The sequence below is a fragment of the Neoarius graeffei genome, chromosome 16 (genome assembly GCF_027579695.1).
Source record: "Neoarius graeffei isolate fNeoGra1 chromosome 16, fNeoGra1.pri, whole genome shotgun sequence".
Lineage (NCBI taxonomy): Eukaryota > Metazoa > Chordata > Actinopteri > Siluriformes > Ariidae > Neoarius > Neoarius graeffei.
This window is the reverse complement of record NC_083584.1, coordinates 6,855,407-6,999,585: the sequence shown is the minus strand read 5'-3', so window position 1 is coordinate 6,999,585 and position 144,179 is coordinate 6,855,407. Positions and strand designations below refer to the sequence as shown.

Sequence of the window (144,179 nt, the reverse complement as noted above, 5' to 3'; positions counted from 1 at the left end):
CGGAGAGGTACGAGATGCCAATGTCCCTTTTTGGACCTCCGGCCCCAGCTCCGCCTTCTCCGGAACTACCGACACCAACGCCACGGGGACCTCCTCGTTCCAGAGTTTTAGCAGATTGAGGTGGTAGATCTGTAGCGCCCCCTCCCTGTCCGTTCGCCTAACCTCATAGTCGACGTCCCCGACTCGCCGTGTGACCTCAAAGGGTCCTTGCCACTTGGCGATTAATTTGGAGCTCGACGTGGGCAACAGGACGAGTACCTTATCTCCCGGAGTGAACTCTCTAAGGCGCGTGCCCTTGTTGTACAGGCGGGTTTGCCGTTCCTGGGCCTGCCGCAAATTCTCCTGAGTTAGGTGGGTGAGCGTGTGGAGTTTTGCGCGCAGATCCATAACGTACTGAATCTCGTTTTTGCTCTGTGAAGGTCCCTCCTCCCAATTTTCCCGCAGTACATCTAAGATGCCGCGCGGCTTACGCCCATATAATAATTCAAATGGGGAGAACCCCATGGAGGCTTGGGGGACCTCTCGCACTGCAAACAGCAAGGGTTCGAGCCACTTATCCCAGTTACGTGCATCCTCACTTACGAATTTTTTGATAATATTCTTGAGGGTGCGATTGAACCGTTCAACTAAACCGTCCGTTTGTGGGTGATAAACGCTGGTGCGGATCGGCTTAATACCCAGTAGCCCATACAGTTCGCTCAGTGTTCGTGACATAAACGAGGTGCCTTGGTCAGTCAGAATCTCTTTCGGGATTCCAACCCGGGAGATGACGTGGAAGAGGGCCTCTGCAATACTGCGTGCTGAGATATTGCGAAGAGGCACCGCTTCCGGGTATCGCGTTGCATAGTCCACCAGAACCAATATAAAGCGGTACCCTCGTGTTGACCGATCTAATGGCCCGACGAGATCCATCCCAACTCTTTCGAACGGGGTCTCAATTAATGGTAGGGGGCGCAAGGGCGCTTTTGGAATGGCCGCTGGATTTACTAACTGGCATTCGCGGCACGCCATACACCACTTACGGACGTCGCCGCGAATCCCCGGCCAATAGAATCGGGCCATTATCCGGGCTAGTGTCTTATCCTGCCCGAGGTGTCCAGCCATGGGATTAAAGTGAGCCGCCTGGAATACCAATTCCCGGCGGCTCTTTGGAATTAACAACTGGGTGACTCGCTCTTTCGTCTGAGTGTCCTGCGTCACTCGGTATAACCTATCCTTCAAAATGGAAAAATAGGGGAAGGACGGGGTGGCGTTCGGCTGGAGCGTTTGACCATCGATTACTCTCACTTGGTCAAACGCGTGTCGCAGAGTCTCGTCTCGCGATTGTTCCAGTGGGAAATCCGCGAGGGATTCCCCAATAGAAAGAGGAGGGGCCGGGGGCTCCTCACTCTGTCGCGGAGGTGACGTAGACGGCTCTGCGACCGCAGCTCCAGCCAAAGCGACACCGGGACCCTCCCCTATCAACCGGCAGGACCCACTCTTCACTAGGCGTGCCATCAAACCCCGAAATCCCGGCCAATCAGTCCCCAAGATCAAAGAGTGGGTAAGGCGAGGATTAACCGCCGCCTTCACTATTGATTTTTCCCCTCTGAAATGTATGTGGACCGACACCAACGGGTAGCTGTGAATATCCCCGTGCACACACAACACCTTCACCCCTTGTGCTCCCCCCAATGCCTCGTCTTGCACCAGGCTTTGGCGGATCGAGGTCTGATTGCAGCCTGAATCCACCAACGCCTGATATGTAGCCCCTTGTACACTTACCGGTATGCGATACGCTCCGGCCCGATCGAGGGCAGCCTCTGGCGCGTCGGGGATCCGCACCACCGCCCCCACCTCCATCGCTGCACACTGTTGCTGCAGGTGGCCCGGTTCCCCGCAGCGCCAGCAAACCGGCCCGGGCCTTCCCTCTGCAGCTGTGTTCTGAGGCTCACTCACCTGAGGGGGTGGAGAGACAGACACAGAAGGGAGAAACGGGAGGGCACCACGGGTGCGGCGGGCCGGCTGGGGTGGAGCCGGCTCCCGCCTCCGTGGTGGGGGAATGGGGCGAGGACGGGACACGGGAGGAGGGGGAGGAGAAAGAGAGAGAGAAGAGGAGAGAGAAGACGATGTCGTTGGTTGTCCTGCCGCCGGAACAGCCGCCAGATGATCCTCCGCCAGTCCTACGGCCTGATCCAGCGACGCCGGGCGGTGGCACTGGACCCACTCCGCGGTTCCGGCTGGCAAGCGGGCGATGAACTGTTCCAGCGCCACCTGGTCGACGATTCCCTCGGCGTCGCGATCTTCAGCCCTCAGCCACCGCCAGCAGGCGTCCCGGAGCTGCTGACCAAACGCGAACGGGCTGCTGACTTCCTCCATCCGCAGCGCGCGGAAGCGCTGGCGCTGCTGCTCCGGCGTGCGCCCCACGCGCTGGAGGACAGCCCGGCGAAGGTCGGCGTAGGCCAGCCGGCGATCGGCGGGGAGCTGTAGTGCGGCTAGCTGCGCCTCTCCTGTCAGGAGGGGGAGGAGGCGCGCCGCGCGCTGCTCCATCGGCCACCCCGAGGCTTCGGCGACCTGCTCGAACAACGTGATGAAAGCCTCGGGGTCGTCCTGCGGGCCCATCTTGGTTAAGATGAGGGGAGACGGGCCCGCGGCCGGGGCGCTGGTGGACCCCGCCGACGCGAGGAGACGCCGGAACGCCTCTCGATCTTCCTTCTGAGCCAGCACCAGGGCTTCGAAGCGGCGCTCCTGCTCCTTCCGGAGCGTGACGAGTGCCTGGTGCTGGCTCTGCTGAGCCGTGGCGAGGGCGTGGACCAAGTCCGCGAACGGGGAGGATTCCATGGGGCTGCAGGACTGATGCTCCACCTTATCCCGGGTTTCAGCACCACTGTAGCGAAAATCGCGTGTGGGTGGAGCACAGAGGACGGCAGGACAGAGTAAAATTCAATGACTTTATTTGCTCTTTTCAGACGCATGCACCACTCTCTCAGCCACGCACGCACACACACACAAGTTGTCTGGCTGGGGAGAGAGCTCCCTTCCGCTCTCCCTCTCCCTCCTTAAGTAGAGGGCGGTTTACTGGGGAAAACACACACAAACAGGTTAATTACCCTCAGGTGAAGCGATTCTGCCACTTACCTTCCCTGACTCCGCCCTCCTGTCACAGACCGGCGCTTGACCACACCCCCGCTGCCACACAGTTCTAACGAAGGGTGGAGCACAGAGGACGGCAGGACAGAGATCAGGTTCGTAAAAGGGGTTTTTTATTGCCACACTTTTCAGTGAACAACTAGTAGCTTAACACAGACACACACACACACACACAACCGGCATCTGTTTCGGGGAAGAGCTCCTCTGCTCTCGCTCTCCCTCCTTAAGTAGGGCGCGGTCTCTGGGAAGACACACAAACAGGTTAATTGACATCAGCTGTAGTGATTCTGCCACTTACCTTCCCTGACTCTGCCCTCCTGTCACAGACCGGTGCTTGACCACCCCCCGCTGCCACACTGGGATGGCTAGACCCTCTGTTGCTGGCAGTGTGCAAGGTCCCACAAGCCTCAACCAGATTTTTCCCATTTGACTTGCTGTATGGGTGCAAGCCCCGTGGTGTCTTAGACATCATGAGACAGACCCTCCAGGATTTTGCGATGTTGCAATTTGCAACTTCAATGCAAATTCAACCAATCCCCGTGAATTCAGGGTGGTGTTGCAATTATATCCAATCACCACAACTTTCCCGCAAATTTGACCAATCGTTGGCGTCGTCTTGAGGTGACGTCGACAAACTACCTTACTTCTGTGTATATATTCAAGAGAAGCAGCATGTGCACAGTGTTGCCAGATTGGGCAGTATCCTGCCCAATTGGGCGGTTTTAAGTGCATTTTGGCGGGTTTTGAACATATTTTGGGCTGGAAAACATCAGCAGTATCTGGCAACACTGCATGTGCAAGTCAGTGTTTATGTATAAACTGGGTTTATGACTGACCCAGTTACAGATATCAACAAAACCTCTGCAAAGCCAAAACAACTACCCATGCAAGCACAGCAGAGATGCTTCAACAAGGACACACAGCCATCTGGGGCAGACTGCCAAGGACAATCTGGGGCAGACTGCCAAGGACATCAACAATCACATGGAGAATGTGAGCATGTTGTTAACAATGGGCAGCCACAGATAGCTGCATCGCCCATCCAGATTGAGGACCTGACCAAAGACAATCATGCCAAGGCTGCATCATCCACATCTCGACCCCATGCAAGTATCACAGAGACTGTCACGGAGACAGTCACCACGGAGACAGTCATGGAGACACTCACAAAGACCTCACCAAAGTCCCAATCTCAGTCTCGCTCTTCTGACTTCATTGTACCATCCCCGTCTCCCCCCTGCATGGATTTCCCTAAAAGTATGCAGAGATTGCTGCCAATGGCTGCACTCTCTTTTTCCAGCCCAAATCATTCACGACAAGCAGTATACCCAGTTCATCGAAAACCAACCAACAGACTGAACTGTGTTTGCCCAGGACTTTCAGCTGGCTACCAATCTTTTTCACCATCTAAAAAATACATGACATCTCCATTCCTTCCCCCTCCCAACCTCATGGAATATACAGAGAGTCTTGTATGATGTGCTGTGGGTCCCTGCATTGGGTGTAGTTTTGAAAACAGGCTGGGACCCAGTATGCCTACAGTATGCCATTCTCTATTCCTGTGTTGATAAGAAATAGAAAACATAGAGCATATTTAACCCAGGGGGTAAACCAGTCTAGTCTCCTTCCTGTTTCAAAACAGCATCAGAGTGCCCAAGCGGATAGTACTTCTAGACTTTCTGTAAAGCTAGCTCTTCTGAACGTTAGATCACTTTCAAACAAGTCATTTTTAATTAATGATCTTATTTGCAAACACAATCTTGATTTTTTGCTTCTAACTGAAACATGGCTGGATCAAGCAAAGACTGCTACCACCCTTATTGAAGCAGCTCCTCCAAATTTTAATTTCATGAGTGCTACCCGACATGGGAAAGGTGGAGGGATCACAAATATATTCAAAGCCTCTTTTCAATGTAAACAGTCCTCACTTGGTGATTTTACATCCTTTGAACACTTATGTGCACTTGTTACATGCTCTCCTAACATATTGTTATTAACTATTTACAGGCCTCTGAGACATTCAGCCAAAGTTTTTCTGGGAGAGTTTGGTGAACTGTTGTCAGTCATTTGCTTAGAGTTTGACTGTCTTATTATATCTGGGGATTTTAACTTGCATGTAGATAATCTTGAAAACACTTATGCCAGAGAACTACTTGCACTTATTGACAACTTCAACCTAGTACAACATGTACAGGGGCCGACCCACTCTCGTGGTCATACACTTGACCTCGTTATCGCAAAGGGTCTTATTGTTTCTACTACTGTTGTTGACCTGGCCTTATCTGATAATTTCTGTGTTTTCTCTGATGTTTCTATGTCCCCTCACATTCAGAACAGCTCAATGACTATGGGTAGGAGAGTCATAAACGACAACACGTGTTCTCTTTGAGCAAGCTCTCTCACGGATCTCAACTAAAATGTCAGACTCTGTAGATGACTTACTGGAAATTTTTAATTCAAATATGACTAGGGTTGGGTATTGAAAGGGTTTCATTCGATACTGGTGCCAAATCGATACTTTCAAAATGGTGCCGGTTCCTAAATGGTATTTAAATCGGTACTTTAAAAAAAAAAAGCAGCACACACACACAGAATTTGTAATGAAACAATGACTTTTTATTCCTAAGGCAAAGTCCAAGGTCAAATTGAACAACAACAGATTACTTTAAATCCCTTAAATAATAAATAAAAAAGATAAAAGAAAACAAATTCACATTGTACTGTACTTCAACAATTGTACACAACTGTACAGTACATTAACTTATTCTAATGACTAGCAATGCCAGTGCACATGGAACAGGATAATGAAAGCGAGAGCGGGCTGAGAGGCTGCGCGGGAACAGGCTGAGAGCGGGCTGAGAGCGGGCCCGGGCCGCGGCTGAAGCCTCAGATTTTCCTGCCGCGCTGCTGCTGCCCCGTTTGTTCTTCCTGCTCTTCGCTCCTCGCTTCGCGACATGCCACCAAAAAAGAATACAGCACAGGTTGAGGAAGTCGACGATATTAAAAGATCGCTCGACATATTGACAGAGGAGGTTTCTGCTGTTAGACAACAGCAGAAAACCATCATGAGCCTGGTGGAGGAAGTTAAAGCCTTGAGGCTACAAATCACAGAGAAGGACAAGCGGATTAAATTGCTGGAGAACCGGGTGGCCGATCTGGAGCAATATACCAGAATGAATGACATCATAATCACCGGCTTGGAAGTGAAACCTCATTCATATGCACGGGCAGTGACGATGCAGAACGGAGAGGAGCCGAGCGAGGAGGACGCGGCATCGGTAGAGCAACATGTGGCGGCGTTTCTCCGCTCAAAGGGAGTTGAGTTAGACAGGGAGAACATCGAGGCCTGTCACCCGCTCCCAAGGAGAAATGAGAAGACAAAACCGGCAATAATAGTTCGGTTTGCAAATAGAAAACACAAAAACGAACTGCTGAAACAGGGAAGACGGCTGAAGGGATCAGACGTTTACATCAATGAGCACCTGACAAAGAAAAATGCGGACATTGCCAGAATGTCCCGTTTACTCAGAAAACAGAAGAAAATACAATCAACATGGACTTCAAACTGCAAAATATACAAGTTAAATGGAACACCAGAACAAGCCAAAGTACTAGTCATCAGGGAGCTGGAGGAGCTGAGCAAATATTAATGAAACGTACAACAACAAGGTATCCTTAAACTACAGCCATGACAACTCCTGATAATAAACACACATTAGGACTAGAAAACTTTGTATATACAGAACATAAACTACAGGACATAGAACATGATATCGATCCGGATAACAATTTACTCAATGATATAGAAAACAGCTGCAGTTATTACACAGATGAGCACTACAATGCAACTTTCCAATCAAAGCATAACATATCAATCATCCACTTCAATAGCAGAAGCCTATATGCCAACTTCCACAGTATTAAAGAATATTTGAAACAGTTTAAGAACCCATTCAACATCATAGCAATTTCAGAGACATGGATCAGCACTGACAGAGATGTGGACTTTGAAATGGAGGGTTATGATCTAAATCATATAAGCAGAGTGAAAAAGAGAGGAGAAGGTGTGGCAATATATGTGGACAAAGGATTGAAGTATAAGGTGGTGGAGAGTATGACAGCAGCTGTTGATAATCTGGTGGAATGTATCACAGTGGAAATTTGTATGGAAAAAGTAAAAAGTATAATTGTGAGCTGTTTGTACAGAACTCCAGCATCAAGTATCGATATATTTGAAAACTGGATGGAAAACATGTTTTCTAACTCAGTGCAGAAGACTGTGTTTATCTGTGGGGATTATAATATTGATCTGTTAAATCCAAAAAAGCATAAAATGACAGAAGATTTCATAAATACAATGTACAGTATGGGTTTATACCCAAAAATCACCAAACCTAGTAGAATTACTTCTCATTGTGTCACATTAATAGATAATATATTTACAAACAGTATGGAAAATAATACAGAAAGTGGGCTTTTATATAATGACATCAGTGACCATTTGCCTGTATTTATTGTCTATCACTGTAATTACTGGAAACCTAAGGATATAAATCAGCTGAAATACAAACGGATAAGAACCGAAGAAAACATAAGGATACTTAAGAGTGAATTACTTAAACAGAACTGGAGAGTAGTATATGAGGAAGAAGATATTGACAAAGCATACAGTGGATTCCTAAATATCTTTAAAACACTATATGATAAAGCCTGTCCTGTAAGGAAATACAATGATGGACAAAAACAAGCAAATGGTCCATGGATCACCAAAGGGTTAAAAAATGCCTGTAAAAAAAAGAACACGCTGTATAGACAATTCATAAAAAAAAGAACTTTGGAGGCAGAAATTAAATATAAAAAATACAAGAATAAATTAACCAGCATTATGAGGACATGTAAGAAGGAATATTATAATAAATTATTAGATAGTGATAAAAATAACATGAAGGGGCTATGGAATGTACTGAATAGTATTATTAGGAATAGAGCTAAAAACAAAAACACAAGCTACCCTGATCATTATATTGAGAATGATAGATCAATAAATAATATGGAGGAAGTGGTAAATGGTTTTAATAGATTCTTTGTAAATGTGGGATCAGATTTGGCAGAAAAGATTCAAGATGCAGACACACCTGGAGGGGCGGAGGCTGCTCGATGGGAGAGAAATCCTAAATCTATATTCCTTGGTGCAGTTGGCATAAAAGAGGTCATAGACATTGTAAGGAGAAGTGAAAGTAAAACCCCACTGACTGGAATGATATTGATATGAGTTTAATAAAAAAAGTTATTGAAGAAATTGCAGAACCATTTACTCACATATGTAATATGTCTTTTCAATCTGGTAAATTTCCAAACAACATGAAAATAGCTAAAGTTATACCTTTATATAAATGTGGAGATAGACACCATTACACAAATTACAGGCCAGTTTCTTTACTCTCTCAGTTCTCCAAGATCCTCGAAAAACTGTTCACAGCAAAACTAGACAACTTCATTGAAAAATATAAACTTTTAGCTGACAGTCAATACGGATTCTGGAAAGACAGATCAACAACCCTGGCATTAATGGAACTTATCGAGAAAATCACAAATGGTATAGACAATAAAAAACATGTTATGGGAATTTTCATAGATCTAAAGAAAGCATTTGATACAATAAATCATGACATTCTATTCAAAAAATTAGAGAGGTATGGTATCAGAGGGGTTGGTTTGGACTGGGTGAGGAGCTACTTAAGTAACAGGCAACAATTTGTAAAAATTGGAGATCACACATCTGAGTATTTGCCCATAACATGTGGAGTACCGCAAGGGTCTGTCTTAGGTCCTAAACTGTTTACATTGTACATTAATGATTTATGTAATGTATCAAGTATAATGAAATGCATATTATTTGCTGATGATACAAACATCTTTTGCGCCGGGGACAATGCACAGCAGCTTATGGAAACAATCACAACCAAAATGAATAAATTAAAAAGGTGGTTTAACGTAAACAAATTGTCATTGAATTTGAGTAAAACAAAGATTATGTTATTTGGAAAATATAAGTCGAACCCTCAAGTTGAATTGAAAATTGACAACATAACCATAGAAAGAGAGTATGAAATTAAATTTCTGGGTGTGATTGTTGATCGTAAAGTCTGCTGGAAACCGCATATTAATCATGTTAAAGCAAAAATATCAAAGATTACTGCAATTTTGGGGAAATCAAGACACATTCTGGACTATGAATCACTACATACTCTGTATAATGCACTCATACTTCCATATCTGAGCTACTGTGTGGAGATATGGGGTAATACCTACAAATCTAACCTGCAGCCGTTATGCACATTACAAAAAAGAGCAATAAGAATTGTCAATAATACGGGATATCTTGAGCATACAAATGCATTATTCGTAAAAGCGCACACTCTGAAATTCACGGATCTGGTTAAACACAAGACTGCACAAATTATGTATAAAGTAAGACATAACCTTCTTCCGGGTGAGGTACAAAATACGTTTATGGAAAGGCAGGGTGGGTATAACCTGAGAGGGGAAATGAATTTTAAGAGAGTAAATGTTAGAACAACTATGAAAAGTATGTGCATAACAGTCTGTGGGGTGAAATTGTGGAATGGTCTGGAAAATGAACTCAAAAATAGCACCAACATAAAACTGTTTAAAAAATTATATAAAAACGTTAATAAAAATATATGAGAATGAGGACAGGCAGACTATATAGGTGATGATGAAATTGAGAGTAAGTCTGTGACTGGTCTTCTTGTATTTAGTGTATAGTTATAGGTATGTGTATATGTATGTACTGTATATATGTATTGTATGTGTGTATATATGCATAACATAAGTATCTGTATATATGATTTGATTTGGTCAATATTATACCATGTCGGTATGTTGGTATGTTTTCTTTTTTGTTTATTGCTTTTGTTTTCTTTTGTATATATAGTTTATTATGGTGGAAAGTGACATTTGATTAGCGGTGGTATAGAGGGTTAGGATTGGATAAGTTATTACTTCTTCCTAATCCTTTCTGAACATTGTTATGTTATTGCCTTGTGGCTACGCTATTCTGTTTGTTTATGATGATGTTTTGATTATTGTATTTTTTATTTAAATTTTTATTTTTATATCTTTCTTCTTTATTGTTCAGAATAAAGTAAGTAATCAATCAATCAATCAATCAATCAATCAATCAATCAATCAATCAATCAATCAATCAAAATTGTCCTGATCTGATCACAGTATTTCTGTATTCAGTGTTTGTAGTAGTATAAACAGATCAGGGCCGAGTTTCCCAAAAAAACAAACATCATTGTTTAATGGTAGAGTGAGCATCACTTTGAACTCACTTTGCAATGATTTTAGGAAAGTCTGACACACACACACACACACACACACACACACACACACACACACACAGAGGGCCTTATTTATCAATCTTTTCGTAAGTCACTCTGGATAAGGGCGTTGGCTAAATGCTGTAAACATAATAACAATAAGTAATTTAAACTCCACAGTATATTCCAGATATAAAAGTGCAGTAATCCATGCAAATTATATAAACTGAGAGAGTGAAGAGTGTGTCATTGTCTCTCTGCAGGTTGCGTTATTGTGAAATCTCAGATGAAGGCTGTGCTGCTCTGACTTCAGCTCTGAGATCAAACCCCTCACACCTGAGAGAACTGGATCTGTCTCAGAATAAACTCAGAGACTCCGGAAAAAAAGAAAGTCTTCAGTGTTAAACTACAGCACGTGATGTGATTTATTCATATTTCAGTTAAACATCTCTCTCTCTCTCTCTCTCTCTCTCTCTCTCTCTTTCCACACACACACAAATATTTAAGAAGAAGAAGAAACCTTTATTTGTCACATGCACACTTCAAGCACAGTGAAATTCATCCTCTTCATTTAACCCATCTGAAGCAGTGAACACACGCGTGCACACATCCAGAGCAGTGGGCAGCCCAGAGCGCCCGGGGAGCAGTCAGGGGTTCAGTACCTTGCTCAAGGGCACCTCAGCCCAAGGCTGCCCCATGTCAACCTAACTGCATGTCTTTAGACTCATTAACATTGTATGATGCTGTTTATTTATTGAAGAAAGTTTCTGTAACCTGGTCCTATTTCTATAAAGAGCTATTGATTTTAAACAGGTTCATATTCAGTGAGTTACTGGGGATTTTTTAAACTTTTCACTTTTTAATTTAATGTTTAATGTTCATGTTCAACCTGTCAGGTTCATTAAAAAAAAACCTTTTGTTTTTGTTCCAGTTCATCATCTGAACAATCTTCATCTGATACCGACTCCAGTGAAGATATTTTTGAATGAAATGTGCTCGACTCACAGCAGCATTTCCTGGACAGTTTTCTCTCACATTGGAGAATGAAGAACATTTTGGTGATTTTGCAGAGACGTGTACACAGTGGACCAGAAACCCACCACTTATCAGCCAATCAACTAATAATAATGTTCATGAAGCCCTCATTCACAACGCCATACATTTTAAATTCCATTGGTGTGTGTGTTTGTGTGTAAAAGCTTGTGTGTTTGTATGTCTAATTGACACAATTCCTTGGGAAAAAATAAATATATTACGTTCATTATGTCTTCTTCTTAAATCAAAATAATTAGTTTTTCTTTTGTTTCAGACATGTAAAAGCTTTTTTACCTTTACCTGACATGTTTCGACGGTGTAACTTCCGTCTTCATCAGAGGGTCACCCGGATGTTGGTGTGTGACGTGCCTTTATAATCAGCTGATGTTATGGAGGCGTGACCTTCCTGCCAATATTGACAGGTCGGTCACGCCTCCCGCTGTCAGTGTTGCCCCCTCAGGACGGCGCTCCAGGTGTGGGAGAGCATGTACGCCCCCTACAGGGGCCCCCTTACTGAAATCAGCAATAACAGACCACTGCAGAAGGGAAAATCATATAATGGACTGGGACAATGCTCAGATCATACAGCAAGAGAACAACAGATACCACCGTTGGATCAAGGAGTCAATAGAAATCAGAAAGCGTAGCCCAAGAACAATAAACAGGGATGAGGGGGCGTACATGCTCTCCCACACCTGGAGCGCCGTCCTGAGGGGGCAACACTGACAGCGGGAGGCGTGACCGACCTGTCAATATTGGCAGGAAGGTCACGCCTCCATAACATCAGCTGATTATAAAGGCACGTCACACACCAACATCCAGGTGACCCTCTGATGAAGACGGAAGTTACACTGTCGAAACATGTCAGGTAAAGGTAAAAAAGCTTTTACATGTCTGAAACAAAAGAAAAACTAATTATTTTGTCCTTGGGAAAAAATAAAGTTGTAATAAAATAATGTGACATTTTCTTACACATATGTTTTTTTACATCTGTGTTTAAAAACACATTTAGATTTTCAGTGGGATCCGATCATCATTAACCTGTCAACACTGATTTGATTTATGATGGCCTTTGACTGAGACCTGTCAAATTTTACTCTTCCAAAAGCCACAAACCTTTACTCTCTCAAACGTTAAATACTTCTAACTGCGATTGGGTGCAAAACCAAAAAGAACAGTCAGAGGTTTCTTTCCTGAGCATCGAAACCGTATGGAGGAAGCCCTCTTGTTTACTGGGAAAAACTCCAACTTTAAGGCCCCAGCCTGAGACTAGTGAGGAGCTCCACATCCACCTGAGGCTTATCTCCTTTGTCATAGTAGAGATGACTCCTAATCAAGAGGTTTGGTACAAGAGCCCTAACCGTGTGTGGACATAAGACCAAATATGTCAATCTCCTTATCTTTCCATCTCATGTTCCCCAATCCAGCTTCCATTTAAAGGGTGTAGTCCATCAGTCCAACACAAATCTGCTGTAGGACTGGCATTGGCCCTGACACCCACCCTCCATTCTGCAGGTGGTGAGCCTGAACCCTACCAGGTTATGTTGGTGGCCCAGTCACCAGATGTTCTACTGTGTGTGGTTTTAGGATTGGGTGGGTGGAGTCATTAGAATAGCTCTTGGTCTGACCTCTCCAGTTAGATCTGTTCAATAATGTGGCTCGACTGAAATCATTCACCACAACAAGGTTTCAATCCATGAAGAGAGGGGAAAAAATTAAATAAATTATAACAGGCAAAGATCTCTCACACTGCTTTTATTATTTTTTCCCTCTCAAAACAAGAAAACAATTTAAAATTCTGTGGCAATTTTCCATATTTTTATAAACCAGTCTGTGACATACTTCACTGTATAATAGGGCATTTTTTAATATTCTCATCTCATCTCATTATCTCTAGCTGCTTTATCCTTCTACAGGGTCGCAGGCAAGTTGGAGCCTATCCCAGCTGACTACGGGCGAAAGGCGGGGTACACCCTGGACAAGTCGCCAGGTCATCACAGGGCTGACACATAGACACAGACAACCATTCACACTCACATTCACACCTACGGTCAATTTAGAGTCACCAGTTAACCTAACCTGCATGTCTTTGGACTGTGGGGGAAACCGGAGCACCCGGAGGAAACCCACGCGGACACGGGGAGAACATGCAAACTCCACACAGAAAGGCCCTCGCCGGCCCCGGGGCTCGAACCCGGACCTTCTTGCTGTGAGGTGACAGCGCTAACCACTACACCACCGTGCCGCCCTTTAATATTCTTTATTACAGTATTAAAATAAAATATACTTGCAACTTTGTCAATTTCTGTTAAATATAAAAAAGTTTAATATTCATTTGAACAACTTGGCCAGCATCCAACTTATAACTGAGATGTGTTTCTTCTTGCATGAGGTATAAATGTTGCCAGATAAATAGATGTGAGGGTGTGTTTGTGTCTCTCTGTGGCTTTGGCCATGTTTAGTTGGTGCTTTTTCAATAATGTCGTCTCTTTGCTCTTTCAAACAAAGCAGGTGATGGTAAAACAACCATTCCCATTTTCTTTTCATGACACGTGTGTGAGGTTTACCTGTAACACTTTTCCCTCAGGATTCTCCTCAAACTGCAACTCAAACTCAGAGACTCAGGAGTGAAGCATCTCTCTGCTGTACTGGAGAATCCTCACTGTAAACTGGAGACACTGGGGTAAGATCATCTCTCTGAGAGTCACATGACCTGATCCTCAGTAAGGCACATTCTCTAATAGTGAGACTGAAGCAGAGGTTTTAGGTTCAGCATCAAATATCCTGAGGAGGAAAATCATTACATTTAATTCCACAAAGATTTTTTTTCCCTGATTTGATCACAGTACTCAGTGCATATATTGATGAATGCCAATCACTGTAAATTACTGGCACAACTGATTTGCAATTATACATAAAGTTGTGTTAAATATATTTGTGTCAGCTAAACTGAGCTAAATATTTCTGACAGAAAGCCTGATTTTCTTTGTACTTTTGAGATTAAGTTGATCATGTGTAATGTATGAAGTGTTTTCTTGGCACAGCTAATTTGCATGTAGTGACGCCCACACACAATTCTGTAAGTGGCTCTGGATAAGGGCGTCGGCTAAATGCTGTAAACATAATAACAATAAGTAATTTCAACTCCACAGTATACTCCAGATATAAAAGTGCAGTAATCCATGCGAATTATATCAACATTAAACATTTACTTTGATGTTTATTGTTCATGTTGAGGATATCATATAAAACTTTTGGTTTCTTACTTTTAGGGTGTGAAGAATTTTCATCTGATACAGACTCCAGAGAGACATTTTTGGAATGAAAACGCATTTCCTGGACATTTTTCTCTCACACTGGAACATAATCTGCATTAAATATAATCCATTTGCCACAAAGTGTAAGCACATATAGTGTGTGTGTACAGAAGCATTTCTTTTGTAAGATACTTTCCTGCAATTGAGGGGGTGAAAGGGGCATACGGGAGTGAATATCTGTCCATCAGAAATACGTGTGAAATTCTTGTTTCCCACTCCAAAGCAGAGAAAAAGAAGAAACTTCACCATGTCCAGATTTTCTGGACCAGTTTAAGGTCTTTGTGTGTTTTTTGAGATGTGGTTGGAATGGAAATTTTGCTGAAACCTGTAAAACCTGGTAAATCATATGATACAGTTGAAGGTAAAGTCAAAACCCATTTGTAACAAGCTGCTAGACTGTACCGTATGCTTGATGACTGTAAACTGTTGAATCTCAGCTGTGTTTTATGGAGTTACTGTAGAAATTCACAGGATAGTGTTCTCCAGCACAAGTTAAGTGTGATAGCCTCTCCACTTAATTTTCCATGTCTTGTTGTGCTATAAACTTTTCCAACAGACCCTCAGCACAGAGATGGATTTCTTTGCTGTTTTCCCAATGTGTTGATAATGTTGAGGTCTAAGCTAGCTCTTGTACTAATAATGTAACCAGAAAACCAACATGAGTGAATAAAGTGATGGCATAAACCCCTGGAACACTAGCGAAACTGATCTCGATAAAATTGCTCCCAGGTAACACATGAAGCTCTCCCAGATTTACTACATTAATGTAGTGGATGTTCTGCACAGTAACTGCCACCAGCTCTATCCCTCCCCTTACCCAAGTGTCCAGAACATAAATCTGATCATGCAATCACAAGGTTGATCACTGAATGTTGGCAAAACGTTCTCTGGGTCCAAGTACACATGTACCCCTTTCAAAACCAAGTGACCAACCAGGGTTACACCCACATTGATTTGTGTTTGAAAAGGTCAGTCTGTGTTGTCAGACTTGACTTTGCGACCCACCTCTCAAGGTTGTTGGACTGGAGTCTGACCAGGGTCGATATAAATGTGAATGGCACCACCCAGATCTATTTGTAAATGAGGATGCACAGTGATTTCAGTGCATTGTTCTGCAAGCACACTCACATAGGAGAACAAATGAACAACTCAAGTGCAAACTTCCAGACTTTACGGCAGTTTATTTTTGAGTAGGTGAAACAAGACTAAAAAAGCTGCACATGCTGATTTTTGTCCACTAAAATTATTCAGGATGTGCATGAGTTCTGGATGAAAACACTGCAGCTGAAATAAAGCACACACTTCTTCTCACCCATCTCCTTTATTATTAATAGTAGCAGAAGAAGAAACCTTTATTTGGTCACATGTACAGTCAAGCACAACGAAATTCCTTCCCTGCATTTAACCCATCTGAAGCAGTGAACATACGCATGCACACACAAGTGAGCAATGAGCACACACACACATACCCAGAGCAGTGGGCAGCTGTGCTATGGCACTCCAGGAGCACTTGGGGGTTAGGTGCCTTGCTCAAGGGGACTTCACCCATGATACAGTGGGAGGAGTAAGTGCTGTTCATTCACTCAACTCCCTTCATATTTTTCCTGCCTGTCCTGGGAATTGAACCAGTGGCCCTTTGGGCCCAAGGCTGCTTCAGGTCATGGCTGCCCCCTGGGTACTCCTCAGGGACGTCACTAGGTTTGAGAGACAGGGGTAGCTTAGCACCCAGAGGAGAAAAGGTATTGTGCGCGCGCAGCGCGCGCCGAACATTTTTCAGAGCACCTACTAAGGCTGTCAATCAATTCATTATTTCAAGAGCATCACACCTTGGGGACACACTTCCCACCATTTCTATTCTATTTTAAAATTGCTTTCATCATTTAATTGCTTGCTGAAGCAACTTCACCAGCTAAACTACAAAAATGTGACAAAAACAATGGTAGGTGTCATGCATTCCTGCGCAAACTGAAGAGGGCAAGTGCTTCACAAATCATCATGTAAATATTCTACAGAAGACTCAATATAGCCTAGGTAAAGTTAAGCAAATGCAAACCACTGACATCAAATTACAATCTCACCGTGTGTGTCTGCAAATGAAAGCATAGAATTCTGACTCTCTGCAAACCCAACTCAATGGAAGCCCGCACCGCGCCTGCTGCAGAATGCCCGCGTAGTTTTTTAAGTCCTACTAGCCTACCACTCGACGTGACGCTTGACACAGAGCCAATGAGGAGGAATCATAACGATATTAATAATATTGCATTAAACAATAAATAAGCAAGCCTGTTGTTCGGATTAACTTGTGTTCTTCATGGCTCATGTTCAGTGCTTTACTGCCTTTGTTTTTTTTGGGAAAAAAATAAAAATATAAATAATTTTAAAAAGGGCAAAAAATATAGGGTGGCTTTGCCATAAGATAGGGTGGCTGGAGCTACCCTAAAATGGGTCTGGCGACGTCTATGGTACTCCTCTTCATGCAATGAGCTGCTGCACTCTGTTTGTCCCCAAGTAGTACCATGTCTATGAAATTAAAGCACACATGAGCACCTGCTCACACCATTCCATGTGCACACACACACCAAGAGGAAAAAGAATGTGTGAGATGTGAGATATCTGCCCATTTCCAGCCTGTGTGTTCACTGTTATGTATCTCTCCCAAGTTGTGACCCAGATCCTATCTGAATTGTCATGACCAGGGAAGAACCCGTGTTTACTCGGTTTGAATTGACAAAAGAAGGCCTATAGCATTGCATCTTTACACATGCAATGTTTCTCTGGTATGGTATGGGAAAGCTCTTGCATAAAGACCATTGTAAAGGTAAATCTAGTAGGTTTCCCAAATAAATGGAGATTTCTTTACCTTCACTGTGATCTTGTACACAGAGTCTCCCTCACATTCCACCAGTACTCTGGGAAGAACAGTGTCACCCACAGCAGAGGAAATTCTCTGTTCAAATGGAACGAGTTCCTTGACTCCTGCCCCGCTGCCCATTCTTGCCACACTTTAGCAGTGGGCAGCAGTCCTCCACTTGATGTCAACCTTAATGTTGGAGTACTACTTTTTTTATTTCATTTTCCAGGCAGTTCTTTGACCCCACTACATAATAATAATAATAATAATAATAATAATAATAATAAATGTTACATTGATATAGCACCTTTCACAAACCCAAGGTCGCTTTACATGGGGGAAAAATTAACAGCCTCCGCCACACTCTCCCACTTTCTTTTTTTCTTTTCTCAATGCCAGAGGACAGAGTGCCAAATAAAATGTATTTCTGGACTCTACCTCTGAAAGTAGCACCTCTACCTCACTGACATTGAGGTTTTTTTTTTTTAATGACTTCCTGCTTCTTTTGCCATTTTTTCTGACAATGAAAAGAGGTGTAGCTCTGATTAGCATATAAAAATTGGTGTACTTGAGAGAGGAGAGAGGGCAGAGTGTGGTGCTCGTGCATGTTCACTTAACTTTATATGGATTGGGATGTCAGAAGAAAATGTGTATGGAAAATAAATTTCTGCACTTGAACATACATAACAGAATTAATCAGGAGTGGAACATGAAAGTCAGGTCATGATGAAGTCCTCTTCATGAATACTTTGGAGTTTAATGTGATTTAATAAAAAAAATTACTCTGAATTTGTTTTAATTTATCAAAAAGTTATGGACTTTCTGTGCAATAAGTTTTATATAGGAAATAATAGTCTTTGATAGTTTCTGAGGCAACTGTATTACTTTTCATTCTTTTAACCTCTTCTAAATTCTTTGAACACATTCTTATATTTAGATTGTCCTTTTTTTTCTTTTTAATATATTTAATACAGCTGAAACACCAAACTACAATTCCTTATGGGCTACCATAAAATGGAATGTGCACACGAGCGCGCACACACACACACACACACACACACACACACACACACACACACACACACACACACACACACACAGTGGCGATCCTAGAGTGATTTACTCCCCGGGTGAAACCCCCTGCTGGCGCCCCCCCGCCCGTATTGTTTTTTTTTTTTTTTGGGGGGGGGGGGGGGGGGGGGTTTGGGGGACCTTTTTTTTGGGGGACCATTTTTTTTTTCGCGCCCGCGCTCGTGCTGCCCCCCCCCCCCCCCCCCGCCATGTTGGGCTCTGTATTAGCCAACAGAATGTTAACAGCTTTACATGGTCATTTAAACATTTCTCATCGTGTGTTGTACATCATGGACACGGCCCGTTATAAATTTGCTGTTACCAGAATGGCATGATCAAGTCGTAATGTATTAGAGTAGAGTGGGGTAATACGCCCCCATGGGGTAAAAGGCCCCCAGCCTGTTTTGCCCAAAATAACCACCAGATGGCACAAAGTTACATTTCTATTGTTGCTATGGACTGGCTTGACAACAGGGATATACAAATATCCACTGTGGATCGCATATCAGCAACGCAGCAGAGAGAAATCAAATTTCATGGTAAGTGATATAATTTTCAGATATCAGTAAAACTGTATTTAGATAGCTGCTATTTCGGCAGATATCACAGCTGTGTATGTGGTATGAATAGACAAGACAGTACATTAAAAAAAATACATTAGGTATAAAAAGTTGAATCACATTTTGAAAGTAAGACCCTTTTTTGTAAAAGTGTAGTCTGTGGGGTAAAACGCCCCCTTAATGGCGGGGTAAATGGCCCCCAGGGGGCATCGTTTCCTTTTATCATAATTAGAGTAGAGTGGGGGAAAAAAGCCCCCCTTAAGGAAAATTCAGTTTTTCTCCAAGTTGAAATGAACCATGTGTTTAGTTTTAATCATAGTTTTTGACAACAGTGACATTAAAATGGATTAAAACAACACATGGTTCATTTCAAATTGGAGAAAAACTGAATTTTCCTTAAGGGGGGCTTTTTCCCCCACTCTACTCTACTTAAGACTCTGTGTAATGTCATAGTAGTGTAGTACTATGGTAGTAAAGTCTTTTTGATGACTAGTACAACGTTCCGCTGGCAGGATTGTGCATATTATGGGGCTACGACAAGTTAGGCACACACACACACACACTGATGACATCACCTGCGCAACTTTGGTATTGGGCTTCCCCATCCAAAATGTTCACCCCCCCCCCCCCCCCCCCCCGCCCGTCTTGTTTTTTTTTTTCGAGGGGTTTTTTTGGGGGACCTTTTTTTTTGGGACCGTTTTTTATTTTCGCGCCCGTGCTCGTGCCGCCCCCCCCGCGATGCCGCCCCGGGTGGCTGCCCGGTCGGACCACCCCCAGGAACACCCCTGCACACACACACAAATATTCCTAAGAGTAGAGAGTGACGGAGCTTCTCCCAGGTACAGATACTGTAACTGCAGTCAAACAACGGAAGTGGAGAGGAACCAGGTAGAACCCTGCTACAACAGCAAATAAACAAAAAAAACCACTGATTTTAATCCGTGTGCCAGTCAGTACTCATGACTTTTGAAGAGGAATCTTCTGGGAAGTAGAGTCTCCTCACCTGTTAAAACCTGTTTACATTCCATGTGGCTGTGAATCTGCCTGAACCTGTTCTACCTTTCAGTCGCTCTCACTCAAGACTCCACTTCCCAGAATTCACAGCAGCCTTCAAATCTGACAGCCACAGACTAAAACACACATCCTGCACCTCACCACTCATAATCTCCTGAGTTCTAAATCACATGTACCTGCTCACAATCACCACAACTCACTACATAAGGTCTTCCATTCTCACAGTTTATTATGAAGTATCTGCTCAATTCCTTGTGTCTGACTTTGCCGAGCCTTTTATTATTGCACTGTTAATTCTGGTTTTGACTTTATACCTTGGACTTTGCCTTTTTGATATTGCCTTTGATTGTGCCTCGCCCCAACCTTTGCCTGTTTTTAACTCTGCTTTTTGCTTAGTGCTTTGGATTTGTCTGCCAGTGAGCCTTATTAAATTTTGTTCTACTTTTACACATGTCTGTTGCCTGCATTCCTGACACTTTCCTCAAGTGAAGGAGTTTATGGAGCTTCGACACCTTTTTCGAAGTGCATCTGAACAAACCAACCAACCAACCTTTTTTGTTGTTTTAAAAAAAAGAAAAGAGATTAATTCCAAGGGAACAAGGCCTGCTGTCTAAAGGTGAAACTTTTTTTTCTATTTTATTTTCAGATATGGAGAATGATTATACAATTTCTTAAACTGTGTAAAATATAGTCAACCTATAGTCAACCTTCCCTGGTTCTTAAATTCTGGGAATTTCAGCAAAAGCTGAGGTATTGTTTTGATTCGAGTTCCTCTCTTTGATTCCTCTTCAGCTACAGAATTTAGGACAAACAGACTGATTGTGTCACCTATTTCTCAAAATGTGTTTCTTTAGACTTTGCTCAGTCATGGATTTTCAGCCCAAGCTCAGGTGCTTAGTTGAGAAATCACAGGAAAATTTGGCTCCCGGGGGTGCAGGATAAAAACAAAATACAACCATCATTAATGTTTAAATAATAATTAAATTACTTGAATGAATACAATATATTTTAATTTGTATCAAATAGTTATTATTAATTTATTAAATGTTGTATTTGGGAACAAAAAAACCCTCTCTTTCTGCTAAAATTGTTACAGTCAGTAAACTTCAACATGTGTGTGTAACATTCAAGCAGAAGAGATCAGGCCTGGTTGTACACAGCTGTCTTTCTATAAACAATAACTTTTCTTTTCTAATGGTGAAAGATGGATCAGTGCAATCCTGGCCGATTTCTGAATTATGGGATGAACATGAATGAATGAATGAATGAATGAATGAACCCTTTATTGTCACTAGTCACAAGTGCCAGCGAAATTGGCCATCAACCCGTCCGTACATATACACATACATACAATTGACAAAGGGGGAGTAGACAGGACAGGACAGGACGACAGGGATGGAAAGAAAATACAGAATAAGAAAAAGCAACCCCTACACTATGCTCCTGTGGGGAGTACAGTGTGGGAACATAAAAAAAAAACACCTCAGCACATAAGCACAAAAGTACACTTTACAACATGAAAACTCGAGACTTGAGGGGGGAGGGGGAGGGGGAGTGATCGGGGGGGGTAACCCAGCGCAAGCAAGCAGCCGTCCATTCCTGCAGCCATGACGGCGCTGGTCGTGCACCTGCTTGTCACACCGGGGGTAAAAAGCAGCAACCATGGGAAGTAGGGGAAGGAATGCAAGAGCATCTCACTGCAGTGATCTTCAGGGGGAGTTGTTGTTCCAGCAACGTCCTTGACCGAGGCCAGTGCTGTCTGAGGGGGCCGAAAGCAGATAAGATTGGGATTGTTTGGTCTTGGGGCGAGTAGACGCATTCTTTTACACAACTACTCTGTTTGTCCATTCTGGTCTCCGAAGCAATCCATTTTCCTTTACAAAGCCAAGAGCTTCTCCATGATGTTATCCATGTTGCGGTTCAAGTTCTAAATAGCCACAGTCTGAGTGCCGACAGCTCTGCCCACTGCTTCAATCATGTCAGGCAGCTTTATGGGGCTTTGGACAGCTGTCACCGTTTTCCGATTTCCTCGATACCAGGGCAATGCTTAATCCAATCAGCAAAAGACCTGTAATCATGGTTCTGAATAGGTAGATGTCTTCAATGCCCTCCACAGAAAGAACCGCCAGGCACATGACCCACCACTTCTCCCACGCGTCCATTGTGTAGCCAGCTGCGAAAGTTCCAGCAGGACAGGCCAGTTCCCCCGAACCCAGGCTTCTCGTCAAATTGTGTCAATTGCACTGAGAGACCAATTTATCAATTCCATGATTTTTAGCTTGGAGAGCAGTGCAGAGAGAGTCTCTCAAAAGTATAGACAGCAGACAGACGAGACGAGAGGAGCAAAGCAGGGAAGATAAGGAAGAGGAGAGGGAGAGAAATGCGACTGCCTTCCGTGAGAGCATGGAGAAAGAAAAAGAAAACATGATCATGAATTTCAGAAAGCAAATTATGATGTGGAAGAAGTGCAAGTGAAATTTTTCTTTGTTTGTTTTTCAATATAGTATTCCTCAAAAACAAAATATAATTGTCTCAATTTTAGTTTGTAAGGATTTTTTGTCTTCAGTCAGGGTTTTTGTGAGGACGTATAAGGCTGGACTCTGAAATGGGTTGAGAGGTATGGAATTCCTCCAGATGTTTTGAATACTTTCATGATATTATGCACCGTAAAGGATGAAATATCCAAATCCCTTCCTATCTTTCTTTGAGGAACATAATTTTTAAATGCTTCAATAATTTTCTCACACATTTATTGACAAACCCTCTGCATTTATTTTCAGGCAGAAATCAAATCAAATCAAGTTTATTTGTATAGCGCTTTTAACAATAAACATTGTTGCAAAGCAGCTTTAAAGAATTTGAACGACTTAAAACATGAGCTAATTTTATCCCTAATCTATCCCCAATGAGCAAGCCTGTGGCGACGGTGGCAAGGAAAAACTCCCTCAGACGACATGAGGAAGAAACCTCGAGAGGAACCAGACTCAAAAGGGAACCCATCCTCATTTGGGCAACAACAGACAGCCTGACTATAATATTAACAGTTTTAACAGGTATAACCCTCAACTGTCCTCATGGGGCCGTCCTTCACAGGAGCGGTGTGATAAAACTCCGACCAGACACAGGGCACCAGGATAGATCAAGCAGGTCCGAGGGGCAGAAGAGGCCAGCATCTCAATCCCAGGATCAACATGTAACTCAGAGGGACAGATTTGGGGGGGGGGGAAGAGAGAGAGAAAGAAAACACAGGTTGTTAGGTATGCCCTAAAAATGACAAGTATTAAATCTGTGTCGTAGACTCGCAGAGACGAGAGTCTTTACATCAGGCATAACACACAACAATGGCATGTTAATATGGTAAAAAATATCATGACCAGGTCTGGCTGGATGCTTGATTGGGTGATGGGAGCACACTCCTCAGCAATGATGAGATGCAGATGGGACCCTTAGGGCTGGCCAAGACAATTCAGTTACATTTCACCAGGTCTGGGACATGCAACAGAATGTCTGACGGCCGATTCCCTGCAGGCTACGATAGCCAGTCGAGGTCTCCACCCTCTCCACCAAAAGATTTCCGGTTGACTCCATGTAACTCAGAGGGACAGATTTGGGGTGGGGGGGAGGGAAAGAAAACACAGGTGGTTAGGTATGCCCAATGTCACCTGAATAAGTAGGAGCAGTATACATATTGCACCGAGTACAAGCAGGGACTCCGGCAACTAACTATGACAGCATAACTAAAAGGAGAGAGCCAGAAGGTAACACAGGCATGAGAGAGCCCCTGGACATAAAGTAGCCAGCCACTACACCGTCAACAAACTCGAGTGAGCAAGCGAGTGGGGACTGACAGCATCCGTACATCCCAGTTTACCAAAACACTCTATGTCTGAGGACCCTCCAGATCTACTCCTTTACCTCATAAACACCATTAACAAAAGGCTTGACTAAAAAGATATGTTTTCAGCCTAGACTTAAATGCTGAGACTGTGTCTGATTCCCGAACACTACTTGGAAGGCTGTTCCATAACTGTGGGGCTTTGTAAGAAAAGGCTCTGCCCCCTGATGTAGCCTTCACTATATGAGGTACCAGCAGATAGCCTGCACCTTTTGATCTAAGTAGGCGTGGTGGGTCATAGAGGAGCAGAAGTTCACTCAGGTACTGTGGAGTGAGACCATTTAGTGCTTTAAAGGTCAATAGTAGTATTTTATAATCAATACGAAATTTGATTGGGAGCCAATGCAGTGTGGATAAGACAGGCATGATGTGGTCATATTTTCTAGTTCTAGTAAGGACTCTTGCTGCTGCATTTTGAACTAACTGGAGCTTGTTTATGCACTTATTGGAACATCCGGACAGTAAGGCATTACAATAATCCAACCTGGAGGTAACGAAAGCATGGACTAATTTTTCTGCATCATGCAATGACATTAAATTTCTTATCTTTGCAATATTTCTGAGATGAAAGAAAGCTATCCGGGTGATGTTATCAATGTGAGTTTTGAATGAAAGACTGGGGTCAATAATCACTCCGAGGTCTTTTACTGCTGCACGTAAAGAAACAGAAAGGCCATCCAGAGTCACTGTGTAATCAGAAAACTTACTTCTAGCTGTATGTGGTCCTAGCACAAGTACTTCAGTCTTGTCAGAGTTAAGCAGAAGGAAATTAATAAGCATCCAGTGTCTAATGTCCTTAACACATTCCTCAATTCTATTAAGCTGGTGTCTCTCATCAGGTTTTGCAGAGACATACAACTGTGTGTCATCAGCATAACAGTGGAAACTAATACAATGTTTACGAATAATATCGCCCAGAGGTAACATATATAGAGAAAAAAGCAGTGGACCCAAGACAGAACCTTGTGGAACACCAAACTTTACCTCGGTACGTCTAGAAAAATCACCATTTATATCAACATACTGATAACGATCAGTTAGATAAGACCTGAGCCAGGAGAGGGCCATTCCCTTAACTCCCACAAAATTTTCTAGTCTATCCAGAAGAATGGAATGATCAATGATATCAAATGCTGCACTAAGGTCAAGCAACACAAGCAGCGAGACACAGCCCTGATCAGACGCCAACAGTAGGTTGTTTACTACTTTAACCAGTGCTGTCTCTGTGCTATGATGAGGTCTAAATCCTGACTGATACATTTCATGGATGTTATTCCTATGTAAATATGAGCATAACTGCTGTGCCACAGCTTTTTCAAGGATCTTGGAGATAAAGGGGAGGTTTGATATTGGCCGATAATTGGACAGCTGACAGGGATCAAGGTCAGGTTTTTTAATCAGGGGTTTGATAACTGCTAGTTTAAAGGATTTGGGTACATAGCCAATCATAAGAGAAGAATTTATTATTTTTAGAAGCGGTTCAATTACTCCAGGCATTATCTGTTTGAATAGATGTGTCAGTAAGGGATCTAGTACGCAAGTTGAGGCTTTTGATGTAGAGATTAATGAAAGTAATTCAGTTTCTTTTAGGGGAGTAAAACATTCTAACTGATGATCTGATACAGTTATATTGTTAACTACAAGGTCACTTTCATTGTCTAACCTCAAATTAGTAGTTTGAATTTTTTGTCGGATATTCTCAATTTTGTCATTAAAAAAATTCATGAAGTCGTTGCTACTACATACTGCAGGTGTGCATGTATCTATAGTGGACTTATTCCTGGTTAATTTTGCTACAGTATTAAATAGGAATCTAGGATTATTTTTGTTATCTTCTATTAGGGAGGAGAAATATGTTGATCTCGCAGCACTAAGAGCTTTTCTATACTTCAGGAAGCTCTCCTTCCAAGCTAATTTGAACACTACCAATTTTGTTTGACGCCATTTACGTTCCAATTTTCGAATGGTCTGTTTTAATGTGCGAGTGTCATCATTATACCAGGGTGCTAATTTTTTGTCTCTGACCATTTTCCTTTTTAGAGGAGCTACATTATCTAAAGTATGGCGGAATGTTGACTCTAAGCATTCAGTTGCCTGATCAAGTTCTGCAGGGGCCGACAGTGACCCAATCAAAGTTAACAGTTCTGGGAGATCATTTATAAAGCTCTGTGCAGTAGTTGACGTGAAAGTACGTTTAATACAGTAGCGTGGTGAGGTGCATATATTATTACTCAGACATATTTTGAATGAGATGAGACAATGATCTGAGATTACTTCAGACTGTGGAAGTATGACTATATTGTCTACGTTTAATCTGAATGTTAGTATTAGATCAAGGGTGTGACCACCATTATGGGTCGGTCCTATGACATTCTGCTTAATCCCGACTGAATCTAAGATGGACACAAACGCTGTTTTTAAAGGGTCTTCTGGGTTATCGAAGTGAATATTAAAATCTCCGACAACTAAAGCTTTGTCTAAGGAAATAACCAGATCTGAGATAAAATCTGCAAATTCAGAAAGAAACTCAGAATATGGCCCCGGGGGCCTGTAAATAATAAACAATGGAATTAACTGGGTAGACTTATTTTTCGAGGCTACATACATTATATGAGTATGAAGAACTTCAAATGTATTAAATTTATAACCAGGTTTTTGTGTTACACCTAGATAATCGTTATAAATAACCGCAATGCCTCCTCCTCTGCCAGTTAGACGAGGCTGGTGTATATAACTGTATCTAAGAGGACTCGCTTCATTTAATGCTATATATTCATTTGGCTTAATCCATGTTTCTGTTAAACACAGTACATTAAACTCCTGATCAGTAATGAGTTCATTAACCAATGTCCCACAAATCCTCTCTCGTATCTGTATGGACTGTTTCAAATGTTTTAATCATGTGATCTGCTGAAGAAACTTTAAATAAGAAATTAGAAGACAACTGAAACCATGAAAAGTAGCTGCTCTCAGGTCTGCTTTTAAAGCATCACACTACAAATTTGATGTGGTCGTATACATCCACGGACAGAAATTACTGCTTCTGTAGGACAGCTGTAAACACTATTTTTTTCATATAAATTGATTGTATTTGTCATTAGGATGTCTCTTTCCTATAAAATTATTGGGCAGCTGAACTTGCTGAGACTTGTAGAAGTTAGATTAGCATAGTTTGCTAACTGTACTGTGATTAGCCTCTGCAGTAAAGCAATATACTCTGACTCAAGAGGATTTAAAGCTTTATTATTTTAATGTATATTGTACACAGACAGCTCCACTGACAAAAATATTAGATTCACTTTGTTTTGTGAGAGAACGTTATTATTAGTAATACTGCTTGGATGCGAAAGCTGTTTTTCCCCTCAGTAAGCCTCAGGATCTCTACATGCTACAGTGACTCTGCTTTCTTCTTCTCCTGCATGTAGCATTTATTCAACTTTCCAGAAGATTCCTCTATTAAAAAGTCATGAATAATGAATTCTGTATCAGGCTTCTCTCTGGTTCCTCGACACCTCTGCTGTTTGACTGCAGTCACAGCATCTGCACCTGGGAGAAGCTCCGTCACACTCTCTGCTCTTATAATTGTGAACGTGATCATTATGCTTTGGGTCTATAAAGTCTCCACTCAGTAGAAAAGGAAGAAAGTCATGTGGTGAGAACTGGAGAACCTGCTTTTGAAATAAAAATATAGCACAATTTTCAGAAAAGAATTGGACATAATTTTATGGGATTTTAAAATGTGGCACAAATGCAACAGAATCTGATATTTTTGGAGATGTTAAAATGGAGTTATTGTAAACTGTTATAGTAGAAATGCATGAAAGTCATGTGACGAGTACTGTAGAATCTGCTTTTGATGAATCTGTTACATTTTTTAAATAAATCGAATAACTAAGTTAAAATAAATGTATGCTTCTGAACATACAGAACGGAATTAATCAGTAGTGAAATATGGAAGTCAGGTCATGATGAAATCCTCTTCATGAATCCTCTGGAGTTTAATGTAATTTAATAAAAATTCACTCTGAATTAATTTTAATTTCTCAGAATGTTATGGACTTTTCTTTGCAATAAACTTCATATGGGCTGAGTCTTAGTTTCTAAGATGTCACTTTATTACTTTTAATTCTTTTAACCTCTGCAACATTTCGTTATTAAAGGTTTGTGTAATAAGCATAAATATGGAGGTCTTCACACTTTTTTATAGTGAGATTGAATCTATCTATCTAGCAGCTGAGGCTTTACATGTACATCTATCTATCTATCTATCTATCTATCTATCTATCTATCTATCTATCTATCTATCTATCTATCTATCTATCTATCTGCATGCATTTAATGAACCTGAAAGACCAAAGCACAATTCCTAATGAGCTACGGTATCATGAAATGTAATGCACATGCAGAAATATTCCTAAGAGTAGATTGTATGATGGAGCTTCTCCCAGGTGCAGACAGTGTGACTGCAGTTAAACAACAGAGGTGTAGAGGAACTAGAGAGAACCCTGCTACAAAAGCAAATAAACAAAAACACACTGATTTTAATCCATGTATCATTTATTATTCATTATTATTATTATTCATGACTTTACTCGAGGAATCTTCTGTGAATCCGCCTGAACCTGTTCTACCTTTCCAACAGTGAAAGAGTTTCTGGAGCTTCGACACCTTTTTAAAAGTGCGGCTGAACAAACAGAACACTTCTTTTGTTTTTAAAAAAATGAGATTAATTCCAAGGGAACAAGGACTTTTGGTGAAAAGTGAAAGATTTTTCTATTTTTATTTCAGGTATGGAGAATGGGGGGGGGAGTGAAACTGTTCTGTGAACTCTGAACATTACAGCAGAAGAGATCAGGCCTGGTTGTACACAGCTGTCTTTCTATGAACAATAACTTTTCTTTCCGAATGGGGAAAGATGGATCAGTGTAATCCTGACCAACCTGATGGATTTCCACAATTAAAAAAGAGGTAAGCTACTAAAATACACTTTCATTTCTATTCAAAATCTTTATAATGAGACTTTGACCTTTGACTGTGCTCTCTACTGACACTGTGTTAATGATGATCTAAAGGCTGAACATAAACGATTAACCTTAAGTAATATTTTAAGAGTAGAATGTGTTTTTTTTTTTTTGTTGTTCTATTGAAACCTGGAAAAAGAGATCAAAATGTGCAGGACCCAGCTGTGTCTCCATGTACAGTGATGTGTCTATAGATCCTCCACCAGTCCGGGCCATACTAAAGTGAGGGGCGGCTTTTTTTGTACTCATTTTGCATATAGGTGTAAGGAATTTTAAAAGGATTTAATTTTGTTTCCAGCATTTCTTGTTTTGTGTAAAGCCAAGGGGTGTGTGTTATGAAATGTTTTGTAATATTCAGTGTTTCAGTAATATTTTCTGAGTCTGTCCCCTTATTGCATTTCTCAGCCACTCAGTAAAGTCGTTATGTTGAGTCCTGATAATTTACTCATTATAAAGAATAAAGTGCTGAATTATTTTTAGCGTGTATATTGTCTTGCAGCTTGCTTTGACACAGAAAGGAAAGAAAAAAAACCCCACACACAAACACATACTATGTTATAATTCACTCAGACTCTCACTGCAGACTTCTGTAAAGAACACATGAGAGTTAAAAGATAGATTTCCTTTATTAATCTGATTCAAATCTATGATCGCCTTTGCAGTGTTCTGTTGATATACCGTAGTGAGATAGGGACATACAGGAGATGTAAAAATGGCACAACACACTCCAGGATTGATTCCCTTTGCCTACCGCTGAGCAGCCTGGGTTAGTGAGTTAGTTATTTGTATTGAATTTTGTGACCTGAATTTGACTGGTTGAACCTTGACTCTGTGGATCAATTTCAAAATCTAATCAGTTGATCTGCTGATCTGTCAACCCCTTGTTCTTGAGATTTCACACTAATGAGAATCTCTGAGAGATGCACAGACAACCTGAAAAAACAATGCCTCCCCATAGATTAAAAAAACAAAACAAAACAAAAAACACCATAATTCTTCACATTTACAAGAAGAACTTTGCAAAATTTAGCAAAACACAAATGTACATTGAAGATTACACATCTGGTGTTCTGTGTGTAAGCAGTGTGCCTAAGATGAAGAGATCAGATGCACCAGGGCCCAGCTGTGTGTCTATGAAGAGTGATAATTCTATGAAGTTCCCATTACATTTTAAAGACGGAGAATCCACAGCTGGATACAGGTATCTCCTTATATCTAATTCTGGTAACCACTTTAACTTTTTTTAACTTATATCTAATTCAGTGTGTTACACTGCAGCTTATTCCTGCAGAAGTGCAAAATAAATACACACAGGATATTATATTTTATGGCTAACATGTGTGTGTGTGTGTGTGTGTGTGTGTGTGTGTGTGTGTGTGTGTGTGTTTATAGTTATAATAATCTTAATATGAATAATGGATGTGTTCTTATCAGAAAATGTGTTTATTCTGGTTTTTATTGCAATACAACAAATTATAATGTGTCTTGCTGTGCAGTGAAACCCAGATGAAGAGATCAGAGTCACCAGGGCCCAGCTGTGTGTCTATGAAGAGTGATAACTCTATGAAGTTCCCACTACATTTTAAAGATGGAGAATCCACAGCTGGATACAGGTATCTCCTGATATCTAATTCAGTGTGTTGCACTGCAGCTTATTCCTGCAGAAATGCATCATAAAAAGTCACATAATGTTTTAGTTTATGGCTCAAGTATGTGTGTGTAAATGTGTGTGCCTGTATTTGTTACAATCTGAGGCTGAATAATTTGTGTCCTTATTAGTAAATATGTTTATTGTGGTTTCAATTGCAGTACAATATATGATGTGTTCTGTTGTGTAGTGAAACCCAGAGAAAAGGATCAGACTCATCAGGACCCAGCTGCGTGATTATGGAGAGTAATGAGTTTATGGAATTAACATTTAAATGGAAGGGAGAATCCTCACTGATACACTGGAAATAAACATTAGATTAAGATAACAGCTGTTTGTTTGGCAATTTTATTTGAACAAATCTATAAACACACAGATTATTTCAAGATACTGTATACTGAGGCATCTCCATCGGGTTTAGTTACATTTGTGAAAATGTGGAAATCTTGTAGATTTCAGACTCACCATTTTCAAACTGTAATTTTAAGTTTGTGGATAATGATGTAAGAAAGACTTAGACGTGTATGACACTATATTGCTAAAAGTATGTGGCCACCCCTGTTAATGATTGAGTTCAGGTGTTTCAGCCACATCAGTTTCCAACAGGTACATAAAATTAAGCTCATAGCCATGTAATCTCCACAGACAAACACTGACAGTAGAATGAATCACACTGAAGAACTCAGTAAATGCAGCACTGTGATGGGATGTCACCTTTGCCACAAGTCAGTTACTGAAATTTCTGCCTTGTTGTATCAGTTCTGGTCAACTGTAAGTGCTACTATTGTGAAATGGAAGCATCTAGAAGCAACAACAGTTCAGTCACAATGCAGTAGACCATGCAAACTCACAGAACATGGCCATCAAGTGCTGAAGCATGCAGAATGTATTTAAAAAAAAAATCACCTTTCCTTGATTGCATCGCTGGCAATAGAGTTCCAAACTGCCTCTGGAAGCAACATCAGCACAAGAACTGAGTGTCAGGAGCTTCATGAAATGGGTTCCCACTATCACTGGACTCTGGAGCAGTAGAAACGTGTTCTCTGGAGTGATGAATCACGCTTCACTACCTGGCTGTCTGATGGATGAATCTAGGTTTGGTGGATACCAGGAGAATGAGACCTACCAGAATGCATAGTGTGAACAGTAAAGTGGGGTGGAGGAGACATTTTAGATGATTGTATGCTTTGTAAACTTTGTGGCAACAGTTTAGGGAAATCCCCTTCCTGTCTGAGTATGACTGTGCCCCTGTGCACTATGCACAGTCCATAAAGACATTATTTGATGACTTTGGTGGAGGAGGAACTCCAGTGTCCTGTACAGAGCCCTGACTTTAACCCCATTCAACACATTTGGGATGAACTGAAACATTGATCATGAGCCAGGCCTTCTCATCCAAAATCTGTTCCTGACCTCACAAATGCTCTTTTGACTGAATGGGCACAAATTCCCACAGACACTCCAAAATCTTGTAGAAAGTCTTCCCAAAAATGGGGAGGATGTTAAATCTGCAAGGGTGGGGGGTCAACTCTGTATTTATGTCCATGGTTTTGGAATGTGATGTCAAACAAACTCGTATAGGTGGGATGGTCAGGTGTGTCCATAATTTTGACCACAGAGGGTAAATAAAATATTTTGTTTTCACAGTGTCCTACAGCGAGCAAGAAGCAAAACAGAACAGAAGATCATAATCACAGATACAGGGTAAGAAGTGAGAAGGGTCATAAGTGAGACCAGAACAGTGGTATTTTTTTCTTATCATTTCCTACTGAGAATTTCTCCAGCTTGATTCAGTTAAGTACATATTCACTAGATTTAAGCACTGGCGGCTCGTTAATAGGGGCGATTTGGGCGACGCACTCCCAAACAGGGAGGGAGATTTTTTTTTTATCTACTCCTACTACCATGGCAACAGTAATGTCATTGTCCAATCAGGCTAAGGTCGCGCCTGGTGTAGCCACGCCCTTTTGGGGCGATTTCTGTCAGGTTCAGATTTGCCCCAAAATCTCCCATTGACAGTAATGGTACGTACATTTTTTTCGAAAATCATGCTCCCAATGCATTTTCTATTAGGTTTTATGCGCTCGCACAAGCAGCGTGCTTACGTCATACGCCTGTTGCGCCACGCAAGTGTTGCCAGATTGGTCGGTTTCCCGTCCAATTGGGTGGTTTTAAGTGCATTTTGGTGGGTTTTGAACATAATTTTGGGCTGGAAAATGCAACTTGCGCGGGAAATGTGTGAACATTCTATGAAGATGGTGAGTGTTGAGTGCAACAATACGATAGCGTCTCTGAAAGAAGTTCCCTTTAGTCGTCGTACCAATGAGGAGAAAACGGCAATCAAACAGCTAGGACCTCCTAGACCGAATTTAAACATCAAGCAAGTGTCTACGAAGGGGGAGAAGACCTACTCAAAAGGTTTTAACAAGAACTGGTACCACCGGAAAACTTGGCTAGCTGGCTGTGATGTAGTCAATGCTCTTTTTTTGCTACCCTTGCGTTCTCTTCCACCCTGGAAGTAGCACAGCAGACGGTACAGTGATATCTGATATTTGAATTTACTAGGCAAGGCAAAAGTTTTTTTTTGTGTGTGTGTGTGTGTGTGTGTGTTACCAATGGCAGTTGTTTTACCAATGGCAGTTTAACATTGCCATGTTTTTGTTTTACCAATGGCAGTTTAACATTGCCATGCTTGGAATATTTCAGTAGCCTCAAGTTCTCTCTGACTTGGTGTAAATTAAGCATATTTTCAGTTTTTATATATTGTACAGTATGTGTTCATTGGAGCCAGCAGCACCTTACCTTTTTTCCAACTTGTTAAGCCAAGTTGCACTGACTACAAAACCTTGTGTAACCTTGTGTGTATATAGCTAAATAACTAAAGCCTTTTGTGTTCATTGACATGCTTGTAATACTTTAAATTTCCTTTTAAGGCATGGCTTTCTGGAGGAATTCTTGGGAAAAAAAACTGCAGAATTTATTTAGAATTATTTGTTGTTAAAATGGTGCAATTCCATATTAAAAAAAACACATAATTAAAGGGGAACAGAGGGCAATATATAGAGTAAATATAACAATAAAACACACATTGATGAACCTTATTCAAGACTTACAAAAGTTTTTTGTTCTAAGGTTGGAAAGTTATAGTGTTTTGAAAGTAGCTCGAGCAAACTATTTCCGCAGTTTGAACAGCCCGCCATGATATTAATTTTATCCAATCAGAATGCACGTTCATTTTCTCTGCGTAACACTCATGATGTATGCATGTGCCCAGTTGTGTTGGCTCATTGAGGTTGGGAATAGCACGTGTGAAATACCTGTTTCTGCCTCTTGCGACGATTTCGTAAGTCCACGGGTGGCGCCTATCTCATTGCAGCAAATAAATTCTGCTGGACTCGTGAGCAACTCCACGTTACATTTTCCACACGAGCACCATGCCGTGTCACCTGCACGCAGACGCTCTGCCCCACGCTCGCCATGCCCATGGTCAGCATCAGTCTCATCCTCGCCGTCATCCGAGCTTTCTTCTCTTATTTCATCACCGGAGTCGAGAGTACTGTACCTCTCCTAGGTTCAAACTGGTACCCTTCTAAGCCATAGCCTGCTTGCAGTGTGTCTTGCGGGATCTCTTCGTATGATTCGACAGAGCTGTCGCTTTCACTTGATGCGCCCGATGCCATGATTACACGCTTATCTCCTCTATTTCGGAGAGTTCTGCTAGTGCAGTGGGTAGCGCTGACGTCACGGTCTTTTAAAAATGGCGACTCTTGTGCGGTTTAGCGTATAAAGTATTATATTTACAATTACCAAGATATTTCGTTGTTTTCTAGTACATAAATTTGATAGAATACTTAAGAATACGTTACTTTGTCACATCAGCAATGGTATATATTATATTTTGTACCCCTTTAAGCTGCACATGTTTGTTTGATGGTTATGCTTTTCTTCATCTTTTTAAAAACTTAAATAAACACTTGTTTTGGATTTATATCCTGCCACTTTAACTGCATTCTTTAGAATGAAGAAATTAGAATATGTTTATAATTAAGAATTTGTGTCTACTTATTATAGAATACTGGAAAAATATGAGAAAATAAATGAGTAATGTAATATTAATTGATTGTGATGCCAAATGTTTTGCTTTGAAGGCTTCACAATGAATCTTCCTTAGTTTTAGCCTGGCAAGCCAGACTAAATGTGAATATTTGCCACTCGTAGGCAAAAATATTTTTGGCCGCTAGGCAGGTGGGTCTAGTTTACTAGGCTACCTTAGTTTGCCACCTTTAACTTGTTCAGTGTTGCCACCTAGTGGAGAGAAGAGATATTGTCAAAATTGATATCTGAATTTACCAGGCAAAAACAAGTTCGGCCAATTGATTTGCTACCTAGGTCAATTTAATTCAGTCCTGTGGACATTTATGGTCCGTGTAGACATAACGGGGGAAAATTGCCCCCCCTGAAAAAAAATTCAGGAGCCGCCACTGGATTTAGACAATCAGATTAACAAGCATCACCACAACCTCCTGAGACTGGCAATAGGCAATCACCAACAACAGCAGTGGATGTAACCCCAAGCCCCTCTGTATCTCCTTCACCCCCCAGACTGCGTTTTCCTGAGAAAATGGAGAGACTATTGTCTTTAAGCCGAGTGTCTTTGGCAAGCCCAAGAGGACACTCAAATCAAGTACCGTACACAGAGCTGTCTCATGGTCAGGCCTTGTGTACCCCAAAATCTCTAATGATATATCCAACTGCCACAGCACCCAAGAAACAGAGGGCACCACCTCCCCCTGTGATTACAGATAAGACTCAAGGACCATGCGCACAGCTACAGTTCACCAGCAGCAGTGAAGACCTTCATGTTGGAACGAACTGATATAATCTGGGTCCAGATGGTAGTTTTGAAAATAAGCTGGGACCCACGACGTACTTTTCTATTCCTGTGCTAACACAAAGGAGAGGTGTTCTTATTCATCCTATCAATGGGGTAAACTCATCAAATCTCCTTCCAGTTCCAAAACAACCACAGAACGCTTCTGTGGAAATTATCCCCACATTCACTGTAAAACTAGCTCTTCAGAATGTAAGATCACTTAATAAGCCTTTTTTAATTAATGACTTCATCGGTACACACAAACTGGATTTTATGCTTCTTACTGAAACTTGGCTTGAACAATCAAGTAGCTCTATTACTCTTATTGAAGCAACTCTCCCACTCTTTGATTTCATGAGTGTTGGAAGAGCCAATAAACGGGGAGGAGGAATAGCAAATATATACAAGGCATGTTTTCAGTACAAACAGACAACTCTTGGTGATTTTACATCTTTTGAATACCTAAGTGCAATCCTAAAATGTTCTTCTAACATATTAATGTTGACTATTTACAGACCATCAAGACTTTCTGCACCACTGTTCCTAGAGGAGTTTGGGGAACTGTTGTCAAATATTTGTTTAGAGTTTGACAATCTTATTATTTCTGGGGATTTTAATTTCCATGTTGATAATCCAGATAACACATATGCAAATTAATTTCTTACACTGATTGATGCCTTCAACCTAACACAACATGTACAAGGGCCAATACACTCCCATGGCCACACCCTCGACCTTGTCATCACTAAGGGTCTTAATGTATCTACTAGTGTCATGGACCTGGGTATATCTGATCATTTCTGTGTTTTCTTTGATGTTTCCATTTCCCCTCACTTTCAAAACAAGTCTGTGACTGTAAAAAAGAGGGTAATTACCAATGGCACAGCAGCTCTTTTTGAGCAGGCACTCTCAGAACTCCCATGTCAATCTTCAGATTGTGCAGATGATCTAATGGAAATTTTTAATTCAAGAATGAATCATATTATGGATGCTATTGCTCCTTTTAAAACCAAAAGAGTCATAGACAAAGGAAAAGCACCCTGGAAACTAAATCCAACAGTTAAAATGTTAAAGAGGGAATGTAGAAAGTCTGAAAGAAAATGGCGTAAATCTAAACTCCAGATTCATTATCAAATCTACAAAGGGAAGTTATGTAAATACAACTTAGAAATTTCTAAAGCAAGACAGTCTCTTTTTGCTGACATTATTAATAGGAATATCAACAATGCCCGTGTGCTATTTTTTACAGTTGAAAAGCTAACAAACCCATCAAAACAAATGCCTTCTGAATTTCTCTCAGTTAATACATGCAAAGACTTTGCATCTTTTTTCAAAGGAAAGATTGATAAAATACGTATGAATATAGCCACACAGGTGCAAACACTTCAAAATTTGGAACCATTGGATAACGAGAGAGGGGGTCGTAATACAATGTCAACATTTAGTTTAATTGATGTTGAGACTCTGAGAAAAACAGTACAAAGTCTCAGCTCTTCCACATCTGAACTGGACATTTTACCTACAGTCTTTTTCAAATCTGTTCTTCACCTAATATCAGACGAGGTACTTCAGATTATCAACACCTCCTTACAAACTGGCATGTTTCCCTCATCTCTGAAAAAAGCGGTTGTAAAACCCCTACTGAAAAAGAATAACCTGGATGTCTCAGTACTCAACAACTACAGGCCCATATCCAATTTGCCATTCGTTGGTAAAATAATTGAAAAAAATTTTTTTAATCAATTAACTGCCTTCCTGACATTAAATGGATGTTTTGATAAGTTTCAGTCAGGTTTTCGTGCCAATCATAGCACTGAAACAGCTCTTACTAAAGTCATGAATGACCTACGTCTTAATTCTGATGCTGGTAAAACATCAGTCTTGGTGCTTTTAGACTTAAGTGCTGCATTTGACACGGTAGATCATTCCATACTGTTACATCGACTGGAGCATTGGGTTGGATTTACTGGTATAGTAATCAACTGGTTAAAATCTTACCTACAACAAAGATTTTTTTATGTGGCCATTGGAGGCCACAGTTCATCACCCGTGTCCTTGAACTGTGGGGTTCCCCAGGGCTCAATCCTGGGACCATTACTATTCAACCTTTATATGCTCCCACTTGGACAAATTATTAAGAATAACTCAATAAACTTCCATAGCTATGCAGATGACACTCAGCTTTACTTAGCTATGTCACCTAATGACTATGCCCCTCTTGAGTCTCTTCATAGATGCATTGACCATGGATGTCTCACAATTTTCTTCAGCTGAATGCAGATAAAATTGAAGCAATTATATTTGGCAAAAAGGAGGAAAGGCTTAGGATTGCCACTGCTCTTGAAACTAAGGGGCTTAAAGCAAAGGATACTGTCAAAAACCTTGGTGTCCTTATTGACAGCGAACTTAACTTCAACAGTCATATGAAAGTGGTAAAAAAGTCTGCATTCTATCACCTAAAAACATTTCTAAACTCAGGGGTCTCATGTCAAAACATGATCTAGAAAAACTTATTCATGCTTTCATCTCCAGTAGGGTTGATTACTGCAATAGCCTTTTCACAGGTCTTCCAAAAAAGACCATCAAAGAGCTTCAACTAATCCAAAATGCAGCAGCAAGGGTTCTTACAAGAACAAAAAGGGTAGCTCATATCACTCCAATCCTAAGGTCTCTGCACTGGCTTCCAGTGAGCTATAGAATTGACTTTAAAGCACTACTTCTTCTATTTAAAACATTAAATGGGATGGGACCCAGCTACCTACTGGATATGTTTCAATTATATGCACCAACTAGGTCTCTAAGATCACAAGAGAAAAACTTGCTAGTAATACCAGCTGTCAAAACGAAGTGTGGTGAAGCAGCCTTTAGTTGCTATGCTGCTAAGCTTTGGAACCAACTTCCAGATGATATCAAAAATGCTCCTACTGTTGTTAGTTTTAAATCCAGGCTCAAGACAAAGCTGTTTTCAGATGCTTTCACTTGATTAATTTTTACCTAAGTAATTAATTTCCTTTAACATAATTTCTTTTAATTTTGATTTTAATGATTTTACTTTCTTTATTTTAATTTCTTTTTAATCTTGGATTTTAATGATTTTACTTTTACTTTAATTCTTTGTTACTGTGATCCTCGTAAATTTTGTCTGCGGGATGATTTTTGGTGATCCTCGTAGATTTTGTCTGCAGGATGATTTTATTTGGTGATCCTCATAGATTGTGTCTGCGGGACGATTTTTGGTGATCCTCGTGGAAGAGCCACGGGAAGAGCGCGCTTTATGTGATATTTGTAATCCTCGTAGATTTTGTCTGCGGGACGATTTTTGGTGATCCTCGTGGAAGAGCCACGGGAAGAGCGCGCATTATGAGTTAAACCCATAATAATAATTAATCTCGAGGCTGATTAACTTTATTTCATTTTATTAATTTAATTTCTACTATTGTTGGTGGAGGAGGAACTACAGTGTCCTGTACAGAGCCCTGACTTTAACCCCATTCAGTACATTTGGCATGAACTAGAATATTGATCGTGAGCCAGGCCTTCTCATCCAAAATCTGTTCCTGACCTCACAAATGCTCTTTTGACGTAATGGGCACAAATTCCCACAGACACTCCAAAATCTTGTAGAAAGTCTTCCCAAAAATGGGGAGGATGTTAAATCTGCAAGGGTGGGGGTCAACTCTGTATTTATGTCCATGGTTTTGGAATGTGATGTCAAACAAACTCATATAGGTGGGATGGTCAGGTGTGTCCATAATTTTGACCACAGAGGGTAAATAAAATATGTTGTTTTCACAGTGTCCTACAGCGAGCAAGAAGCAAAACAGAACAGAAGATCATAATCACAGATACAGGGTAAGAAGTGAGAACGGTCATAAGTGAGACCAGAACAGTGGCATTTTTTTTCCTATTTCCTACTGAGAATTTCTCCAGCTTGATTCAGTTAAAGTAAATACCATATTCACTTGATTTAAGTGAACATTTAAGTGAACATATTCAGTAGATTTAAGTGTGCTTGATCTCACCACAGGTCTGTTTCCATTTTACAGGTGCAAGTCTCTAACTACTGAACCCCATCTTCAGGAGAGATGCAAATTAAATCTGATAAAGAAGTTTCAGCATGTAAATGAGGTGATAAACCAGGGAAACCCAACACTTCTCGATGAGATCTACACAGAGCTCTACATTACAGAAGGAGACAGTGGAAAAGTCAATAATGAACATGAGGTGAGACAGATCGAGGTGGCATCCAGGAGAGCAGCAACAGAGGAAACACCCATCAAATGCAATGATCTCTTTAAGCTCTTATCTGAAGAAGACAAACCCATCAGGAGTGTTCTGACAAAGGGAGTCGCTGGAATTGGAAAAACCATCTCTGTGCAGAAATTCATTCTAGACTGGGCTGAAGGGAAAACAAACCAGGATGTTCATCTCATATTTCCACTTCCTTTCAGAGAGCTCAATTTGATGAAGGATCAAAACCTGAGTCTGATGGAGCTCCTTCATTTCTTTTTTAAGGAGATAAAAGAAATGAACATTTCCAATCTGCGCAAAGTTCTGTTCATTTTTGATGGTTTGGATGAGTGTCGTTTTCCTCTGGATTTCCAGAACACAGTGAGATTGTGTGATGTAACTGAATCATCATCAGTGCATGTGCTGCTGATAAACCTGATCAAAGGGAATCTGCTTCCCTCTGCTCTCATCTGGATCACCTCCCGACCAGCAGCAGCTGATCAAATCCCCTCAGAGTGTGTCCATCGAGTCACAGAGGTGCGAGGGTTCAATGACCCACAGAAGGAGGAATATTTCAGGAAGAGGATCAGTGATCAGAGCCTGAGCAACAGAATCATCACACACCTGAAGTCATTAAGAAGCCTCTACATCATGTGTCACATTCCAGTCTTCTGCTGGATTTCAGCCACTGTTCTAGAGAGAATGTTGGGTGAAGCAGAGAGTGGAGAGATCCCCAAGACTCTGACTCAGATGTACACACACTTCCTCATCATTCAGACAAACATTGTCAAGAAAAAGTACACAAAGAGCAGAGAGGCAGATAAAGAAATTGTTCTGAAACTGGGTAAACTGGCTTTTCAGCAGCTGATGAAAGGTAATCTGATCTTCTATGAGGAAGACCTGATGGAGTGTGGCATTGATGTGACAGAAGCATCAGTTTATTCAGGTGTGTGTACACAGATCTTCAGAGAGGAGTGTGGGCTTCACCAGAGTAAAGTGTACTGCTTTGTTCATCTCAGCATTCAGGAACACCTCGCAGCTCTGTATGTGCACCTGGTGTTTATGATTGAAAAGAGCAATGTTCTTCAGCAGAGTCTGTTTTCTAAAATGTCAACACTGCTCAGAGAAATTACAATCATAGATGTCCACAAGAGTGCTGTAGATGAGGCTTTACAGAGTAAAAATGGACATCTGGATCTTTTCCTTCGCTTTCTTCTGGGTCTTTCGCTGGAGTCCAATCAGATCCTCTTACAGTCCATAGTGACACAGACAGGTTCCCACAGTAACCAGAAAACAGTTCATTACATCAAGAAGATGATCAGAGAGAATCCCTCAACAGAGAAATCCATCAATCTGTTCCACTGTCTGAATGAACTGGAAGATCATTCTCTTGTTGAGGAAATCCAACACTACCTGCAATCTGGAAATTTACACCAACTTGATCATTCTTCTTCTCAGTGGTCAGCTGTGGTGTTTGTGTTATTGACATCTATGCAGGAACAGGATTTGTTTGTTCTTCAGAAATATACCAAAGATCAGAGTAAATCAAATGAGGTTCTTCTGAAGCTCCTGCCTGTGGTTGCAGCATCCAGAAAAGCTCAGTAAGTAATGCTGCAAGAATTGAAAAACTCTTACAATATTCAAGATGGAAGAACATGGTTAGACTTCATAAGATTCTTCTTCTTCTTCATCTTTTGGCTGCTCCTGATTCAGGGTCGCCACAGCAGATCTTTTATCCCCTTTGCTCCCTGTCTTCCGCATCCTTCTCTACCACACCTGCCACTTTCATGTCCTCTCTCACCACATCCATGTATCTCCTCTTTGGCCTTCCTCGTTTTCATGTGCCTGGCAGCTCCATCCTCAACATTCTCCTTCCAACATGCTCTGCATCTCTTCTCAGGATGTGCCCATACCATCTCAGTCTCATCTCTCTTTGCTTAATTCCCAAGCTCTCCACATGTGCTGTCCCTCTGATGTGCTCGTTCTTTATCCTGTCCAACCTTGTCACTCCCATCGCAAACCTTAACATCCTCAACTCTGCCACCTCCAACTTTGCCTCCTGTCTCTTTGTTAATGGTACGGTCTCCAATCCATTCATCATAGCTGGTCTCACTACTGTCTTATACATTTTACTTTTCACTTTTGCTGGGACTTTCCTCTCACAAATGACTCCCGAAATCCTTCCCCAACTGCTCCACCCTGCCTGCGCATTCTCTCACCTCACTTTCACAGCCCCCATTTTCCTGCACAGTTGACCCCAAGTACTTGAATTCACCAACTTTCTTTCCATCTACTCCTTGCATCTTCACTACACTCTCATCCCCATTCTCACTGATGCACATGTATTCTCTTTTGCTACTGCTCACCTTCATTCCTCTTCGTTCCAATGCATACCTCCATCTCTCCAAACCCAGCTCAACCTCCTTTCTACTTTCACCACATATCACATCATCCGCAAACATCATGTTCCATGGTGACTCTTGCCTAACTTCGTCCATCAAGCTATCAATCACTATGGCAAACAAGAAAGCACTTAAAGCAGATCCTTGATGAAGTCCCACCTTGAACCATTCAGTCATTCCAACTGCACACCTCACTGCTGTTTCACTGTTCTCATACATGTCTTGCACCACTCTAATATACTTCTCATTATTCCACACTTTCTCAGACAATATCATAACTCCTCTCTTGGCACTCTATCGTATGTCTTCTCCAGGTCTACAAACACACAATGTAGCTTTCTCTGGCCTTCCCTGTACTTCTCCATTAACATTCTTAAAGCAAAAATTGCATCTGATGTGCTCTTCTTTGGCATAAACCTGTACTGCTGTTCACAGATTGCTACCACTCTTCTCAATCTCACCTCCAATACCCTTTCCCATAACTTCATGGTGTGGCTCATCAATTTTATCCCTCTGTAATTACTGCAGCTCTGTACATCTCCCTTATTCTTGTATATTGGGACAAGCACACTCTTTCTCCATTCTTTTGGTATTTTCTCATTCTCTAGGATCTTATTAAACAATCTCATTTGGAACTCCACAGCCGTCTCACCCAAACATTTCCAAGCCTCAATCGGGATACCATCTGGCCCGACTGCTTTCCCAGTCTTTGTTCTTTTCATGGCTGCCCTCACCTCATCCTTATGAACCAACTCTACTTCCTGATTTGCTGTCTCCAATGGATCCGACCTTTTCTCTCTTGGATTCTCCTCATTTAATAAATCCTCAAAGTACTCTTTCCACCTTCTTAATACACTCTCTCTCAGCACATTTCCATTTACATCTTTCATCACTCTTACTTGCTGTGCATCCCTTCCTTCCCTGTTTCTCTGCCTAGCTAGTCTGTACAGGTCTTTCTCTCCTTCTTTAGTCTCCAGTCTTTTGTACAAATCCTGGTATGCATCTGCTTTCGCCTTCACAACTGCTCTTGTTGCCTTCTGTCTCATCTCTCTGTATAACTGCCTGCTTTCCTAGTCTCTCTGATCATCCAAATTCTTCTGTGCTAGCCTCTTCTCTTTTATAATTTCCTGCACTTCTTTGTTCCACCACCATGTCTCCTTGTCTTCCTTCCTCCTTCCCGATGACCACCCTAGCACCTTCCTTGCTGCCTCTTTTACTAGTATAGCAACAGTATCCCAATCTTCTGGCAGATTTCCATGACCACTCAATGCTTGTCTCATTTCTTCCCTCAACTCCTTCTGATGTTCAACCTCTTAGTTTCCACCACTTAATCTTTGGCTCCACTATTTCATGCTTCCTCTTTTTCACTTTCAAGCTCATCCTGCACACAACCACTTAATGTTGTCTAGCTACACTCTCCCCCCACCATCACTTTACGGTCTCCAATCTCCTTCAGGTTACCCCTTCTGCAGAGTATGTAGTCCACCTGTATAGATCTTCCTCCACTCTTAAAGGGCTGATGACATGTTTTTGACATCTTTGGCGATGTTTTAAAACATAAAAAGTAATTCCCGATGATCCATATATTAATTCACGAAGGCGCCTATTTTACAAGTTATGATAAAAAACGCAGCTATTTGGGCAAATTTGACGGGGCTGCAGCACCCAGGAGACGAATGAGGAGGAGGGGCTATATGACGTCAGCGAAAGAATCTTCCTCCTCACTTACCAGTTTGTTGTTGATGCGACAGGTGTTCAGTTTGTCATTATTAGTATTATTACAGGGGCGCAGATACGTTTTTTGAACTGGGGGGGGACAAAACACTGGGGGGGACAAAGCTGCCAGCAAACCAACCCCAACCCCAATATGCCTGTCAAACTTGTTGTGGGTAACCATAGCAACCAAGCTCGAGCTTGCAACCTGTGCAGTCTGCGCAGCTCAACCAACCGAATATCAGTCTTTGTTTTGTTTTATGTGAGTTGTTGCAACTATGTATATACTGCTGTGCACCTCAACCAACCGAATGGTAATTAGTCTTTTGATTTTTCCGTGAGGTTTGCCTTATGCAAAGAAAGACAGCATAGACGTTTTTTCCTCCCTATAAGTGGGGGGGACCGAACGAGGTGAATTTAAATCTGGGTGGGACGAATCCCACCCGTCCCACCCTCTATCTGCATCCGTGTATTATTATTATAAATTATTATACACACACACATATATATATATATATATATATATATATATATATATATATATATATATATATATATATATAAAAATGCCTTCGCGTTGTGTTGCCGGCTTTTGCTCCAAAACCCACAAGGATGGGGTAAGTTTATTCAAGTTTCCCAGAGATCCTGAGGTGCATGCGAAGTGGGTGAAGCAAGTCAGGCGCACTCGTGACAAGTGGGAGCCCTCACCAACATCCATCCTGTGCTCTGAACAATTCGATTTGGATTGTTTTGACACCCTTCCCAGCTTAAAAGAATCTCTTGGGTGTTCAGTTCAGCACAAACGTGTGTTACTACCATCAGCATTGCCTACAGTCAGTGTTGCCAGATTGGGAGGTTTCCCGCCCAGTTGGGCGGTTTCAAGTGCATTTTGGTGGGTTTTGAACAGTATCTGGCAACACTGCCTACAGTATTCCGGAGGGGGTCTACTAGTAGCTATGCCGGATCCAGCAGTCAAGGCGACTCCTGACAGGAGGACTGTCTTTGGAGAACATGTGTTGTGAAACGACATAAGATAAAGGTACGTAGAGCTATAGATTCTACATGATAATCATAAATGTAATCATAAAGTCAGCGTGATATCAGTCATGTATTTGCTTGTGAAAGCTTGCGGCTTTCATGTAACTGCCGCCTAGCAATGAGAGGCAAAGGGTAAAGAGGGTAGGCTATCATAGATTCTATTCGGAAGAGATCAACACAATTCTAGACTCCCAGAAGAGATAGAGCTAGCACTAGAGAGTTCACCGGCGTTTTCATGTGCCATTTCCATTGAGTAGAACCAGAGTAGAACAGCCAGTGAACTGCAGCGTGTTCTTCCGCTGACATCACAACATGGCCGCGAGCCATGGACCCAGTTTTCTTGCGCTGTGCAATTAAAAGTTGGATATTCACGTAACAACAGCTTCTTTTCACGTAATTATAACAGAAATCTAACATGTTTGCCATGTTGTATAGTTTATTTAAGAAATTGCATAGAGTCATGTTTGTGTCATCAGCCCTTTAAACATCACCCTGTGCTGCTCTTTCTTCTCGAAGTATGTATTGACTATTGCCAAATACATCCTCTTTATATTAAAAAAAAACATTTACCCTTCCACATCTCTCTCTTACACCATATCTGCCCATCATGTCCTCATCTGTTTCCCTCGCCAACATGTCCGTTGAAATCTGCTCCTATCAGCACGCGCTCCTCCCTCAGTATACTTTCTACCACTTCATCCATCTTTTCCCAGAAAAACTCTCTTCATTCTCACATCTAACCTATGGGGCGTATGCACACAATATTGATTACCACTCCTTGAATCTCCAACTTCATGCCTATCACTCTGACACCCTCTTCACATCAATCACACTGCTGACCAACTTTCCCCTCAAAACAATACCAACACCATTTCTCTTTCCATCGACTCCATAATAAAACAACTTGCATCCATCTCCAATGTTCTTGGCCTTGCTTCCCTTCCACCTTGTCTCCTGCACACACAAAATGTCCAACTTCCTTCTTTCCATCATCATACCTGCTAACTCTCTCGCTCTGCCAGTCAGTCAATATTCCCACATTCAGTGTTCCTACCCTCAATCCTAAGCTCCTTCCCTTCCATGCTTTCTCCTAACACGCCTCCCCCCTTTTTCCTTCTCCGTTTTGGCACAACAGTAGCATACTTTCCACTGTCACCCTATTGACCAACAGTACTGGAGATGGCCATTGTTAACTCAGGCCCCAACCGATCCGGTATGTTATTTCTCTTTTCAATCCACATGTTAGATTTGGCACAGTTTTCAAGGTTTTCATTAGTATGGAAAACATGAAATATGAAAAGTAACAGATTAGGCTGGGGGTCATGGGGGCCGCTTTGGCCCCCATGTGGGTTCCGGGCAACACCCTGGTGGGGGGACGAAGCCCCACGGCCAAAAACAAATTTCGCAATTTCTAACAGCCAATCGTTAGCTCTCCATGGTCCATCTGAAATCGAAATTCAACAGTCATTCCTGGGTCTCATGGCAATTACAGTTTGTATGCCACAAAGCCCAATCAAGATTTGGGAAATCGGAACATAACACGAATGCTTGCAGAATGAAGAAATTGAATGTATAACGACAAACATGCAAAATAGTAATAACTTAAAATGCAAACTGGGCAGGGTTCTCCACTTTTCAAAAATAAAAGGTGGTGGTCTGTCCCCCTGAAGGTGACAGACTTTGGGCTTTTTTGATAGTGAAACTGGCCAATAAATGGATAGGAAATGCTAAATCATTGTTAAAATCATTTTACAAAAAATTAACACACTTACTGTACATATCATCTTTGTCAATGTGAGACTCATTTTACATTTCATTTGAGACTGATGTGCCTGTTGTGCATCCCTGAATTAATTAATTTTTTTTTCTGTGTGAAAAATAAATGAACTTCCTTGCATAAACAAAATACCCAATTACAATAAATGCATACATTTTTTTTACAATACACATAATGCTAATTAAGTGAAACCACTCCAATACATGCACAAGCTGGTGTACATTCACGAGACTGGCACGACAAAGCCACCCCGGCCTCCGTAGTTCGGGTCCTTTGACCCAAGAACCCAGAAGTCCTGCAGTAAACAAACACTGAAGCAGCGGGAAAATGCAGCTCTCGCCTACACGATCACAGACACGTAAAATAAAAGACCTGAACTTAACTTGTGTGTGTGCGCGCTGTTATATGATTACTGTAACTGTGTATGGTCAGAAAAGACGATAGATAAGCATAACCATTGCACAATAACGCTACAACAACCTGCGTGTGCACCGCAAAGTTACTTAGCTGCTGGCTAGTTATTTTGGCCACTTCAGGTAGCCCCTAATGTATTTGTTTAATGGTCTTCTGCATGTTAAATAGTTACAAAATTTTAAGCGAATACTTGACGATTTAGGGGCGGCACGGTGGTGTAGTGGTTAGCGCTGTCGCCTCACAGCAAGAAGGTCCTGGGTTCGAGCCCCGGGGCCGGCGAGGGCCTTTCTGTGCGGAGTTTGCATGTTCTCCCCGTGTCCGCGTGGGTTTCCTCCGGGTGCTCCGGTTTCCCCCACAGTCCAAAGACATGCAGGTTAGGTTAACTGGTGACTCTAAATTGACCGTAGGTGTGAATGTGAGTGTGAATGGTTGTCTGTGTCTATGTGTCAGCCCTGTGATGACCTGGCGACTTGTCCAGGGTGTACCCCGCCTTTCGCCCGTAGTCAGCTGGGATAGGCTCCAGCTTGCCTGCGACCCTGTAGAAGGATAAAGCGGCTAGAGATAATGAGATGAGATGAGACTTGACGATTTATTTGGTGTATACTGATTTTTTTTTTTTTTTGTGGCCGAAAAACAACTGATTCAGACGTCATTACAACTGATGATTTCAATCAGCAATCAGTTACGAATGAAAACCCTGTTTTTTACACCGGATGTCCTTCCTGACGCAACCCTCTCCATTTATCCGGGGACCGGTGCCAAGAGTACACTTATGCACCCCCAGTGGCTGGATTTTTAGACCTCATAAGATAAGCACTCAAATAAGAGTTGTATGTACAATATGTCAAAAAGATTGTGGACCCCTGACCATCACTCCCATACAACATCTCACTCTCTTAAAACCAGAATTTAAGAGATGACTTTGCTCACTTGAATTTTATTTAAAAACAAAACAAAACAAAACACACTAATTACATTAACAAGAAACCAGAAGGTGCAACATTCTCCATTGTGAAGATTCTCCCATGGTGGAAAAACTGGTGGAATGTTACAAAGTGCTGACACTGAAGATTCCTTCCATAAATCTGACATCAAGGCCATCATACAGAAATCTATACCAGATCACCATGATAATCTTTTATAATAACCTGGGTTTATGTTTTTAGCTTATGTCGCTCTTCCATGAAAGTCCCTGTGAATGAGCTTTTTTTTTTTATACCACACTAAGTGTATTCCAGTGCATTAATATAAACCTATGATATTCAGCTGCACTACTGCTGGAGCTACTCTTATCGAAAATTATTCAGCACCATCTGATCAATCAGAATCCAGACTCAAGAGTGCTGTTGTATAAATGTCTGTAATCTACATTCAGTAAACACACTTTACGTAATAAATGTTGCAGCATGTGGCGGCACGGTGGTGTAGTGGTTAGCGCTGTCGCCTCACAGCAAGAAGGTCCTGGGTTCGAGCTCTGGGGCCGGTGAGGGCCTTTCTGTGTGGAGTTTGCATGTTCTCCCCGTGTCCGCGTGGGTTTCCTCCGGGTGCTCCGGTTTCCCCCACAGTCCAAAGACATGCAGGTTAGGTTAACCGGTGACTCTAAATTGACCGTAGGTGTGAGTGTGAATGGTTGTCTGTGTCTATGTGTCAGCCCTGTGATGACCTGGCGACTTGTCCAGGGTGTACTCTGCCTTTCGCCCGTAGTCAGCTGGGATAGGCTCCAGCTTGCCTGAGACCCTGTAGAAGGATAAAGCGGCTAGAGATGATGAGATGAGATGTTGCAGCATGTTGCACCCCTTGTATACCATGATTGTACATTTCACATTTTAAAGAGAACTTCTTGAATATTGTACACTTATTTCATCATGTATTTTGTTCTTTCCTTCAGGTTGAAGAATTGCGTTCTAAATGAGAAAGGGTGTGCAGCTTTGGCTTCAGTGCTCAGCTCTGAATCCTCCAATCTGAGAGAACTGGATCTGTCTGGGAATAAACTCAGAGACTCAGGAGTGAAGCGTCTCTCTGCTGTACTGGAGAATCCTCACTGCAAACTGGAGACACTGGGGTAAGATCTCCTCTGAGGGTCACATGACCTGCTCCTCAATAAGGCATTCTTTATTAAGACTGAAGCCGAGGATGTAGGTTCATCATCAATGTCCTGAGGCTGAAAATTTTATTTCACTGGATCATCTCATCTCATCTCATTATCTCTAGCCGCTTTATCCTTCTACAGGGTCGCAGGCAAGCTGGAGCCTATCCCAGCTGACTACGGGCGAAAGGCGGGGTACACCCTGGACAAGTCGCCAGTTCATCACAGGGCTTTCACTGCATCAGTTGAGTTGTAATTTTCTGATCACAATATTTGTTTGGGATAGCACAGTGGTGTAAGGGGCAATGCAGTGGTGTAGTGGTTAGAACTGTTGCCTCACATCAAGAAAGTTCTGGGTTCAAGCCCCACAGCCAGTGGGAGCCTTTCGGTGTGGAATTTGCATGTTCTTGCCACGTCTGCATGGATTTCCTCTGGGCGCTCCAGTTTCCCCAACAATTGAAAGACATGCAGGTTGGTACAAAGACCCACTCCCTGGATTTATACAAGCCAGTGCATACTTAGGCCCAATCCCAATTCTAATTTCTACCCCTTCCCCTCCCCCTTCCCCTTGGCCCTTCCCCTTGAAACTGAGCTACAAGGGATAGGGCTTGAAATTCAACCCCTACGTATTGGGATAGCCCTTCAACGATCGCATACGTCATCGCGTACCTCCGTCAGCGTTTACGTTAGCAAAACGCGACCAAATGCGTCATTGGCTGCGACCAGCCGCTACAGTCAGAGCCAGAACCAGAAATCTCTGCTGGCAGGGTGTGATTTGTTAACTAACACCACTGAATGGGATATCTTTGGCGCTTCGTGCACCACATCTGACAGAATGAGGTGTCAGAACACTCATGTAAACAATAAAAGCGAGAATAACAGAACAAAACGTACGCAGTCAAGCAACCGAAAACAATACTCACTCCCAAAGCTTTTTAGCAGCAGCTTGGATTTCAGAAATCGCTGCTCATTCTCAGCTCGAAAGCGAATCAAGCGGCGTGTTTCCTCTGGATAACAACTTAAAACACGTAAATAATGGAGAAAATACATTTATGACAATCTTTCGCCGTGGGAACCGCCATCTTTCTGAAATCCGCATGAAATCTCGCTGAAATCCGCATGGCATTGTGGGAAATCACTCAAACCCCTTCGTTCGGAGTCAGCTCCAGGAAAATCTCCGTTTGGAGGGGTACAGAAGCCCTACCCCTTCCCCTACCCCTCCGCGTTAACTGGGATTGGGATACCCCTACCCCTTCACGTGAACGCGCAAAATGGAGGGGAAGGGCCAAGGGGTTGGTCCAAGGGGTGAAATGGGATTCGGCCTAAGTGCTGGTCCCAAGCCTGGAAAGATTAAGGAAGTTTGCATCAGGAAGGGCATCCAGTGTAGTTTAAAAAACCCTATGCTAAACGGGTTGAAAATCAATTGGGCTTTGCTCTGTATTCTTCCCGTCACTTTATGATAAATAAATGAATTAGTTGTGTTTTGTACGTGTATTTGAGGTTACAGATCTTTGCTTGTCTTGAGACTGAAAAGAGCTTTTATGATTATATAGTTATGGCATTACAAATTATTCGGATGAAGTTGTTCAGCACCTTTTTAAATATATGGTTCCTGCAGCTTATAATTGAATTAATCAAAGGAGCTAAAAATAAGCTTTGAAACAGGTGAGGGTTCGAAAGACAGAACATTTACTCCTTTATACTGCAATCATTGTTCAGGATGGATGAGAATTTCAGCTTTGTGAATTGTTTGTAGAATTATTTCTCTCTCACACACACACACACACACACACACACACACACACACTCATGGATTTCCTCATGAGTGACAGATTTGTGTCACGCTTTTGGTTGCCCATGTCCTGGATGTACCTTCTACGACAAACACAAGTGGTGCATTTCCCAGAATTTAACAATCGTGTTCTGAATGAGAAAGGGTGTGCAGCTTTGGCCTCAGTGCTCAGCTTTAAATTCTCCAATCTGAGAGAACTGGATCTGACCAGGAATAAACTCAGACCATGGGGCTCGAAATTCATATGGAAGGAGTCATCTCATTCATCTCATTATCTCTAGTTTTTAAATGAATATATCAATATATTTTGATTAAATGTATCAAAAATATATTTTGACATTTACCTATGGGCAATTTAGAATAGCCAGTTAACCTCACTGCATGGCTTTGGGGGAAACCAGAGCACCCAGAGGAAACGCACACAGACACAGGAAGAACATTCAAACTCCACACACAAAGGCCCCTGTAGGCCACTTGGCTTGAACCCACAACCTTCTTTCTGTGAGGTGACAGCGCTAACCACTACACCACCATGACACTGTGTACATGTTCCCTTTCATTCTTGCTGGCAACCTTCTGTCTCAAATCACTCCTGACACTCCCCTCCATCCATTTCAACCTGCTTGCACTCTCTGCTTCACTTTTCTTCTGCACTCACCATTACTTTGTACAGTTGACCCCAGATATTTGAACTCCTCTGCTTTGATCAGCTCAATTCCTTGTAGCTTTACCATTCCACTGTCCTCACTCTCGTTCATGTGAATGTACTCCATCTTGCTCCAACTGACTTTCATTCCCCTTTTTCTTATGCATATTTCCATGTCTCAATTTTCTTCCACTTGCTCCCTGTTCGCACTACAGATCACAATATCATCTGCAATCATTGTCCATGGGGCTTCTTGCCTGGTGTCATCTGTCAACCTGTCCATTACCATTACAAACAAGAAAATCTGAGGGTCGAGCCCTGGTGCAATCCAACATCCATTTTAATACCTCAGTCAGGCCCACTGCACATCTCACTGCTGTCTTCATATATATCCTGCACCAATCTCACATACTTCTCCGTCACTCCTGATTTCCTCATGCAGTACCACAAATTCTCTCTCAGCACCTTGTCATAAGCCTTCTCTAAATCCACAAACACACAATGCAGCTCCTTCTGGCCTTCTCTTAACTTTTTGAGTCATTCCCCTGGTGGCCTAGTGGGGGTTTGCTGGATTATCACACCAGCGAACCAGGTTCGAATCCCAGCAAAACCCTAACAGAAAGACTCCGTCATGACTGACTGAGCAGAGGCTTCTTCATCTGTCTACCCGGCCAACCTTCAGGGAATGATGGCTGCGTTAACACGCCTCGGATCCACCATGGACACTCATGGATGGACTCTCGCAAGCCAACGTGAGACCCTTGCTCGCCACGAGGTACTGCTTCAGCAGATTGGGAGAACCCTGGCACAGCTGACTTCTCTGCCCCCATCTCCTCCGCCTGATTCTGCTCCTGCTCCACCATCCGCTCCAGTGCCTCCTGCCATGCTGCCTTCTTCACCTCGCGAACCCAGCCTTCCTGCACCACAGAGGTATGACGGCAAGCACAGTGAGTGTCTAGAGTTCCTTACCCAGTGTCAACTCACCTTTGAGCTTCAGCCTACCACCTACACTATGGATCACCGCAAGATTGCCTTTGTGATAACCTTGTTAGATGGTAAGGCACGAGCCTGGGCTACTGCTATCTGGCAGAGGCTATCTACCTGAGTGCTCTGATTTCAAGCTGTTTACTGAGGAGATGCTGCGTGTCTTCGATCAAGCAGACATCAGTAAAGACGCAGCCAGAAAGCTCATGTCCATCCGGCAAGGGGGAAGCGTCACAGACTATGCCATCTCGTTCCAGACGCTCGCAGCAGTAAGTGGATGGAACGAGACTGCCCTGGTGTCAGCCTTCCACCATGGTCTGTCTGACCCCATCAAAGACGGTCTGGCTTCTATCGGATGCCCAAGTGACCTCGAAACACTGATCTCACATTCTACTCGTCTGGACAACAGGATGAGAGAACGCCGCCAAGTCCTGAGCCTCCCCGGCCTCCCTGCCTCTACCGGGAGCCCGTCTACCTCCACCAGTGACTGTCCAGAACCCATGCAAGTGGGTCGTACTCACCTCTCCACATCTGAGAGGGAGCGCAGAAGGAGGGACAAGTGCTGCATCTACTGTGGCAAGCCTGGTCACTTCTGAGCATCATGTCCCAAACTCTTGGGAAAAGGACCGCCCCATCCAGCCGAGGGAGGGTTGTGACGGGGCCTACCCTCTCTCCCGGACTCCCTGGCCAAGGAATCTACATCCCGGTCTCCATCTCCTGGGGTGAGTCCGTCCACTCTTGTCAAGCTTTGTTAGACTCAGGGGCGGCTGGAAACTTTATGGATATCCACTTCGCCCAAAGCATCAATGTCCCGACTGCGCCTCTTGAAGTCCCACTGTCTGTGTCTGCCCTCGATGGCCAAGTGTTAGGTTATGGAAGAGTCACCCAAGTTACTTCTCCAGTCTTTCTCCAGTCTCAAGGTCACAAAGAAGAAATATCCCTGCACCTTATTCATTCACCAGAGTTCCCAGTTATTCTAGGCCTTCCTTGGCTTACTCGCTACAACCCTCGCATAGACTGGGTAACAAACCAGGTTGTGGAATGGGGCCCTGCATGACATGCCTCTTGTCTGCTCTCTAGCTCTCCTGTGTCTCCTGCCAAGCCCCCTGATCTCACTGAGTTATCTCAAGTTCCCACAGAGTACTGGGATCTCAAGGAGGTCTTCAGCAAGAGCAGGGCCACCATTCTTCCTCCGCACCGCGCCTACGACTGTGCCATCGACTTGCTCCCTGGGACAACTCCTCCTCGGGGCCGTCTGTTCTCCCTCTCTCAGCCAGAATGCAAGGCCACAGAGGAGTACATCAAGGAAGCCTTGGCCTCTGGGTTCATTCGACCCTCCACCTCACCCGCTGTTGCCGGCTTCTTCTTTGTCGGCAAGAAGGATGGGGGGCTCCGGCCATGTATTGATTATAGGGGCCTGAACAAGATCACTGTGTGCAACCGCTATCCCCTTCCACTGATGTCCACAGCATTTGACCTGCTCCAAGGCGCCACCATCTTCACCAAGTTGGACTTACGGAACGCATACCACCTCGTCTGTATCCGACAGGGAGACGAGTGGAAGACCGCCTTTAACACCCCGTCAGGGCACTACGAGTACCAGGTGATGCCCTTCGGACTCACCAATGCACTAGCTGTTTTTCAGGCCCTTATCAACGACGTCTTGAGGGATATGATTAATCTATACGTTTACGTCTACCTCGACGACATCCTTATATTCTCCAAGACGTTACAGGAACACCGCCACCATGTCCGCCAAGTCCTCCAGAGACTCTTGCAGAATAATCTGTTTGCTAAAGCCCAGAAATGCGAGTTTCATGTCCCAGAGGTCTCCTTCCTGGGATTTATCGTACGAACGGGGCAACTCCAAATGGACCCAGCCAAGCCCCTGGCCATCCGGGACTGGCCTCCTCCCAAGTCCGTTAAGGAGGTTCAGCGGTTCTTAGGATTCACTAACTTCTACCGCAAGTTCATCAGGAACTTCAGTTCCATAGCTACACCTATGTCGGACCTCACCAAAAGGATTGGTGGCTCCTTTGTCTGGTTCCCTCAGGCGGAAGAGGCGTTTAATGACCTAAAACACCGCTTTTGCACGGCACCCATTCTGGTTCTCCCGGACACCTCCCAACCATTCATCGTGGAGGTGGATGCCTCGGACAGTGGTGTCGGCGCGGTGCTCTCTCAATGCTCGGAAGGGAAGCTGCACCCCTGCACTTACTTCTCCCACCGCCTGAGCCCTGCGGAGACCCGCTATGATGTGGGGGATCAGGAACTGCTAGCGGTCAAATGAGCCCTTGAGGAGTGGAGGCACTGGCTGGAGGGAGCGCAACATCCATTCCTGGTGTGGACAGACCATAAGAACCTGGAGTACCTCCAGCAAGCCAAGAGGCTGAACCCATGACAGGCTAGGTGGGCTTTGTTTTTCAGCCGTTTCAGCTTCACCCTATCATACCGCCCAGGCTCTAAGAACACCAAACTGGACACGCTCTCCAGGCTGTTCTCACCCAACAACAGGAAGAGTGAATTTGGGCCTATCATCCCTTTATCCCGGATTGTGGCTCCTGTCCGCTGGGGTATTGAGGAGACCGTTCGACAAGCTCAACGCCGGGACCCTGATCCTGGGACGGGGCCACCGGGCCTCCTGTACATCCCTCGTCAAGCCCGGGCCAAGGTTCTCCAGTGGGGTCACTCTTCCCCTCTCACCGCCCACTCGGGAGCTTGGAGGACCCTGGACTTCCTGAAAAGATGCTTCTGGTGGCCTAACATGGAGAAGGAAGTGAGGTCATTCATCCTGTCCTGTGAGGTCTGCACCAGAACCAAGAACCTGTGACAATGTCCCCAGGGTCTCCTGCATCCTCTGCCTATTCCCCGGCATCCCTGGTCCCACGTGGTGGTCGACTTCATCATGGGTCTCCCTGAGTCACAAGGTAACACTGTCATATTGGTCATAGTGGACAGATTCTCCAAGGCCTGCCGCTTTATTCCACTGTGCAAACTCCCCTTGTTAGGACTAGGACTGTTTTGGCCTCTAGAGGCCGCTGTTATTTCCTTTTCATGTCGTGTTTATTTTGGCCTCTAGAGGCCGCCACTGTTCCTGTGTTTTGTGTTTGTGTTAGTCCTAATTATCTTCACCTGTGTCCTTAATTAGTTTGTCTATTTATACCCCTGAGTTCAGTCCTCTTGTCACGGAGTCTTTGTGCTGTTATGTTTATCTCCAGTTTCCTTTGTACTATGTTTTTTGATCTTCTTAGCTTTTGAATTTTTGCACTTTGCTTTTCTTTTGGATTATACTCTTTGGTTTTTTTTTGTCTTTTGTTTTGCCCTGTATATAGTGTATATAGTTTAAATAAACCTTTTGATTCTTTTTCTACTTCCGCCTCACGCCTCTGCATTTGAGTCATCCCCCTGGTGGCCTAGTGGGGGTTTGCTGGATTATCACACCAACGAACCAGGTTCGAATCCCAGCAAAACCCTAACAGAAAGACTCCGTCATGACCGACTCAGCAGAGGCTGCTTCAACTGTCTACCCGGCCAACCTTCAGGGAATTATGGCAGCTTTGACACGCTTCGGAGCGACCATGGACGCTCATGGACGTACGCTCACCAGCCAACGTGAGGCCCTCGCTCGCCACGAGGAACTGCTTCAGCAAATTGGGAAAACCCTGGCACAGCTGACATCTCTGCCTGCATCTCCTGCTCCTGATCCAGCTCCCACTCCTGCTCCAGTGCCTCCTGCAATGCTGCCTTCTTCACCTCGCGAACCCAGCCTTCCTGCACCACAGAGGTATGACGGCAAGCACAGTGAGTGCCGAGAGTTCCTTACCCAGTGTCAGCTCACCTTTGAGCTTCAGCCTACCACCTACACTACGGATCGCCGCAAGATTGCCTTTGTGATCACCTTATTAGCTGGTAAGGCGCGAGCCTGGGCTACTGCTATCTGGCAAAGACAGGGACCTGAGTGCTTTGATTTCCAGCTGTTTTCTGAAGAGATGCTTCGGGTCTTCGATCAGGCAGACATCAGTACCGACGCAGCCCGAAAGCTCATGTCCATCCGGCAAGGAGGAAGCGTCGCAGATTACGCCATCTCGTTCCGAACACTCGCAGCAGTAAGTGGATGGAACGAGACTGCCCTGGTGTCAGCCTTCCACCATGGTCTGTCTGACCCCATCAAGGACGGTCTGGCCTCTATTGGATGCCCAAGTGACCTCGAAACCCTCATCTCACATGCTATTCGTCTGGACAACAGGATGAGAGAACGCCACCAAGCCTTGAGCCCCCCCAGCCTCCCTACCTCTACCTGGAGACCGTCTACCTCCTTCAGTGACTGTCCAGAACCCATGCAAGTGGGTCGTACTCGCCTCTCCGCATCTGAGAGGGAGCGCAGAAGGAGGGACAAGTGCTGCATCTACTGTGGCAAGCCTGGTCACTTCCGAGCATCATGTCCCGAACTCTTGGGAAAAGGACCGCCCCGTCCAGCCGAGGGAGGGTTGTGACGGGGCCTACCCTCTCTCCCGGACTCCCTGGCCAAGGAATCTACATCCCGGTCTCCATCTCCTGGGGTGAGTCTGTCCACTCTTGTCAAGCTTTGATAGACTCAGGGGCGGCTGGGAACTTTATGGATATTCACTTCGCCCAAAGCATCAATATTCCGACTGCACCTCTTGAAGTCCCACTGTCTGTGTCTGCCCTCGATGGCCAAGCGTTAGGTGATGGAAGAGTCACCCAAGTTACTTCTCCAGTTTTCCTCCAGTCTCAAGGTCACAAGGAAGAAATATCCCTGCACCTGATTCCTTCACCTGAGTTCCCAGTTATTCTAGGCCTTCCTTGGCTTACTCGCCACAACCCTCGCATAGACTGGGTAACAAGCCAGGTTGTGGAATGGGGCCCTGCATGCCATGCCTCTTGTCTGCTCTCTAGCTCTCCTGTGTCTCCTGCCGAGCCCCCTGATCTCACCGAGTTATCTCAAGTTCCCACAGAGTACTGGGATCTCAAGGAGGTGTTCAGCAAGAGCAGGGCCGCCGTTCTTCCTCCGCACCGGGCCTATGACTGTGCCATCAACTTGCTCCCTGGGACTACCCCTCCTCGTGGCAGACTGTTTTCACTCTCTCAGCCAGAACGCAAGGCCATGGAGGAATACCTCAAAGATGCCCTGGTCTCTGGGTTTATTCGACCCTCCACTTCACCTGCTGGAGCCGGCTTCTTCTTTGTCGGCAAGAAGGATGGGGGGCTCCGACCATGTATTGATTACAGGGGCCTGAATAAGATCACTGTGCGCAACCGATATCCCCTTCCGCTGATGTCCACAGCTTTCGACCTGCTCCAAGGCGCCACCGTCTTCACTAAGTTGGACCTACGGAACGCATACCACCTCATCCGTATCCGACAGGGAGACGAGTGGAAGACTGCCTTTAACACCCCATCTGGGCACTACGAATACCAGGTGATGCCCTTCGGACTCACCAACGCACCAGCTGTTTTTCAGGCCCTAATCAACGACGTCTTAAGGGACATGATTAACCTATACGTTTTTGTCTACCTCGACGACATCCTTATCTTTTCCAAGACCGTGCAGGAGCACCGCCACCATGTCCGCCAGGTTCTCCAGAGGCTGCTACAGAACAAGCTGTTCGCCAAGGCCCAGAAATGCGAATTTCATGTTCCCGAGGTCTCCTTTCTGGGATTTATTGTACGGACAGGCCAACTCCAAATGGACCCTGCCAAGACCCTGGCCGTCCGGGATTGGCCTACTCCCAAGTCCGTTAAGGAGGTTCAGCGGTTCTTAGGATTCGCTAACTTCTACCGCAAGTTCATCAGGAACTTCAGTTCTGTGGCAGCACCCATGTCAGACCTCACCAAAGGGACAGGTGGATCTTATGGCTGGTCTCCTCAGGCAGAAAAGGCGTTCAAAGACCTCAAGGACCGCTTCTGCACGGCACCCATTCTGGTTCTCCCGGACACCTCCCAACCATTCATCGTGGAGGTGGACGCCTCGGACAGTGGTGTCGGCGCAGTGCTCTCTCAACGTTCGGAAGGAAAGCTGCACCCCTGCGCTTACTTCTCCCACCGCCTGAGTCCTGCTGAGTCCCGGTACGATGTGGGGGATCGAGAACTGCTAGCGGTCAAACTGGCCCTTGAGGAGTGGAGGCACTGGCTGGAGGGAGCACAACATCCATTCCTGGTTTGGACTGACCACAAGAACCTGGAGTACCTCCAGCAAGCCAAGAGACTGAACCCTCGACAGGCTAGGTGGGCCCTGTTTTTCAGTCGGTTTGACTTCACCCTCTCATACCGCCCCGGCTCCAAGAACACCAAACCTGACGCACTGTCCAGACTGTTCTCTGCCACTAACAGGGAGAATGAAGTCGGGCCTATTATCCCTGTGTCCCGGATTGTGGCCCCTGTCCGCTGGGGTATTGAGGAGGCTGTCCGACGAGCCCAACGCCAGGACCCCGGTCCTGGGACGGGGCCACCAGGCCTCTTGTACGTCCCACATCAAGCCCGGGCCAAGGTTCTCCAGTGGGGTCACTCTTCCCCTCTCACCGCCCACCCGGGAGCTCGGAGGACCCTGGACTTCCTGAAAAGACGCTTCTGGTGGCCTAACATGGAGAAGGAAGTAAGGTCATTTGTCCTGTCCTGTGAGGTTTGCACCAGAACCAAGAACCCACGACAGCGTCCCCAGGGTCTCCTGCATCCTCTGACCATTCCCCGGCGTCCCTGGTCCCACGTGGCAGTCGACTTTATCACGGGTCTCCCTGAGTCACAAGGTAACACGGTCATTTTGGTCTTAGTTGACAGATTCTCCAAGGCCTGCCGCTTCATACCACTGTGCAAACTCCCCTCTGCTCTTGAAACTGCGAAACTTTTGTTTAATCATGTCTTCCGAGTCTTTGGTCTTCCACAGGACATTGTCTCAGACCGAGGGCCCCAGTTCTCCTCCCGAGTGTGGCACGGGTTCTGCAAGGTCATCGGAGCCACTGCCAGCCTCTCCTCTGGGTTTCACCCACAGTCCAATGGTCAGACGGAGAGGCTCAACCAGGACCTGGAAACCACCCTGCGAGGCCTGGCTATGGATAACCCGACATCGTGGAGCACCTGGCTGCCATGGGCGGAGTACGCCCACAACACCCTGCAGTCATCGGCCACCAAGCTGTCGCCATTCCAGTGCCAATTCGGGTTCCAGCCACCTCTGTTCCCGGACCAGGAGGAGGACGCGGGGGTGCCCTCGGTCAACCAATATGTGAGACGGTGTCGCAAGACCTGGAGCAAGGTCAGGAAGACCCTCATACAGACCTCCAGAACCAACCAGACTCAGGCCAACCGCCATAGAAGACCTGCACACGCTTTCCGCCCTGGGCAGCGTGTTTGGCTGTCCACTAAGGACCTTCCACTGCGGGTGGAGAACCGCAAGCTTGCTCCTCGCTACATTGGCCCCTTCAAGGTGGTGCGCAGGGTGAACCCTGTCTCCTACCGGCTCCAGTTGCCCCGGACTCTGAGGATCAACCCCACTTTCCATGTTTCCCTGTTACGGCCCGTACTGACGTCTACGTATGCCCCTGCCCCTAGGAACCCCCCACCCCCCCGCATCTTCCAGGGGCAGACTGTGTTCACTGTGAATCGCCTGCTTGACTCCCGCCGGGCCCGCGGCGGGTTGCAATATCTGGTGGACTGGGAGGGCTATGGTCCTGAGGAGCGCTGCTGGGTTCCTGCTCGGGATGTCCTTGATAAAGAACTATGTCGGGACTTCCATTCGGCCCATCCGGATCGCCCTGGGAACGTCAGGAGACGCTCCTAGAGGGGGGGGTCCTGTTAGGACTAGGACTGTTTTGGCCTCTAGAGGCCGCTGTTATTTCCTTTTCATGTCGTGTTTATTTTGGCCTCTAGAGGCCGCCACTGTTCCTGTGTTTTGTGTTTGTGTTAGTCCTAATTATCTTCACCTGTGTCCTTAATTAGTTTGTCTATTTATACCCCTGAGTTCAGTCCTCTTGTCACGGAGTCTTTGTGCTGTTATGTTTATCTCCAGTTTCCTTTGTACTATGTTTTTTGATCTTCTTAGCTTTTGAATTTTTGCACTTTGCTTTTCTTTTGGATTATACTCTTTGGTTTTTTTTTGTCTTTTGTTTTGCCCTGTATATAGTGTATATAGTTTAAATAAACCTTTTGATTCTTTTTCTACTTCCGCCTCACGCCTCTGCATTTGAGTCATCCCCCTGGTGGCCTAGTGGGGGTTTGCTGGATTATCACACCAACGAACCAGGTTCGAATCCCAGCAAAACCCTAACACCCCTCTGCCCTTGACACTGCTAAATTGTTGTTCACTCATGTCTTCCAAGTTTTTGGTCTCCCTCAGGACATCGTCTCTGACCGGGGGCCCCAGTTCTCCTCCCGAGTATGGCACAGCTTCTGCAAGAGCATCAGGGCCACTGCCAACCTCTCATCTGGGTTCCACCCCCAGTCCAACGGCCAGACGGAGAGGCTCAACCAGGACCTGGAAACCACCCTGCGAGGCCTGGCTATGGATAACCCAACATCATGGAGCACCTGGCTGCCATGGACAGAGTACGCCCACAACACCCTGCAGTCATCGGCCACCAAGCTGTTGCTGTTCCAGTGCCAATTCGGGTTCCAGCCACCTCTGTTCCCGGACCAGGAGGAGGACGCTGGGGTGCCCTCGGTCAACCATTACGTGAGACGGTGTCGCAAGACCTGGAGCAAGGTCAGGAGGACACTCATCCAGACCTCCAGTACCAACCAGATTCAGGCCAACCGCCATAGGATACCTGCCCACAATTTCTGCCCTGGGCAGCAGGTTTGGCTGTCCACCAAGGACCTTCCACTGTGGGTGGAGAACCGCAAGCTTGCTCCTCGCTACATTGGCCCCTTCAAGGTTGTACGCAGAGTTAACCCTGTCTCCTACCGGCTCCAGTTACCACGTACGCTAAGGATCAACCCCACATTCCATGTTTCCCTGTTGCGGCCCGTACTGATGTCCACGTATGCCCCTGCCCCTAGGAACCCCCCACCCCCCCGCATCATCCAGGGTCAGACTGTGTTCACCGTGCGCCGCCTGCTGGACTCCCGCCAGGTTCGCGGGGGCCTCCAATATCTTGTGGACTGGGAGGGCTATGGCCCTGAGGAGCACTGCTGGGTCCCAGCTCGGGACATACTCGATAAAGAACTTTGTTGGGACTTCCATTCGGCCCATCCTGATCGTCCTGGGAACATCAGGAGACGCTCCTGGGGGGGGGGGTCCTGTTAGGAATGGGACTGTTTTGGCCTCTAGAGGCCACTGTTATTTCCTTTTCTGGTCATGTTTGTTTTGGGCCTCTAGAGGTCACCACTGTGTTCTGTGTTTTGTCTTATTGCCTGTTTCCTGCCCCGCCCTGTCCTTAATTAGTTTGTGTATTTATACTCCTGAGTTCAGTCCTCTTGTCACGGAGTCTTTGTGCTGTTATGTTTAGCTCCAGTTACCTCTGTTCCATGTTCCTTGCCTTTGTCTTTTTGGTTTTGCACTTTGCTTTTCTTTTTGGACTTTGTATTTACTGTTTTTTGGATCTTCTGAGCGTTGGTATTTTTGCCTTTTCTTTTCTAGTTTTTTGGCTTTTGTATTTGACTTTGAACCTTTGGATATTTTATTTTTCCCTTCATCTTCTGAGCGTTTTTTGGATTATATATTTTTTGGGACTGTAAATATTGTAAATAAACTTTTTGATACTTTTCTACTTCCGCCTCACGCCTCTGCACTTGAGTCATTCCCCTGGTGGCCTAGTGGGGGTTTGCTGGATTATCACACCAGTGAACCAGGTTCGAATCCCAGCAAAACCCTAACAAAGACAGAACCTTGTACACCGAACTTTACCTCAGTATGTTTAGAAATATCAACATACTGATCAGACCCTCCAGGATTTCGCAATGTTGCAATTTGCAACTTCAACGCAAATTCAACCAATCCCCGCGAATTCAGGGCACTGTTGCAATTATATCCAATCACCACAACTTTCCCACAAATTTGACCAATCGTTGGCATCGTCTTGAGGTGACGTCAACAAACTACCTTCCGCCTTACTTCCAGTGTTGCCAGATTGGGTGGTTTCCTGCCCAGTTGGGGGGTTTCAAATGCATTTTGGCGGGTTTTGAACATATTTTGGGCTGGAAAACGTCAGCAGTATCTGGCAACACTGCTTACTTCCATGTACATGTTCAAGAGAAGCAGCATGTGCGAGTTAGTGTTTATATAGGCTTAAATTCTGTTACTGAAAGTGTGTTATGTTTACAGTGAAGGACTGTGTGCACTTTACAATATTTTTTTTTACTTAATACAAGAAATTAATGGATGCCAACATTTTTGCCAAAATGGTATTTTATTTTCCATTGTTTAAGCAGCTTCAGCATCATACTGTGAGATTCTGTTCAAATGTGTTTTTTTTCCTTCTATGAAGCCTGAGCCATTTATTTTATTAGTTTATAATTGTTTAATTTAGGCAAGGCAAGTTTATTTATATAGCACATTTCATACACAGTGGCAGTTCAATGTGCTTTACAGAAGTAAAAGCAAAACAGTAAACAATAGAAAATAAAATTACATAAAATACATGGGGAAGAAAAGTAATAAGAATTAAACAATAGTAGAAATAAAATAATAAAATGAAGTAAAAGTTCAATTAAAAAACAGCAGAATAAAATAGAATAAAAGTTAAGTAAAATTTAAAACATGCAGAGACTGTAAAAGTAAAGAGTTTAAAACATGTAGAGATGACAATATTAATAATTTAGCAGAAAGCATCTGAAAACAGCTTGGTCTTTAACCTAGATTTGAAGCTGCCAACAGCAGGAGCATTTTTGATGTCCTCTGGCAGTTGGTTCCATAGCTGTACTGCATAGTAGCTAAAACCTGCTTCACCACACTTTGTTTTAACAACAGGTTTTACCAGTAAATTTTTCTGCTGCGATCTGGTAGATCTGATTGGGTTAGGCCACTGTAACATATCAGAGAGGTAATTGGGCCCTGTACCATTTAGAGATTTGTACACCAGCAGCAATGCTTTAAAGTCAATTCTGTAGCTTACTGGAAGCCAGTGAAGGGACCTTAGAATTGGAATAATGTGCTCTGTTCTTTTTGTTCGTGTGAGAACCCTAGCTGCTGCATTTTGAACCAGCTGAAGTCGTTTGATGGTCTTTTTTGGCAGGCCTGTGAAAAGGCCATTGCAGTAATCAACCCTACTAGAGATGAAGGCATGTATAAGTTTTTCCAGATCATTTTTTGACATAAGTCCTCTTAGTTTGGAAATGTTTTTTAGGTGATAAAATGCCGTTTTAGTGATTGCTTTCATGTGACTGTCAAAGTTTAGCTCGCTGTCAATGAAAACACCAAGATTTTTAACCATTTCTTTTGTTTTAATCCCCTTTGTGTCAAGAATAGTGGTAATCCTGAGTCTTTCATCTTTTTTCCAAATAGAATTACTTCTGTTTTATCTGTGTTCAGCTGAAGAAAATTTTGTGACATCCAGTTGTTGATTTGGTCAATACACTGGTAAAGACATTCAAGGGGGGTATAATCATTAGGTGATAGAGCAAAATAAATTTGGGTGTCATCTGCATAGCAGTGATACAAAATTGAATTGTTCTTGATAATTTGCCCAAGTGGGAGCATATAAAGGTTGAATAGTAATGGTCCAAGAATTGACCCCTGGGGGACACCACAGGTCAAGGACATTGACGTTGAGGTACAATTTCCCATGGCAACAAAGAAGCTTCTATCTTTTAAGTATGATTTTAACCAATTGATAACTTTACCAGTCAACCCAACCCAGTGTTCAAGTCGATATAGCAGTATGTTGTGATCAACAGTATCAAAAGCTGCACTGAGGTCCAGTAACACCAGGACCGATGTTTTGCCTGCATCAGTATTAAGACGTATGTCATTTATAACTTTAATCAGCGCTGTTTCAGTGCTATGATTGGCACAAAATCCTGACTGAAAGTTATCAAAACAGCTGTTTGATATCAAGAAGGCAGTTAATTGATTGAAGACAATTTTTTCAAGGATTTTCCCGATGAATGGTAGATTTGATATTGGCCTGTAGTTATTTAATACTGAAGCATCCAGATTATTCTTTTTAAGTAGGGGCTTTACAATGGCTTTTTTCAGGGACACAGGAACAATGCCAGTCTCTAGGGATGTATTTATGATTTGAAGCACATCTGTAATTATAAGATGAAGAACAGACTTAAAAAAGTTGGTGGGCAGAATGTCCAATTCAGATGTTGAGGGACTGAGATTTTGTAGAGTTTTTTCAAGAGTCTCATAATCATCTCATCTCATCTCATTATCTCTAGCCGCTTTATCCTGTTCTACAGGGTCGCAGGCAAGCTGGAGCCTCTCCCAGCTGACTACGGGCGAAAGGCGGGGTACACCCTGGACAAGTCGCCAGGTCATCACAGGGTTGACACATAGACACAGACAACCATTCACACCCACATTCACACCTATGGTCAATTTAGAGTCACCAGTTAACCTAACCTGCATGTCTTTGGACTGTGGGGGAAACCGGAGCACCCGGAGGAAACCCACGCGGACACGGGGAGAACATGCAAACTCCGCACAGAAAGGCCCTCGCCGGCCACGGGGCTCGAATCTGGACCTTCTTGCTTTGAGGCGACAGCGCTAACCACTACACCACCGTGCCGCCCGTCTCATAATCAATTAAACAAAATTCTGACATTGTGTTGAAGTTATCTGTCTGTGTCACTGGTGATTGCAGTTTTTCAATTATTTGCAACTGAGATATATTATGAGCAATATTCTGCCGTATTTTATCAATTTTACCTTTGAAGAAGGATGCAAACTCATTGCATTTATTAACTGAGAGAAGTTCAGGTGCTAATTGTGGTGGGGGATTAGTTAGCTTCTCTACTGTTGAAAATAGCACACGGGCATTGTTCATATTCCTGTTGATGATGTTGGAGAAGAAAGACTGTCTTGCTTTATAAATTTCATAATTATATTTACAAAGCATCTCTTTATGGATTTGATAATGGATGTGAAGTTTAGATTTGCGCCATTTTCTTTCAGTCTTCCTACATTCTCTCTTTAACAGTTTAACAGCTGGGTATTGCTTCCATGGTGCTTTCTGCTTATCATTGACTCTTTTGATTTTGAATGGAGCAATATCATCCATAATTTGGGTCATATTTAAATTAAAAATTTCCAGTAAATCATCTACAGAGTCTGACATTTTAGTTGAGACCTGTGAGAGAGCTTGCTCAAAGAGAACACGTGTTGTCGTTTATGACTCTCCTACCCATAGTCGTTGAACTGTTCTGAATGTGAGGAGACATAGAAACATCAGAGAAAACACAAAAATGATCAGATAAGGCCAGGTCAACAACAGTAGTAGAAACAGTAAGACCCTTTGTGATGACGAGGTCAAGGGTATGACCACGAGAGTGGGTCGGCCCCTGTACATGTTGTACTAGGTTGAAGTTGTCAATAAGTGCAAGTAGTTCTTTGGCATACCGTAAGAGTTTTTAGGATTATCTACATGCAAGTTAAAATCCCCAGATATAATAAGACAGTCAAACTCTAAGCAAATGACTGACAACAGTTCACCAAACTCTTCCAGAAAAACTTTGGCTGAATGTCTCGGAGGCCTGTAAATAGTTAATAATATGTTAGGAGAGCATGTAACAAGTGCACATAAGTGTTCAAAGGATGTAAAATCACCAAGTGAGGATTGTTTACATTGAAAAGAGACTTTGAATATATTTGCGATCCCTCCACCTTTCCCCTGTTGGGTAACATTCATAAAATTAAAATTTGAGGGAGTTGCTTCAATAAGGGTGGTAGCACTATTTGCTTGATCCAGCCAAGTTTCAGTTAGAAGCAAAAAATCAAAATTGTGTTTGCAGATAAGATCATTAATTAAAAATGACTTGTTTGAAAGTGATCTAACGTTCAGAAGAGCTAGCTTTACAGAAAGTCTAGAAGTAACATCCGCTTGGGCACTCTGATGTTGTTTTGAAACAGGAAGGAGACTAGACTGGTTTACCCCCTGGGTTAAATATGCTCTATGTTTTCTATTTCTTATCAACACAGGAATAGAGAATGGCATAGGCATACTGGGTCCCAGCTTGTTTTCAAAACTACACCCAATGCAGGGACCCACAGCACATCATACAAGACTCTCTGTATGTTCTGAAAGTCCTGGGCTAACACAGTTCAGTCTGTTGGTTGATTTTTGATGAACTGGGTACACTGCTTGTTGCGACAGATTTGGGCTGGAAAAAGAGAGTGTAGCCATTGGCAGCAGTCTCTGCATACTATTAGGTAAATCCATGCAGGGGGGAGACGGAGATGGTACAATAAAATCAGAAGAATGAGACTTTGGTGAGGTCTTTGTAAGTGTCTCCATGACTGTCTCTGTGGTGACTGTCTCCCTGATAGTCTCTGTGATACTTGCATGGGGTCGAGATGATGCAGCCTTGGCATGATTGGAATGCTCACATTCTCCGTGTGATTGTTGATGTCCTTGGCAATCTGCCCCAGATGGTTCTTGGCAGTCTGCCCCAGATGGCTGTGTGTCCTTGGTGAAGACTTACATAGATGATTGTTTTGGCTTTGCAGAGGTATTGTTGATATTTGTAACTAGGTCAGTCTGCGACATCTTATCAACTGTTTTCCTCAATGTTGGCTGAGAGAAAATTGCATGTTGTATAGCAAGTCTATAATGATCTGCTAAGACTTTGGTCCCAATCCAGCTGAGTTCAGTGCTATTTGGCTTGAAGAATTCTCTGCGATTCCAGGAAAGGGTAAAATTGTCAATGAAGTTCATACCAGATGAAAAACAAGTTTTTCCAAGCCAGGTGTTAAGACTGAAGAGTCGAGTAAATGCAAAGCTTCCCCTTGCAGGGAGTGGGCCACTGATAAAAGATTGTATTCCAGTCTTATAGAGATCAGAAAAAAGTTTTCTGAAATCATCTTGGACAAACAGCTGTTCTCTGAAAACATCATTTGCTCCCACATGCACAATAATACGTTTGATAGTTTTATGCTCGGACATGAGTTTCAAAATGCTGTCTTTGGTGTCAGAGCTGGATGCATTTGGAAGGCAGCAAATAATCATCCCATGTCCTTTTAAATGTCTTACAGTGGAATCACCAAGAACAAGGGTTGTGGGATCAGGTGGTGTTACGAGCTGCTTTTTGCCTCTTCCCACAGCTCTTCGGTTGTGGTGCGATCTCTTTCTACGATGTGTTTGTCTGCCTGAAAATTCCGCTTCCACATCCCTAAGGCATTCAAATTTGTTCTGAAGCCTTATGGGCTGTGGATTTTCCATAGGATTGTAAAACCTATTGTAATTTGTAGACCTAGCTCTATTTCTAATAGCATGGCTGTGGAGCATGGGTTGCATAGTATCAGAACGAGCTGGTGTTGAGGTAATTACTCTTCTGTTTTTATTTTTGGGCCTGCCACCCATCATGTGCCAGTTTTCTGTACTCACATTTTGCCCTGTTAGATCGATGAATTCATCCACTCGATCTGCAATGCCATCGGCCTGTCGGGGTGCATTCTCTGCATTCTCAGCCATTGTTTCTGTACTCCTTTCCTGAGATATCGCTCTTAATTCGTCCATCTTTGGCAGAGCATCAATCTTTGATTCCAGGATAGAAATCCTCTGTTCTAGTTCTGTGCATTTTCTGCAGGATCTCCTGGATTTTTTTGCCCCCTGGCATTTTGTTTTAAATGCTAACTTATCTTATAAAGATGAAAAATAAAATGAAAAAATAGTGGAAATTAAATTAAAATTAAATTAAAAGCTTTAAATTAAAATAAAAATGGACAGGACGCTCAAGAAACGCACAAACCTCACTGTGCAAGACATCACTCAGCTCCTTCAATTCATCGCCACATCCACATACTTTCAGTTCAGGAATACAATTTACAGACAGAAGGAAGGTTTTGCCATGGGAGACCCACTATCAGCCATCATGTGCAGCTTTTTCATGGAAGATCTGGAGCAGAAAGCACTCACTACAATACCAGCAGAATACAGGCCAACACTCTGGAAACGTTACGTGGATGACATACTGGAAAAAGTGAAGAGGGGACACACTCAACAACTCACCGACCATCTCAACACCATAGACAATACCGGTAATATAAAATTCACACATGAAGAAGAAACGGAGCAGTCAATAGCATTTTGGGATTTAAAAATACATCACACAAAAGATGGGGACATCAAAATAAAAGTACACAGAAAACCCACACACACCGACCAATATTTAAATTGGACTTCCGAACACCCCATAATGCACAAAATATCAGTAGTCAGAACATTACATGAACGCACAGCAATAATTACAGATCCACAGGACAAAGAACAGGAGGAACAACATATACAACACGCACTGAAGGCATGTCAATATCCACAATGGGCAATATCCAAAGGGGCGGAACAGGTCAAAAACAGTAAAACACAGAAGAAAGAGAAAAAACAAACCAACAAACAAGAACACAGGGAAGTAGTGACATTACCATACATCAGAGGAATAACGGAACGCATTCAAAGAGCAATGAGGAAATACAACATTAACACACCTGTCAAACCACACACAACACTCCGTCAGATCCTGGTTCATCCCAAAGACAGAATACATCCGGACAACAGATGCAACACCATATATGAGATTCCATGCCAATTATGCAATAAAACTTACATTGGGGAGACAGGAAGGAGTTTCAACACAAGAAAAAATGAACATAAGAAAGAGTGTTAAAAGGAGACAGCTACAAGACAAACCCGAACAATAAAAGAAAAGGCACAACAGGAAAATTATAAGTCAGCCATAACAGATCATTGTAAAAGGGAAAATCATATTATGGACTGGGGGAATGCCAGAGTCATCCACACAGAAGATGATAAACATCAGCGCTGGATCAGGGAGGCCATGGAGATCCGTAAGCGAAGCCCGAGGACCATCAACCGGGATGAGGGAGCATACATGCTCTCCCATACCTGGAGTGCCATCTTGCAGGGGACGAACTGACAGTAGAAGGCGTGACCGACCTGTCAATCCAGGCAGGAAGGCTACGCCTTCGGAAACATCAGCTGATAAAAGATGCGTCACCAATAACATCCGGTGACACTCTGAGGAAGACGACAGTCGTACGTCGAAACATGTCAGGTAAACAAACCCAAAAACTAGATGTCTGATAAAAAAGGAAAAAAAACTAACTATAACATTAAGAATGGCAAAGCATTATATTCATACTTTTATACTCTTTAATGAAAAACAAAAAGGTGATACAAGGCGGAAACAATAGCAGGAAGTGAAGTCCGCGCCATTTTTCAGCAGTCGCGTCACATGACCAACGTGGCATGACCAACGCCAGCGAATCAGGAAGGTGGATGTCACAGTGACGTTGTCCAATGACGACGTCAGCTAGAGCTCAGCACTGCGTATCCGCATTCCTCAATGTTTACACAGCACCGGATCAGATACGTACTGGGTTGAATACATGGGCCCTGGCGGATTCAAACTGTTCCGCCTGTGGAGTCGTTTCCCGGCGTTTTAATGTGCATGGACAGTGCATCCGCGACGAAAATGATACGGATACGGTCTAATGTAAACACCACCTCAGTCACACCAGAGTTGGAGCACTGAGTGTTCACTTACACAGACTATTCACATGGTAACGGATCACTTCCACTCTTTCAGTTTCGATTGGTTTCTCTTTTGTGGTGTTTTCTTCTATTTTCTAAGTTCTAGTCCAGAAGATTTTAGTCTGAATGCCCAATGATATTCCCATGTCTAGTTTTGAGTCCTTTTAAAAGTAATTTTGTTACAAAGTTACTTGGAATCTTGGCCTCAAAATTTTAACTCCATTACATAAGAATAGTTGTATTGTTAATTACTAAATTTCATAGACATTATGAACATAAGAAAAAGTTATCGACAATGTTTCACGAGTGTTATAGTACCTATACAGTATATGAGGACCAGCAAGTTGTAACCTACTGGAACATTCTTGCCCCCCCCCTTACTTTTTTCCTAGACATGGAACTGACCTGTGTGTGCTACTGTTTTCTTGGGTAGAACTTCAAGCATGTTTTTCTTGAATCCTCTGATATTTTCGTGTAAATTTTATTCAATTTGTAGTGTAATTAGCAATGACTGTCTAGTTTAATTTGAACTTTGAAGATCATAAAAATGTGCCTGGAAATAGCTGAGAAGCATCTCCAGGCATCTAAAGTCCTTTAGCTTCCAGGAACCTAAGGTAGGCCCCGGATCTCCGGTCGCATTGTTCTGGGCCTTTGGCCCATCATTTGGACAGGCTGAAATTTGGATGGACAGAACATTTTAGACTCTTCTGTTCTGTGGCAGTCGGCTTAAAATTCCTTATTTCCCCACACTGTATTCCCGGACTGCACTGTAGACTACATGTAAAGGTTGTGTGCCATCCTTTTATGTTTATGGTGCCAAAATGATAAGATGCCCCACACACACACACACACACACACACACACAGTCTGGCTTCTGCTCGTATTCATGAATAGGGTATGTACATGGGATACGTGCCTTTTTGGGGGCGAGTCTCACTTTGATTTTTACGACAGCAGCTGGATTGATCTGAGAGAGATATTGATTTTGCAATGGCTCTAAAGAAAATCTGCTTGAAATCCCCCCGAGTCTTGGGAACTGAGACTTATTATAGGACTTGATCACATGTAACTCACAATAATAATGTTTAATTTATATAGCACCTGTAGGTACATTTGGTAATTAAGTGATCAAGTGATCTCATTAAATCAGTCTCATTAAATTTGAAGGTTAATAATTAAATTGAATCAGTCTCATTTGAATCATTTAAATTGAATCAGTCTCATATTATCATTAAATCACTCATGGAATCAGTCTCATTAATTAATACCATTAATTGTGGTGCTCAATAATAAATTACCAAACAGCTAAATTATGGTATTTTCCAAATTATTATGATCACTTATCATATTACATAAATTATATGCACCTTTTTGAATTCTTTGGGAGATTGGGGACTTCAGAGATATTGGAACACAAATAAAACACACAGTTTCAATAAAAAATGAATTTATTATAACAAAGAACTCGTCTCGTCTCGTCTTCTTCCGCTTATGCGGGACCGGGTCGCGGAGGCAGGAGTCTAAGCATGGAAGCCCAAACTTCCCTTTCCCCAGACACCTCGGCCAGCTCCTCGGGAAGAACACCGAGGCATTCCCAGGCCAGCCGAGAGACATAGTCCCTCCAGCGTGTCCTGGGTCTTCCCCGGGGCCTCTTCCCGGGGGGACATGCCTGGAACACCTCCCCAGGGAGGTGTCCAGGAGGCATCCGAAAAAGATGCCCGAGCCACCTCAGCTGATTCCTCTCGATGTGGAGCAGCAGCGGCTCTACTCCGAGCTCCTCCCGAGTGACTGTGCTTCTCACCCTATCTCTAAGGGAGCGCCCAGCCACCCTGTGAAGGAAACTCATTTCGGCCGCTTGTATCCGTGATCTTGTTCTTTCGGTCATTACCCAAAGCTCATGACCATAGGTGAGAGTTGGAATGTAGATTGACCGGTAAATTGAGAGCTTCGCCTTTTGGCTCAGCTCCTTCTTCACCACGACGGACCAGTAAAGCGACCGCATCACTGCGGAGGCTGCACCGATCCACCTGTCGATCCCACGCTCCATCCTTCCCTCACTCGTGAACAAGATCCCGAGATACTTAAACTCCTCCACTTGAGGCAGGACTTCTCCACCAATCTGGAGAGGGCAAGCCACCCTTTTCCGGTCGAGAACCATGGCCTCGGACTTGGAGGTGCTGATTCTCATCCCAGCCGCTTCACATTCGACTGCAAACCGCCCCAGTGTATGCTGAAGGTCCTGGTTTGAAAAAGCCAACAGGACCACATCATCCGCAAAAAGCAGAGATGAAATCCTGTGGTTCCCAAACAGGATTCCTTCCGGCCCCTGGCTGCGCCTAGAAATTCTGTCCATAAAAATTATGAACAGAACCGGTGACAAAGGGCAGCCCTGCCGGAGTCCAACATGCACTGGGAACAGGTCTGACTTACTGCCGGCAATGCGAACCAGACTCCTGCTCCGTTCGTACAGGGACCAGACAGCCCTTAGCAAAGAGCCCCGTACCCCACACTCCCGAAGCACCCCCCACAGAATACCACGGGGGACACGGTCGAATGCCTTCTCCAGATCCACAAAGCGCATGTGGACTGGTTGGGCAAACTCCCATGAACCCTCGAGCACCCTATGAAGGGTATAGAGCTGGTCCAGTGTTCCGCGACCAGGATGAAAACCACATTGTTCCTCCTGGATCCGAGGTTCGACTATTGGTCGAATTCTCCTCTCCAGTACCCTGGAGTAAACCTTCCCTGGGAGGCTGAGAAGTGTGATATAATTGGAGCACACTCTCCGGTCCCCTTTCTTAAAAAGAGGGACCACCACCCCAGTCTGCCACTCCAGAGGCACTGTCCCCGACCGCCACGCGATGTTGCAGAGGTGTGTCAACCAAGACATCCCCACAACATCCAGAGACTTGAGATACTCAGGGCAGATCTCATCCACCCCCGGTGCCTTGCCACCGAGGAGCTTGCAAACCACCTCAGTGACTTCAGCTTGGGTAATGGACAAGTCCACCTCTGAGTCATCAGCCTCAGTCTCCTCAGTGGAAGACATGATGGTGGGATTGAGGAAATCCTCAAAGTATTCCTTCCACCGCCCGACAATGTCCCCAGTCGAGGTCAACAGCTCCCCACCCGCACTGTAAACAGTGTTGGCAGAGTACTACTTCCCCCTCCTGAGGCGCCGGACGGTTTGCCAGAATTTCTTCGAGGCCGACCGATAGTCCTTCTCCATGGCCTCCCCGAACTCCTCCCAGTTCCGAGTTTTTGCCTCCGCAACTGCCCAAGCTGCAGCACGCCTGGCCTGCCGATACCCGTCAGCTGCCTCAGGAGTCCCGGAGGTCAACATGGCCCGATAGGATCCTTCTTCAGCTTGACGGCATCCCTTACTTCCGGTGTCCACCACCGGGTTCGGGGATTGCCGCCACAACAGGCACCGGAGACCTTGCGGCCACAGCTCCGAACAGCTACGCCCTGTTACGTGGATTTGTTATGTTTTTGTCAATGCCTTGTAATGCTTTTGCCGTTGGCTTGTGCTGCGCTCTCATTGTTTCCAGGTAGCCTATCCTGACTTTCCATGACCGGCTTTCCTATTGGTCTGCTGCAGCCAAGCCCCTATTTAAGGCCGCCCTTGTCAAGATGGCGGGGGCTCTCTCTGGTTGTTTGTTTGGGCAGACGCCGGCACACACGTTTCGCACCTTTTTCTAATATTGTTTATTGTGTTAATTATTGCTTTAGTGTTGTTAGTTCTATTTTTGTTAGTCTTGTTACTTTGTATTCTTTGTTCCATCCCAGGTGACTACTTTCCTCACGTTATTAGATCAGTTAGTGAGAGCAGGTAAGGTAGTGGACCGGAAGACCACATTTTTCTTTGCATCACGGCACCTGTGCGGTGATGACTCGCGAGCGAGGGTATACTCTAAAATCTAGTCAGATAAATTGAGGTTTTCTTTTACTTTTTCCTGTATGCTCTGTCGTTAGTCACCTGGTCCTTTTTCTTTAGGGGTTTTTGCTTCTTGTTAATGTGTAACCATCTTTGAAGTAAAACAAAAGCTTTTTCCCCCTAAAGCGTGTCTTTGGTATTTGTTGTAGTGTCCATATTATTTCTTTCAAGTTGGACATTGTAACAAAATGGGGGCTCGTCCGGGAGTGTTCCACTAGGTTTTTTTTGGGGGGGTTGAATAGTCAAAATCTTATTCATAATTAATTTCAATATTCGTTTGGTGCGTTATTTTTTTGTGTGTGTGCCGAGGTCTGCTCTGGCATTTTTTTTTTTTTTTTGTCGCTTGTGCGCTTAGACGAATTTTTTTTGTCTGCTGCCTCCTTTTCTCTTTTTCGTCGTGATGTTTAGTTTGGAGGATTTTGTTGTCTCTCCAAATTTAGATGCCTTATTTGGCGCCACACGCGACCAGCTTATTTTGGTTGCGGGGCATTATAAAATTGATGTCAGTGGTTGTTCGTTGAAAGCAGATTTGCTTCAATTGGTGAGTGAGTCGTTGCTCGCTTGTGGAGTTTTGGAGGATGATTCAGGGGCCGCTAAGCCTCCTTTTTCTGAATCCCCTGTAAAACCTGCTTTGTCCACTACTCCGTCTAAAGCTGAACTTGAGCTCCGTTGTTTGGAGTTAAGAGAGAAGGAGCTAGAGTGGGAACGTGAGAGGTCCCAGCTCGAAGCAGACCGCCTTCTTGTTCGAGAACGGGAGAAGAGAGAGCATGAACTTAAAATGAAGGAAATAGAATTTAATCTGTCCCTCCGTGTAAAAGAGCTAGAAATGAGAGCTCTCGAATCGGGTATGAATGTTCTTTCCGACCGCTTTGATGTTACTGGAAACATCAGACTTGTTCCCCCCTTCAATGAAGAAGAGGTGGACAAGTTTTTTGCGCACTTTGAACGAGTGGCGACGGTGATGAAGTGGCCGCGTACGGTATGGCCTATTACTTTGCAGAGTATCTTTAAAGGAAAGGCTCAACAGGCGTATTCTGCGCTTTTGCTTGAAGATGCTGCTGATTATGATAAGGTGAAATCGGCAGTGTTGTGTGTATATTCACTTGTGCCTGAGGCATATCGACACAAATTTCGCTCTTATCAAAAACTAGATGCGCTTTCTTATGTTGAGTTCCTTAGAGAAAAAGAAATTCTGTTTGATCGTTGGCTTAGCTCGCAGGATGTTAAAACTTTTGAAGGTCTCTGTGACTTAATCCTTATCAAGGATTTCAAAAACTGTCTACCTAAGTGTGTCGCAACTCACTTGGGTGAACAGAAAGTTTTGAAGCCCGCCGATGCTGCTGTTAAAGCAGATGAGTATACGTTGGCCCATAAAGATGCGAGCGCCTTTTCTGCTAATCCACCGTACGTGTCCACTAAAAACAAACTAAAAGATGCCGTAGCCGATACTGTTCAACCTGTTGCTGGTAGTACTGATGGTCGTAGAGTGACTCGTGTGAGAAATCACTTTTGCGGATATTGTAAAAAGCCAGGGCACATAGTTGCTAACTGCTTTAAATTGAAGCGCGTCAATAATCCTCCAACTTCTAAAGCTGGGGTTAATTGCATCTCTTCGCTTCCTCCGACGTCTTGGAAAGACGAGAGTAGTAGTCAGGTTTTCGCTCCATTTATTACGGAGGCGGTTGTCTCTTTGCCGGGTGCGCAGGGGCTGCACGTACCTGTGAAAGTTTTACGAGATACCGCTGCCTCTCAGAGTTTTGTTTTGGAGAGCGTTTTGAATTTTGATAACAGGTCTTACACTGGTGAAAATGTCCTTGTACAAGGTTTTGAAATGGGTTTTTCTTCTGTTCCTCTTCATAGGGTTTCGTTCGTTTCCAATTTAATTTCCGGTGAGTTTAAAATGGGTGTGCGCCCTTCTCTCCCTATCAATGATGTGCATGTTTTGCTTGGTAATGACATTATGGGAGGAATTGTTTTTCCTAGACCTGTCGTAACAAACTTTGTTGAAGCTGAAAGTCCTGACCAGTTAGGCATGGATTACCCTGAGGTTTTCCATGCCAATGTTGTTACGCGTGCTTTGGCTAAAAAGGCCGAGACCTCTGTGAAAGCAGGTAGGGACGAAATGATTGAGCTCTCTGACACATTTATTGCTCGTCCTTTGTCTGGTGGTAGGGATGAATTGAAAAAGACGCCTCCACTTTCGATGCTTCCTAGTCTTTCGCATTTCTCTCTGAGCCGTGAACAACTTAGTCTTCATCAGAAGAATGATCACTCCCTCTCGCCTTTATTTTTTGAAGCCTTGTCCGAAAAAGACATTGAGTTTATGCCCCAGGGCTATTTTTTGCGAGATGGAGTTCTGATGCGTAAATGGAGACCACTAATGGCTTCAGCTAAAGATGACTGGCGTGTTTTGATGCAGATAGTTGTGCCTACACCATTTCGTAACGAAGTGTTACGTTTAGCCCATGATAACCACTTTTCAGGCCATTTAGGCATTAACAAGACTGCTGATAGAATTTTGCGCCATTTTTTCTGGCCTGGTCTTAAGCGTGATGTGGCAGCTTTTTGTAAAACATGTCACGCCTGTCAAGTTAAGGGTAAGCCTAATCAAATAATACCACCTGCTCCGTTACAGCCTATTCCTGTCATGTCTGAGCCATTTGAACATGTCGTGGTGGATTGTGTGGGAGAGTTGCCTCGAACAAAGACCGGCAAAGTTTATCTCCTGACAATCATGTGCACCCTAACTCATTTTCCTGAGGCCATACCATTGGGGAAAATATCTGCGTCCACCATCATTAAAGCGCTAGTGATGTTTTTCTCCCTTTTTGGTCTACCTAAGATTGTACAGACCGATCAGGGTCGTAGCTGCTCCCCTCACCGACCTTCTTAGTCCAAAAAGGGAATTTGTTTGGTCAGGAAAAAGCCAAATGGCTTTTGATTCAATAAAAGCACTATTAACCACTGCTCCTGTACTTGCTGCCCCTGATTTTTCTGTGCCGTTTTCCTTGGCTGTTGATGCGAGTGATTTGGGGGCTGGGGCAGTTTTGATGCAATGCGGTGAGGATGGGGTGGAACATCCAGTTTGTTTTTTTTGCGCAAGTTTAACTGCCACCAACGCGCGTATTCCACTATTGAGAAGGAGGCGCTTGTGCTCGTGTTAGCTCTTCAGCATTTTGAGGTCTATGTTGGCGGTGCAGTACAACCAGTCGTGGTTTACACTGACCATAACCCACTAACATTTCTGGACCGAATGTGCAATCATAACCAACAGCTAATGCGCTGGTGCCTCGCGCTCCAAGGGTTTAACATCACCATTAGACATATTCGTGGGTGCGATAATGTTGTGGCAGACGCACTGTCTCGTGCATAAGTGTTTAGTATTTGTGCTTTGTACACTCTTTGACTGTTTTTTTTTTTACACTTGTCTTAATGCAAATAAACTGTGGAATTTTTTTTTTTTTTTCCCAGTTTAACTGTGGCAAAGTTGGGCTGGATATTGGTATGGTTTTCCTTTCATTTATTCTCTGTATTTGATTATATGTCTTGTTTATTTGTCACTGATGTTATGGGGGTTTGATTTACCTCCCCAGTTTATTTTTTTATAGGTGGGGGTGTTACGTGGATTTGTTATGTTTTTGTCAATGCCTTGTAATGCTTTTGCCGTTGGCTTGTGCTGCGCTCTCATTGTTTCCAGGTAGCCTATCCTGACTTTCCATGACCGGCTTTCCTATTGGTCTGCTGCAGCCAAGCCCCTATTTAAGGCCGCCCTTGTCAAGATGGCGGGGGCTCTCTCTGGTCGTTTGTTTGGGCAGACGCCGGCACACACGTTTCGCACCTTTTTCTAATATTGTTTATTGTGTTAATTATTGCTTTAGTGTTGTTAGTTCTATTTTTGTTAGTCTTGTTACTTTGTATTCTTTGTTCCGTCCCAGGTGACTACTTTCCTCACGTTATTAGATCAGTTAGTGAGAGCAGGTAAGGTAGTGGACCGGAAGACCACATTTTTCTTTGCATCACAGCGCCTGTGCGGTGATGACTCGCGAGCGAGGGTATACTCTAAAATCTAGTCAGATAAATTGAGGTTTTCTTTTACTTTTTCCTGTATGCTCTGTCGTTAGTCACCTGGTCCTTTTTCTTTAGGGGTTTTTGCTTCTTGTTAATGTGTAACCATCTTTGAAGTAAAACAAAAGCTTTTTCCCCCTAAAGCGTGTCTTTGGTATTTGTTGTAGTGTCCATATTATTTCTTTCAAGTTGGACATTGTAACACGCCCACAATGGAGGTAGAGAACATGGTCCACTCAGACTCAATGTCCCACGCCTCCCTCGGAAGCTGGGAAAAGCTCTCCCGGAGGTGGGAGTTAAAGACCTCCCCAACAGAGTGCTCGGCCAGATGTTCCCAGCAGAACCTCACCATACGTTTGGGCCTGCCAGGTCTGTCCAGCTTCCTCCTCCACCAGCGTATCCAACTCACCACCAGGTGGTGATCAGTTGACAGCTCAGCCCCTCTCTTCACCCGAGTGTCCAAGACATAGGGCCGGAGATCAGATGAAACGACTACAAAGTCGATCATCGACCTCCGACCTAAGGTGTCCTGGTGCCACGTGCACTTATGGACACCCCTATGCTCGAACATGGTGTTCGTTATGGACAAACCGTGACTAGCACAGAAGTCCAATAACAAAACACCACTCGGGTTCAGATCGGGGAGGCCGTTCCTCCCAACCACGCCCCTCCAGGTGTCACTGTCGTCGCCCACGTGAGCATTGAAGTCCCCCAGTAGCACAATGGAGTCCCCAGTCTAAGCACCCCTCAGTACCTCTCCCAGGGACTCCAAGAAGGCTGGATACTCTATACTGCTATTTGGCCCATAGGCACAAACAACAGCAAGAGCCCTCTCCCCAATCCGAAGGTGCAGAGAGGCGACCCTCTCGTTCACTGGGGTAAACTCCAACACATGGCGGCTGAGCTGGGGAGCTATAAGCAAGCCCACACCAGCCCGCCGCCGCTCACCACAGGCGACTCCAGAGAAGTGGAAAGTCCAGCCCCTCTCGAGGAGCTGGGTTCCAGAGCCCAAGCTGTGCATGGAGGTGAGCCCGACTATCTCTAGCCAGTACCTCTCAACCTCCCGCACAAGCTCAGGCTCTTTCCCCCCCCAGCGAAGTGACATTCCATGTCCCAACAGCCAGCCGCTGTGTCAGGTCGTCGAGGCCCCTGCCTTCGACTGCCACCCAATCCACACTGCACCAATCCCCTACTGCTACCTCTGTGGGTGGTGAACCCACAGGAGGTCGGGCCCACATCACCTCTTCAGGCTGAGCCCGGCCGGGCCCCATGGGCAAAGGCCCGGCCACCAAGCGCTCGCATACGAGCCCCAACCCTGGGCCTGGCTCCAGGGTGGGGCCCCGGCTGCGTCATACCGGGCGACGTCACGGTCCTTGCTTTTTTCTCCATAGGGGTTTTTGGTGAACTGCTCTTGGTCTGGCCGGTCACCTAGGACCTGTCTGCCTTGGGAAACCCTGACAGGGGCATAATGCCCCCAAAAACATAGCTCCTAGGATCATTCAAGCACACAAACCCCTCCACCACAATAAGGTGGCAGTTCTTGGAGGGGTATAACAAAGATAAAAATGGATAATAGCAGATTGAAATATATACAAACAGTGAGGTGTGTGTGTGTGTGTGTGTGTGTGTGTGTGTGTGTGTGTGTGTGTGTGTGAGAGGCCTTGTGTGGGTGTGGCCTACACAAAAGAATTAGCTTTGGTTGCTAAGACAAAAGAATTAGCTTTGTGTGGCTAGCTAAGGAAAGTGTGTGTGTGTGTGTGTGTGTGTGTGTGTGTGTGTGTGTGTGTGTGTGTGTGTCCCCACATGGTGTAGGCCTTGTGGCTTAAGCAAAGGTTAGCCTAGCTTGCTAATGAGACAAAGGAATTAGCCGTGTGGCTAGCTAAGGCCCAAGGACCCTACCTCATGGAGTTAAAACAAAGGGTGTGTATGTGAGTGGGGGGGGAGGACTGCCACGTGTTAAGGCCAAGTGTTCCCTTGAGACAATACAATTAGCCCTGGAGGCTAATGAAACAAAAGGATTAGCTTTGGATGCTAATGTGTGCTTGTGTGTGTGGCCTGTGAAAGGCCTTATGGCCTAGCTAAGGTGTGTTTGTGGGTGACCACGTGTTTGGGTAGGCCTAGATTAACCTCGTGTGGCTAAGCTAAGACAAAGGGAAGCTAGCTCATAATGCTACTAAATCCACTGAAATCTTGATGAGGTCAAGATGTGTAAGAATGAAATTGAGGATATTAGTAAGGAATAAAGAGGAGCATGCACAGCCTATCTATTAAACAATTGAGAGAACATAGAACAAAATAAATCAATTCAACACGCTGCGTGTTTAACAGTGTAACAAATAAACCTGGGTTTAAATTCAAGTCAGTCAAGTCAAGTTTATTTGTACAGCGCTTTTAACAATAAACATTGTCGCAAAGCAGCTTTACAGAATTTGAACGACTTAAAACATGAGCTAATTTTATCCCTAATCTATCCCCAATGAGCAAGCCTGTGGCGACGGTGGCAAGGAAAAACTCCCTCAGACGACATGAGGAAGAAACCTCGAGAGGAACCAGACTCAAAAGGGAACCCATCCTCATTTGGGCAACAACAGACAGCCTGACTATAATATTAACAGTTTTAACAGGTATAACCCTCAACTGTCCTCATGGGGCCGTCCTTCACAGGAGTGGGGCAATAAAACTCCGACCAGACACAGGGCACCAGGATGGATCAAGCAGGTCCGAGGGGCAGAAGAGGCCAGCATCTCAATCCCAGGATCAACATGTAACTCAGAGGGACAGATTGGGGGGGGGAAGAGAGAGAGAGAAAGAAAACATGTTGTTAGGTATGCCCTAAAAATGACAAGTATTAAATCTGTGTGGTAGGCTCGCAGAGACAAGAGTCTTTACATCAGGCATGACACACAATGACATGTTAATATGGTAAAAAAATATATCATGACCTGCTCTGGCTGGATGCTAGATTGGGTGATGGGAGCACACTCCTCAGCAATGATGAGATGCAGATGGGACCCTTAGGCCTGGCCAAGACAATTCAGTTACATTTCACCGGGTCTGGGACAAAGCATAAGAGACCCGGAAACACTCAGCTCTCTCTCTCTCTTTTGTCCGGATTCCAAGCCAAATTCACACTATTTCAATAAAAGCAAATTCCTAAGACTAGCTTTAATTATGCCCCAAAATGCCAAGTCTTACTCAATATCTTGCCTCTAGCAAGATTATGAAGAGATGTTCCAAGACTTTCGGAGTTTCACCGTTGTGAAGCACATGAGTCGCTTCTGTAGAAAGCGCAGAGAACTTCCTGGTCTGGCTCGTGGTCGCTCGTGATGAAAAGAAAGTCTCTGATTAAACAATGTGCACAGCGCTTCAATCAGGAGGAATTCTGGTCGCTCCTAATTATAAATTAACTGCTTTGAGCTGCAGTTGTACGTACTGAATGAATGAAACCGGTTGTAACTCACTGAGTTTAAAATCACACTATTCTGGACTTTTACCGTGGCCAGTGGTAAACAAAGAAATCGCGCTGAATGGTGGATCTTGCAAAAAAGAAAAGAAAAAGACGTCTTATCTGGTTTTCTGGTGGAGGGTATCTCTTTGTGTGTCCAGATGGCTTGGAATCCGGACAAAAGAGAGAGAGAGAGCTGAGTGTTTCCGGGTCTCTTATGCTTTCATGGAGGATGTGACATTGGTGATCCCGCCCCCGCGTGATGTAGGTCAATGCGGAAGTTGGCTGATGAGAAATGTAGTTTCTTAAAGAGACGGGCTGTTGTAGTTCTTAGACGGACTGTGTACTTACACACCTTTCTCAAAACCCAAGGTCACTTTACAATTATACACAGAGGAGAGAAAAAAAAATCCACCAAATAGAGGTCAGGATGTCATTCCAGTGGTGTAGCAGCCACCGTCCACCAAAAGGCGCACGAAAACAAGTCCCACACCTCCAGCACAGCCACCGTGACGCCGCCAGCAACATTGCTTGGAACACCACACCATGGATCCACAAAGAGAACACAGAAGCACCGCCATGCAGAGTGCTGGTATGTCCCAAACAACCTGCACAGCCGCCACGACGCCACCGAGCAACATCACTCGGAACGTCACGCCAAGCACTAAAGCACAGAGCGCTGGGCAACCACAATGTTAAGAGCAATGAGCTCGCTGCAGTCCATAGCTGGGAGCACAGACATCACCCACAGCGAACCAAGGCCTGGAGGGAACCAATGCCCAAAATTGAGTCCGGAGCTACACCACACCTGGCAGACAAAAACACTCAAACATCAGACTACACAAACACACATTCCCATCTCATTATCTCTAGCCACTTTATCCTGTTCTACAGGGTCGCAGGCAAGCTGGAGCCTATCCCAGCTGACTACAGGTGAAAGGCGGGGTACACCCTGGACAAGTCGCCAGGTCATCGCAGGGCTGACACATAGATACAGACAACCATTCACACTCACGGTCAATTTAGAGTCACCAGTTAACCTAACCTGCATGTCTTTGGACTGTGGGGGAAACCGGAGCACCCGGAGGAAACCCACGTGGACAACATGCAAACTCCGCACAGAAAGGCCCTCGCCGGCCACGGGGCTCAAACCCGGACCTTCTTGCTGTGAGGCGATAGTGCTAACCACTACACCACCGTGCCGCCCCACAAACACACAGAAAAAAAATAAAATTAAAAAAAGCTCCGGTGAGAAGCAGCAGCCAGAATGTGCATGACGTACTCTCAACTGGAAACAAGAAAAAAAAAAACACACAACAACATTTTGTCTCATTGTCTCAGTCTGTTAGACTCAGGAGCACAGACTGCAGTTACTGACTTTGTATTACAGACATGCAGCTCCTGCAGTCTTTGTTTATAGTTCTCTCAGTATTAAGCTCGGTCTTAAGTGGCCATTTACATTCCCTCAGTGTACCTGGGTATATTCATGGTCTTAGATGTATATTGAAAGTCCTGAGCAGGAGCTCAGATTGCAGTTGCTAAAACAGTAATAATTTATTGATGGGTGTTTTGTGGTCAGTGTACAACACTGTAGTGTCATGTGGTAATGCATTATATGACAGTGCAACTTTCATAAATATTACCATCAATCAGTTGTAATTCTGTTCTACACATATACCTGCAACTCTGACAATATCATTTTCAGTAACTAATAAAATGGTTTTGAAAGTTCCTACTTTTAAAACATTTTTGATATTGTAATTTTCTTTAAGAAATATCATTTACGGCTTCCGGTTCTGACAACTGTCATGGCGGCTGCGTGTTAGTGGAGCAGCGACCCACCTGGGCCCTCTTCATTATCCTCCTTCATTTTATTGATTCAAAAGTTGTCTGAAATTGTTTTCAAAGTTAAAATGAGTCACCATGGTAAATCTCAGAAAGAAAAAGCGGATGGGAAGAGCAGCTCTAGAGAAGCAAGGCCAAGCTACTTTCAGCGTAGACTCTACAGCGTAATTCTACAGCTAGCCCCCACAAAGAGACTAAATGTAAGTGCGGAAATACTATCCGAGCTACAAAAGTTTAGACAAGAGAATAACGACAACATGACGGCTATGACAGCAGCCATTAGTTATTTAGAACAATCAGTTCAAAACATGGGAGAACGCCTAGCTCACGCCAAGGACTGAATTAATCAGGTGGAGGGAGATTCCGCACGCTCTTCATGCCTGCTAGGTTACCTTCTGCGCCGAGAGAGGCAACTCAAGGAAAGATGTGAAGAGTTGGAAAACTTCACACGAAGAAACAACTTGCGAGTGTATGGAGTTTTAGAAGGCACAGAGTCAGGGGATATGGCACAATGGGCTGAGACATTTTTGAAAGAGCTATTAGATCTACCGACAGACTCTTCCCTTCTGATAGAGAGAGCACATAGATCCCTTCAGCAGAGACCGGCAGAGGAGGCACCCCCGCAATCGCTCATAGTGAGATTTGTCAACCACCAGCAAAAGCAACAGGTGCTCTTCAAAGCCTGGAGCATGAAAAATCTGCAGTACAAGGGGAAAAGGATCTACTTGGACCACGACTATTCACCGGCGCTTCAAAAGAAAAGACGTGAATACGCCGGCATTAAAAAGCAATTGAAGGAAAAAAAGTATCCGGTTTCAGACTCCTTATCCAGCAAAGCTGAAAGTCCATCTGAGAGAGGGCGTGAAAACATACAACTCCGCCTGGGAGGCGGCAGAGGACCTGCTTTCATTTGGGATAAAGGCAACTGTCTCTGAAGACGAGAAGCTGGACAAGGAACTGAGCCGCATTGGCTGGCAGACAGCCATGAATGGGCCGCGCAGAGGTGAGCTGATGACTCGTAGTCTCATCCAAGATGTGGAAGTACTGCAGAAAGGTGTCATAACTGACTAAACTAGTTTGAATTGATGCAGGATTTATATTTTTTTCAGAAATTTGCAACTGAACAGATTTGGTGATGTGTAAAGTAGAGATGGACTTTTTAGGTTACACGGTTCTGTGTTATAATCTTTTGTGAATAGAGAAGTTTGGAGGAGGGGGGGGTTTGGGCCAAATCATGCAGATCCCCTTAACAAACTGCCAAGAATACGGGCGAGGGCCCTTTGTCAGTGACAAAGGCTTTCCCTCAGAGTTGGACTTGACTAGCTCAATCAAGGTCATAGTTTGGACCTGGCACTTGGAAGCCTTAAAAAGTGAAGTTGAGATGTTTTTTGTTTGTTTTTTTCCATCCTTGTTCGTTACTTTTCTTTGTTAAAAAGGAGGAATGGTTTAAGATAATACTCGACGCTAACCAAAGTTTACAGGGGGAAATCCTATGGAGGGAATAAGAATTACTTCTTTTAATGTCAATGGGATCCATAATCCTATAAAAAGGCGCAATATATTATCCAAGTTTAAAAAAGAAAAAACAGATATTGCTTTCCTACAGGAAACTCACTTAAGTAACACTGAGCATGTAAAGCTGGGAAGGATGGGATTTAAACATATTTCTTCATCATCAAATATCTGGTAACAAAAGGGGGGGTAGTAATATTAATAAGAAATGCTCTGAATTATGAACACACGCTAGAGAAGAGAGACAAGGAGGGAAGGCATGTGCTGGTCAGGGGGAAGCTGGATGGTACAGTGATTACTTTATTAAATGTTTATGCAAGCCCAAATAGTGACTGGAATTTCTATAGGCAAGTTTTTGATATCATGACATCAGAGGCTGAAGGGATTTTAATGTGGTGGAGATTTCAATATAAAGCTAAATGACAAACTAGATTCATCAAGACCAACCACTAGGCAAACCAAGATAAATAAGAAAATTAATGCCACAATGCGAGAGATGGGAATTATAGATGTATGGAGGGATTTGTATCCGACAGGTCGGGATTATACCCACTTCTCTCATCTTCATTCAGTATACACACGTATTGACTATTTCCTAATGTATAACACAGAAAGACATAGGATTGCTCAATGCAATATTGGAAATATTGATATATCGGATCATAGTCCCATCTATCTTACCATCAATTCAAACTGAAACCCCAGACATACGTATTGGAAGCTCAACTCTAGTATACTGAATAGTACACCAATCAAGGAAGAGTTGGGAAAGGAAATTCAAGCCTATTTTGAGATAAATGACACAGGGGAGGTGGACCCGCCCATGCTGTGGGATGCATTCAAAGCGGTTATGAGGGGAAATATTATAGCACGATCAGCATATTCTAAAAAGTTAAGGCAGGAAAGGTTAAATAATCTTCAATTAAAATTAAAGCAGTTACAAAGAGAGCATAAAGATAATTTGGAGCCTAGTACTGAGCAAAGAATAAAAACTCTGAAAAATGAGATTGATGACCTATATACACAGGAAATAAAGAAAAAACTTGTCTATCTTAAACAGAGATACTGGGAAGCTGGGGGTAAGGCATCCAAACTATTAGCTTATAGGTTAAGGAAAAAACAAGCCGATAGTGTGCTTTACAAAATAAGGAATCCTGAGACTAAGGTAACTGAATATCAGCAGGAGAAGATTAAACAATGTTTGGTTTCATTCTATCAGAAACTATATTCTCAACATGAATTAGACAATGATATGGAGATTGACCGTAAGAACGTGTCAATCAATTTGCCAACAATCACAGATACCCAAAATAACACTCTCAGGGCTGAAGTGACTGGTGAGGAAATTAACCAGGCCATTACAAGACTGAGAACAGGTAGCTCCCCTGGTCTCGATGGCTTCACCAGTGAATGGTATAGAGTTATGAAGGATATGCTGATCCCCGGGGCGGCACGGTGGTGTAGTGGTTAGCGCTGTCGCCTCACAGCAAGAAGGTCCTGGGTTCGAGCCCCGTGGCCGGCGAGGGCCTTTCTGTGTGGAGTTTGCATGTTCTCCCCGTGTCCGCGTGGGTTTCCCCCACAGTCCAAAGACATGCAGGTTAGGTTAACTGGTGACTCTAAATTGACCGTAGGTGTGAATGTGAGTGTGAATGGTTGTCTGTGTCTATGTGTCAGCCCTGTGATGACCTGGCGACTTGTCCAGGGTGTACCCCGCCTTTCACCCGTAGTCAGCTGGGATAGGCTCCAGCTTGCCTGCGACCCTGTAGAAGGATAAAGCGGCTAGAGATGATGAGATGAGATGCTGATCCCTAGACTGACAAAGACTTATAACTGGATCTTACAAAAAAATGAGATGCCTCCATCATGGAGGGAGGCAGTCATCTCTCTTATTCCCAAGGAAGGTAAAAACAGACAAGAATGTGAAAATTTAAGACCTATAAGTGTACTGAATGTGGATTATCGAATATTTACATCCATATTAGCAAGGAGGCAGGAAACATGTCTGCCGAACATAATACACTTGGACCAAACTGGTTTTATAAAGAACAGACAAACACAGGACAACATAAGAAGAACATTACATATAATACACCATGTTACAAAAATAATATTGAATCGGCCCTGATTAGTCTAGATGCTCAAAAAGCATTTGATACAGTTCGCTGGAAATTTCTGTATAAAACACTACATATTTTTGGTTTTCATGAGAGCTTCATAAGAGTGATTAAAACATTGTATGACAAACCCACAGCTAAAATCAAAGTGAACGGAGACCTCACTACCTCTTTCTCCCTACAGCGAGGATGTAGGCAGGGATGTGCCATTTCCCCTCTCTTGTTTGCCATATTTATAGAGCCTTTAAGTCAATGGATCAGGCAAGATCCTAATATTAAAGGGATCTCAACTATTGGGGGTGAACAAAAGTTGGCACTGTTTGCAGACGATATTTTAGTGTATTTAGAACAGCCCTCCAAATCCTTACCCAGACTGTTGGGTCATATGGAGGAATATGGCTGGATACAAGGTTAACATGTCAAAAACCCAGATCCTTGCCTCTAATTATGAACACAGATATTATTTCAACAGTATCAATTAAGATGGGATAATGACTCAATAAAGTACTTGGGTGTGTATTTGCCTAAAAACTTAAATACCTTGTTCAGGGTGAACTTTGGACCCCTGAACTCAAAAATAAAAGCAGATGTCAGAAGGTGGGAAGTCATTCCTTTTCTAAGTCTAAGCTCTAGGGTTGAATCAGTTAAAATGAATATCCTGTCAAGGTTATTATACCTTTTTCAGGCTTTGCCTATAGAGGCCACAAAACACTTTATTGAGTGGGATAAGCTTATATCTAGGTACATATGGAATGGTAAGAAGCCGAGGATTAAATATAAAACATTACAGCTCCAGAAAGAATATGGAGGAATGGGGCTTCCATGTTTACTAGAATATTACTATGCAGCCCAGCTATGACCCATCACGGGGAGAACATACAAACTCCACACAGAAAGGCCCTTGCCGGCCCCGGGGCTCGAACCCAGGACCTTCTTGCTGTGAGGCGACAGCGCTAACCACTACACCACCATGCCGCCCTTAGTTAGCTCAATTAAATAAATAAGAAGACATGTCTCTCAGCAGTTTCAACAAACCCACCAGCAACCATCAGTGTGTATTTTAGTTATCTGAATACTTTAATTCATTTAGAAATTAAATTACAAATTAAATTAAAATAATTGTAAAAGAAAATGTATTGAATTAATTGATATTTTCCAGTGCATTCGTCATTAATCAGTGTTGGCAAATTTTATTTTTAAACGTAATTTTGAGCAGAAAGGGAGATTGTTGTGTCATAAATTTTCCACAATCTGACATCATGAACCCAGCCAGAAGCAAAATATTTGTGTCAAAGCTTTTGTAAGCTTTAAACTGGCTGTTAGTGTAGTAAGATGTTGTCAGCACCAAATAACCAACAATGTCAATATCTGTGACCTCGGGGACTTTTGCTTTTGACCCCAGTGTTCTGTTGGCCATTTCTACAAGACTTTTTGTGTTTAGGGCTTTTGACATCGCTGATGTGATGGAATATGGGTCTGTTTTTCTAATGCTGACATTTGGACATTTATTGACTGATGTACTTATTTATTAATGTACGGTGCATTTCAATTTGCTTTTATCATCTAATTTTCTTCAAATATTCGTGAAAATTAAACACCGGACACGCACTACTCGCCATTGTTTGTTTTACATCCAAAATGGCCGCTGCACTGTTGCCGTGTTTACATCAGTCACGTATTCGGATCGGTACAATAATTACAATCTCCGTCATAAAGAATGCAAGAAGCAGTCTTAAATAAGTGAGGGATGGAGAGACTGGGGACATTTACTCCTCATCTCATTATCTCTAGCCGCTTTATCCTGTTCTACAGGGTCGCAGGCAAGCTGGAGCCTATCCCAACTGACTACGGGCGAAAGGCGGGGTACACCCTGGACAAGTCACCAGGTCATCACAGGGCTGACACATAGACACAGACAACCATTCACACTCACATTCACACCTACGGTCAATTTAGAGTCACCAGTTAACCTAACCTGCATGTCTTTGGACTGTGGGGGAAACCGGAGCACCCGGAGGAAACCCACGTGGACACGGGGAGAACATACAAACTCCACACAGAAAGGCCCTCGCCGGCCACGGGGCTCAAACCCGGACCTTCTTGCTGTGAGGCGACAGCGCTAACCACTACACCACCGTGCCGCCCACATTTACTCCTTTACAGTGGAATTGTCTTTCATCATGAAGTTCCATTTTCTTCTGAAGACTTGTGCTCTCTCTCTCACACAATAAATAGAAATTGTTTGTATTTTTTTGGTTATTACTCTTGTATAATTCATTACTAAGTTTCTGTATTTCATTGTGATTAAAGACTGCAGTGTCTCTTTGATGAAAAAGTTCCTGCTGAACTGATCTGTGTGTCCTGAACTGAGAGAGTGAAGAGTGTGTCATTGTCTCTCTGCAGGTTGCGTGATTGTGAAATCTCAGATGAAGGCTGTGCTGCTCTGACTTCAGCTCTGAGATCAAACCCCTCACACCTGAGAGAACTGGATCTGTCTAAGAATAAACTCAGAGGCTCAGGAGGGAAGCATCTCTCTGCTGTACTGGAGAATCCTCACTGTAAACTGGAGACACTGAGGTAAGATCATCTCTCTGAGAGTCACATGACCTGATCCTCAGTAAGACACATTCTCTAATAGTGAGACTGAAGCAGAGGCTTTAGGTTCAGCATCAAATATCCTGAGGAGGAAAATCATTACATTTAATTCCACATTGATGTTTTTTCCTGATCTGATCACAGTATTTCTGTATTCAGTGTTTGTAGTAGCATAAACAGATCAGGGCCGAGTTTCCCAAAAACACAAACATCATTGTATAACCCCTTCGGACACAAGGAAAAATGCTATGGAACTTCATGTGTACACATTATGTCCAAAGGTGTTAATGGTAGAGCGAGCATCACTTTGAACTCTCTCTCTCTCCCAGGTAAAACGATTTCACTTTTTTGAATGATTTTCAGAAACTCAGCCCTGTTTGTTCTTACACACACACACACACACGCACACACACACACATGGCTTTATTTATCAATGTTTTAGTCAAGTGGTGTGTAAATACTCGTCAAAGTCAAATTGAATTGAACATTTCCAACAGAAAGGCTGATTTTCTTCATACTTCTTAAAGGTCAGAGGCAACGGTCAGAGGTGAAATGTAGAATATCAACTTTATTGTCTAGAAGAACGACCCAAAAAGCAAATTCAATCTTCCTGGTGTCTAATTTGCACCCTAAAATTGAATAAAATGCTTAAAATATACTGTTTTGCCCAATTTCCGAAGGTTTCTTTACATCTCACTTATGCGCGCTTTCACCGCCAGGGGCCCGTCGTCGTGACGTCATTTAAGCCAAACAGACCGGGAGCAGCTCTGTGTTTACATGCAAACCGAGCACACGTTTAGGAGGTTCATTTATTTAACCACTTTCTAAATATACTTTTTTTTTTTTTGCTGGAGAGAAACATACAGGGCTAATTTTCAACAATTCAATAATAATATACCAGGACATTTAATGGGGTTCCCCACTGATGCGCACAGGGGTGCACACACAATCCCTATAATAGAACATGGATTTGTTTATATTGCTAATATAATTTATTGCTAATATTAATACAAGCATTATACCATTTATAGCCTACTCTAAACATACACACTAACATTAATCATGTTAGTCAATAGCATGTTAGCATGCTAGCAGGTAGCCACTGCACCCCGTCCTTCCCCTACTTCGCAATTATGAAGGATAGATTATAGCGAGTGACGCAGGACACTCAAAGTAAAGAGCGAGTCACGCAGCTTTTAATTCTGAAGAGCCGCCGGGAATTGGTATTCCAGGCAGCTCACTTTAATCCCATGGCTGGACAATTAGGGCAGGATAAAACACTAGCCCGAGTAATGGCCCGGTTCTATTGGCCAGGGATTCGTGGCGATGTCCGTAGGTGGTGTACGGCGTGCCATGAATGCCAGTTAGTAAATCCAGTGGCCATTCCAAAAGCACCTTTGCGCCCTCTACCGTTAATTGAGACCCCGTTCGAAAGAATTGGGATAGATCTCATCGGGCCATTAGATCGGTCAACACGAGGGTATCGCTTTATCTTAGTTCTGGTGGACTATGCAACGCGATACCTGGAAGCAGTGCCTCTTCGCAATATCTCAGCACGCAGTATTTTGGAAGCACTCTTCCGCGTTATCTCCCGAGTTGGAATCCCGAAAGAGATTCTGACTGACCAAGGCACCTCGTTTATGTCATGTACACTGAACGAACTGTATGGGTTGTTGGGTATTAAGCCGATCCGCACCAGCATGTATCACCCACAAATGGACGGTTTAGTTGAACGGTTCAATCGCACCCTCAAGAATATAATTAAAAAATTTGTAAGTGAGGACGCACGTAATTGGGATAAATGGCTCGAACCCTTGCTGTTTGCAGTGTGAGAGGTCCCCCAAGCTTCCACGGGGTTCTCCCCATTTGAATTGTTATACGGGCATAAGCCGCACGGCGTTCTAGATGTGCTGCGGGAGAATTGGGAGGAGGGACCTTCAAGTAAAAATGAAATCCAATACATTATTGACCTGCGTGCAAAACTCCACACACTCATGCACCTAACTCAGGAGAATTTGCGGCAGGCCCAAGAATGACAAACCCGCCTGTACGACAAGGGTACGCCCCTTAGGGAGTTCGCACCGGGAGATAAAGTACTCGTACTGTTGCCCACATCGAGCTCCAAATTGATCACCAATTGGCAAGGACCCTTTGAGGTCACACGGCGAGTCGGGGACGTTGACTATGAGGTGAGGCGAACGGATACGGGTGAGGCGCTACAGATTTACCACCTCAACCTGCTCAAACTCTGGAACGAGGAGGTCCCCGTGGCATTGGTGTCGGTGGTTCCAGAGAAGGCGGAGCTGGGGCCGGAGGTTCAAAAGGGAACATTGGCATCACGTACCTCTCCGGTCACCTGTGGAGACCACCTCTCCCCGACCCAACTCGCGGAGGTTGCCCAGTTGCAGACCAAGTTTTCGGACGTGTTCTCGCCCCTGCCCGGCCACACCAACCTCATAGAGCACCACATTGAGATGCCCCCGGGGGTGGTAGTGCGTAGCCGCCCTTACAGGTTACCCGAGCACAAGAAAAAAGTGGTTCGGGAAGAACTCGAGGCCATGCTCGAAATGGGCATCGTCAAGGAGTCCCACAGTGACTGGAGCAGCCCGGTGGTCTTGGTACCCAAAGCCGACGGGTCAGTCTGGTTCTGTGTAGACTATAGAAAAGTCAGCGCGGTGTCTAAATTCGACGCGTACCCAATGCCTCGTATTGATGAGTTGCTCGATCAGCTAGGCATGGCTCGTTTTTACTTGACACTGGATTTAACAAAGGGTTATTGGCAGATCCCCTTGACTCCATTATCCCGAGAAAAAACGGCCTTTTCCACACCGTTCGGCTTACACCAATTTGTCACACTTCCTTTTGGGCTGTTTGGGGTGCCCGCTACGTTTCAGCAGCTGATGGATAGGGTTCTCCACCCCCACGCCACTTATGCGGCCGCCTACCTCGATGACATTATTATCTATAGTAATGACTGGCCGAGGCACCTCGAACATCTGAGGGCCGTCCTTAGATCGCTGAGGCGAGCGGGTCTCACAGCCAACCCAAAGAAGTGTGCAATTGGGCGGGTGGAAGTACGGTATCTGGGCTTCCACTTGGGCAACGGGCAGGTGCGTCCCCAAATTAACAAGACAGCAGCAATTGCAGCCTGCCCGAGGCCCAAGACCAAAAAGGGGGTGAGACAGTTCCTGGGGCTGGCTGGCTATTATCATAGGTTTATACCTAATTATTCGGACGTCACCAGCCCGCTGACTGATCTGACTAAAAAGGGGGCACCAGATCCAGTCCAGTGGACGGAGCAATGCCAGCGGGCTTTTTCTAAGGTAAAGGCTGCACTGTGTGGGGGGCCACTTTTACACTCCCCTGACTTTTCTCTCCCCTTTATGTTACTGATGGATGCATTGAACAGAGGGCTGGGGGCTGTTTTGTCCCAGGAGGTGGAGGGGGAGGATCGCCCAGTACTGTATATCAGTCACAAGCTGTCGGTGCGTGAGGGGCGCTACAGCACGATTGAGAAAGAGTGCCTGGCGATCAAGTGGGCGGTCCTCGCCCTCCGTTACTACCTGCTGGGCCGCCCTTTCACCCTCTGTTTGGACCACGCGCCCCTCCAGTGGCTCCACCGCATGAAGGATGCCAACGCGCAGATCACCCGTTGGTATCTGGCACTCCAACCCTTTAACTTCAAGGTTACGCAGATGGTCATGGCGAACTTCCTCTCCCATCAAGGGGGGGGGGGGGGAGTCGGCTGCAGGCCAGACGGTGGGGGTATGTGGCAGCGGGGGCATGGTCAAGCATCGGTCTGTGACCGGAGGGTGGAGTCAGGGAAGGTAAGTGGCAGAATCACTACACCTGTCGTTAATTAATGTTTGTGTGTCTTCCCCAGTGACCGCGCCCTATTTAAGGAGAGAGAGCGAGAGCAGAGGGAGCTCTCTCCCCAACCAGACGACTGATGTGTGTGCGTGTGTCTGAGTGTGTGAGAGAGTAAATATAGAAGCTGAAAAGCTAAATAAAAAGAGTTTTGTGAACTCAGTTCTGGCCTGCCGTCCTTCTGTGCTCCACCCATCTACACGAACTGTTACAATGGGTAAATTCAGGAGCAAGATCAATGTAATTCTCCTTTTTTATATTAAACTTTGATCAAATATCTGTAACATTCTGCATTCTCCGAGATTTCTTTACCTTGCGCAATACCAGAAAAATTCAGTTGAAATCAAGCCATTTGAGGCGAATTGGTCCGCCTCTGAGAAAAGGCAAACATTGATTTTGGTGACATCGCGTGCGGGACGCCTCCCTCTGAATCCTACGTCAGCGCTGGTTTGTTTATGAGAAAATGACCTGGTGGTTTTTTGCAAATTTCTTCAACGTTATCGCGTAATTATTAAAATAGTTAACAGATGTATCATAGGAGGGTGTAGCAACACCAATCATGATGGGATTAGTACTCATCGTTTCCCAAAAGACCAGACAATGAAAGAGAAATGGGAGCGCTTGGTCTACACAGGCTGTGCAGTGAAACCGTGCAAAGCTCGCGCAGCCTGCTGGCACTTCCGCAGGTGACGTCACGAATCTGGCTCCAGACTCCCTTGGGATTTTTCCAGACACATTTCATTATTTAATTTTTTTCTGCTGTAGACAGATGGCCTTGTGCAAAATTACCCTGCTAGATGTTAGGGTTTTGCTAGGAATCAAACCCGGGCTGCTAGTGTAATGATCCAGCAAACCCCTACTAGGCCACCAGGGGAATGACTCAAGTGCAGAGGCGTGAGGCGAAAGTAGAAAGTAGCAAAAAACAGTTTATTTACAATATGTACACTATATACAATCCAGGGCAAAAAACAAAAAGTATAATCCCAAGGTTCAGGGGCAAAAAAACAAAAGTATAATCCAAAAATGAAAAAAGAGGAGGCAAAATGTAAAATGCTCAGAAGATCCAAAAGGTAGTACAAAGTCCAAAGAAAAGAAAAGGCAAAACGCTCAGAACATCCAAAAGGGTAGAACAAATCCAAAGAAAACAAAATACCAAAAAACACAAGAGCACAGGCAAGGTACATGGGACAGAGGAAACTAGCACTAGGCAGCATAGCATAAAGACTCCATGACTAGGGACCAAACAGAGGGAGTATAAATACACAAAATAAATTGAACACAGGTGACGATAATGAGGACTAGGCGGGGCACAAGACACATGAAAACAAAAGGCACATGGAAGTCAAAACAAACACAGAACACAGAAGCAGTGGCGGCCTCTAGAGGCCAAAACGAACATGACAAGAAAAACATAACAGCGGCCTCTAGAGGCCAAGACAGTCCCCAGTCCTAACACTGGATGAGTGTGTAAAGGGACATACTTTCAGAAAAAAAAAAACATGAAAATGGTTCAGAATATGCACTTTAAGTTGATCACCCGTAATGTGTGAAGTGTGTTCCTGGCACAACTGATTTGCATGTAGTGACGCCCACACACACTTTTATTAGTCGCTCTGGATAAGGGCGTCGGGTAAATGCTGTAAACATAATAACAATAAGTAATTTAAACTCCACAGTATATTCCAGATATAAAAGTGCAGTAATCCATGCAAATTATATAAACTGAGAGAGTGAAGAGTGTGTCATTGTCTCTCTGCAGGTTGAGTGATTGTGAAATCTCAGGTGAAGGCTGTGCTGCTCTGACTTCAGCTCTGAGATCAAACCCCTCACACCTGAGAAAACTGAATCTGTCTGGGAATAAACTCAGAGACTCAGGAGTGAAGCGTCTCTCTGCTGTACTGGAGAATCCTCACTGTAAACTGGAGACACTGGGGTAAGATCATCTCTCTGAGAGTCACATGACCTGATCCTCAGTAAGACACATTCTCTAATAGTGAGACTGAAGCAGAGGTTTTAGGTTCAGCATCAAATATCCTGAGGAGGAAAATCATTACATTTAATTCCACATTGCTGTTTTTTTCTGATCTGATCACAGTATTTCTGTATTCAGTGTTTGTAGTAGTATAAACAGATCAGGGCCGAGTTTCCCAAAACCAAAAACATCATTGCATAACCCCTTCGGACACAAAGAAAAATGCAATGGAACTTCATGTGTACACATTTTGTCCAAAGGGGTTAGTGGTAGAGCGAGCATTACTTTGAACTCTCTCTCTCTATCAGTTAAAACAATCTTAACTTTTTGGAATGATTTTCAGAAACTCAGCCCTGTTTGTTCCTGTAAATTTGACCTCTCGCTCTCACACACACACACACACACACACACACACACACACACACACACACACACAGAGGGCTTCATTTATCAATGTTTTAGTCAAGTGGTGTGTAAATACTCGTCAAAGTCAAATTGAACTGAACGACCCAAAAAGTGAATTCAATCTTCCTGGTGTCTAATTTGCACCCTAAAATTGAATAAAATACTTAAAATATACTGTTTTGCCCAATTTTCAAAGGTTTCTTTGCATCTCAATTATGCGCACTTTCACTGCCAGGGGCCCGTCGTCATGACGTCATTTAAGCCAAACAGACCGGGAGCAGCTCTGTGTTTACCTGCGAACTGAGCACACGTTTAGGAGGTTCATTTATTTAACCACTTTCTAAATATACTTTTTTTTTGCTGGAGAGAAACACACAGGGCTAATTTTCAACAATTCAATAATAACATATACCAGGACATTTAATGGGGTTCCCCACTGATGCGCACAGGGGCGCACACACACAATCCCTATAATAGAAAATGGATTCATTTATATTGCTAATATAATGTATTGTGCTAATATTAATACAAGCATTATATCATTTATAGCCTACTCTAAACATACACACTAATCATGTTAGTCAATAGCATGTTAGCATGCTAGCAGGTAGCCATTGCAAATCAACTTCAACTTAGTGGCCACTTTATTAGGAACACTTGTGTAATAACATGTACAGACATTTACAACCCCGATTCCAAAAAAGTTGGGACAAAGTACAAATTGTAAATAAAAACGGAATTCAATAATTTACAAATCTCAAAAACTGATATTGTATTCACAATAGAACATAGACAACATATCAAATGTCGAAAGTGAGACATTTTGAAATTTCATGCCAAATATTGGCTCATTTGAAATTTCATGACAGCAACACATCTCAAAAAGGTTGGGACAGGGGCAATAAGAGGCTGGAAAAGTTAAAGGTACAAAAAAGGAACAGCTGGAGGACCAAATTGCAACTCATTAGGTCAATTGGCAATAGGTCATTAACATGACTGGGTATAAAAAGAGCATCTTGGAGTGGCAGCGTCTCTCAGAAGTAAAGATGGGAAGAGGATCACCAATCCCCCAAATTCTGCGCTGATAAATAGTGGAGCAATATCAGAAAGGAGTTCGACAGTGTAAAATTGCAAAGAGTTTGAACATATCATCATCTACAGTGCATAATATCATCAAAAGATTCAGAGAATCTGGAAGAATCTCTGTGCGTAAGGGTCAAGGCCGGAAAACCATACTGGGTGCCCGTGATCTTCGGGCCCTAAGACGGCACTGCATCACATACAGGCATGCTTCTGTATTGGAAATCACAAAATGGGCTCAGGAATATTTCCAGAGAACATTATCTGTGAACACAATTCACTGTGCCATCCGCCGTTGCCAGCTAAAACTCTATAGTTCAAAGAAGAAGCCATATCTAAACATGATCCAGAAGCACAGACGTCTTCTCTGGGCCAAGGCTCATTTAAAATGGACTGTGGCAAAGTGGAAAACTGTTCTGTGGTCAGATGAATCAAAATTTGAAGTTCTTTATGGAAATCAGGGACTCCGTGTCATTCGGACTAAAGAGGAGAAGGACGACCCGAGTTGTTATCAGCGCTCAGTTCAGAAGCCTGCATCTCTGATGGTATGGGGTTGCATTAGTGCGTGTGGCATGAACAGCTTACACATCTGGAAAGACACCATCAATGCTGAAAGGTATATCCAGGTTCAAGAGCAACATATGCTCCCATCCAGACGACGTCTCTTTCAGGGAAGATCTTGCATTTTCCAACATGACAATGCCAAACCACATACTGCATCAATTACAGCATCATGGCTGCGTAGAAGAAGGGTCAGGGTACTGAACTGGCCAACCTGCAGTCCAGATCTTTCACCCATAGAAAACATTTGGCACATCATAAAATGGAAGATACGCCAAAAAAAGACCTAAGACAGTTGAGCAACTAGAATCCTACATTAGACAAGAATGGGTTAACATTCCTATCCCTAAACTTGAGCAACTTGTCTCCTCAGTCCCCAGACGTTTACAGACTGTTGTAAAGAGAAAAGGGGATGTCTCACAGTGGTAAACATGGCCTTGTCACAACTTTTTTGAGATGTGTTGTCATGAAATTTAAAATCACCTAATTTTTCTCTTTAAATGAGACATTTTCTCAGTTTAAACATTTGATATGTCATCTATGTTCTATTCTGAATAAAATATGGAATTTTGAAACTTCCACATCATTGCATTCCATTTTTATTTACAATTTGTACTTTGTCCCAACTTTTTTGGAATCGGGGTTGTTAGGTTTATATAAGTATTATTCTTGACCAAGAAGGCAGTAATTTATTAAAATGGTGACAAAATTAAGGATTAATTTCTGTTCAGTTAAAATGACCTTCTGTCTCGGCTGGACATTGTTTAAGAACATATTCTTGATATGAGATGTTTTGCTTATGACTGTCTTTGTTTAGGTTTGTTCTTATTTTTTGTTTACTTTCTTATAACATATCTTTGTTTAACATTGTTAAAGACATATTCTTATTTGTTATTTTGCTTATGATTGTCTTACTACATATTGCTGAATCAAGATGTAATTTGCTGACTTAGCACAAGACACACATTCATGTGTTAAGAATTGTGATTTTAATATTTTAGCTTTTTCATCATTTAGCTTTTAGATTCTTTAACTTGGCATTAATTTCTAATGTATTTGACCTTCTTTGAATAGAATTCGTAGACTTGCTATCATGTCATATCATCAGAAATATGTCATTATGTTATGATTTACACACACACTGATGGAGATTATTTGACCTGCCCCAAGATCAAGCTGCTCACTTGCACGCAAGTCAAACACACACACACACACACACACACACACACACACACACACACACAAATAGACACAGATATCAAAATGATGTCACTTACTCACACCCTCCCATAGACACACATACACACCCCTCTCTGAGGTCACATACAAACACACACACATTCGACAGACACAACAGCCATTTAGAGAGATTATAATTTGTTATAAAAGGTGTTTGTAATATTTCATCTTTGGCGAGAAAACTGTGAATAAACAGCAGTGAAACCGATCTCTGGTTCTCTGTTTTTTTGCGGTGTTCCGTCCCAGAATTCTGCAGGTGGTACGAGGGCGGGGGTCCCGAGAAGTAAGTTGACCGTTTCCGACTGGGTGAAACCTAACAGGGGTTGTACATTGAGCAAGTCAGCCATTGTCATGTTAGCAGGCTAGCAGTTAGCATGTTAGCTGTGACTAATCAACTTCAACTTAATGGCCACATTATTAGGAACACGTGTGTCTGTATAAACACGCACATACATTTAGCATGCAAATGGCATGTGAACCACCCGCAGGTATCATTTTAGTGGTGACAAATTAACTTCAGCCTAATGGCCACTTCATTAGGAACACTTGTGTTCGGACATACATACACACACAGACATTTATCACGTTTGTCAATAGCATGTTAGCATGCTGGTAGGTAGCCATGACAAACTATCTCTTTTGTCTCATTTCCACAATGATTGTACAGGATCCCTCAGGATTCTTTACTTGAAAAATTGCAAGCAAAGGTAAAAATATTTACCTCCAATCTTCTCCTTTTTGCTTGAGCAGTGCTGGTCCGTTTCTTCTTTGACTGCTTGCTTTTGTGCTCGAATTTTGTTGGAACAGCGTCAGGTTTAAGTTTCTCTGTCCAACACTGACACCTAAAGGCCAATTTATGCTGACAACCCAGTCCTCGCAGATGGTGTCGCAGATGGCGTCTGTGAAGCCCCCCCCCCTTCGCAGACGCTCTGCGCGCACCTCCCAAAAATTGTGACCACCGCAGACAGCATCACAGACAAGAGGGCTCTGATTGGTCCACTCTACATCTGCTGTACACGCAGTTCCACTTCCCTACTTTCCCGGTTTGGTTTGTTTTCACGACCGCCATTTTTAAAAACACGAGCAAAGATGGAGCAGCACGAAGAGAGGTTGATCGAGGAAGTGAGGAAGTACGTACATCTATACAACTCCAGTTCTAGTCATTATAAGTAACTGGAGGATAAACACTCCACTAACCACACCCACCAACTACTCCTAGCAATTTCGCGACTTCGCGCCCCCTTGCATTGTGGCGGTGAATAACATTGTGCACGCCTATTACTCCCCACTCAACAATAAATTACAACTGTCTGCGAAAAGCTATCTGCGAAAGCCTTGTTGCAAGAGCATGCAGAGCCCTTAAACTCTCCAACAGATGGGGATTCTTCAAAAATGAATCAATGAACCTTCTCAAAGTGATGGGAGCACCGAGCGGCATATTTACCCGGCTGCCAACCCTCTCGCTTCACATGCACAATCCACTCTCTCCGCCTCTTTTGGAAAACTGTAAAAACTTCTTCCTGAACCGGTCCCGTTGTTACAGTTCACTGCACAACAATAAGGCATGGGGTTTTCTTTGGAAATTCCTAAATGCACGTCTGTAATCATGCCGAACGGCAATGTAAGTAAATGGAAGTGGGCTCAACTCAAGTGGTTTGTTTGGCTTACATGACGTCACGCGCCGAGTGGTCACAAAAATAGCCGAACAGAAATTCACAGTGATCTGCGCGAACTTATTTTAATTATTACTTATTAACAATACTTCTTGGGACCAGAAGAAAATTACAGAAGGTTTTTTAACATATGAAAGTTTCAAATGTGCATAAATTGAAAACCGTTGCCGATGAGCTTTAAAGTGCATATCACAGGTAAATTCAGGAGCAAGATCAATGTAATTCTCCTATTTTATATTAAACTTTGATCAAATAATCTGTAAGATTCTGCATTTTCTGCATTTTTTTTTACCTTGCACAATACCAGAAAAATTCAGTTGAAATCAAGCCATTTGAGGCGAATTGGTCCGCCTCTAAAAAAACTCGGCATTTGGATTTCCTGGCAAACACTGATTTTCGTGACGTCGCGTACAGGATGCCTCCCTCTGAATGCTATGTCAGCACTGGTTTGTTTATGAGAAAACGACCTGGTGGTATTCTGCAAATTTCTTCAACGTTATCACGTAATTATTAAAATGGTTAACAGATGTATCGTAGGAGGGTGTAGCAACACCAATCATGATGGGATTAGTAGTCATCATTTCCCAAAAGACCGGACAATGAGAGAGAAATGGGAGCACTTGGTCTACACAGGCTGTGCACTGAAACCATGCAAAGCTCTTGCAGCCTGCTGGCGCTTCCGCAGGTGACGGCACGAATCTGGCAGACTCCCTTGGGATTTTTCCAGACGTGTTTTATTATTTTAATTTTTTCTGCTGTAGACAGATGGCCTTGTGTAAAATTACCCTTCTGGATGAGTGTGTAAAGGGACATACTTTCAAATAAAAAAAACACGAAATTGGTCCAGAATATGCACTTTAAGTTGATTGCCCGTAATGTGTGAAGTGTGTTCCTGGCACAACTGATTTGCATGTAGTGATGCCCACACACACTTCTATAAGTTGCTCTGGATAAGGGCGTCGGCTAAATGCTGTAAACATAATAACAATAAGTAATTTAAACTCCACAGTATATTCCAGATATAAAAGTGCAGTAATCCATGCAAATTATATAAACTGAGAGAGTGAAGAGTGTGTCATTGTCTCTCTGCAGGTTGCGTGATTGTGAAATCTCAGATGAAGTCTGTGCTGCTCTGACTTCAGCTCTGAGATCAAACCCCTCACACCTGAGAGAGAGAGAGACTATGACTTTTAAAAGTTTATAGGTCCAAGTGTTTGTCCAGTGTTTACTCAGGATGCAGGAGTGTACTGATTCCACACTGACATGTCCAGTCTCTCAGTCTTTCAGTTCAGTCTCATGTGTGGAAACAGAAAAGACAGTGAAAAGTCCAGAACACCAGAAAGAGGAGCAGATAGATTGTGTCCACAACTAACTGAGAAGAGTCTTTCGTCCCGCTTGTAGTATTAGGTAAAATACCTGGGTAGGAACCTTGACCAATTTCGTGTTTTTTTTTATTTGAAAGTATGTCCCTTTACACACTCATCCAGAAGGGTAATTTTGCACAAGGCCATCTGTCTACAGCAGAAAAAAAATAAATAAATAAAACGCGTATGGAAAAATCCCAAGGGAGTCTGGAGCCAGATTCGTGCCGTCACCTGCGGAAGCGCCAGCAGGCTGCGAGAGCTTTGCACGGTTTCAGTGCACAGCCTGTGTAGACCAAGCGCTCCCATTTCTCTCTCATTGTCCGGTCTTTTGGGAAATGATGACTACTAATCCCATCATGATTGGTGTTGCTACACCCTCCTACGATACATCTGTTAACCATTTTAATAATTACGTGATAACGTTGAAGAAATTTGCAGAAAACCACCAGGTCGTTTTCTCATAAACAAACCAGCGATGACATAGCATTCAGAGGGAGGCGTCCCACAGATGACGTCACGAAAATCAATGTTTGCTGGGAAATCCAAATGCCGAGTTTTCTCAGAGGCGGACCAATTCGCCTCAAATGGTTTGATTTCAACTGAATTTTTCTGGTATTGCGCAAGGTAAAAAAATTGCGGAAAATGCAGGATCTTACAAATATTTGACCAAAGTTTAATATAAAATAGGAGAATTACATTGATCTTGCTCCTGAATTTACCTGTGATATGCACTTTAAAGCTCATCGGCAACGGTTTTCAATTTATGCACATTTGAAAATTGGTACCATCTAAATGGTACCAAGATGGCTGCGCGTACACACGCAGCGGCTCCTCTCTGTCCCGACAGAACCGTGTTTTCGTGTTTTTTGTGTTTTAAAACAGTGTGTATCTGTTCGTCTTTGTTGCGTCCATCAGTCTCAAGGCGCACATACTCCCGTGAGTTTCTGCTCGACATCCACAGAACTATATTCACGGATATAAATCCAGCGGACGCGGAAGTGCTATGCAGCTATGGTTTGCTCCAGAGGCCTGCTCAACCACCGACCCCCACTCCTGCATCCAGCCCACAGTGGAAGCGCCACAGGCGGAACATGCGGAAGCAGAAAAGAGGCAAATGCAGAGGTATTCGAGCTAGGCTAGTGGCTAGCCCTCACCGGCCGGCTGTCTCTACCATCACTCTGGCCAACGTACGCTCGCTGGCCAACAAGCTGGATTATGTCCGCCTCCTCCGCTCATCTTTTAAGTATGTGAGTGAGTGCTGTGTCCTTGTGTTTGTGGAAACATGGCTTAAGGACAGCATCCCAGACTGTGCCATTCAGCTAGCCCGGCTAACATGCTACTGGTCAGACAGAGCGCTAGTTGAGGGAGGGAAGACTCGTGGCGGAGGACTCTGTGTTTACATCAGTGATGCCTGGTGCCGCGATGCTGTTGTGGTCTGCAAACACTGCTCACCACTGGCAGAGTTTATGATTATTAAGTGCCGGCCATTCTACCTGCCAATGGAATTTACAGCCATATTGCTGGTAGCAATATACATCCCTCCCGGCTCCAATAACAACAGGAGTGAAGCACTGAAAGAACTCTATCAGCACATCAGTGAGCAGCAGACAGCCCACCCAGATGCTTTCCTCATCCTGGCTGGGGATTTCAATCAAGCAAACCCAAAAGCATGTTTCCAAAACTCTATGGACATATCAACTTTCCCACACGTGGAAACAATACTCTGGACAATGTTTACACCATGCATAAAGATGCCTACAAAGCCCGACCCCTCCCCCACCTTGGGGCCTCAGATCACTCCACTGTTATGCTAATGCCAGCATACAGGCCACTGGTTAAAGTCACCAAACTGGCAACAAAACAGATACGTGTGTGGCCAGAAGGGCCCTCAGAGGCACTCCAGGACTGTTTTTCCACCACTGACTGGAGCATGTTCAGACAGGTGGCCACCTACAGCAACATCACAGATCTCCAGGAGTACATGGAGACCGTCACTGCCTACATGAGGAAGTGCATGGACGACTTTACGGTCACCAGAACCATCTCCATTCGGGCCAATCAGAAGCCATGGCTGACAGGGGAAGTCCATAGGCTCCTGTGGGCTCGGAACGCCACCTTCAGAGCTGGGGAGGAGGTGGGCCTGAGGACACCTAGGGCCAATCTGTCACGAGGCATCAGGGTGGCCAAGAGACAGTATTCCAGGAACATTGCTGACCATTTCAATGACAGTAGAGACACCAGGAACCTGTGGCGGGGGATTCAGACCATCACAGACTCCAAGCCCTTGCTGCAGACCTGTGACAACTCCACGTCTCTGCTGAATCAGTTGAACGACTTCTTCGCTCGCTTTGAGGCAGACAACAGCACCACGGCACAGAAGACCCCACCACCTCCCGGTGACAAGGTGTTGATGCTGTCCCCAGACAGTGTGAGGAGAGCTCTCAGGATGACAAATGCATGAAAAGCCCCGGGTCCTGATAACATTCCTGGTCGTGTCCTGAGAGACTGTGCCGAGGAGCTCACAGATGTCTTTACAGACATCTTCAACATCTCGTTGAGCCAGGCTGTTGTCCCCATGTGCCTCAAAACCACCACCATCATCCCGGTCCTGAAGAAGCCGTCTCCCTCCTGCTTCAATGACTACCGCCCTGTCGCACTCACTCCCATCCTCATGAAGTGCTTTGAGCAGGTAGTCATGAGGCATATCAAGTCTGGCCTCCCCCCTGCCCTGGACCCTTTCCAGTTTGCATATCAGTCCAACCGTTCAACCGATGACGCCATCTCCACTGCCCTCCACTCAGCCCTCACCCACCTGGAGACAAAAGACTCGTATGTCAGAATGCTGTTCATAGACTTGAGCTCAGCATTCAACACAATCATTCCACAGCAGCTCATTCACAAACTGGACCAGCTGGGACTCAACACATCCCTGTGCAACTGGCTGCTGGACTTCCTGACAGGGAGACCACAGACTGTACAGGTCGGCAGCAACTCCTCCAGCACCATCACACTGAACACGGGGGCCCCCCAAGGATGTGTGCTAAGCCCCCTCCTCTTCACTCTGCTGACCCACGACTGCACACCAACATCCAGCTCAAATATCTTCATTAAGGTTGCGGATGACATGACTGTGGTGGGTCTCCTCAACAATGGCAATGTGACAATCTACAGGAGTGAGGTGAGCCACTTGGCCATGTGGTGCAAGGACAACAATCTCCGTCTGAATGTGGAGAAGACGAAGGAGATTGTTGTGGACTTCAGGAGAGAGCACACCCAGCATGCTCCACTATCTATCGACGGTGCTGCAGTGGAGAGGGTGAGCAGCACCAAGTTTCTGGGTGTGCACATCTCTAAAGACCTGTCCTGGAGCAACAACACTGCATCACTGGCCAAAAAAGCCCAACAGCATCTGTACGTCCTCCGCAAACTGAGGAGAGCAAGAGCCCCGGCCCCCATCATGCACACTTTCTACAGAGGCACCATCAAGAACATTCTGACCAGCTGCATCACCGTGTGGTACGGCGCCTGCACCGTGTCCTGCTGCAAGTCTCTGCAGCGCATCGTGAGAGCAGCTGAGAGGATCATTGGTGTCTCTCTCCCTTCTCTAATGGATATTTATAACTCCTGCCTCACCCACAAAGCCATCAGGATTGCAGGTGACCCCACCCACCCATCTCACAGCCTCTTCAGTCTGCTGCAGTTGGGGAGGAGACTGCGGAGTCTCCAGGCCAAAACCAGAAGGCTCAAGAACAGTTTCTTTCACCAGGCAGTCAGGAGGCTCAACTCCCTCCCTGTTCTGCCCCTCCTCCCCCCTCTGCCCCCTGCCACAGATTCTGCTCGCACACCCCCCTGCCCCCCCTTCAGCATCTGACATCTCATCCTCACAGTCCCCCCCAACACACACACACACACACATACATACATACATCGTTCATTAACACACTGAACTCAGGGACTGCACATTTCACTTTACCTCGCTCATTTGCACTATTCCGCACTACCTCAACTTAACAGCTGCTAGTTTGTTTATACTGCTTATTTCATGTTTACCTGCTATACCTCAAGTGCCCTTGACTGTTTGTTTATTTGCACCAATTTACGTGTGTGTGTGTGTGTGTGTGTGTGTGTGTGTGTGTGTGTATTTATATATGAGTGTTTAGTCTACGTCTAGTTCTTATCTAGAGTGTTTTATACTGTTTATATTGTCTGTTTGAGTGTATAGTCTTTGTCTAGTTCTTATCTAGTGTTTACTCTGTTTATATTGTCTGAGTGTTTAGTCTATGTCTAGTTCTTATTTAGAGTGTTTATACTGTTTATATTGTTTGTTTTTTCAATTATTCTATTTTTATTTATTGCATTGCCTGTTTGCACTGTGGGTCAGAGAGGACTGAAATTTCATCTGTGCTGTATGTCGAGCATGTATAGCATATTTGACAATAAAGTTGACTTGACTTGACTTGTGGAGTTGTATTGTGTTGCACAGGTGAGTTTAATAAATTATGGAGTAAACCGGTCAAGAAGCGTTTGTCATACGTCCTGTGTCAAGCTTCCAGATATTACTCCACTGCAAATATAAATAACAGAACATGGTGTCAGAAGTGACATTGGAAGAAAGTTAGACTGTTAGAGACTAAAAGCCAGTATGAGAGTGTCGAGTTTAGTGCGTGAGTTTTCTTTTTCTTCAGGGAGTGATACAGTTCAGGCTACAGCAGTAAGCCCGCAAAGCAGCAACATGAGTCAGTTTCAAGTCTCCCCACCAGAGAAGTTTGCATTCAAGGCAGATGAATGGACAAAGTGGATACAGCAACAAGAAATGTTAAAGACTAACTTTAAAGCAGACATCTCCAACACACAGCTTGACAGTGTGCATGCACGTAAATGTGGCGATGTGCGGGGGTCACAATACAGACAGGCAGGCAGGAAAGCACCGCAAGACAGACAGATACAATACAAAAGATGTGGAGATGCAAAAGGCACAGCTGGCAACAATGCCCAGCAAGAGAAACAGTGTGTAATCACTGCAGAAAAAAGTGACATTACGCGAGAGTGTGCAGACCAAAAACTGAATTAAGTGAGTGTAGCTACTGAGGATTATGATGATGAAGTTGCATTCCTGGGCTCACTGTCAGCTGATGCAAAGGCCAGTCCATGAATGACAGACGTAAAGGTGGACAACCAGAACACAGTGTTTAATATCCACACTGAAGCGGACGTCACCACAGTTCCAGAAACACTGTACATCCAGGGCCAATTCAACAGGCTGGTGAAGCCTATGAAAATTCTGCAGGGGCCAGGAGGCACACATCTCAAGGTAAAAGGCATGTTCACAGCCACTCTCAGTAAGAACGCCACAGAGGACATCTATGTTGTGAATGTTAGGGTTTTGCTGGGATTCAAACCTGGGTTGCTGGTGTGATAATCCAGCAAACCCCCACTAGGCCACCAGGGGGATGACTCAAGTGCAGAGGCGTGAGGCGTAGGTAGAGTATCAAAAAACAGTTTATTTACAATATATACAATCCGATGGAGGGGTGGCACGGTGGTGTAGTGGTTAGCGCTGTCGCCTCACAGCAAGAAGGTCCTGGGTTCGAGCCCCGGGGCTTTCTGTGTGGAGTTTGCATGTTCTCCCCATGTCCGCGTGGGTTTCCTCCGGGTGCTCCGGTTCCCCCACAGTCCAAAGACATGCAGGTTAGGTTAACTGGTGACTCTAAATTGACCGTAGGTGTGAATGTGAGTGTGAATGGTTGTCTGTGTCTATGTGTCAGCCCTGTGATGACCTGGCGACTTGTCCAGGGTGTACCCCGCCTTTCGCCCATAGTCAGCTGGGATAGGCTCCAGCTTGCCTGCGACCCTGTAGAAGGATAAAGCGGCTAGAGATAATGAGATGAAATGAGACAATCCGATGGAAAAAACAAAAAGAAAATCCAAAAGCTCAGAAGATGACCAAAAATAAAAATATCCAAAGGTTCAAAGTCCCAAAAACAAAAGGAAAGGCAAAAATGCAGAACGCTCAGAAGATCAAAAATACAAAGTCCAAAGAAAGCAAAAACATCAAAAACACAAGGGCACAGGCAAGATACATGGGACAGAGGAAACTGGCACTAGACAACATAGCATAAAGACTCCGTGACGAGGGGAACAAACAGAGGGGTATTTATACATAAACTAATTAAGGAACAGGGTGGGGCAGGAAACAGGCAATCAAGATAAACACAAAACACAGTGGCGGCCTCTAGAGGCCAAAACAACCATGACAAGATAAACATAACAGCGGCCTCTAGAGGCCAAAACAGTCCCAATCCTAACAGGACACCCCCCCCCCCCCCCCCCCCCAGGAGCATCTCCTGACGTTCCCAGGGCGATCCGGATGGGCCGAATGGAAGTCCTGGCACAGACCTTTATCTAAAATGTCCCTGGTGGGGACCCAACAGCATTCCTCAGGGCCATAGCCCTCCCAATCTACCAGATATTGAAGCCCGCCGCGGACCCGGTGGGAGTCAAGCAGGCGATGCACGGTGAACACAGTCTGACCCTGGAAGATGCGAGGGGGTGGGGGATTCCTAGGGACAGGGGCATACGTGGACATCAGTACGGGCCACAACAGGGAAACATGGAATGTGGGGTTGATCCTCAGAGTCCGGGGCAACTGGAGCCGGCAGGCGACAGGGTTAACCCTGCGCACCACCTTGAACGGGCCAATGTAGCGAGGAGCAAGCTTGCGGTTCTCCACCCACAGCGGAAGGTCCTTGGTGGACAGCCAAACCCGCTGCCCAGGGCGGAAAGCATGGGCAGGTCTTCTATGGCGGTTGGCCTGAGTCTGGTTGGTTCTGGAGGTCTGGATGAGGGTCTTCCTGACCTTGCTCCAGGTCTTGGGACACCGTCTCACATATTGGTTGACCGAGGGCACCCCCGCGTCGTCCTCCTGGTCCGGGAACAGAGGTGGCTGGAACCCGAATTGGCACTGGAATGGCGACAGCTTGGTGGCCTATGACTGCAGGGTGTTGTGGGCATACTCTGCCCATGGCAGCCAGGTGCTCCACGATGTCGGGTTATCCATAGCCAGGCCTCGCAGGGTGGTTTCCAGGTCCTGGTTGAGCCTCTCCGTCTGGCCATTGGACTGTGGGTGGAACCCAGAGGAGAGGCTGGGAGTGGCTCTGATGACCTTGCAAAACCCATGCCACACTCAGGAGGAGAACTGGGGCCCCCGGTCAGAGACGATATCCTGTGGGAGACCAAAGACTCGGAAGACGTGATTAAACAATAGTTTAGCTGTTTCAAGAGCAGAAGGGAGCTTGCACAGTGGTAAAAAGCGGCAGGCCTTGGAGAATCTGTCAACTATGACCAAAATGACAGTGTTACCTTGTGAGTCAGGGAGACCTGTGATGAAGTCGACTGCCACGTGGGACCAGGGACGCTGGGGAATGGTCAGAAGATGCAGGAGACCCTGGGGATGCTGTCGTGGGTTCTTGCTTCTGGTGCACACTTCGCAGGAAAGGATGAATTACCTCACTTCCTTCTCCATGCTAGGCCACCAGAAGCATCTTCTCAAAAAGTCCAAGGTCCTTCGAGCTCCCGGGTGGGCGGTGAGAGGGGACAAGTGACCCCACTGGAGAACCTTGGCCCGGGCTTGATGTGTGACGTATAAGAGGCCCGGTGGCCCCGTCCCAGGACCGGGGTCCTGGCGTTGGGCTCGTCGGACGGCCTCCTCAATACCCCAGCGGACAGGGGCCACAATCCGGGACACAGGGATAATAGGCCCAACTTCGCTCTCCCTGTTGTTGGGAGCGAACAATCTGGAAAGCGCGTCAGGTTTGGTATTTTTGGAGCCGGGGCGGTATGATAGGGTAAAGTTGAACCGACTGAAAAATAAGGCCCACGTAGCCTGTCGTGGATTGAGTCTCTTTGCTTGCTGGAGGTACTCCAGGTTCTTGTGGTCCGTCCAGACCAAAAATGGATGTTGCGCTCCCTCCAGCCAGTGCCTCCACTCCTCAAGTGCCAGTTTAACTGCTAGCAGTTCTTGATCCCCCACGTCATACCGGGACTCCGCAGAACTCAGGCGGTGGGAGAAGTATGCGCAGGGGTGCAACCTTCCTTCCAAGCGTTGAGAGAGGACCGTGCCGACGCCGCTGTCCGAGGCGTCCACCTCAACGATGAAGGGTTGCAAAGGGTCCGGGAGGACCAGAATGGGTGCCATGCAGAAGCGGTGCTTGAGGTCTTTGAATGCCTTTTCTGCCTGAGGAGACCAGACATATGATCCACCTGTCCCTTTGGTGAGGTCCAGTATGGGCGCTGCTACAGAACTAAAGTTCCTGATGAACTTGCGGTAGAAGTTAGCAAATCCTAAGAACCTCTGAACCTCTTTGACGGACTTGGGGGTGGGCCAGTCCCGGACGGCCAGGGTCTTGGCTGGATCCATCTGGAGTTGGCCTGTCCGTACAATAAAACCCAGAAAGGAGACCTCGGGAACATGAAATTCGCATTTCTGGGCCTTAGCGAACAGATTGTTCTGTAGCAGCCTCTGGAGAACCTGGCGGACATGGTGGCGGTGCTCCTGCACGGTCTTGGAAAAGATTAGGATGTTGTCGAGGTAGACAAAAACGTACAGGTTAATCATGTCCCTCAAGACGTCGTTGATTAGGGCCTGAAAAACAGCTGGTGCGTTGGTGAGTCTGAAGGGCATCACCTGGTACTCGTAGTGCCCAGACGGGCTGTTAAAGGCAGTCTTCCACTCGTCTCCCTGTCAGATACGGATGAGGTGGTATGCGTTCCGTAAATCCAATTTGATGAAGACAGTGGCGCCTTGGAGCAGATCGAACGCTGTAGACATCCCCCCCCCAATCTGTCCCTCTGAGTTACATGTTGATCCTGGGATTGAGATGCTGGCCTCTTCTGCCCCTCGGACCTGCTTGATCCATCCTGGTGCCCTGTGTCTGGTCGGAGTTTTATCGCACCGCTCCTGTGAAGGACGGCCCCATGAGGACAGTTGAGGTTTATACCTGTTAAAACTGTTAATATTATAGTCAGGCTGTCTGTTGTTGCCCAAATGAGGATGGGTTCCCTTTTGAGTCTGGTTCCTCTTGAGGTTTCTTCCTCATGTCGTCTGAGGGAGTTTTTCCTTGCCACCGTCGCCACAGGCTTGCTCACTGGGGATAGATTAGGGATAAAATTAGCTCATGTTTTAAGTCATTCAAATTCTGTAAAGCTGCTTTGCGACAATGTTTATTGTTAAAAGCGCTATACAAATAAACTTGATTTTATTTGATTTGATCAGTGGAAGGGGATAGCAGTTGCATACAGTGACCTTGTTCAGACCCCTATAATCAATACATGGCCGGAGCCCCCATCCTTCTTGCCGACAAAGAAGAAGTCAGCACCAGCGGGTGAGGTGGAGGGTCGAATGAACCCAGAGGCCAAGGCTTCCTTGATGTACTCCTCCATGGCCTTGCGTTCTGGCTGAGAGAGGGAAAACAGTCTGCCACGAGGAAGGGTAGTCCCAGGGAGCAAATCGATGGCACAGTCGTAGGCATGGTGCGGAGGGAGAATGGCGGCTCTGCTCTTACTGAAAACTTCCTTGAGATCCCAGTACTCTGTGGGAACTTGAGATAACTCGGTGAGATCAGGTAGCTCGGCAGGAGACACAGGAGCTAGAGAGCAGACAAGAGGCATAGCAAGCAGGACCCCACTCCACAACCTGGCTACTGACCCAGTCTATACGAGGGTTGTGGCCAGTAAGCCAAGGAAGACCCAGAATAACTGGGAAAACAGGTGAAGGAATCAGGTGCAGGGATATTTCTTCCTTGTGACCTTGAGACTGGAGGAAGACTGGAGAAGTTACTTGGGTGACTCTTCCGTCACCTAAGGCTTGGCCATCCAGGGCAGACACAGACAGTGGGACTTCAAGAGGTGCAGTCGGGACATTGATACTTTGGGCGAAGTGAACATCCATAAAGTTTCCAGCCGCCCCTATAACAAGTCTAACAAGTCTAACAAGGCCTGACAAGAGTGGACGGACTCACCCCAGGAGATGGAGACCGGAATGTAGACACCTTGGCCAGGGAGTTCGGGGGAGAGGGTAGGCCCCGTCACAACCCTCCCTTGGCTGGACGGGGCGGTCCTTTTCCCGAGAGCTCAGGACATGATGCTCGGAAGTGGCCAGGCTTGCCACAGTAGATGCAGCACTTGTCCCTCCTTCTGCGCTCCCTCTCAGATGCGGAGAGGCAAGTACGGCCCACTTGCATGGGTTCTGGACAGTCACTGGAGGAGGTAGACGGGCTCCATGTTGATGCAGTGAGGCCGGGGAGACTCAGGACTTGGCGGCGTTCTCTAATCCTGTTGTCAAGAGGAGTAGAATGTGAGATCAGAGTTTCGAGTTCACTTGGGCATCCGATAAGGCCAGGCCGTCTTTGATGGGGTCAGACAAACCATGGTGAAAGGCTGAAACCAGTGCTGCTTCATTCCATCCGCTGACTACTGCGACCATCCGGAACACGATGGCGTAGTCCGCAACGCTTCCTTCTTGCCGGATGGACATGAGCTTCCTGGCTGCGTCTTTACTGATGTCTGCCTGATCGAAGACACGAAGCATCTCCTCCATAAACAGCTTGAAATCAGAGCACTCGGGTCCCTGTCTCTGCCAAATGGCCGTTGCCCAAGCCTTACCAGCTAACAAGGTTATCACAAAGGCAGTCTTGCAGTGATCCATAGTGTAGGTGGTAGGCTGAAGCTCAAAGGTGAGTTGGCACTGGGTAAGGAACTCCCGGCACTCACCGTCATACCTCTGTGGTGCAGGAAGGCTGGGTTCACGAGGTGAAGGAGACAGTGTGGCAGGAGGCACTGGAGCGGGAGCAGAATCAGGATATGCGGGCAGATGAGTCAGCTGTGCCAGGGTTCTCCCAATTTGCTGAAGCAGTACCTCGTGGTGAGCAAGGGCCTCACATTGGCTCGCAAGTGTTCGTCCATGGTCGCTCCGAAGTGTGTCAGAGCTGCCATAATTCCCTGAAGGTTGGCTGGGTAGACAGTTGAAGCAGCCTCTGCTGAGTCGGTCATGACGGAGTCTTTCTGTTAGGGTTTTGCTGGGATTCGAACCCAGGTCACTGGTGTGATAATCCAGCAAACCCCCACTAGGCCACCAGGGGGATGACTCAAGTGCAGAGGTGTGAGGCGTAGGTAGAGTATCAAAAAACAGTTTATTTACAATATATACAATCCGATGGAAAAAACAAAAAGAAAATCCAAAAGCTCAGAAGATGACCAAAAATAAAAATATCCAAAGGTTCAAAGTCCCAAAAACAAAAGGAAAGGCAAAAATGCAGAATGCTCAGAAGATCAAAAATACAAAGTCCAAAGAAAGCAAAAACATCAAAAACACAAGGGCACAGGCAAGATACGTGGGACAGAGGAAACTGGCACTAGACAACATAGCATAAAGACTCCATGATGAGGGGAACAAACAGAGGGGTATTTATACACAAACTAATTAAGGAACAGGGCGGGGCAGGAAACAGGCAATCAAGATAAACACAAAACACAGTGGCGGCCTCTCGAAGCCAAAACAACCATGACAAGATAAACATAACAGCGGCCTCTAGAGGCCAAAACAGTCCCAGTCCTAACAGTGAAAGGGCTGAGCATGTCACTACGAGGCCCAATGGCTGCCATAGCATTGCAGCTGGTCACTAGAGTGGAGAACATCAGCCTGAACTCCAAAGAGACTGTAAAAATGAAGTTTCCAAAGCTTTTTAGTGGTCTAGGGAAAATGGAGGGTGAGTACAACATTGTACTGAAGCCTGGGGTGCAGCCTTTCTCCCTCTTAATGCCCAGGCGCATCTCCCTCCCTCTCCTACCAAAGGCTAAAGAGGAGCTGAATCATCTGGAGCAGCAAGGAGTCATCTCTAAGGTGGAAGAGCCGACGGAGTGGTGTGCACCCATGGTGGTGGTGCCTAAGTGTACAGGCTCGGGCAGGGTGAGAATATGCACCGACCTCACTGAGCTGAATAAATCACTGATGAGAGAGAAACACTCACTCCCCTCAGTTGAACACACCTTCGAACAACTTGCTGGAGCCAAAGTGTTTTCAAAGTTGGATGCCAGTGCTGGATTTTGGCAGATTCCACTGTCCAAGGAGTCTTCCCTGCTAACCGCCTTCATTACCCCATCTGGGCAGTACTGTTACAACCATCGGTGCTTCAGAATCTCATCAGCACCAGAACACTTCCAGAAACACATCACGCATTCTGGAGGGCCTGGATGGTGTTCTGTGTCAGATGGATGATGTGCTCATCTGGTGAGCCACACAGAGTGAGCAAGATGAGAGACTGCAGAGGGCACGATCATGCCTACAGGAGGTGGGAGTTACACTCAATGACAATTGTGAGTTCTCAAAAAGTAGGATAAAATTCCTGGGGCAGGTTATTGAGGCATCAGGGGTCAGCGCAGATAAGTTGAATACTGTCAAAGCCATAAAAGAGCCAAACAACATCAGCAAGGTGAGATGCTTTCTGGGGATGACAAACCATCTTGGGAAGTTCCTGCCTCACTTGGCAGAGAAAATGCGTCCTTGCAGAGACCTACTGAAAAAGTCCAACATGTGGGCCTGGGGGCCACAGCAGAAGCAGCAGCAGGCTTTTGATAGCATCAAAGCAGAACTGACATCACCGCCAGGGCTGGCACTGTATGACCTGAATGCTGAAACACTTGTCTCTGCCGATTCGACCTCATTCAGGTTGGGCGCCGTACTTCTCCAGCAGCAGGCATACACAGGATGGAAACCAGTGGCATGTGCTTCGAGAGCCCTCGGCAGTACCAAACAGCGATACGCCCGGATTGGGAAGGAGGCATTCACTTCAACATGGGCCTGTGAGAGGTTTGCTGAGTTCCTCATTGGGAAAAGCTTCCATATTAAAACTGAACACAAGCCTCTAGTTCCCCTGCTGGGTTCCAAGAGCTTAGATGAACTCCCACCACGCATACAGCATCTGCGCATGAGATTAATGAGGTTCTCCTCTACCATCTCACATGTGGCTGGCAAAAACATTGCAACCGCAGATGTGCTATCCAGAGCTCCTGTCAGCAACATGGCAGAGGCTCTGCAAGAGGAGGAAATCAACCTGTATGTTGATCCTGTCATTGCAAGCCTGCGAGCTACAGAAAAGAGACTCGGAGAAATACGGACACGTCAGGACCATGACGCCATTCTCCAGCAACTGAAGAAATTCTGTGTGGAGGGATGGCAGATACAGTAAGTTCTCAACTGAAAGAGTGTTCCAAACCTGTCTGCCATTCTCAGGTGAACTCATGGTCAACAATGGTCTGCTACTCTATGTCAGCAGGAGAGTAATCCCAACATGACTCAGAGCAAACGTGCTGTCCAAGCTGCATGAGGGCCACCTGGGAATAATCAAATGCAGGGAGAGAGCTAAGCAGTCGGTGTGGTGGCCGGGCCTCAGCAGAGAGCTGACAAAAATGATAGAGAACTGGGGCGTCATGGCTCAGGTGGATAAGGTGCCATAACATAAATCCGGGGACCCGGGTTTGATTCCGACCCGAGGTCATTTCCCGATCCCTCCCAGTCTCTCTCTCCCGCTCATTTCCTGTCTCTACACTGTCCTATCCAATAATAAAGCTGAAAAAAGCCCAAAACATATCTTTAAAAAAAATGATAGAGAACTGTGACAAATGTGCCCATGAGAGAACAAATCTCAGAGAAACGATACTACCTACAGAGTTCCCATCAAGGCCATGGTCCACTGGAGGAGCAGATTTGTTTCAGACAGGAAACAAGCATTACTTGGTCATTGTGGACTATTGCTCAAGATATTTTGAAGTGGCCAGACTAACATCCATGTTGTCAGAAGCAGTGATCGAGCACTTCAAGTCTATCTTTGCATGTCACGGGATACCAGAAGAAGTGCGCTCAGACAGTAGGCCACAGTTTGCATCTGAGTCCTTCAGAAAATTTGCACAGGATTGGAGCTTCAAACATGTGACATCCAGTCCCCATTTCCCACAGAGCAATGGGGAGACTGAGTGTGCTGTAAGGCCAATTGAAAGTCTTCTCAAGAAATCCAGTGATCCTTACCTAGCCATCATGGTCTACCGCGCTGCACCTCTGGCGAATGGATACAGTCCCACAGAACTCCTCATGGGGAGGAGAATAAGAACAACTGTTCCTGTCATTCCATCCCAGGTCAAACTGAGATGTGCAGACATGGAAAAACTGAAAACAACAGAACAGAGATACAGACAAAAACAGTAGCAAAACTATGACCGCAGACACTGAGCGCATGACTTGCCACACCTGCAACCTGGAGATCAGGTGTGGGTCACAGATATGCTCAAAAGAGGCAAAGTTTTGTCTACAGCAGACACGCCAAGGTCCTACATCAGTGAGACAACTAGGGGCACCTTGCATAGAAACAGATACCATCTCTCACCAACCCCTGGAGCACCTGAAACACCTACTAACTTACCTGAGGCAACACCTGAAAATACTGCTCCTGATGCAGTGACTACTTCTGTCACACCTGAGGTCCAGCAAAACAGCAGTCAGCAGGCTCCAATGTGTTAGAGACGCTTTTCTACCAGAATCAGGGCACCTCCAGTGTACCTGAAAGACTTTGCTTGTTCATAAATTTAGCAGCTGAGTGAGCTATGGGGCAGAATAATCCTCACACTCAGTTGGAGGGTTTTGGTAGTCCACACCATCCCTCAGAGACAGGAGGAGAAGAACAGGTGATTGATGAAAAGACTCTTTAAAAGGACTATTTTGTTATTTTGTTGTTTTGCAATGCTAGATGTGTTTACTGAAGTTACACTGAAAAATGTTTCATTGTTTACCAAGCACTTATACTGGAGGGAGTTAAAATGTTTACATCGGCACATGCTGAAAAATATTTTGTTGTTTGCGTAGCAAAAGTGTTTCACAGATAAAGATAATGATAAAAGGCAGGATAAGCCATACGTGTCCTTATTAATATTGATCCTGTTAATACATGAGTTAAAACACTGTCCTATACGTTACATCTGTGAAGGAAAGTGAATATTTCTCTATTTACAGTTTTCATACTGTTTACTAAGGCCTACTCATGCATATTCCCAGGGAAGGTTCTTTATTTGGAAAGGGGGATGTAGTATTAGGTAAAATACCTGGGTAGTAACCTTGTGGAGTTGTATTGTGTTGCACGGGGGAGTGTAATAAAGTACAGAGTAAACCAACAAGAAGTGTCTGTCATATGTCCTGTGTCAAGCCTCCAGATATTACTCCATTGCAAATATAAATAACAGAACACCACTGATGTCCATTTCCTGAGTTGAAATGTTCTTCACGGAGACAGCGCCTTCAGGTTCTCTTTCTTGGTGACGTGCTGTGCTGATTTCCTGAACTTGGACTTATCAGGGAAGGAACTCAACAGTGAAATAGTCCTTTTTCCTTTAGTCTGTTCTAGAAAGCGGTTGATCTGAGTGATGGAGTTCATGTCATCTGGCTGTGTTTCTGACACACCTGAGCAGTCAGAGTAACTCACCTCATCTGAGGAGATCTCACCCTCCTCCATGTGTGTGAGCTGTTCTCCTGTAGCACCTCGACTACACTCTGCTCTTTCACTGTCTCACATTACACTCTTTACTGATTCACTGGGGCTTTTGAGATGATTGGCATTTTCTTAACTTCTTAGTTTTTCCATATTTGTTTCTTCTTTAACTAAGTTTTCTCCACCTTTGCCAAGTTTCTTGAGTCAATTTTTCTTGAGTTGGAGTCTTGTGTGTTCTCCTGCTGCAGCTTTGTGGGATTAGTGACAGTCTCAGTGTCGGCATTAAGGCCAGTATCACCACTAGCGCTACTGCTAACATCTGGAGTCACCTCAGGTTTAGCAGCGATGCTATCGCCATCACCAGTGTTAGAATTAGCATCTGTACACACATTAAAATTAGTGTCAAGATTGTTTGTAGTGTTAGCATCCTTAGCATTACTGCTGGGCTCAGCACTGACCTCTTCTGCTCTCCTGCTGACTGTCTCCGCCCTGCTGGTGCTGTATCTCGGCCGTGTTGCCCCCTGAGCTCCCCGACTGCACAGCTCTGTGTCACCAACTCAACTTTTTATCCCCGATGTCTCCACACTGGAAACATCTCATGCTTTCAGTCCTGGTGAACACAGTGTAGCTGCTATCACCATGTTTACATTTAAAACTTATATCAAGGGTTTCATCTCAGTTATTAAGAAACATAAAAAACCTGCATGTGAAAAGATCCGACATGTTTCACTGCCGAGTTTTTACAGTCAAGAGGAATCATTCTCATGGAGCTGGCAAACACACACACACACACACACACACACACACACTAAATAGAATTTGTTATTTAGTTGTTGCTCTCATATAATTCATGACTCAAGTTTTTGTATTTCATTGTGATTAAAGACTGCAGTGTCTCTTTGATGAAAAAGTTCCTGCTGAACTGATCTGTGTGTCCTGAACTGAGAGAGTGAAGAGTGTGTCATTGTCTCTCTGCAGGTTGTGTAATTGTGAAATCTCAGATGAAGGCTGTGCTGCTCTGACTTCAGCTCTGAGATCAAACCCCTCACACCTGAGAGAACTGGATCTGTCTGGGAATAAACTCAGAGACTCAGGAGTGAAGCGTCTCTCTGCTGTACTGGAGAATCCTCACTGTAAACTGGAGACACTGGGGTAAGATCATCTCTCTGAGAGTCACATGACCTGATCCTCAGTAAGACACATTCTCTAATAGTGAGACTGAAGCAGAGGTTTTAGGTTCAGCATCAAATATCCTGAGGAGGAAAATCATTACATTTCATTCCACATTGATGTTTTTTCCTGATCTGATCACAGTATTTCTGTATTCAGTGTTTGTAGTAGTATAAACAGATCAGGGCCGAGTTTCCCAAAAGCACAAACATCATTGTTTAATAGTAGAGCGAGCATCACTTTGAACTCTCTCTCTCCCAGTTACAATGATCTCAACTTCGCAATGATTTTTGTAAACTCAGCCCTGATTCATCATTTAAATTTGATTTTACACACACACACACACACACACACACACACACACACACACACACACACACACACACACACAGGGTCTCATTTATCAATCTTTTTGTAAAATTGTGTGTAAATATTTGTGTAAACCAAAATGAACTAAATATTTCTGACAGAAAGGCTGATTTTCTCCATAAGTTTGTACTTAAGTTGATCACCCGTAATGTGTGAAGTGTGTTCCTGGCACAACTGATTTGCATGTAGTGACGCCCACACACACTTCTATAAGTCGCTCTGGATAAGGGCATCGGCTAAATGCTGTAAACATAATAACAATAAGTAATTTAAACTCCACAGGATATTCCAGATATAAAAGTGCAGTAATCCATGCAAATTATATAAACTGAGAGAGTGAAGAGTGTGTCATTGTCTCTCTGCAGGTTGAGTTATTGTGAAATCTCAGATGAAGGCTGCGCTGCTCTGACTTCAGCTCTGAGATCAAACCCCTCACACCTGAGAAAACTGAATCTGTTTGGGAATAAACTCAGATACTCAGGAGTGAAGCGTCTCTCTGCTGTACTGGAGAATCCTCAATGTAAACTGGGGACACTGGGGTAAGATCATCTCTCTGAGAGTCACATGACCTGATCCTCAGTTAGATGTATTTACCGACATCATTTTGGATTGTACATGATCGAAAACAAACATGATTTTTGTTGTGAACCCAGATGTTTTTGTTTGTGGAAAGGAAGGGGAGAGAGACTTTGACTTTTTTGATGTCTTTCATTCATCAGTCTAACAAATTTACATATTTATAAACACCAATCAACCCCCCACCCTAAAACCCAGAACCCTCTGCAGTCTGTTCTCATTTTGAAAGTCTGGAAATCAAGATCAGATATCCAAGTTGCAGTAGATGGAGTTTATAAATCCAAGTGTTTGCTCAGGATGCAGGAGTGTACTGACTCCACACTGACATATCCAGTCTCTCAATGTCCATGACACAGAGTTTTCAGTCCAGTCTCATGTGTGGAAACAGAAAAGACAGTGAAAAGTCCAGAACACCAGAAAGAGGAGCAGATAGATCGTGTCCACGATTAACTGAGAAGAGTCTTTTGTCCCGCTGATGTCCATTTCCTGAGTTGAAATGTTCTTCACGGTGACAGCACCTTCAGGTTCTCTTTCTTGGTGACATGTCATGCCTAGAAATTCATATTTTTTTTTCCAGCCAGCCGGACTAGTTACCTTCCAAAGTAACTAGCCAAACAGAAAATCAACTAGCCAAAATTTGTTCATGTATGAATTTTACTTCTGTCAAAAATAACGCAAAAGAGAGTTGTTACCATTGTTCATGACTAATGTGCATTTATTTCAAGACCCGAGTATTTTGATACTGTTGTTAAATACATAAATGAGAACACAGAGCACCATAATATAATATCAACAAATAATAATATATTGGAAAACTTGGCCACTTGGTGTATGAGTATTGAAAACAAATATACTTACTATCATGACTATAGCACCCAAAATATGTCCAACATGCTTTCTGTATTTAACCATTTATGAGAGAGAAAACATTAGGAGCTTCATATTGACTGGGAATCAACTTGGAAAAAAAAAAATTATTCCATAAAAATCGTATCGCAGCCAAGGCCTACCCTGCTCCCACATTTGCTTATAAGTCCGTTGTCGTTTCTCCTTTTTGTACGCTTTATCGGCGGCCTTTTTCTCCTCTTCAGACCGAGGTCGCTTTGTCCCCATCTCTGGCGGTTTCTGTACACCTTTCAGAAAATTCCACATCGCAACGTAGCTTTGGCAGATGTAGATGTAAACAACAAAAAAACACACGTGTTTAAATGGGTGATAATGTGGCCACATCTATTGAATTTGATAACGTGATGTGGCAGCGGGGGCGTGGCCAAGCATCGGTCTGTGAATGGAGGGCGGAGTCAGGGAAGGTAAGTGGTGGAATCATTGCACCTGATGGGGATTAACCTGTTTGTGTATCTTCCCCAGTGACTGCGCCCTTTAAAAGGAGAGGAGAGCAGAGAAAGGGAGCTCTCTCTCCCCAACCAGAACATGTGTGCGCGCGCATGAGGCTGGGAAGTGATAAAAGGCTGAAAAGCTAGTAATAAATTGTTCATTGAGAACTCAGTTCTGGCCTGCCGTGCTTCTGTGCTCCACCCACCTGGTCCAATAGTACACGTGATTACCGCGATATTCAACGAGATGCGTTATATGCATGCGCAGTAGTGAAAAAAACGACAGCCTGACTCATACACGATATGATTCGGAATTCTTCGGTATTTTCCGTCCTGCTGATAAACACATTGATTAACACAGACATGGCACACGCTTAATATGTGGCGGCTTTAGTTGACGGTGTGTCTGAATCTTCGCTTCATATATATTTTTTATTTTCAACTAGCCAGCCGGGCTGGCTAGTGACAGGAATTACCTGCTAAATGGCAAATTAAGTCGCCTCGGGCGACCGGACCACCGCGAATTTCGAGCCCTGCATGTTGTGCTGATTTCATGAACTTGGACTTATCAGGGAAGGAACTTAACAGTGAAATAGTCCTTTTTCCTTTAGTGTGTTCTAGAAAGCGGTTGATCTGAGTGATGGAGTTCATGTCATCTGGCTGTGTTTCTGACACACCTGAGCAGTCAGAGTAACTCACCTCATCTGAGGAGATCTCACCCTCCTCCATGTGTGTGAGCTGTTCTCCTGTAGCACCTCGACTGCACTCTGCTCTTTCACTCTTTACTGATTCACTGGGGCTTTTGGGATGATTGGCATTTTCTCAACTTCTTACTCTTTCCATATTTTTTCTTCTTTAACTAAGTTTTCTCCACCTTTGCCAAGTTCCCTGACTCCATTTTTCTTTAGTTGGAGTCTTGTGTGTTCTCCTGCTGCAGCTTTGTGGGAATAGTGACAGTCTCAGTGTCGGCATTAAGGCCAGTATCACCACTAGCGCTACTGCTAACATCTGGAGTTGTCGTGGAAACTCTCCAAGTCTCCAAACAAAAAATGATTCAAAGTCCAAGAAGTTGCAGAAAAGTTTAGACTTTTATTCAACCAGTAAAAGCCGAGTTCCGTCTGCAGATTGAACCGACTCAAAAATGACAAAGTTCTCATTTTATACTGTCTCAAGGACAAAACAATGTATACAAATAATTTAATTGGGTTTCATGTCACATCGTACCACTTCAACATTTTCTATTGGCCAATACATCTCACGCTTCTCATATTTTGTATGAACGGTTAATTCAGAAAGAGTCAAAACATACAATAAGATGGGGTATGGTATAAACAACTCAGCATTCAGAGCGTACAGTACATGATTCAAAATGACTGGGTTCAGATCAAGTTTAAGGCTAATACAGGCTGCAGGTGTGAGTAAACAAACCACTCGTGGCTTTGATCAGTCTGCTACTCCATATAATTTTAAAAAAAGAAAATGCACTCTGCAGCTTCTAACACTACCCAATTTAGAACAACCTGATAAAAGTACTCCGTCGGTATGCACACACTCCAGAATGAACAGTTGGTTAATTCCACATGGTCTTGGCTTTCTCATTCCCACATATGATAATGCTCCAGGTGTTGGAGTCAGAATAATACACTTAGCACAAATAGGGTTGCCACCTGTGTCTGACAAAAATCCTGGACATTTCGACCATCCAATCGACCTTTTTGCTTGTAAGCAACGGCACCCTTCGCACATCTAACCCAATACAAAAATCACCCTTCTACGCTGAAATTGTATTGCTCTAATTAGTAAAAATGACGCTTTTGCTAGTTATTTGTTTAGTTAATTGCTTTACATAATAAAGCAGGTCTTCATTATTTTGGTTTATTTCCAACAGTTTTTGGTTGTGGACACCTGGGGGCAGTAGTGGGCACAGGTAAAAGGGGAATACATAATTAAAGTTCTGTTTGTTTGCTTATGTGGAATAAAAATAATTAATTTTTCATTGTATCTAAGAATACCTGAATGTAACAATGTAAGGTGTAGTGTCAAACAGCTTACCTGATTGCTTAGAGTGTGGCGTGTGCTTTGCTTGTGCTTGCCTGTGCCTCTGCTGCTTGCTGCTCTTGGCTAAACAAATACATAGGAGGACATGTAACTGATATAACTGGGCACATACAGGAGTATGTACTACACTACACTATTTCATTTAATTCACCAAAACCTTACCTAATCTTCCATTTATATTTGGTGTTTTTCTTTGCTGCTGCTATGAGTCCTGGCTGATTTTCAATGAATGTCTTGAACTCAGTACAGGACAACTGAAAGTTTAGCCTGACTTGAAGCTCAGCCTTCACCATTGCAACAGAGAGTCTGTTTCTTTTATCAGTCCAAGCATCCTCCATTGCCCCTTTTCCACCAAAGCAGTTCCAGGGCTGGTTCGGGGCCAGTGCTTAGTTTGGAACCGGGTTTCTTTTTCCACTGACAAAGAACTGGCTCTGGGCCAGAAAAACCGGTTCCAGGCTAGCACCAACTCTCTGCTGGGCCAGAGGAAAGAACCGCTTACGTCAGCGGGGGGGGGCGGAGTTGTTAAGACCAACAACAATAACAAGACTGCGAAAGATCGCCATTTTTAAGCAACGAGAAGCAGCAGCTGTACAAACGCGAAGTCAGCCATCATCATCATTATTATTGTTGTTGTTGTTTTTGCTTTGATATTTGCGCCAAGGTTTATGCAAACGTAGCGCCGTAACTGACGTATACAGCGACGTAAGTGACGTATTCAGCAACGTAATGACGTGGCTCCGCCTAGCACGGCGAGCTCGGAAAAGCAAACTGGTTCTCAGCTGGCTCGCAAGTTGAAATACACATTTTGCCCATTATGTACAAAAAAACGGGACATTCAGTGTCCTGGATTTTTTTTTTTTTTTTCCGGGACAGACCATGAAAATCCGGGACAATCAGGAAAAACCGGGACAGGTGGCAACACTAAGCACAAAACAACCTTCAGTATAAACAATGTCTTTGCTGGATTTTACTGTAATTATGATCATTCATAATCCAATTTATTATGACTTGTAATAGAATTAACTTCATTTATTCAAATTAACATACTCAGCTTTGAATTAATATATAATCAGCATAAAAGGAAATTAGTGTATGTGTGGTTATATGAATCAATACATTTGTGATTACTTCAGGTGTGTATGTTTTTGTGCACATAAAATCACCACAGAGTTACCTCAGATTTAGCAGTGATGCTATCACCAGCACCAGTGTTAGAATTAGCATTAGCATCATTAGCATTACTGCTGGGCTCAGCACTGACCTCTTCTGCTCTCCTGCTGACTGTCTCCGCCCTGCTGGTGCTGTATCTCGGCCGTGTCGCCCCCTGAGCTCCCCAACTGCACAGCTCTGTGTCACCAACTCAACTTTTTATCCACGATGTCTCCACACTGGAAACATCTCAGGCTTTCAGTCCTGGTGAACACAGTGTAGCTGCTATCACCATGTTTACATTTAAAACTTATATCGAGGGTTTCATCTCAGTTATTAAGAAACATAAAAACCTGCAAGTGAAAAGACACGACATGTTCCACTGCCGGGTTTTTACAGTCAAGAGGAATCATTCTCATGGGGCTGGCAAACACACACACACACACACACACACACACACACACACACACAATAGAATTTGTTATATAGTTATTGCTCTCATATAATTCATGACTAATTTTCTGTATTTCATTGTGATTAAAGACTGCAGTGTCTCTTTGATGAAAAAGTTCCTGCTGAACTGATCTGTGTGTCCTGAACTGAGAGAGTGAAGAATGTGTCATTGTCTCTCTGCAGGTTGCGTTATTGTGAAATCTCAGATGAAGGCTGTGCTGCCCTGACTTCAGCTCTGAGATCAAACCATTCACACCTGAGAAAACTCGATCTGTCTGTGAATAAACTCAGAGACTCAGGAGTGAAGCGTCTCTCTACTGTACTGGAGAATCCTCACTGTAAACTGAAGACACTGGGGTAAGATCATCTCTCTGAGAGTCACATGACCTGATCCTCAGTAAGACACATTTTCTAATAGTGAGACTGAAGCAGAGGTTTTAGGTTCAGCATCAAATATCCTGAGGAGGAAAATCATTACATTTAATTCCACATTGATGTCTTTTCCTGATCTGATCACAGTATTTCTGTATTCAGTGTTTGTAGTAGTATAAACAGATCAGGGCCGAGTTTCCCAAAAACACAAACATCATCGTTTTAATGGTAGAGCAAGCATCACTTTGAACTCTCTCTCTCCCAGTTACAATGATCTCAACTTTTCAATGATTTTTGTAAACTCAGCCCTGATTCATCTTTTACAATGCCTTGAAAAAGTATTCATACCCCTTGAACTTTTTCACATTTTTCCACCTTACAACCACAAACTTAATTTTTTTATTGAGATTTTATGTGATAGACCAACAAAGAGTAGCACATAATTGTGAAGTGAAAAGAAAATGATAAATCTCATCTCATCTCATTATCTCTAGCCGCTTTATCCTGTTCTACAGGGTGGCAGGCAAGCTGGAGCCTATCCCAGCTGACTACAGGTGAAACGTGGGGTACACCCTGGACAAGTCGCCAGGTCATCACAGGGCTGACACATAGACACAGACAACCATTCACACAAACGGTCAATTTATAGCCACCAGTTAACTTAACCTGCATGTCTTTGGACTGCGGGGGAAACCAGAGCACCCAGAGGAAACCCACGCGGACACGGGGAGAACATGCAAACTCCACACAGAAAGGCCCTCACCGGCCACGGGGCTCGAACCCGGACCTTCTTGTTGTGAGACGACAGCGCTAACCACTACATCACCGTGCTGCCCCAAAATGATAAATGGTCTTCAAAATTTGTAACAAATAAAAATCTGAAAATGTGGTGTGCATTAGTATTCAGCCCCCTGTACTCTGATACCTCTAAATACAATCCAGTGCAATCAATTGCCGTCAGAAGTCATCTAATTAGTTAATAGAGTCTAATTTACTCTCAGCATAAATACACTTGTTCTGTGAAGGCCTCAGTGGTTTGTTAGAGAACACTGAAGAACAAACAGCATCATGAAGACCAAACAACTCACCAGACAGGTCAGGGATAAAGTTCTGGAGAAGTTTAAGCAGGGTTAGGTTATAAAAAAATATCCCAAGCTCTGAACATCTCAAGAAGCACTGTTCAATCCATCATTCAAAAATGGAAAAAGTATGGCGCAACTGCAAACCTACCGAGACATGGCCGTCCACCTAAACTGACAGAGCGAGCAAGGAGAGCACTGGTCAGAGAAGCAGCCAAGAGGCCCATGATCACTCTGGAGGAGCTGCAGAAATCCACAGCTCAGGTGGGAGAATCTGTGCACAGGACAACTATAAGTCGTACACTCCACAAATCTGGCCTTTTTGGAAGAGTGGCAAGAAGAAAGCCATTGTTGAACGACAGGCATAAGAAGCCATGTAGGGGACACAGCAAACATGTGGAAGAAGGTGCTTTGGTCAGATGAGACCAAAGTTGAACTTTTTGGCCTAAATGCAAAGCGCTATGTGTGGCGGAAAACTAACACTGCTCATCACCCTGCACACACCATCCCCACTGTGAAACATGGTGGTGGCAGCATCATGCTGTGGGGATGCTTTTCTTCAGCAGGGACAGGGAAGCTGGTCAGAGTTGATGGGAAGATGGATGGAGCTAAATACAGGGCAATCCTGGAAGAAAACCTGTTGGAGGCTACAAAAGACTTGGGACTGGGAAGGAGATTCACCTTCCAGCAAGACAATGACCCTAAACATACAGCCAGAGCTACAATGGAATGGTTTAGATCAAAGAATATTCATGTGTTAGAATGGCCCAGTCAAAGTCCAGACCTAAATCCCACTGAGCATCTGTGGCAAGACTTGAAAATTTCTGTTCACAGACGCTCTCCATCCAATCTGGCTGAGCTTGAGCTATTTTGCAAAGAAGAATGGGCAAAAATTTCAGTCTCTAGATGTGCAAAGCTGGTAGAGACATACCACAAAAGACTTGCAGCTGTAATTGCAGCAAAAGGTGGCTCTACAAAGTATTGACGCAGGGGGGGCTGAATACTAATGCACATCATATTTTTCAGATTTTTATTTGTTTAAAATTTTGAAGACCATTTATTATTTTTGTTTCACTTCACAATTATGTGCTACTCTGTGTTGGTCTATCACATAAAATCTCAATAAAAAACTTTTAAGTTCGTGGTTGTAATGTGGAAAAATGTGAAAAAGTTCAAGGGGTATGAATACTTTTTCAAGGCATTGTAAATTTGATCACTCTCACTCATGCGCGCGCACACACACACACACACACACACACACACACAGGGTCTCATTTCTCAATCTTTTCATAAAATTGTGTGTAAATATTTGTGTAAACCAAAATGAACTAAGCATTTCTGACAGAAAGGCTGATTTTCTTTGTAAGTTTGTACTTAAGTTGATCACCCGTAATGTGTGAAGTGTGTTCCTGGCACAACTGATTTGCATGTAGTGACGCCCACACACACTTCTATAAGTCGCTCTGGATAAGGGCGTCGGCTAAATGCTGTAAACATAATAACAATAAGTAATTTAAACTCCACAGTATATTCCAGATATAAAAGTGCAGTAATCCATGAAAATTCTATAAACTGAGAGAGTGAAGAGTGTGTCATTGTCTCTCTGCAGGTTGAGTTATTGTGAAATCTCAGATGAAGGCTGTGCTGCTCTGACTTCAGCTCTGAGATCAAACCCCTCACACCTGAGAGAACTGAATCTGTCTGGGAATGAACTCAGAGACTCAGGAGTGAAGCGTCTCTCTGCTGTACTGGAGAATCCTCACTGTAAACTGGAGACACTGGGGTAAGATCATCTCTCTGGGAGTCACATGACCTGATCCTCAGTAAGACACATTCTCTAATAGTGAGACTGAAGCAGAGGTTTTAGGTTCAGCATCAAATATCGTGAGGAGGAAAATCATTACATTTAATTCCACATTGATGTCTTTTTTCCTGATCTGATCACAGTATTTCTGTATTCAGTGTTTGTAGTAGTATAAACAGATCAGGGCCGAGTTTCCCAAAAACACAAATATCATTGTTTAATGGTAGAGCGAGCATCACTTTGAACTCTCTCTCTCCCAGTTACAATGACCTCAACTTTGAAATGATTTTTGTAAACTCAGCCCTGATTCATCTTTTAAATTTGATTTTACACACACACACACACACACACACACACACACACACACACACACACACACACACACAGGGTCTCATTTATCAATCTTTTCATAAAATTATGTGTAAATATTTGTGTAAACTAAAATGAACTAAACATTTCTGATAGAAAGGCTGATTTTCTTCCTACTTTTGTGCTTAAGCTGATCACCCATAATGTGTGAAGTGTGTTCCTGGCACAACTGATTTGCATGTAGTGATGCCCACACACACTTCTATAAGTCGCTCTGGATAAGGGCGTCGGCTAAATGCTGTAAACATAATAACAATAAGTAATTTAAACTCCACAGTATATTCCAGATATAAAAGTGCAGTAATCCATGCAAATTATATAAACTGAGAGAGTGAAGAGTGTGTCATTGTCTCTCTGCAGGTTGAGTTATTGTGAAATCTCAGGTGAAGGCTGTGCTGCTCTGACTTCAGCTCTGAGATCAAACCCCTCACACCTGAGAAAACTGGATCTGTCTGGGAATAAACTCAGAAACTCAGGAGTGAAGCGTCTCTCTGCTGTACTGGAGAATCCTCACTGTAAACTGGAGACACTGGGGTAAGATCATCTCTCTGAGAGTCACATGACCTGATCCTCACTAAGACATATTTAGCATTTGCTGCTAATTTTAGATTGTACATGAAAAGAAAATAAACATGATTTTTGGGGGCCCAGAGTTCTTTTTTTTTCAGGAAGGAAAAGAGAGAGAGAGACTTTGACTTTTATGAGGCCTTACATTCGTATTTATCATGTAAATATTTATGTGTAACATATTTAAGAAGAAGAAGAAGAAACCTTTATTTATCGCATGCACACTTCAAGTACAGTGAAATTCATCCACCGCATTTAACCCATCTGAAGCAGTGAACACACGCACACACTCAGAGCAGTGGGCAGCCACACCAGAGCGCCCGGGGAGCAGTCAGGGGTTCGGAACCTCGCTCAAGGGCACTTCAGCCCAAGGCCGCCCCACGTCAACCTAACTGCATGTCTTTGGACTGTGGGGGAAACTGGAGCACCCGGAGGAAACCCACGCAGACAGAGGGAGAACATGCAAACTCCACACAGAAAGGCCCCCGCCGGCCGCTGGGTTCGAACCCAGAACCTTCTTGCTGTGAGGCGACCATGCTGACCACTACACCACCGTGCTGCCCCATATTACATATTTATAAACAACACCATTCATCCCCCCACCCTAAAACCCAGAACCCTCTGCAGTCTGTTCTCATTTTGAAGTCGATGCCAGCAGAAAGTCCACACTCAGAACACCTTTACAAGTCCATGAAAATAGAAAGTCTGGAAATTAAGCTCAGATATCCAAGTTGCAGTAGATGGAGTTTATAAATCCAAGTGTTTGTCCAGTGTTTGCTCAGGATGCAGGAGTGTACTGACTCCACACTGACATGTCCAGTCTCTCAATGTCCATGACACAGAGTTTTCAGTCCAGTCTCATGTGTGGAGACAGAAAAGACAGTGAAAAGTCCAGAACGCCAGAAAGAGGAGCAGATAGATCATGTCCACAACTAACTGAGAAGAGTCTCTCATCCCGCTGATGTCCACTTCCTGAGTTGAAATGTTCTTCACGGTGACAGCACCTTCAGGTTCTCTTTGTTGGTGACGTGTTGTGCTGATTTCATGAACTTGGACTTATCAGGGAAGGAACTCGACAGTGAAATAGTCCTTTTTCCTTTAGTCTGTTCTAGAAAGCGGTTGATCTGAGTGATGGAGTTCATGTCGTCTGGCTGTGTTTCTGACACACCTGAACAGTCAGAGTAACTCACCTCATCTGAGGAGATCTCACCCTCCTCCATGTGTGTGAGCTGTTCTCCTGTAGCACGTCGACTGCACTCTGCTCTTTCACTGTCTCACATTACAATCTTTACTGATTTACTGGGGCTTTTTGGATGATTGCCATTTTCTCAACTTCTTACTCTTTCCATATTTTGTCTTCTTTAACTAAGTTTTCTCCACCTTTGCCAAGTTTCTTGACTCCATTTTTCTTTAGTTGGAGTCTTGTGTGTTCTCCTGCTGCAGCTTTGTGGGATTAGTGACAGTCTCAGTGTGTTAGGCGTTGTGACTATCTCGGCCTCTAGAGGGAGCTATTGTATCTGTGATTTGTGTTTGTTTTGACAGCCATGTGCTTCTTTGTTTTTCATGTGCCTTGTGCCCCACCTGTTCTTTATTTACTGCCCCGCCTATTTTCTTAATTGCCAATTTTACCTGGTCATGTGTTCTATTACTTTGGGTATTTATACTACCCCATTTTGTGTCTCTTGTTACTGAGTTTTTGTGCTGTTCATGACTAGTCCCCTTTTGTTCTGTGTACCTTTGCCTGTCTACTTGTGTTTTTGGAATTCTACACTCTTAGGACCTTTGGACTGTTTTTGTTTATTTGGACCCTTGCCGTTTTTGTATCTTCTGAGCGTTTGGATTTTTGCTTCCTTTCCCTTGGTTTTGGATTTTTGGACTTTTGAACTTTTGTATGTTTCTCTCATATCTCCTGTGTGTTTGTATTTTTCTCTTGTGGATTTTTGCTTTTTCACAAACTTTGGATTTTCTGGACTTCTGAGCTTTGGCAAATAAACTGTTTGAACTCTACTTTCGTCTCACTCCTCTGCACTTGAGTCATTCCCCTGGTGGCCTAGTGGGGGTTTGCTGGGTTACTACACCAGTGACCCGGGTTCGATTCCCAGCTCAACCTAACAGAAAGACTCAGTCATGACTGACTCAGCAGAGGCTTCTTCAGCTGTCTACCAGGCTAAACTTCAGAAAATTATGGCTGCTTTAACAAGCTTTGGAGCTACCATGGACACTCGTGGATGAACACTTGCAAGCCAACATGAGGCCCTTGCTCGCCACGATGCACTGCTTCAGCAAATTGGGAATGCCCTGGCACAGCTGCTGGGTTACTACACCAGTGACCCGGGTTCGATTCCCAGCTCAACCTAAGTGTCGGCATTATCACCACTAGCGCTACTGCTAACATCTGGAGTCACCTCAGGTTTAGCAGTGATGCTATCGCCAGCACCAGTGTTAGAATTAGCATCTGTACAAGCATCAACATTAGCATCAGGATGGCTTGCAGTGTAAGCATCATTAGCATTACTGCTGGGCTCAGCACTGACCTCTCCTGCTGACTGTCTCCGCCCTGCTGGTGCTGTATCTCGGCCGTGTTGCCCCCCCTGAGCTCCCCGACTGCACAGCTCTGTGTCACCAACTCAACTTTTTATCCCAGATGTCCCCACATTGGAAACATCTCAGGCTTTCAGTCCTGGTGAACAGTGTAGCTGCTGTCACCATGTTTACATTTAAAACTTATATTGAGGGTTTCATCTCAGTTATTAAGAAACATAAAAACCTGCATATGAAAAGACACATGTTTCACTGCCGAGTTTTTACAGTCAAGAGGAATCATTCTCATGGGGCTGGCACACACACACACACACACACACACACACACACACTAAAGAGAATTTTTTAATTTAGTTATTGCTCTTGTATAATTCATGATGAAGTTTCTGTATTTCATTGTGATTAAAGACTGCAGTGTCTCTTTGATGAAGTTCCTGCTGAACTGATCTGTGTGTCCTGAACTGAGAGAGTGAAGAGTGTGTCATTGTCTCTCTGCAGGTTGAGTTATTGTGAAATCTCAGGTGAAGGCTGTGCTGCTCTGACTTCAGCTCTGAGATCAAACCCCTCACACCTGAGAGAACTGGATCTGTCTGGGAATAAACTCAGAGACTCAGGAGTGAAGCGTCTCTCTGCTGTACTGGAGAATCCTCACTGTAAACTGGAGAGACTGGGGTAAGATCATCTCTCTGAGAGTCACATGACCTGATCCTCAGTAAGGCACATTCTCTAATAGTGAGACTGAAGCAGAGGCAGGCCTTTCAATTACATAATTTGTGCTACACCCTGTATTTCTGAATTTGGGCTTTTTCTGTTGTGATACAGGGTAATTTGGGCTTTTCTGCGTGTGCAAAGTGCTGTTTCCCAGGGCTCTGTGTTTAAACCTGCTGCTTTTTTTTTTTTGCTAGAAAAAGTTATGAATAAATAAAGAAATCTGATTTTTTACCTTTATTGCAAAATGTCTACAGCATTAATCCCTCTTGATGTACGTGACAAAAATAATTAGAATACAGTTAGTATTTAAAAGATGTGTTAGGGCCTGAGGAGAGTCTGGAGGAAAGGAGCCTGGGAATGAAAAAGCAAGTTCTACACTGTTGCCTTCAAAGAGACAAACCTGTAGCAGACCTGTGACACAAAAGGTTTTTCAGTCACATCACAAGAATTGGCTGTGCAATTCACAGAATGTAGTCAAGTAAAAGGTCTTAACCCTCACTCACAACCCACCGTATGGGTGGTCTATGGCAGGGGTGTCAAACCTGATCCATAAAGGGCCGTGTGGCTGCAGGTTTTCATTCCAGCCATGCAGCAGCACCCTGATTTGGCTTATTCAATCAACTGACACACCCACCCTTTAATCAAGGGTGGGTGTGGCTGCAAGTATTTGACTGTGTGAAGACAGTTCAGTTGATTGAATGAGCCAAGTCAGGTGTGCTGCTGCATGGCTGGAATGAAAACCTGCAGCCACAAGGCCCTTTATGGATCAGGTTTGACACCCCTGGTCTATGGTAAAAAAAAATTTGGCAAAACCGTGCTTGAGACTTGTGCGACACTTGCATGTGTTCAGCGCCGTAGAAGGTCACAGACTGCCCGTGGAGACTTTTGGTCCTGCACATGCAAATTCTACAGGTCTTACGGCAAATCAAGAATGCATACACTACGTATGGGACCCGTACTCCTTTTGTACGCCTGAACCATGTCAGTAGCATGGCTAGTAGGGGCTTTTTGCGATGACAGTAAGACACATGAGTGGCGCACGGGCATTGTACAAGTGACGTGCCTCAGAAGTACGACACAAGTATTCCACACTTGCTATTTGTGCGGCCCGCAAGACAGAAGTACATCTCCCTTTCTGCCACTATGTGTGGTGTGCACGCAACGCACGCGACCCGAACACAGTGCATGTGACCCGAGTGGCAAGACTTTGGGTGAGTGTGTATATATATATATATATATATATATATATATATATATATATATATATATATATATATATATATATATATATATATATATATATAAAAAATATATGGGGAGGAACCAAGGAACTGATCGTGTAGCATCGTAGAAAGGAAGAAGACCAGCTCATTTGCTGTTTTTATTTGAGTATATGTTAATTTACCATGCAAACCAGGCTGTTGTCCCCACATGCCTCAAAACCACCACCATCATCCCAGTCCCGAAAAAGCCGTCTCCCTCCTGCTTCAATGACTACCGCCCTGTCGCACTCACTCCCATCCTCATGAAGTGCTTCAAGTGGCTAGTCATGAGGCATATCAAGTCTGCCCTCCCCCCCCACCCTGGATCCTTTCCAGTTTGCATATCGGTCCAACCGTTCGACCAATGACACCATCTCCACTCAGCCCACACCCACCTGGAGACAAAAAACTCGTATGTCAGAATGCTGTTCATAGACTTGAGCTCAGCATTCAAGACAATCATTCCTCAGCAGCTCATTCACAAACTGGACCAGCTGGGACTCAACACCTCCCTGTGCAACTGGCTGCTGGACTTCCTGACGGGGAGACCACAGACTGTACAGGTCAGCAGCAACTCCTCCAGCACCATCACACTGAACACGGGGGCCCCCCAAGGATGTGTGCTAAGCCCCCTCCTCTTCACTCTGCTGACCCAGGACTGCACACCAACATCCAGCTCTAATCTCTTCATTAAGTTTGCGGATGACACGACTGTGGTGGGTCTCCTCAACAATGACGATGAGATAATCTACAGGAGTGAGGTGAGCCGCTTGGCCATGTGGTGCAAGGACAACAATCTCCGTCTGAGCATGGAGAAGACGAAGGAGATTGTTGTGGACTTCAGGAGAGAGCACACCCAGCATGCTCCACTATCTATCGACGGTGCTGCAGTGGAGAGGGTGAGCAGCACCAAGTTTCTGGGTGTGCACATCTCTGAAGACCTGTCCTGGAGCAACAACACCGCATCACTGGCCAAAAAAGCCCAACAGCGTCTGTACTTCCTCTGCAAACTGAGGAGAGCAAGAGCCCCGGCCCCCATCATGCACACATTCTACAGAGGCACCATCGAGAACATCCTGACCAGCTGCATCACCGTGTGGTACGGCGCCTGCACTGTGTCCTGCTGCAAGACTCTGCAGCGCATCGTGAGAGCAGCTGAGAGGATCATTGGTGTCTCTCTCCCTTCTCTAATGGATATTTATAACTCCCGCCTCAACCACAAAGCAATCAGGATTGCAGGTGATCCCACCCACCCATCTCACAGCCTCTTCAGCCTGCTGCCATCGGGGAGGAGACTGCGGAGTCTCCAGGCCAAAACCAGCAGGCTCAAGAACAGTTTCTTTCACCAGGCAGTCAGGAGGCTCAACTCCCTCCCTGTTCTGCCCCCCCTCCCCCTTCTGCCCCTTGCCACAGATTCTGCTCGCACACCCCACTGCCCCCCTTCAGCATCTGACATGTCATCTTCACAGTCCCCCCCCCCCCCCCCCCCAGCGCGTGCGCACACACGCATACATCTCATCGTTCATTAACACACTGAATTCAGGGACCGCACATCTCACTTTACCTTGCTCATTTGCACTACCTCATCTTAACAGCTGCTAGTTTGTTTACATGCTATGGACCCTTTTCACGTGACGTCACGCCAAACGCGGACGCCATTTTGGACATGTACTACCAGTAGTTTACCACAGCCAGCATTGAGGAATGGCAGCAAAGAAAGTGTTTATTTTCAGCAAGACTTCCATCATGCCACTATATTGTTGTGCACCTGGATGTAGTAACCATCAACAAACAAGGCAAGGGTTATCATTTTATCGGATCCCGGTAGATGCTGACCGACAGAGAAGATGGATAGCAGCCATAAACAGGAAAGATTGGCAGCCCTCGGCATGGCAGCCCTCGGCATACCAGCGCTTGTGCAGTGACCACTTTGTTGGAGGTAAGACGAATAAAATTAGCCAGAAAAGGCATTACATTCCTGTTAACATTCTGTGGCGGCAAGTGTGTAACCAAATAGGCTAAAATAACCCATTGTAACCTCTTTGTTCTTCTGTAGTAGCTATTAGCTAACGACATTAGCTAGCATTGTGTTCCTTTGCTGTTGGTAGACTGTAGGACAGATCAGAGGCAGTGTCCTACAAACAGCGCTTAATTTGAGGGGGAGCAAGCCGGAGCGCGCTCCGGAACCTCGGGCGTTGGCTCCGGCAGCTATTTACACTGGATCCGGTGATCCGACACCTCTTTTGACTATGTAACAAAAAAATAAATAAATAATTAAATTAAATGCAAGTTTATTTAGTGCTAATGTCTGATTTTGATATCTGTCTTGTTGGTGATTTCTCTCATGAAACGACATCCACAAAATATCTGCAGATGAACTTAATTTGCAGTGTTATTACAAAACATGCCCAGAAGCGCAGCGCCGCGCCCCCCTCTCCCCCCCCTTTTTTTTTTTTTTTTTTTTTTTTTTTCTCCGCACCAGAGCCGCTCATCCTCTGCGCTCCGGGACCTCCCACTTTACAAATTAAGCACTGCCTACAAATAAATGTTCAAAACAAGAGGAACATGTATTTGTCTCTTAAATCCAGACTGTTCCCTGTAATCTGTAACAACGGTTGGAAAAAGTAATGGCAAATAGTGAGTGCACAAACCATAGAAGGTAAACTGTACACAGCACCAGGGCAGTGTGATGGTAAACCTTGCTCTCTAAGCCTGCTAACCTCAATTTTTGAAAATACCTCTCCCTCTGCTCGCCCTGTAAATGCCCTACGTCGCTGGATAGCGAAGGTGTTTTCTGCATCTCGCGCCTTTTTCTTTTATGTTCTCCGTTTGTCGCCTTCCTCGCATTCGAGCTGAAGTCCGCTACATGTCCAAAATGGTGGTCGCGCTTACGAAGGTCACGTGACGTGACTGAAAAGGGTCTATACCTCAAGTGCCATTGACTGTTTGGTTATTTGAACTGTGTGTGTGTGTGTCTACATCTAGTTGATGGAGTCTACATCTAGTTCATATCTAGTGTTTATACTGTTTATATTGTCGGAGTGTTTAGTCTGTGTGTAGTTCTTATCTAGTGTTTACACTTTATATTGTCTGAATGTTTAGTCTGTCTCGTTCCTATCTAGAGTGTTTATACTGTTTATTTTGTTTTTTTCAGTTATTCTATTTTTATTTATTGCATTGCCTGTTTGCACCGTGGGTCAGAGAGGACTGATATTTCATCTGTGCTGTATGTTGAGCATGTATAGCATATTTGACAAAGTTGACTTGACTTGACAAACGTCAAATAATAAAACATGAGTCTAAAGCTGGGCATACACTGCAATTTTTGGCCCAATTTTGACACGATTTTCACTCGTGCGACTATTTTGGAGATCGGGCCGAGTTTTGGCTCAATCGTGTGTCTCGGATCGTGTAGTATACATGGGGTAACGACAAGCGATTAACACCTCACGACCTCCTCCCGATCGATCGGATGAAAATCAAACCTGTTTGAAATCCTGAGCATCGGATCCGAGCATCGGATCGTATAGTGTGAGAACAGGAATCGTAAGCTGCGTGCTGTTTCACTCGTACAGTGTGAGCAGCAGCTGAATACCACGATTGAAAAAAATTGCACAGTATATGCCCAGTTTAAGGGAATAACGCATTGTAGCATGGGCGTAAAAATGCATATGGACGCGTCCATACCAATACTCAGCTGAGTTTAAAATGTCCTTTTTTTTTTTTTTTTAAATAATGGAGAAGCCGTGATGCGGGAAACGCTGAATAAAAACGCCAAACGCGGTATCGCTTCCATCTGATTTTCAGTTGTGAACAGACCTCTCAAAGACGGCTGACTATTGGTGGGGACAGCAGGTAAAAAAGCTTTATGAAGTTTTGATTGGCCCACCTCCCGTTGCCTTGACGTTGCTGTGGTTTTTGATTGGCCCACCTCCCGTTGCCTTGACGTTGCTTTTTTTTTTTTTTTTTTTTTAAACACATTGGCTGTAAGCTAGCCTGGTTAACACCAGACCATATCACAAGTGAAATATGGTCTGGAATCCACCTATTGAATTTATCGTAGGGGAGGTGTAGTTTACGATTGTCAACGGCCGTTTATTGGACATTGCGAATGTCTATCATTTGGCGTATACGTAGCCCATGGCCAATCATGGCAGTTGTACCCGGTGACGTAGTTAGTGACGAAGAGGCGAAGAAGAGAAGGAAATATGTCTTTTCAGATCGGAATGATTGTGCAAAGCAGCATGGGATTTCCCAGGCTAATTCAGAACAGTGTCTAAAGCTTGATCGAAAGTTTGGTTCGTATCGCTCGCTGCCATGTTAAATGTGATCTGTAAACAGTCCCAAATAAACTACAAGCTTCCGTTTGTCGAGTAGTACGCGTCACCGTCTTTCCACATCTCCCCACTCTCTGATTGGCTCCCTAACTCAGGCGAGCCTTTAGACCTGTGGTTCTCAACCGGGGGGGGGCGCGCCCCCCTGGTGGGGCGCGGAGGTACTCCAGGGGGGTCGCGAGTAGGCTTCATGTATGGAGGAAAAAAAAATCTGGGGCTAACAGGCTATAGTAGCTAAGCAGATGCAACACATTTACCCATGTCAAAATGCAGGACATTGGACTATTACATACAAATCAATACTATTATAAAATCTTGTGTGTAGGTTATTTTAAGCCCGTGACGCGAACATGACGCAACGTCACGTGAGTGAGTCTGCATACCGTGGCCACCGTGTGAGTGCTTGCCACACACACACTAGTCTGGTTTCTTGCCGAGTTAACTCGTGCCGACTCTCGCTAGTCTACTATCATCAATCCATCGATACAGCGCAAAACCCAAACAGTCTTTTTAAAGACTACTACCCCACACTGTATTTTTGCTTTCCCCATTTCAGCTCTACCCAAATAATTTGTTGTTTGTTTCCTTACTGCTATTCTACTACTCCTTTGCCTTTTTCACCCTGCGTGTGAAAAATCCAACTGTCACACACACACACACACACACACACACACACACACACACGAGTAAGTACACCATTCACACCTCGTTAAAATTTGCAACTATAAAATCCCCGAATAAAGATATCGATCGTGTTTCTCACTGATAAGCCCCATACGTTCCCTCTGGTTAGCCCCCTTAGCCTACTACAGACTTAGCCTACTACAGACTTATCGTTACAACTTTATTACACACGTTTATTCACAAATACTTTAACAAAATGGATAGATTTCTTGTCAAAAAACCCAAGACAACTGACGTAGGTCTACCACCAGCTGCGAGAAAGCTTCAGAGGTACGATGAATCATACCTGCAGTTTGGTTTTACTGTCACCTCTGATCTTCGTCCTCAGTGTGTCGTGTGTGCTGAGGTGCTGGCAAACGAAAGCATGAAGCCATGCAAACTTAAAAGGCACCTCGAAACGAAGCATGCTGGCCTGAAGGACAAACCGCTTGAATACTTTCAAAGAAAGCGTGATGGCCTGCATCAGCAACAGGCAACAATTTCCGTGCACAGCACTGTATCTAAGCAGTGCCTGGAGGCATCATATGTGGTGGCAAAAAGAACAGGTAAGCTAGGCAAACCGCACACTGATGCCGAGAAATTCGTTTTGCCAGCTGCGCAGGACATGTGCAGAATATTCTTCGGGGATAGTGCAGCAGCCAAATTAGGCACCATGCCACTTTCAAATGACACAGTTGCTCGGAGAATTGCTGATATGTCCAATGATATCAGAGAGCAATTAATACAGTTTATTAAAAATAGTCCATACTATGCCTTGCAGTTGGATGAGTCTACCGATATTGCTGGACAGGCACAGCTTCTTACGTATGTCAGGGATAAATTAATTGAGGAGGATGTCCTTTTTTGCCGCCCTCTTCAGTCACACACAACTGGAGAGGCCATCTTCAATGTCCTTGATTCATTTATTCGCGAGAATGGGTTGGCGTGGGACCGATGTGTTGGCTTGTGCACGGATGGCGTATGAGCAATGACGGGCCGTGAGCAAGGTCTAGCTGCTCGCGTTAAGTAGGTAGCTCCACTTGTAAAATGGACCCATTGCATGGTTCATCGCGAAGCACTCGCTGCAAAAAAAATGCCGTCTCTGTTGGAATCCGTGCTGAACCAATCAGTAAAAATGATCAACCTCATCAAGTCACGGCTGCTAAACTCTCGCTTGTTTGAGGTCCTCTGTCAGGAGATGGGGTCAGAGCACGAACAGCTGCTTCTGCACACTGAGGTTCGCTGGCTGTCCAGGGGGCGGGTGTTACAACGTTTGTATGAGCTGCAAGATGAGGTGAAGCGGTTTTTGACACAAATCAATTCAGACCTGGCGAAAAATCTGGATGACCCTTTGTGGCTGGCGTGTCTCTCCTATTTGGTCGATATATTTGACCGCTTGAATGGCTTGAACCTGTCTTTGCAAGGCCGAGAAACTCACATTTTGCTTCTCGCAGAGAAAGTGGATGCCTTCAAGCAAAAACTTGACCTCTGGTGTGGCCGCATCAGTCGGGGGAACTGTGATATGTTCCCAAGCCTTGCAGACTTTATCAGTAATGCAGGCACTTCCCACGATTTCTCATCTGTCTTTCAAGCAGCGTCAGAGCACCTGTCGGTAATGAGAAAACAGTTTGTGGCATACTTCACAGAGGATTATCGCTCTTTTGCGTGGGTTCGAGATCCATTTGTGTGTACTGCTGACGAACTTCCAGTTGACATGCAGGAACAGCTTATTGAGCTGAAGAGTGACAGTAGACTTAAGGCAGTCTTCACCTCATGCCCTCTTTCGACATTCTGGGCAGCATTGATGCAGGAGTACCCGCAACTGTGTGACGTAGCCTTGAAACTGCTCATCCCATTCGCATCGACCTACTTGTGTGAGGCAGGATTTTCAAAAATGACTGCGCTCAAAACGAAATACCGCAATCGTGCGCAAATTGAGGATGACTTGAGACTGTGCTTGTCAAACATTTCGCCAAGAATCGAGGATCTTTGTAAGGCAAAGCAGGCTCAGGTCTCGCATTAACGCAAATGCAGATCACAAAGGCACAGTAAAAAGTAAAACCTAAATTCACGCCTGGTCCTAATTCCCAATGATATCAATAGCCAGCTAATGATAAGCCTAATAAAATACCTAATAAAAACACTAATAATAATAATGCCTATTAATAATAATGATGCCTAATAATAATAATAATAATATAATATCAACAACCAACAACAGTAATAATAGGCCTAATAATAATAATGCCTGAAAGAACATAAGTCTTGTACTACTGCCAACAGCTTAGTAATGATAATAGGCCGCCATAATAATAATAATAATAATAATAATGATGCCCGAAAGCAGATTAGAAATGTGGTGCTACTGCCAATTATAACAATAGCCTAATAATGATAATAGGCCTATGTATTTCTATGGAATGGACAATGCTGCTGCTGCTGCTACTACTACTACTACTAATGATGATAATCTAGCCCAGGGCTATCTATCTATCTATCTGTCGATATAAGGTGCTGTAGGTCGGGTGGCGTCACTGCGGGTGAGTGTGTTTGGGGGGGCGGGGCGAGAAGAGGGGCCCCCAACTGCAATGAACCAGCTTTGGTGGGGCCCAGGTTGCAAAAGGTTGAGAACCCCTGCTTTAGACCATAGTTTCCATGCTGTCTTCTCAGATTGGAACAATTGTGCAAAGCAGCATGGGATTTCCCAGGCTAGCTGTAAGCAGTAACAAGCGGTAAAATCAGCATCCAGCTCGCTGCTACAGCAAAACAGCACACAGGCAGTGATGTCGGGCAATCAAAGAAAACATAAGGAGGACATAAGACATTTATTTTACCCAGTCAACGGTAAGCTATTCAAAACAAAATAGCCTTGTTAGAGAACCTCTTCAGACAGTGAAGTTTTCATCTGCCAAGCGCTCGACTCCAATTGTTTAGCTTCTGCCTCAGAAGGCAAAAACACCTTAAAACACCTTAACATCTAGCAGTTGTATACACCGTCACACACACACACACACACACACACACACACAATAAATGCTTGTAGGTAATGCTAAATGTTTACTTATATTTACTTTTTTCTTGTCATTGTTTGCATGTATATGCATATGTATGTAACCTCTGCAATAAAATGCAAAAATGTGAAACAATTGTCACATAATTTTGATTGATTGTGTTGTATTTTGGGTAGGTCATCCACTACAGCAAAATTCACAGCAACTTCAATGTCCACTTTCTCTGTGTGATAATGTATTGCCCGTATACATGCAGATGTTAGCCTAAGTCTAAGACTACGTGTACCTGGTGCTAAAAATCAAAATAACACGAAGGAATGGACAACCAATCATTTGTACAGTGTAGGCCACATTTCGTGCAACAACCATGGTGCACTGGGGCGCTTGGCCAAATTATATCCCCACCAATATCAACACTGTTTTTACGCCCTTGCATTGTAGTATGAGAGCGGGTGGGTGGAGCACAGAAGTACGGCAGGCCAGAACTGAGTTCCAACAAACCTCTTTATTTTCCACTTTTCAGTGCAAAACGATTCTCCCAGCCATACATGCGCACGCACCGCGTGCACACACGTCGTCTGATTGGGGAAAGAGCTTCCTTCCTCTGCTCTCTCTCTCTCCTTATATAGGGCGCGGTCACTGGGGAAGATACACAAACACAGATTAACAGACATCAGGTGCAGTGATTCTGCCACTTACCTTCCCTGACTCTGCCCTCCTGTCACAGACCGACGCTTGACCACGCCCCCGCTGCCACACTCATTTTATTACATTGTAAAAAATCCCAACTAAATAGCCCAACAGTTTGAGCACTGAAACACACTCTGACTCCGAGCTGCTGTCCTGCTCCTGCTGAGTGGTGGGACGGGGTGTCGGGATGTCCTTGTCCTCATCACTGAGCATGGCACAATGGCCTGACGGCGATGATGGGATTGTAGTGTCCTCACTTCTGGGCGTCATTAGCTGAAACACATGAAAATCAGCATATATAATATTAATTACATAAGCATATCGATCCTGAAATGAATGTTTAAAGCGTGTGTATTTACCTGTGAAAATCCCTCTGGCGGGCGGCTGTGCCTTCTGCCGACTTGAAGGCAAACTTCTCCCTGTCCGTGCAGGGCTCGCAGGTGCTGCTCCCATCATCAAATTCTTCCTCCTCCTCCCCCTCTGCTGTTTCAGGCTGGGTTACTTCACTTTTGCTCGCTTCTTCTTGGGTCCCATTTTCTAAACTTTTAAACCTGAAAATTTTTAAATTTTTCCCACAAAATGTCCAATGTTCTTCAGTCGAAAGACAGATGCAGAATGCTGCAGACACGCTGGTTTTATACCCACTCCTGGCTTGTGTCACATTCAAGTTAGGCAAAAAAAAGTGTTTCCGGTTACCCGACCGACCCTAATCCGTACCGCCCGACCCTAAACTTTTTTTTCGTTTTTTTCCCAGTCGCGACTTTTACATATAACCCAACCGCGTGAACCGGACGTTTTTGTCACTCACTGGGAAAATCAGGGCTTTCCACAAGCGCCGGCTGCCAGCCATACAGCCGACTACACAATTAAGTCCAGCCGGCTACTTTTAATGACTTATTTTTGTAGCCCACAGGCTCTAAATATTAATTTTCGATTTTAATAAAATTAAATGTTTATCTAACAAACTGACAATAATGTCAAACTGAACCACACTCATTTAAGTTGTGATTCGCGCTGTTTGTACCGATAATAACCACAAATTCCCCGCCGACTTCGTTGATCAAGGGAGAGTAACTCATCCGCGGCCCCGACATGCGGTGTGTGCGCGTGCACTCGGCGGAGGCAGTAGTGTGTCGGGGCCGTCGCGGGGCCGTCGCAGGCCCGGCGCCATGGGGGGGCGAAAGGGGGCGTCGCCCCCTCGTGGCTACAGCCCCGCCCCCTCAACGGAGACTCGGATCACTTAATTGTTTTCTTATGAAAATGTAATGTATTATAGACGTATTAATAATTTGCATTTTCAAATACGAAATATTAAGTGGTTGCGCATTGCACAAAAATACATTTCACATAAATCACTACTAAAACTGGCATGGTAGAACAAATCTGATTGGTTGTTATGATTCTTACGTTGCAGTCGTAGAATTCAACTGTATTAAGGTAGGATTATTTACAAAAGCCTGAATTTAATATTAACCCTGTTTTAGACATATGTATCAATCCTAACTACTGGGGACTACTCATTATTGTGGGTGTATGTGTGAAATGCTGACACAGCCGCGCGCACACAGACCTGTGATAAGGACAAGGGTCGTGCGGGCAGGGGTTTTACATGTACACTTACAAGTGCACTGTCTCTGCAATATCCTGCAATATACAGTCAGTTTACGGGAGTAGTCTTTCCCCTTCCGAATTAAACGAATTCAATCACAATATTGTGAATCCATTTTCTTTCTTTGTAGGCTAAGTTTATCTCCGTTTATGTTGGTGTATGTGTTCATATATGGTCCGCTTTGTGCGCAAATAGCGTAAGAATATGTGTCGTTGACGTCACCCCCCATGCAGCGGGGGTGAAATTCATCACTTCAGAGTGTTTAGTCCCCTACACGCCTAAACTGGGACCACGGATTAAGTGGTTAGCGTTGACTCGGTGCGAGTCAGGAAGGCTATTACTGGTGCAG

At 44.4% G+C, this 144,179-nt stretch overlaps 1 protein-coding gene across 1 annotated transcript; it reads left to right on the top strand.

Moving 5' to 3' along the window:
- The first annotated feature begins 39,497 nt into the window (after positions 1 to 39,497).
- Positions 39,498 to 132,377, top strand: LOC132901030 (NACHT, LRR and PYD domains-containing protein 12-like). The gene is made up of 11 exons (XM_060943441.1): positions 39,498 to 39,505; positions 39,559 to 39,615; positions 39,810 to 41,594; positions 89,830 to 90,003; positions 118,688 to 118,861; positions 119,614 to 119,787; positions 125,002 to 125,175; positions 127,879 to 128,052; positions 128,803 to 128,976; positions 132,049 to 132,215; positions 132,373 to 132,377. Exons 1-11 carry the CDS (start codon positions 39,498 to 39,500, stop codon positions 132,375 to 132,377), a joined length of 3,066 nt encoding a protein of 1,021 aa, XP_060799424.1.
- Positions 132,378 to 144,179: the final 11,802 nt, after the last annotated feature.

Bases quoted from the DNA above. Each gene is read 5' to 3' on its own strand.
- LOC132901030 (XM_060943441.1), top strand. The intron at 118,862-119,613 runs GTAAGATCATCT...GTCTCTCTGCAG, and splicing joins TGTAAACTGGAGACACTGGG to GTTGAGTTATTGTGAAATCT. The intron at 125,176-127,878 runs GTAAGATCATCT...GTCTCTCTGCAG, and splicing joins TGTAAACTGAAGACACTGGG to GTTGAGTTATTGTGAAATCT.